We start from the raw sequence: 141066 nt of genomic DNA, 5'->3' as shown, positions 1-141066 counted from the left end.
CAAAACTCCAGAAAATTGTCCTGGAACGCCTTCCATAAGGATGCTAGAAGGGAATTGAAGAGGCAGGCGAGCGGCCACCACCGTCCAGTAGCAGTCCTTAGGGTCTGCGCAAAAGCCCGGTGCTCTTCGGCTTCGTTCTTCGCCCCCGTACAAGCTACCGCTCTGTCCGGCTCCGAGAGCAGGAGAAGCGGCTGCTTCGCGCACACAACAGCGGAGCGGCAGCCGTACGCTCCGAAGCGCTGCTTCAGACGAAAGACGCCGGCCACCGGCGCTTGGCTTCGGACAGCAGCCGAGAGCCGTAGTGTGCGTCTGCACTAGACTGCATCATAGCGAAAAGCTTTGACAGTGTGTCTCGCAGGGAGATACCTTAGGAGCGCAGCGCACTTATGCCTCCCTTGCCCAGAAACACGGATTTGCTGCACACTCTAAAAACACTGCTCTTTCCATGGTACTATGTAAGCTGCTGTCTGACGCCCGTTCACTTCTGCCCACTCTTGCCCAGCTCGTTGTTTCAGCGTGCACGTGCCGTCCTGGCATTCAGTGCACAGTGAAAGCAATCGCAAAAGTCCAGCAGCTGCTGACTCCCAAACACAAGGCGCTGTCTACGTTCTTGCTTCTCCACACTTCAACAGAGTCCTTCATTTCTGCAGCTGCCATCGAGTTTTCTGTATCTCGAGCCTTCTGGGACGAGCACCAATTTCCCAAGAGGGGCTGCATCAGGACTAAGCCAAAACCCAGGAAAGTTGTCTCGGAACACCTTCAATAAAGCATGCCAGCAGTGCATTGAAAAGGCAGGTAGCTTTAGCCACCGTCCTCTAGCAGTCGCAAGGCTGTGCACACAATGTCGTCTCCCTGCGGCAACGTTCTTCGCCCTCGTGCAAGCTACCGCTCTGTCCGGCTCCCGGAGCAGGAGAAGCGGCTGCTTCGCGCACACAACAGCGGAGCGGCAGCCGTACGCTCCGAAGCGCTGCTTCAGCCGAAAGACGCCGACCACCGGCTCTTCGCTTCGGACAGCTCCGGAGAGCCGTAGTGTGCGTCTGCACTAGACTGCATCATAGCGAAAAGCTTTGGCAGTGTGTCTCGCAGGGAGATAGCTTAGGAGCGCAGCGCACTTATGCCTCCCTTGCCCAGAAACACGATTTTATTGCAAACTCCAAAAACAGTACTCTTTCCAGGGCAATATATAAGCTGTTTTCTGACGGCCGTGATCTTTCGATTACTCTTGCCCAGCTCGTTGTTTCAGCGTGCACGTGCCGTCCTGGCATTCAGTGCACAGTGAAAGCAATCGCAAAAGTCCAGCAGCTGCTGACTCCCAAACACAAGGCGCTGTCTACGTTCTTGCTTCTCCACACTTCAACAGAGTCCTTCATTTCTGCAGCTGCCATCGAGTTTTCTGCATCTCGAGCCTTCTGGGACGAGCACGAGTTTCCCAGGAGGGGCTGCATCAGGACGAAGTCAAAACCCAGGAAAGTTGTCTCGGAACACCTTCAATAAAGCATGCCAGCAGTGCATTGAAAAGGCAGGTAGCTTTAGCCACCGTCCTCTAGCAGTCGCAAGGCTGTGCACACAATGTCGTCTCCCTGCGGCAACGTTCTTCGCCCTCGTACAAGCTACCGCTCTGTCCGGCTCCCGGAGCAGGAGAAGCGGCTGCTTCGCGCACACAACAGCGGAGCGGCAGCCCTACGATCCGAAGCGCTGCTTCAGCCGAAAGACGCCGGCCACCGGCGCTTGGCTTCGGACAGCTCCGGAGAGCCGTAGTGTGCGTCTGACTAGACTGCATCATAGCGAAAAGCTTTGGCATTGTGTCGCGCAGGGAGATAGCTTAGGAGCGCAGCGCACTTATGCCTCCCTTGCCCAGAAACACGATTTTACTGCACACTCCAAAAACAGTACTCTTTCCAGGGCAATATATAAGCTGCTTTCTGACGGCCGTGATCTTTCGATTACTCTTGCCCAGCTCGTTGCTTTAACGTGCACATGCCGTCCTGGCATTCAGTGCACAGTGAAAGCAATCGCAAAAGTCCAGCAGCTGCTGTCTCCCAAACACAAGGCGCTGGCTATGTTCTTGCTTCTCGACAACTCAACGCAGCCCTTCATTTCTGCAGTTGCCATCGAGGTCTCTGCATGTCGGAGACTCAGAGGACGAGCACGAGTTTCCCACGAGGGGCTGCATCAGGAGGAATTCAAAACTCCAGAAAATTGTCCTGGAACACCTTCCATAAGGATGCTAGAAGGGAATTGAAGAGGCAGGCGAGTGGCCACCACCGTCCAGTAGCAGTCCTTAGGGTCTGCGCAAAAGCCCGGTGCTCTTCGGCTTCGTTCTTCGCCCCCGTACAAGCTACCGCTCTGTCCGGCTCCGAGAGCAGGAGAAGCGGCTGCTTCGCGCACACAACAGCGGAGCGGCAGCCGTACGCTCCGAAGCGCTGCTTTAGACGAAAGACGCCGGCCACCGGCGCTTGGCTTCGGACAGCAGCCGAGAGCCGTAGTGTGCGTCTGCACTAGACTGCATCATAGCGAAAAGCTTTGACAGTGTGTCTCGCAGGGAGATACCTTAGGAGCGCGACGCACTTATGCCTCCCTTGCCCAGAAACACGGATTTGCTGCACACTCTAAAAACACTGCTCTTTCCATGGTACTATGTAAGCTGCTGTCTGACGCCCGTTCACTTCTGCCCACTCTTGCCCAGCTCGTTGTTTCAGCGTGCACGTGCCGTCCTGGCATTCAGTGCACAGTGAAAGCAATCGTAAAAGTCCAGCAGCTGCTGACTCCCAAACACAAGGCGCTGTCTACGTTCTTGCTTCTCCACACTTCAACAGAGTCCTTCATTTCTGCAGCTGCCATCGAGTTTTCTGCATCTCGAGCCTTCTGGGACGAGCACCAATTTCCCAAGAGGGGCTGCATCAGGACTAAGTCAAAACCCAGGAAAGTTGTCTCGGAACACCTTCAATAAAGCATGCCAGCAGTGCATTGAAAAGGCAGGTAGCTTTAGCCACCGTCCTCTAGCAGTCGCAAGGCTGTGCACACAACGTCGTCTCCCTGCGGCAACGTTCTTCGCCCTCGTACAAGCTACCGCTCTGTCCAGCTCCAGGAGCAGGAGAAGCGGCTGCTTCGCGCACACAACAGCGGAGCGGCAGCCCTACGCTCCGAAGCGCTGCTTCAGCCGAAAGACGCCGGCCACCGGCGCTTTGCTTCGGACAGCTCCGGAGAGCCGTAGTGTGCGTCTGCACTAGACTGCATCATAGCGAAAAGCTATGGCAGTGTGTCTCGCAGGGAGATAGCTTAGGAGCGCAGCGCACTTATGCCTCCCTTGCCCAGAAACACGATTTTACAGCACACACTAAAAACACTGCCCTTTCCAGGGCAAGATGCCAGATGCTCTCTGATGGCCGTGCTCTCTCCCTGCTCTTGCCCAGCTCGTTGTTTTAACGTGCACATGCCGTCCTGGCATTCAGTGCACAGTGAAAGCAATCGCAAAAGTCCAGCAGCTGCTGACTCCCAAACACAAGGCGCTGGCTATGTTCTTGCTTCTCGACAACTCAACGCAGCCCTTCATTTCTGCAGTTGCCATCGAGGTCTCTGCATGTCGGAGACTCAGAGGACGAGCACGAGTTTCCCACGAGGGGCTGCATCAGGAGGAATTCAAAACTCCAGAAAATTGTCCTGGAACACCTTCCATAAGGATGCTAGAAGGGAATTGAAGAGGCAGGTGAGCGGCCACCACCGTCCAGTAGCAGTCCTTAGGGTCTGCGCAAAAGCCCGGTGCTCTTCGGCTTCGTTCTTCGCCCCCGTACAAGCTACCGCTCTGTCCGGCTCCGAGAGCAGGAGAAGCGGCTGCTTCGCGCACACAACAGCGGAGCGGCAGCCGTACGCTCCGAAGCGCTGCTTCAGACGAAAGACGCCGGCCACCGGCGCTTGGCTTCGGACAGCAGCCGAGAGCCGTAGTGTGCGTCTGCACTAGACTGCATCATAGCGAAAAGCTTTGACAGTGTGTCTCGCAGGGAGATACCTTAGGAGCGCAGCGCACTTATGCCTCCCTTGCCCAGAAACACGGATTTGCTGCACACTCTTAAAACAGTACTCTTTCCATGGTACTATGTAAGCTGCTGTCTGACGCCCGTTCACTTCTGCCCACTCTTGCCCAGCTCGTTGTTTCAGCGTGCACGTGCCGTCCTGGCATTCAGTGCACAGTGAAAGCAATCGCAAAAGTCCAGCAGCTGCTGACTCCCAAACACAAGGCGCTTGTCTACGTTCTTGCTTCTCGACAACTCAACGAAGCCCTTCATTTCTGCAGCTGCCATCGAGTTTTCTGTATCTCGAGCCTTCTGGGACGAGCACCAATTTCCCAAGAGGGGCTGCATCAGAACGAAGTCAAAACCCAGGAAAGTTGTCTCGGAACACCTTCAATAAAGCATGCCAGCAGTGCATTGAAAAGGCAGGTAGCTTTAGCCACCGTCCTCTAGCAGTCGCAAGGCTGTGCACACAATGTCGTCTCCCTGCGGCAACGTTCTTCGCCCTCGTGCAAGCTACCGCTCTGTCCGGCTCCCGGAGCAGGAGAAGCGGCTGCTTCGCGCACACAACAGCGGAGCGGCAGCCGTACGCTCCGAAGCGCTGCTTCAGCCGAAAGACGCCGACCACCGGCTCTTCGCTTCGGACAGCTCCGGAGAGCCGTAGTGTGCGTCTGCACTAGACTGCATCATAGCGAAAAGCTTTGGCAGTGTGTCTCGCAGGGAGATAGCTTAGGAGCGCAGCGCACTTATGCCTCCCTTGCCCAGAAACACGATTTTATTGCAAACTCCAAAAACAGTACTCTTTCCAGGGCAATATATAAGCTGTTTTCTGACGGCCGTGATCTTTCGATTACTCTTGCCCAGCTCGTTGTTTCAGCGTGCACGTGCCGTCCTGGCATTCAGTGCACAGTGAAAGCAATCGCAAAAGTCCAGCAGCTGCTGACTCCCAAACACAAGGCGCTGTCTACGTTCTTGCTTCTCCACACTTCAACAGAGTCCTTCATTTCTGCAGCTGCCATCGAGTTTTCTGCATCTCGAGCCTTCTGGGACGAGCACCAATTTCCCAAGAGGGGCTGCATCAGATCTAAGCCAAAACCCAGGAAAGTTGTCTCGGAACACCTTCAATAAAGCATGCCAGCAGTGCATTGAAAAGGCATGGAGCTTTAGCCACCGTCCTCTAGCAGTCGCAAGGCTGTGCACACAATGTCGTCTCCCTGCGGCAACGTTCTTCGCCCTCGTGCAAGCTACCGCTCTGTCCGGCTCCCGGAGCAGGAGAAGCGGCTGCTTCGCGCACACAACAGCGGAGCGGCAGCCGTACGCTCCGAAGCGCTGCTTCAGCCGAAAGACGCCGACCACCGGCTCTTCGCTTCGGACAGCTCCGGAGAGCCGTAGTGTGCGTCTGCACTAGACTGCATCATAGCGAAAAGCTTTGGCAGTGTGTCTCGCAGGGAGATAGCTTAGGAGCGCAGCGCACTTATGCCTCCCTTGCCCAGAAACACGATTTTATTGCAAACTCCAAAAACAGTACTCTTTCCAGGGCAATATATAAGCTGTTTTCTGACGGCCGTGATCTTTCGATTACTCTTGCCCAGCTCGTTGTTTCAGCGTGCACGTGCCGTCCTGGCATTCAGTGCACAGTGAAAGCAATCGCAAAAGTCCAGCAGCTGCTGACTCCTAAACACAAGGCGCTGGCTATGTTCTTGCTTCTCGACAACTCAACGCAGCCCTTCATTTCTGCAGTTGCCATCGAGGTCTCTGCATGTCGGAGACTCAGAGGACGAGCACGAGTTTCCCACGAGGGGCTGCATCAGGAGGAATTCAAAACTCCAGAAAATTGTCCTGGAACACCTTCCATAAGGATGCTAGAAGGGAATTGAAGAGGCAGGTGAGCGGCCACCACCGTCCAGTAGCAGTCCTTAGGGTCTGCGCAAAAGCCCGGTGCTCTTCGGCTTCGTTCTTCGCCCCCGTACAAGCTACCGCTCTGTCCGGCTCCGAGAGCAGGAGAAGCGGCTGCTTCGCGCACACAACAGCGGAGCGGCAGCCGTACGCTCCGAAGCGCTGCTTCAGACGAAAGACGCCGGCCACCGGCGCTTGGCTTCGGACAGCAGCCGAGAGCCGTAGTGTGCGTCTGCACTAGACTGCATCATAGCGAAAAGCTTTGACAGTGTGTCTCGCAGGGAGATAGCTTAGGAGCGCAGCGCACTTATGCCTCCCTTGCCCAGAAACACGGATTTGCTGCACACTCTAAAAACAGTACTCTTTCCATGGTACTATGTAAGCTGCTGTCTGACGCCCGTTCACTTCTGCCCACTCTTGCCCAGCTCGTTGTTTCAGCGTGCACGTGCCGTCCTGGCATTCAGTGCACAGTGAAAGCAATCGCAAAAGTCCAGCAGCTGCTGACTCCCAAACACAAGGCGCTTGTCTACGTTCTTGCTTCTCGACAACTCAACGAAGCCCTTCATTTCTGCAGCTGCCATCGAGTTTTCTGTATCTCGAGCCTTCTGGGACGAGCACCAATTTCCCAAGAGGGGCTGCATCAGGACGAAGTCAAAACCCAGGAAAGTTGCCTCGGAACACCTTCAATAAAGCATGCCAGCAGTGCATTGAAAAGGCAGGTAGCTTTAGCCACCGTCCTCTAGCAGTCGCAAGGCTGTGCACACAATGTCGTCTCCCTGCGGCAACGTTCTTCGCCCTCGTGCAAGCTACCGCTCTGTCCGGCTCCCGGAGCAGGAGAAGCGGCTGCTTCGCGCACACAACAGCGGAGCGGCAGCCGTACGCTCCGAAGCGCTGCTTCAGCCGAAAGACGCCGACCACCGGCTCTTCGCTTCGGACAGCTCCGGAGAGCCGTAGTGTGCGTCTGCACTAGACTGCATCATAGCGAAAAGCTTTGGCAGTGTGTCTCGCAGGGAGATAGCTTAGGAGCGCAGCGCACTTATGCCTCCCTTGCCCAGAAACACGATTTTATTGCAAACTCCAAAAACAGTACTCTTTCCAGGGCAATATATAAGCTGTTTTCTGACGGCCGTGATCTTTCGATTACTCTTGCCCAGCTCGTTGTTTCAGCGTGCACGTGCCGTCCTGGCATTCAGTGCACAGTGAAAGCAATCGCAAAAGTCCAGCAGCTGCTGACTCCCAAACACAAGGCGCTGTCTACGTTCTTGCTTCTCCACACTTCAACAGAGTCCTTCATTTCTGCAGCTGCCATCGAGTTTTCTGCATCTCGAGCCTTCTGGGACGAGCACCAATTTCCCAAGAGGGGCTGCATCAGATCTAAGCCAAAACCCAGGAAAGTTGTCTCGGAACACCTTCAATAAAGCATGCCAGCAGTGCATTGAAAAGGCATGGAGCTTTAGCCACCGTCCTCTAGCAGTCGCAAGGCTGTGCACACAATGTCGTCTCCCTGCGGCAACGTTCTTCGCCCTCGTGCAAGCTACCGCTCTGTCCGGCTCCCGGAGCAGGAGAAGCGGCTGCTTCGCGCACACAACAGCGGAGCGGCAGCCGTACGCTCCGAAGCGCTGCTTCAGCCGAAAGACGCCGACCACCGGCTCTTCGCTTCGGACAGCTCCGGAGAGCCGTAGTGTGCGTCTGCACTAGACTGCATCATAGCGAAAAGCTTTGGCAGTGTGTCTCGCAGGGAGATAGCTTAGGAGCGCAGCGCACTTATGCCTCCCTTGCCCAGAAACACGATTTTATTGCAAACTCCAAAAACAGTACTCTTTCCAGGGCAATATATAAGCTGTTTTCTGACGGCCGTGATCTTTCGATTACTCTTGCCCAGCTCGTTGTTTCAGCGTGCACGTGCCGTCCTGGCATTCAGTGCACAGTGAAAGCAATCGCAAAAGTCCAGCAGCTGCTGACTCCCAAACACAAGGCGCTGTCTACGTTCTTGCTTCTCCACACTTCAACAGAGTCCTTCATTTCTGCAGCTGCCATCGAGTTTTCTGCATCTCGAGCCTTCTGGGACGAGCACCAATTTCCCAAGAGGGGCTGCATCAGGACTAAGCCAAAACCCAGGAAAGTTGTCTCGGAACACCTTCAATAAAGCATGCCAGCAGTGCATTGAAAAGGCATGGAGCTTTAGCCACCGTCCTCTAGCAGTCGCAAGGCTGTGCACACAATGTCGTCTCCCTGCGGCAACGTTCTTCGCCCTCGTGCAAGCTACCGCTCTGTCCGGCTCCCGGAGCAGGAGAAGCGGCTGCTTCGCGCACACAACAGCGGAGCGGCAGCCGTACGCTCCGAAGCGCTGCTTCAGCCGAAAGACGCCGACCACCGGCTCTTCGCTTCGGACAGCTCCGGAGAGCCGTAGTGTGCGTCTGCACTAGACTGCATCATAGCGAAAAGCTTTGGCAGTGTGTCTCGCAGGGAGATAGCTTAGGAGCGCAGCGCACTTATGCCTCCCTTGCCCAGAAACACGATTTTATTGCAAACTCCAAAAACAGTACTCTTTCCAGGGCAATATATAAGCTGTTTTCTGACGGCCGTGATCTTTCGATTACTCTTGCCCAGCTCGTTGTTTCAGCGTGCACGTGCCGTCCTGGCATTCAGTGCACAGTGAAAGCAATCGCAAAAGTCCAGCAGCTGCTGACTCCCAAACACAAGGCGCTGTCTACGTTCTTGCTTCTCCACACTTCAACAGAGTCCTTCATTTCTGCAGCTGCCATCGAGTTTTCTGCATCTCGAGCCTTCTGGGACGAGCACCAATTTCCCAGGAGGGGCTGCATCAGGACGAAGTCAAAACCCAGGAAAGTTGTCTCGGAACACCTTCAATAAAGCATGCCAGCAGTGCATTGAAAAGGCAGGTAGCTTTAGCCACCGTCCTCTAGCAGTCTCAAGGCTGTGCACACAATGTCGTCTCCCTGCGGCAACGTTCTTCGCCCTCGTACAAGCTACCGCTCTGTCCGGCTCCCGGAGCAGGAGAAGCGGCTGCTTCGCGCACACAACAGCGGAGCGGCAGCCCTACGATCCGAAGCGCTGCTTCAGCCGAAAGACGCCGGCCACCGGCGCTTGGCTTCGGACAGCTCCGGAGAGCCGTAGTGTGCGTCTGCACTAGACTGCATCATAGCGAAAAGCTTTGGCATTGTGTCGCGCAGGGAGATACCTTAGGAGCGCAGCGCACTTATGCCTCCCTTGCCCAGAAACACGATTTTACTGCACACTCCAAAAACAGTACTCTTACCAGGGCAATATATAAGCTGCTTTCTGACGGCCGTGATCTTTCGATTACTCTTGCCCAGCTCGTTGCTTTAACGTGCACATGCCGTCCTGGCATTCAGTGCACAGTGAAAGCAATCGCAAAAGTCCAGCAGCTGCTGACTCCCAAACACAAGGCGCTGGCTATGTTCTTGCTTCTCGACAACTCAACGCAGCCCTTCATTTCTGCAGTTGCCATCGAGGTCTCTGCATGTCGGAGACTCAGAGGACGAGCACGAGTTTCCCACGAGGGGCTGCATCAGGAGGAATTCAAAACTCCAGAAAATTGTCCTGGAACACCTTCCATAAGGATGCTAGAAGGGAATTGAAGAGGCAGGCGAGCGGCCACCACCGTCCAGTAGCAGTCCTTAGGGTCTGCGCAAAAGCCCGGTGCTCTTCGGCTTCGTTCTTCGCCCCCGTACAAGCTACCGCTCTGTCCGGCTCCGAGAGCAGGAGAAGCGGCTGCTTCGCGCACACAACAGCGGAGCGGCAGCCGTACGCTCCGAAGCGCTGCTTCAGACGAAAGACGCCGGCCACCGGCGCTTGGCTTAGGACAGCAGCCGAGAGCCGTAGTGTGCGTCTGCACTAGACTGCATCATAGCGAAAAGCTTTGACAGTGTGTCTCGCAGGGAGATACCTTAGGAGCGCAGCGCACTTATGCCTCCCTTGCCCAGAAACACGGATTTGCTGCACACTCTAAAAACACTGCTCTTTCCATGGAACTATGTAAGCTGCTGTCTGACGCCCGTTCACTTCTGCCCACTCTTGCCCAGCTCGTTGTTTCAGCGTGCACGTGCCGTCCTGGCATTCAGTGCACAGTGAAAGCAATCGCAAAAGTCCAGCAGCTGCTGACTCCCAAACACAAGGCGCTGTCTACGTTCTTGCTTCTCCACACTTCAACAGAGTCCTTCATTTCTGCAGCTGCCATCGAGTTTTCTGCATCTCGAGCCTTCTGGGACGAGCACCAATTTCCCAAGAGGGGCTGCATCAGGACTAAGTCAAAACCCAGGAAAGTTGTCTCGGAACACCTTCAATAAAGCATGCCAGCAGTGCATTGAAAAGGCAGGTAGCTTTAGCCACCGTCCTCTAGCAGTCGCAAGGCTGTGCACACAACGTCGTCTCCCTGCGGCAACGTTCTTCGCCCTCGTACAAGCTACCGCTCTGTCCGGCTCCAGGAGCAGGAGAAGCGGCTGCTTCGCGCACACAACAGCGGAGCGGCAGCCCTACGCTCCGAAGCGCTGCTTCAGCCGAAAGACGCCGGCCACCGGCGCTTGGCTTCGGACAGCTCCGGAGAGCCGTAGTGTGCGTCTGCACTAGACTGCATCATAGCGAAAAGCTATGGCAGTGTGTCTCGCAGGGAGATAGCTTAGGAGCGCAGCGCACTTATGCCTCCCTTGCCCAGAAACACGATTTTACAGCACACACTAAAAACACTGCCCTTTCCAGGGCAAGATGCCAGATGCTCTCTGATGGCCGTGCTCTCTCCCTGCTCTTGCCCAGCTCGTTGTTTTAACGTGCACATGCCGTCCTGGCATTCAGTGCACAGTGAAAGCAATCGCAAAAGTCCAGCAGCTGCTGACTCCCAAACACAAGGCGCTGGCTATGTTCTTGCTTCTCGACAACTCAACGCAGCCCTTCATTTCTGCAGTTGCCATCGAGGTCTCTGCATGTCGGAGACTCAGAGGACGAGCACGAGTTTCCCACGAGGGGCTGCATCAGGAGGAATTCAAAACTCCAGAAAATTGTCCTGGAACACCTTCCATAAGGATGCTAGAAGGGAATTGAAGAGGCAGGCGAGCGGCCACCACCGTCCAGTAGCAGTCCTTAGGGTCTGCGCAAAAGCCCGGTGCTCTTCGGCTTCGTTCTTCGCCCCCGTACAAGCTACCGCTCTGTCCGGCTCCGAGAGCAGGAGAAGCGGCTGCTTCGCGCACACAACAGCGGAGCGGCAGCCGTACGCTCCGAAGCGCTGCTTCAGACGAAAGACGCCGGCCACCGGCGCTTGGCTTCGGACAGCAGCCGAGAGCCGTAATGTGCGTCTGCACTAGACTGCATCATAGCGAAAAGCTTTGGCAGTGTGTCTCGCAGGGAGATAGCTTAGGAGCGCAGCGCACTTATGCCTCCCTTGCCCAGAAACACGGATTTGCTGCACACTCTAAAAACACTGCTCTTTCCATGGTACTATGTAAGCTGCTGTCTGCCGCCCGTTCACTTCTGCCCACTCTTGCCCAGCTCGTTGTTTCAGCGTGCACGTGCCGTCCTGGCATTCAGTGCACAGTGAAAGCAATCGCAAAAGTCCAGCAGCTGCTGACTCCCAAACACAAGGCGCTGTCTACGTTCTTGCTTCTCCACACTTCAACAGAGTCCTTCATTTCTGCAGCTGCCATCGAGTTTTCTGCATCTCGAGCCTTCTGGGACGAGCACCAATTTCCCAAGAGGGGCTGCATCAGGACTAAGTCAAAACCCAGGAAAGTTGTCTCGGAACACCTTCAATAAAGCATGCCAGCAGTGCATTGAAAAGGCAGGTAGCTTTAGCCACCGTCCTCTAGCAGTCGCAAGGCTGTGCACACAACGTCGTCTCCCTGCGGCAACGTTCTTCGCCCTCATACAAGCTACCGCTCTGTCCGGCTCCAGGAGCAGGAGAAGCGGCTGCTTCGCGCACACAACAGCGGAGCGGCAGCCCTACGCTCCGAAGCGCTGCTTCAGCCGAAAGACGCCGGCCACCGGCGCTTTGCTTCGGACAGCTCCGGAGAGCCGTAGTGTGCGTCTGCACTAGACTGCATCATAGCGAAAAGCTATGGCAGTGTGTCTCGCAGGGAGATAGCTTAGGAGCGCAGCGCACTTATGCCTCCCTTGCCCAGAAACACGATTTTACAGCACACACTAAAAACACTGCCCTTTCCAGGGCAAGATGCCAGATGCTCTCTGATGGCCGTGCTCTCTCCCTGCTCTTGCCCAGCTCGTTGTTTTAACGTGCACATGCCGTCCTGGCATTCAGTGCACAGTGAAAGCAATCGCAAAAGTCCAGCAGCTGCTGACTCCCAAACACAAGGCGCTGGCTATGTTCTTGCTTCTCGACAACTCAACGCAGCCCTTCATTTCTGCAGTTGCCATCGAGGTCTCTGCATGTCGGAGACTCAGAGGACGAGCACGAGTTTCCCACGAGGGGCTGCATCAGGAGGAATTCAAAACCCAGGAAAGTTGTCTCGGAACACCTTCAATAAAGCATGCCAGCAGTGCATTGAAAAGGCAGGTAGCTTTAGCCACCGTCCTCTAGCAGTCGCAAGGCTGTGCACACAATGTCGTCTCCCTGCGGCAACGTTCTTCGCCCTCGTGCAAGCTACCGCTCTGTCCGGCTCCCGGAGCAGGAGAAGCGGCTGCTTCGCGCACACAACAGCGGAGCGGCAGCCGTACGCTCCGAAGCGCTGCTTCAGCCGAAAGACGCCGACCACCGGCTCTTCGCTTCGGACAGCTCCGGAGAGCCGTAGTGTGCGTCTGCACTAGACTGCATCATAGCGAAAAGCTTTGGCAGTGTGTCTCGCAGGGAGATAGCTTAGGAGCGCAGCGCACTTATGCCTCCCTTGCCCAGAAACACGATTTTATTGCAAACTCCAAAAACAGTACTCTTTCCAGGGCAATATATAAGCTGCTTTCTGACGGCCGTGATCTTTCGATTACTCTTGCCCAGCTCGTTGTTTCAGCGTGCACGTGCCGTCCTGGCATTCAGTGCACAGTGAAAGCAATCGCAAAAGTCCAGCAGCTGCTGACTCCCAAACACAAGGCGCTGTCTACGTTCTTGCTTCTCCACACTTCAACAGAGTCCTTCATTTCTGCAGCTGCCATCGAGTTTTCTGCATCTCGAGCCTTCTGGGACGAGCACCAATTTCCCAAGAGGGGCTGCATCAGGACTAAGCCAAAACCCAGGAAAGTTGTCTCGGAACACCTTCAATAAAGCATGCCAGCAGTGCATTGAAAAGGCATGGAGCTTTAGCCACCGTCCTCTAGCAGTCGCAAGGCTGTGCACACAATGTCGTCTCCCTGCGGCAACGTTCTTCGCCCTCGTGCAAGCTACCGCTCTGTCCGGCTCCCGGAGCAGGAGAAGCGGCTGCTTCGCGCACACAACAGCGGAGCGGCAGCCGTACGCTCCGAAGCGCTGCTTCAGCCGAAAGACGCCGACCACCGGCTCTTCGCTTCGGACAGCTCCGGAGAGCCGTAGTGTGCGTCTGCACTAGACTGCATCATAGCGAAAAGCTTTGGCAGTGTGTCTCGCAGGGAGATAGCTTAGGAGCGCAGCGCACTTATGCCTCCCTTGCCCAGAAACACGATTTTATTGCAAACTCCAAAAACAGTACTCTTTCCAGGGCAATATATAAGCTGTTTTCTGACGGCCGTGATCTTTCGATTACTCTTGCCCAGCTCGTTGTTTCAGCGTGCACGTGCCGTCCTGGCATTCAGTGCACAGTGAAAGCAATCGCAAAAGTCCAGCAGCTGCTGACTCCCAAACACAAGGCGCTGTCTACGTTCTTGCTTCTCCACACTTCAACAGAGTCCTTCATTTCTGCAGCTGCCATCGAGTTTTCTGCATCTCGAGCCTTCTGGGACGAGCACCAATTTCCCAAGAGGGGCTGCATCAGGACTAAGTCAAAACCCAGGAAAATTGTCTCGGAACACCTTCAATAAAGCATGCCAGCAGTGCATTGAAAAGGCAGGTAGCTTTAGCCACCGTCCTCTAGCAGTCGCAAGGCTGTGCACACAACGTCGTCTCCCTGCGGCAACGTTCTTCGCCCTCATACAAGCTACCGCTCTGTCCGGCTCCAGGAGCAGGAGAAGCGGCTGCTTCGCGCACACAACAGCGGAGCGGCAGCCCTACGCTCCGAAGCGCTGCTTCAGCCGAAAGACGCCGGCCACCGGCGCTTTGCTTCGGACAGCTCCGGAGAGCCGTAGTGTGCGTCTGCACTAGACTGCATCATAGCGAAAAGCTATGGCAGTGTGTCTCGCAGGGAGATAGCTTAGGAGCGCAGCGCACTTATGCCTCCCTTGCCCAGAAACACGATTTTACAGCACACACTAAAAACACTGCCCTTTCCAGGGCAAGATGCCAGATGCTCTCTGATGGCCGTGCTCTCTCCCTGCTCTTGCCCAGCTCGTTGTTTTAACGTGCACATGCCGTCCTGGCATTCAGTGCACAGTGAAAGCAATCGCAAAAGTCCAGCAGCTGCTGACTCCCAAACACAAGGCGCTGGCTATGTTCTTGCTTCTCGACAACTCAACGCAGCCCTTCATTTCTGCAGTTGCCATCGAGGTCTCTGCATGTCGGAGACTCAGAGGACGAGCACGAGTTTCCCACGAGGGGCTGCATCAGGAGGAATTCAAAACTCCAGAAAATTGTCCTGGAACACCTTCCATAAGGATGCTAGAAGGGAATTGAAGAGGCAGGCGAGCGGCCACCACCGTCCAGTAGCAGTCCTTAGGGTCTGCGCAAAAGCCCGGTGCTCTTCGGCTTCGTTCTTCGCCCCCGTACAAGCTACCGCTCTGTCCGGCTCCGAGAGCAGGAGAAGCGGCTGCTTCGCGCACACAACAGCGGAGCGGCAGCCGTACGCTCCGAAGCGCTGCTTCAGACGAAAGACGCCGGCCACCGGCGCTTGGCTTCGGACAGCAGCCGAGAGCCGTAGTGTGTGTCTGCACTAGACTGCATCATAGTGAAAAGCTTTGACAGTGTGTCTCGCAGGGAGATACCTTAGGAGCGCAGCGCACTTATGCCTCCCTTGCCCAGAAACACGGATTTGCTGCACACTCTAAAAACACTGCTCTTTCCATGGTACTATGTAAGCTGCTGTCTGACGCCCGTTCACTTCTGCCCACTCTTGCCCAGCTCGTTGTTTCAGCGTGCACGTGCCGTCCTGGCATTCAGTGCACAGTGAAAGCAATCGCAAAAGTCCAGCAGCTGCTGACTCCCAAACACAAGGCGCTGTCTACGTTCTTGCTTCTCCACACTTCAACAGAGTCCTTCATTTCTGCAGCTGCCATCGAGTTTTCTGCATCTCGAGCCTTCTGGGACGAGCACCAATTTCCCAGGAGGGGCTGCATCAGGACGAAGTCAAAACCCAGGAAAGTTGTCTCGGAACACCTTCAATAAAGCATGCCAGCAGTGCATTGAAAAGGCAGGTAGCTTTAGCCACCGTCCTCTAGCAGTCTCAAGGCTGTGCACACAATGTCGTCTCCCTGCGGCAACGTTCTTCGCCCTCGTACAAGCTACCGCTCTGTCCGGCTCCCGGAGCAGGAGAAGCGGCTGCTTCGCGCACACAACAGCGGAGCGGCAGCCCTACGATCCGAAGCGCTGCTTCAGCCGAAAGACGCCGGCCACCGGCGCTTGGCTTCGGACAGCTCCGGAGAGCCGTAGTGTGCGTCTGCACTAGACTGCATCATAGCGAAAAGCTTTGGCATTGTGTCGCGCAGGGAGATACCTTAGGAGCGCAGCGCACTTATGCCTCCCTTGCCCAGAAACACGATTTTACTGCACACTCCAAAAACAGTACTCTTTCCAGGGCAATATATAAGCTGCTTTCTGACGGCCGTGATCTTTCGATTACTCTTGCCCAGCTCGTTGCTTTAACGTGCACATGCCGTCCTGGCATTCAGTGCACAGTGAAAGCAATCGCAAAAGTCCAGCAGCTGCTGACTCCCAAACACAAGGCGCTGGCTATGTTCTTGCTTCTCGACAACTCAACGCAGCCCTTCATTTCTGCAGTTGCCATCGAGGTCTCTGCATGTCGGAGACTCAGAGGACGAGCACGAGTTTCCCAGGAGGGGCTGCATCAGGAGGAATTCAAAACTCCAGAAAATTGTCCTGGAACACCTTCCATAAGGATGCTAGAAGGGAATTGAAGAGGCAGGCGAGGGGCCACCACCGTCCAGTAGCAGTCCTTAGGGTCTGCGCAAAAGCCCGGTGCTCTTCAGCTTCGTTCTTCGCCCCCGTACAAGCTACCGCTCTGTCCGGCTCCGAGAGCAGGAGAAGCGGCTGCTTCGCGCACACAACAGCGGAGCGGCAGCCGTACGCTCCGAAGCGCTGCTTCAGACGAAAGACGCCGGCCACCGGCGCTTGGCTTCGGTCAGCAGCCGAGAGCCGTAGTGTGCGTCTGCACTAGACTGCATCATAGCGAAAAGCTTTGACAGTGTGTCTCGCAGGGAGATACCTTAGGAGCGCGACGCACTTATGCCTCCCTTGCCCAGAAACACGGATTTGCTGCACACTCTAAAAACACTGCTCTTTCCATGGTACTATGTAAGCTGCTGTCTGACGCCCGTTCACTTCTGCCCACTCTTGCCCAGCTCGTTGTTTCAGCGTGCACGTGCCGTCCTGGCATTCAGTGCACAGTGAAAGCAATCGCAAAAGTCCAGCAGCTGCTGACTCCCAAACACAAGGCGCTGTCTACGTTCTTGCTTCTCCACACTTCAACAGAGTCCTTCATTTCTGCAGCTGCCATGGAGTTTTCTGCATCTCGAGCCTTCTGGGACGAGCACCAATTTCCCAAGAGGGGCTGCATCAGGACTAAGTCAAAACCCAGGAAAGTTGTCTCGGAACACCTTCAATAAAGCATGCCAGCAGTGCATTGAAAAGGCAGGTAGGTTTAGCCACCGTCCTCTAGCAGTCGCAAGGCTGTGCACACAACGTCGTCTCCCTGCGGCAACGTTCTTCGCCCTCGTACAAGCTACCGCTCTGTCCGGCTCCAGGAGCAGGAGAAGCGGCTGCTTCGCGCACACAAGAGCGGAGCGGCAGCCCTACGCTCCGAAGCGCTGCTTCAGCCGAAAGACGCCGGCCACCGGCGCTTTGCTTCGGACAGCTCCGGAGAGCCGTAGTGTGCGTCTGCACTAGACTGCATCATAGCGAAAAGCTATGGCAGTGTGTCTCGCAGGGAGATAGCTTAGGAGCGCAGCGCACTTATGCCTCCCTTGCCCAGAAACACGATTTTACAGCACACACTAAAAACACTGCCCTTTCCAGGGCAAGATGCCAGATGCTCTCTGATGGCCGTGCTCTCTCCCTGCTCTTGCCCAGCTCGTTGTTTTAACGTGCACATGCCGTCCTGGCATTCAGTGCACAGTGAAAGCAATCGCAAAAGTCCAGCAGCTGCTGACTCCCAAACACAAGGCGCTGGCTATGTTCTTGCTTCTCGACAACTCAACGCAGCCCTTCATTTCTGCAGTTGCCATCGAGGTCTCTGCATGTCGGAGACTCAGAGGACGAGCACGAGTTTCCCACGAGGGGCTGCATCAGGAGGAATTCAAAACTCCAGAAAATTGTCCTGGAACACCTTCCATAAGGATGCTAGAAGGGAATTGAAGAGGCAGGCGAGCGGCCACCACCGTCCAGTAGCAGTCCTTGGGGTCTGCGCAAAAGCCCGGTGCTCTTCGGCTTCGTTCTTCGCCCCCGTACAAGCTACCGCTCTGTCCGGCTCCGAGAGCAGGAGAAGCGGCTGCTTCGCGCACACAACAGCGGAGCGGCAGCCGTACGCTCCGAAGCGCTGCTTCAGACGAAAGACGCCGGCCACCGGCGCTTGGCTTCGGACAGCAGCCGAGAGCCGTAGTGTGCGTCTGCACTAGACTGCATCATAGCGAAAAGCTTTGACAGTGTGTCTCGCAGGGAGATACCTTAGGAGCGCAGCGCACTTATGCCTCCCTTGCCCAGAAACACGGATTTGCTGCACACTCTAAAAACACTGCTCTTTCCATGGTACTATGTAAGCTGCTGTCTGACGCCCGTTCACTTCTGCCCACTCTTGCCCAGCTCGTTGTTTCAGCGTGCACGTGCCGTCCTGGCATTCAGTGCACAGTGAAAGCAATCGCAAAAGTCCAGCAGCTGCTGACTCCCAAACACAAGGCGCTTGTCTACGTTCTTGCTTCTCGACAACTCAACGAAGCCCTTCATTTCTGCAGCTGCCATCGAGTTTTCTGTATCTCGAGCCTTCTGGGACGAGCACCAATTTCCCAAGAGGGGCTGCATCAGGACTAAGCCAAAACCCAGGAAAGTTGTTTCGGAACACCTTCAATAAAGCATGCCAGCAGTGCATTGAAAAGGCAGGTAGCTTTAGCCACCGTCCTCTAGCAGTCGCAAGGCTGTGCACACAATGTCGTCTCCCTGCGGCAACGTTCTTCGCCCTCGTGCAAGCTACCGCTCTGTCCGGCTCCCGGAGCAGGAGAAGCGGCTGCTTCGCGCACACAACAGCGGAGCGGCAGCCGTACGCTCCGAAGCGCTGCTTCAGCCGAAAGACGCCGACCACCGGCTCTTCGCTTCGGACAGCTCCGGAGAGCCGTAGTGTGCGTCTGCACTAGACTGCATCATAGCGAAAAGCTTTGGCAGTGTGTCTCGCAGGGAGATAGCTTAGGAGCGCAGCGCACTTATGCCTCCCTTGCCCAGAAACACGATTTTATTGCAAACTCCAAAAACAGTACTCTTTCCAGGGCAATATATAAGCTGTTTTCTGACGGCCGTGATCTTTCGATTACTCTTGCCCAGCTCGTTGTTTCAGCGTGCACGTGCCGTCCTGGCATTCAGTGCACAGTGAAAGCAATCGCAAAAGTCCAGCAGCTGCTGACTCCCAAACACAAGGCGCTGTCTACGTTCTTGCTTCTCCACACTTCAACAGAGTCCTTCATTTCTGCAGCTGCCATCGAGTTTTCTGCATCTCGAGCCTTCTGGGACGAGCACCAATTTCCCAGGAGGGGCTGCATCAGGACGAAGTCAAAACCCAGGAAAGTTGTCTCGGAACACCTTCAATAAAGCATGCCAGCAGTGCATTGAAAAGGCAGGTAGCTTTAGCCACCGTCCTCTAGCAGTCTCAAGGCTGTGCACACAATGTCGTCTCCCTGCGGCAACGTTCTTCGCCCTCGTACAAGCTACCGCTCTGTCCGGCTCCCGGAGCAGGAGAAGCGGCTGCTTCGCGCACACAACAGCGGAGCGGCAGCCCTACGATCCGAAGCGCTGCTTCAGCCGAAAGACGCCGGCCACCGGCGCTTGGCTTCGGACAGCTCCGGAGAGCCGTAGTGTGCGTCTGCACTAGACTGCATCATAGCGAAAAGCTTTGGCATTGTGTCGCGCAGGGAGATACCTTAGGAGCGCAGCGCACTTAAGCCTCCCTTGCCCAGAAACACGATTTTACTGCACACTCCAAAAACAGTACTCTTTCCAGGGCAATATATAAGCTGCTTTCTGACGGCCGTGATCTTTCGATTACTCTTGCCCAGCTCGTTGCTTTAACGTGCACATGCCGTCCTGGCATTCAGTGCACAGTGAAAGCAATCGCAAAAGTCCAGCAGCTGCTGACTCCCAAACACAAGGCGCTGGCTATGTTCTGGCTTCTCGACAACTCAACGCAGCCCTTCATTTCTGCAGTTGCCATCGAGGTCTCTGCATGTCGGAGACTCAGAGGACGAGCACGAGTTTCCCACGAGGGGCTGCATCAGGAGGAATTCAAAACTCCAGAAAATTGTCCTGGAACACCTTCCATAAGGATGCTAGAAGGGAATTGAAGAGGCAGGCGAGCGGCCACCACCGTCCAGTAGCAGTCCTTAGGGTCTGCGCAAAAGCCCGGTGCTCTTCGGCTTCGTTCTTCGCCCCCGTACAAGCTACCGCTCTGTCCGGCTCCGAGAGCAGGAGAAGCGGCTGCTTCGCGCACACAACAGCGGAGCGGCAGCCGTACGCTCCGAAGCGCTGCTTCAGACGAAAGACGCCGGCCACCGGCGCTTGGCTTCGGACAGCAGCCGAGAGCCGTAGTGTGCGTCTGCACTAGACTGCATCATAGCGAAAAGCTTTGACAGTGTGTCTCGCAGGGAGATACCTTAGGAGCGCAGCGCACTTATGCCTCCCTTGCCCAGAAACACGGATTTGCTGCACACTCTAAAAACACTGCTCTTTCCATGGTACTATGTAAGCTGCTGTCTGACGCCCGTTCACTTCTGCCCACTCTTGCCCAGCTCGTTGTTTCAGCGTGCACGTGCCGTCCTGGCATTCAGTGCACAGTGAAAGCAATCGCAAAAGTCCAGCAGCTGCTGACTCCCAAACACAAGGCGCTTGTCTACGTTCTTGCTTCTCGACAACTCAACGAAGCCCTTCATTTCTGCAGCTGCCATCGAGTTTTCTGTATCTCGAGCCTTCTGGGACGAGCACCAATTTCCCAAGAGGGGCTGCATCAGGACTAAGCCAAAACCCAGGAAAGTTGTTTCGGAACACCTTCAATAAAGCATGCCAGCAGTGCATTGAAAAGGCAGGTAGCTTTAGCCACCGTCCTCTAGCAGTCGCAAGGCTGTGCACACAATGTCGTCTCCCTGCGGCAACGTTCTTCGCCCTCGTGCAAGCTACCGCTCTGTCCGGCTCCCGGAGCAGGAGAAGCGGCTGCTTCGCGCACACAACAGCGGAGCGGCAGCCGTACGCTCCGAAGCGCTGCTTCAGCCGAAAGACGCCGACCACCGGCTCTTCGCTTCGGACAGCTCCGGAGAGCCGTAGTGTGCGTCTGCACTAGACTGCATCATAGCGAAAAGCTTTGGCAGTGTGTCTCGCAGGGAGATAGCTTAGGAGCGCAGCGCACTTATGCCTCCCTTGCCCAGAAACACGATTTTATTGCAAACTCCAAAAACAGTACTCTTTCCAGGGCAATATATAAGCTGTTTTCTGACGGCCGTGATCTTTCGATTACTCTTGCCCAGCTCGTTGTTTCAGCGTGCACGTGCCGTCCTGGCATTCAGTGCACAGTGAAAGCAATCGCAAAAGTCCAGCAGCTGCTGACTCCCATACACAAGGCGCTGTCTACGTTCTTGCTTCTCCACACTTCAACAGAGTCCTTCATTTCTGCAGCTGCCATCGAGTTTTCTGCATCTCGAGCCTTCTGGGACGAGCACCAATTTCCCAAGAGGGGCTGCATCAGGACTAAGCCAAAACCCAGGAAAGTTGTCTCGGAACACCTTCAATAAAGCATGCCAGCAGTGCATTGAAAAGGCATGGAGCTTTAGCCACCGTCCTCTAGCAGTCGCAAGGCTGTGCACACAATGTCGTCTCCCTGCGGCAACGTTCTTCGCCCTCGTGCAAGCTACCGCTCTGTCCGGCTCCCGGAGCAGGAGAAGCGGCTGCTTCGCGCACACAACAGCGGAGCGGCAGCCGTACGCTCCGAAGCGCTGCTTCAGCCGAAAGACGCCGACCACCGGCTCTTCGCTTCGGACAGCTCCGGAGAGCCGTAGTGTGCGTCTGCACTAGACTGCATCATAGCGAAAAGCTTTGGCAGTGTGTCTCGCAGGGAGATAGCTTAGGAGCGCAGCGCACTTATGCCTCCCTTGCCCAGAAACACGATTTTATTGCAAACTCCAAAAACAGTACTCTTTCCAGGGCAATATATAAGCTGTTTTCTGACGGCCGTGATCTTTCGATTACTCTTGCCCAGCTCGTTGTTTCAGCGTGCACGTGCCGTCCTGGCATTCAGTGCACAGTGAAAGCAATCGCAAAAGTCCAGCAGCTGCTGACTCCCATACACAAGGCGCTGTCTACGTTCTTGCTTCTCCACACTTCAACAGAGTCCTTCATTTCTGCAGCTGCCATCGAGTTTTCTGCATCTCGAGCCTTCTGGGACGAGCACCAATTTCCCAAGAGGGGCTGCATCAGGACTAAGCCAAAACCCAGGAAAGTTGTCTCGGAACACCTTCAATAAAGCATGCCAGCAGTGCATTGAAAAGGCATGGAGCTTTAGCCACCGTCCTCTAGCAGTCGCAAGGCTGTGCACACAATGTCGTCTCCCTGCGGCAACGTTCTTCGCCCTCGTGCAAGCTACCGCTCTGTCCGGCTCCCGGAGCAGGAGAAGCGGCTGCTTCGCGCACACAACAGCGGAGCGGCAGCCGTACGCTCCGAAGCGCTGCTTCAGCCGAAAGACGCCGACCACCGGCTCTTCGCTTCGGACAGCTCCGGAGAGCCGTAGTGTGCGTCTGCACTAGACTGCATCATAGCGAAAAGCTTTGGCAGTGTGTCTCGCAGGGAGATAGCTTAGGAGCGCAGCGCACTTATGCCTCCCTTGCCCAGAAACACGATTTTATTGCAAACTCCAAAAACAGTACTCTTTCCAGGGCAATATATAAGCTGTTTTCTGACGGCCGTGATCTTTCGATTACTCTTGCCCAGCTCGTTGTTTCAGCGTGCACGTGCCGTCCTGGCATTCAGTGCACAGTGAAAGCAATCGCAAAAGTCCAGCAGCTGCTGACTCCCAAACACAAGGCGCTGTCTACGTTCTTGCTTCTCCACACTTCAACAGAGTCCTTCATTTCTGCAGCTGCCATCGAGTTTTCTGCATCTCGAGCCTTCTGGGACGAGCACCAATTTCCCAGGAGGGGCTGCATCAGGACGAAGTCAAAACCCAGGAAAGTTGTCTCGGAACACCTTCAATAAAGCATGCCAGCAGTGCATTGAAAAGGCAGGTAGCTTTAGCCACCGTCCTCTAGCAGTCTCAAGGCTGTGCACACAATGTCGTCTCCCTGCGGCAACGTTCTTCGCCCTCGTACAAGCTACCGCTCTGTCCGGCTCCCGGAGCAGGAGAAGCGGCTGCTTCGCGCACACAACAGCGGAGCGGCAGCCCTACGATCCGAAGCGCTGCTTCAGCCGAAAGACGCCGGCCACCGGCGCTTGGCTTCGGACAGCTCCGGAGAGCCGTAGTGTGCGTCTGCACTAGACTGCATCATAGCGAAAAGCTTTGGCATTGTGTCGCGCAGGGAGATACCTTAGGAGCGCAGCGCACTTATGCCTCCCTTGCCCAGAAACACGATTTTATTGCAAACTCCAAAAACAGTACTCTTTCCAGGGCAATATATAAGCTGTTTTCTGACGGCCGTGATCTTTCGATTACTCTTGCCCAGCTCGTTGTTTTAACGTGCACATGCCGTCCTGGCATTCAGTGCACAGTGAAAGCAATCGCAAAAGTCCAGCAGCTGCTGACTCCCAAACACAAGGCGCTGGCTATGTTCTGGCTTCTCGACAACTCAACGCAGCCCTTCATTTCTGCAGTTGCCATCGAGGTCTCTGCATGTCGGAGACTCAGAGGACGAGCACGAGTTTCCCACGAGGGGCTGCATCAGGAGGAATTCAAAACTCCAGAAAATTGTCCTGGAACACCTTCCATAAGGATGCTAGAAGGGAATTGAAGAGGCAGGCGAGCGGCCACCACCGTCCAGTAGCAGTCCTTAGGGTCTGCGCAAAAGCCCGGTGCTCTTCGGCTTCGTTCTTCGCCCCCGTACAAGCTACCGCTCTGTCCGGCTCCGAGAGCAGGAGAAGCGGCTGCTTCGCGCACACAACAGCGGAGCGGCAGCCGTACGCTCCGAAGCGCTGCTTCAGACGAAAGACGCCGGCCACCGGCGCTTGGCTTCGGACAGCAGCCGAGAGCCGTAGTGTGCGTCTGCACTAGACTGCATCATAGCGAAAAGCTTTGACAGTGTGTCTCGCAGGGAGATACCTTAGGAGCGCAGCGCACTTATGCCTCCCTTGCCCAGAAACACGGATTTGCTGCACACTCTAAAAACACTGCTCTTTCCATGGTACTATGTAAGCTGCTGTCTGACGCCCGTTCACTTCTGCCCACTCTTGCCCAGCTCGTTGTTTCAGCGTGCACGTGCCGTCCTGGCATTCAGTGCACAGTGAAAGCAATCGCAAAAGTCCAGCAGCTGCTGACTCCCAAACACAAGGCGCTGTCTACGTTCTTGCTTCTCCACACTTCAACAGAGTCCTTCATTTCTGCAGCTGCCATCGAGTTTTCTGCATCTCGAGCCTTCTGGGACGAGCACCAATTTCCCAAGAGGGGCTGCATCAGGACTAAGTCAAAACCCAGGAAAATTGTCTCGGAACACCTTCAAGAAAGCATGCCAGCAGTGCATTGAAAAGGCAGGTAGCTTTAGCCACCGTCCTCTAGCAGTCGCAAGGCTGTGCACACAACGTCGTCTCCCTGCGGCAACGTTCTTCGCCCTCGTACAAGCTACCGCTCTGTCCGGCTCCAGGAGCAGGAGAAGCGGCTGCTTCGCGCACACAACAGCGGAGCGGCAGCCCTACGCTCCGAAGCGCTGCTTCAGCCGAAAGACGCCGGCCACCGGCGCTTTGCTTCGGACAGCTCCGGAGAGCCGTAGTGTGCGTCTGCACTAGACTGCATCATAGCGAAAAGCTATGGCAGTGTGTCTCGCAGGGAGATAGCTTAGGAGCGCAGCGCACTTATGCCTCCCTTGCCCAGAAACACGATTTTACAGCACACACTAAAAACACTGCCCTTTCCAGGGCAAGATGCCAGATGCTCTCTGATGGCCGTGCTCTCTCCCTGCTCTTGCCCAGCTCGTTGTTTTAACGTGCACATGCCGTCCTGGCATTCAGTGCACAGTGAAAGCAATCGCAAAAGTCCAGCAGCTGCTGACTCCCAAACACAAGGCGCTGGCTATGTTCTTGCTTCTCGACAACTCAACGCAGCCCTTCATTTCTGCAGTTGCCATCGAGGTCTCTGCATGTCGGAGACTCAGAGGACGAGCACGAGTTTCCCACGAGGGGCTGCATCAGGAGGAATTCAAAACTCCAGAAAATTGTCCTGGAACACCTTCCATAAGGATGCTAGAAGGGAATTGAAGAGGCAGGCGAGCGGCCACCACCGTCCAGTAGCAGTCCTTAGGGTCTGCGCAAAAGCCCGGTGCTCTTCAGCTTCGTTCTTCGCCCCCGTACAAGCTACCGCTCTGTCCGGCTCCGAGAGCAGGAGAAGCGGCTGCTTCGCGCACACAACAGCGGAGCGGCAGCCGTACGCTCCGAAGCGCTGCTTCAGACGAAAGACGCCGGCCACCGGCGCTTGGCTTCAGACAGCAGCCGAGAGCCGTAGTGTGCGTCTGCACTAGACTGCATCATAGCGAAAAGCTTTGACAGTGTGTCTCGCAGGGAGATACCTTAGGAGCGCAGCGCACTTATGCCTCCCTTGCCCAGAAACACGGATTTGCTGCACACTCTAAAAACACTGCTCTTTCCATGGTACTATGTAAGCTGCTGTCTGACGCCCGTTCACTTCTGCCCACTCTTGCCCAGCTCGTTGTTTCAGCGTGCACGTGCCGTCCTGGCATTCAGTGCACAGTGAAAGCAATCGCAAAAGTCCAGCAGCTGCTGACTCCCAAACACAAGGCGCTGTCTACGTTCTTGCTTCTCCACACTTCAACAGAGTCCTTCATTTCTGCAGCTGCCATCGAGTTTTCTGCATCTCGAGCCTTCTGGGACGAGCACCAATTTCCCAGGAGGGGCTGCATCAGGACGAAGTCAAAACCCAGGAAAGTTGTCTCGGAACACCTTCAATAAAGCATGCCAGCAGTGCATTGAAAAGGCAGGTAGCTTTAGCCACCGTCCTCTAGCAGTCTCAAGGCTGTGCACACAATGTCGTCTCCCTGCGGCAACGTTCTTCGCCCTCGTACAAGCTACCGCTCTGTCCGGCTCCCGGAGCAGGAGAAGCGGCTGCTTCGCGCACACAACAGCGGAGCGGCAGCCCTACGATCCGAAGCGCTGCTTCAGCCGAAAGACGCCGGCCACCGGCGCTTGGCTTCGGACAGCTCCGGAGAGCCGTAGTGTGCGTCTGCACTAGACTGCATCATAGCGAAAAGCTTTGGCATTGTGTCGCGCAGGGAGATACCTTAGGAGCGCAGCGCACTTATGCCTCCCTTGCCCAGAAACACGATTTTACTGCACACTCCAAAAACAGTACTCTTTCCAGGGCAATATATAAGCTGCTTTCTGACGGCCGTGATCTTTCGATTACTCTTGCCCAGCTCGTTGCTTTAACGTGCACATGCCGTCCTGGCATTCAGTGCACAGTGAAAGCAATCGCAAAAGTCCAGCAGCTGCTGACTCCCAAACACAAGGCGCTGGCTATGTTCTTGCTTCTCGACAACTCAACGCAGCCCTTCATTTCTGCAGTTGCCATCGAGGTCTCTGCATGTCGGAGACTCAGAGGACGAGCACGAGTTTCCCACGAGGGGCTGCATCAGGAGGAATTCAAAACTCCAGAAAATTGTCCTGGAACACCTTCCATAAGGATGCTAGAAGGGAATTGAAGAGGCAGGCGAGCGGCCACCACCGTCCAGTAGCAGTCCTTAGGGTCTGCGCAAAAGCCCGGTGCTCTTCGGCTTCGTTCTTCGCCCCCGTACAAGCTACCGCTCTGTCCGGCTCCGAGAGCAGGAGAAGCGGCTGCTTCGCACACACAACAGCGGAGCGGCAGCCGTACGCTCCGAAGCGCTGCTTCAGACGAAAGACGCCGGCCACCGGCGCTTGGCTTCGGACAGCAGCCGAGAGCCGTAGTGTGCGTCTGCACTAGACTGCATCATAGCGAAAAGCTTTGACAGTGTGTCTCGCAGGGAGATACCTTAGGAGCGCAGCGCACTTATGCCTCCCTTGCCCAGAAACACGGATTTGCTGCACACTCTAAAAACACTGCTCTTTCCATGGTACTATGTAAGCTGCTGTCTGACGCCCGTTCACTTCTGCCCACTCTTGCCCAGCTCGTTGTTTCAGCGTGCACGTGCCGTCCTGGCATTCAGTGCACAGTGAAAGCAATCGCAAAAGTCCAGCAGCTGCTGACTCCCAAACACAAGGCGCTGTCTACGTTCTTGCTTCTCCACACTTCAACAGAGTCCTTCATTTCTGCAGCTGCCATCGAGTTTTCTGCATCTCGAGCCTTCTGGGACGAGCACCAATTTCCCAAGAGGGGCTGCATCAGGACTAAGTCAAAACCCAGGAAAATTGTCTCGGAACACCTTCAAGAAAGCATGCCAGCAGTGCATTGAAAAGGCAGGTAGCTTTAGCCACCGTCCTCTAGCAGTCGCAAGGCTGTGCACACAACGTCGTCTCCCTGCGGCAACGTTCTTCGCCCTCGTACAAGCTACCGCTCTGTCCGGCTCCCGGAGCAGGAGAAGCGGCTGCTTCGCGCACACAACAGCGGAGCGGCAGCCCTACGCTCCGAAGCGCTGCTTCAGCCGAAAGACGCCGGCCACCGGCGCTTTGCTTCGGACAGCTCCGGAGAGCCGTAGTGTGCGTCTGCACTAGACTGCATCATAGCGAAAAGCTATGGCAGTGTGTCTCGCAGGGAGATAGCTTAGGAGCGCAGCGCACTTATGCCTCCCTTGCCCAGAAACACGATTTTACAGCACACACTAAAAACACTGCCCTTTCCAGGGCAAGATGCCAGATGCTCTCTGATGGCCGTGCTCTCTCCCTGCTCTTGCCCAGCTCGTTGTTTTAACGTGCACATGCCGTCCTGGCATTCAGTGCACAGTGAAAGCAATCGCAAAAGTCCAGCAGCTGCTGACTCCCAAACACAAGGCGCTGGCTATGTTCTTGCTTCTCGACAACTCAACGCAGCCCTTCATTTCTGCAGTTGCCATCGAGGTCTCTGCATGTCGGAGACTCAGAGGACGAGCACGAGTTTCCCACGAGGGGCTGCATCAGGAGGAATTCAAAACTCCAGAAAATTGTCCTGGAACACCTTCCATAAGGATGCTAGAAGGGAATTGAAGAGGCAGGCGAGCGGCCACCACCGTCCAGTAGCAGTCCTTAGGGTCTGCGCAAAAGCCCGGTGCTCTTCAGCTTCGTTCTTCGCCCCCGTACAAGCTACCGCTCTGTCCGGCTCCGAGAGCAGGAGAAGCGGCTGCTTCGCGCACACAACAGCGGAGCGGCAGCCGTACGCTCCGAAGCGCTGCTTCAGACGAAAGACGCCGGCCACCGGCGCTTGGCTTCGGACAGCAGCCGAGAGCCGTAGTGTGCGTCTGCACTAGACTGCATCATAGCGAAAAGCTTTGACAGTGTGTCTCGCAGGGAGATACCTTAGGAGCGCGACGCACTTATGCCTCCCTTGCCCAGAAACACGGATTTGCTGCACACTCTAAAAACACTGCTCTTTCCATGGTACTATGTAAGCTGCTGTCTGACGCCCGTTCACTTCTGCCCACTCTTGCCCAGCTCGTTGTTTCAGCGTGCACGTGCTGTCCTGGCATTCAGTGCACAGTGAAAGCAATCGCAAAAGTCCAGCAGCTGCTGACTCCCAAACACAAGGCGCTGTCTACGTTCTTGCTTCTCCACACTTCAACAGAGTCCTTCATTTCTGCAGCTGCCATCGAGTTTTCTGCATCTCGAGCCTTCTGGGACGAGCACCAATTTCCCAAGAGGGGCTGCATCAGGACTAAGTCAAAACCCAGGAAAGTTGTCTCGGAACACCTTCAATAAAGCATGCCAGCAGTGCATTGAAAAGGCAGGTAGGTTTAGCCACCGTCCTCTAGCAGTCGCAAGGCTGTGCACACAACGTCGTCTCCCTGCGGCAACGTTCTTCGCCCTCGTACAAGCTACCGCTCTGTCCGGCTCCAGGAGCAGGAGAAGCGGCTGCTTCGCGCACACAACAGCGGAGCGGCAGCCGTACGCTCCGAAGCGCTGCTTCAGCCGAAAGACGCCGACCACCGGCTCTTCCCTTCGGACAGCTCCGGAGAGCCGTAGTGTGCGTCTGCACTAGACTGCATCATAGCGAAAAGCTTTGGCAGTGTGTCTCGCAGGGAGATAGCTTAGGAGCGCAGCGCACTTATGCCTCCCTTGCCCAGAAACACGATTTTATTGCAAACTCCAAAAACAGTACTCTTTCCAGGGCAATATATAAGCTGTTTTCTGACGGCCGTGATCTTTCGATTACTCTTGCCCAGCTCGTTGTTTCAGCGTGCACGTGCCGTCCTGGCATTCAGTGCACAGTGAAAGCAATCGCAAAAGTCCAGCAGCTGCTGACTCCCAAACACAAGGCGCTGTCTACGTTCTTGCTTCTCCACACTTCAACAGAGTCCTTCATTTCTGCAGCTGCCATCGAGTTTTCTGCATCTCGAGCCTTCTGGGACGAGCACCAATTTCCCAAGAGGGGCTGCATCAGATCTAAGCCAAAACCCAGGAAAGTTGTCTCGGAACACCTTCAATAAAGCATGCCAGCAGTGCATTGAAAAGGCATGGAGCTTTAGCCACCGTCCTCTAGCAGTCGCAAGGCTGTGCACACAATGTCGTCTCCCTGCGGCAACGTTCTTCGCCCTCGTGCAAGCTACCGCTCTGTCCGGCTCCCGGAGCAGGAGAAGCGGCTGCTTCGCGCACACAACAGCGGAGCGGCAGCCGTACGCTCCGAAGCGCTGCTTCAGCCGAAAGACGCCGACCACCGGCTCTTCGCTTCGGACAGCTCCGGAGAGCCGTAGTGTGCGTCTGCACTAGACTGCATCATAGCGAAAAGCTTTGGCAGTGTGTCTCGCAGGGAGATAGCTTAGGAGCGCAGCGCACTTATGCCTCCCTTGCCCAGAAACACGATTTTATTGCAAACTCCAAAAACAGTACTCTTTCCAGGGCAATATATAAGCTGTTTTCTGACGGCCGTGATCTTTCGATTACTCTTGCCCAGCTCGTTGTTTCAGCGTGCACGTGCCGTCCTGGCATTCAGTGCACAGTGAAAGCAATCGCAAAAGTCCAGCAGCTGCTGACTCCCAAACACAAGGCGCTGTCTACGTTCTTGCTTCTCCACACTTCAACAGAGTCCTTCATTTCTGCAGCTGCCATCGAGTTTTCTGCATCTCGAGCCTTCTGGGACGAGCACCAATTTCCCAAGAGGGGCTGCATCAGGACTAAGTCAAAACCCAGGAAAGTTGTCTCGGAACACCTTCAATAAAGCATGCCAGCAGTGCATTGAAAAGGCAGGTAGCTTTAGCCACCGTCCTCTAGCAGTCGCAAGGCTGTGCACACAATGTCGTCTCCCTGCGGCAACGTTCTTCGCCCTCGTGCAAGCTACCGCTCTGTCCGGCTCCCGGAGCAGGAGAAGCGGCTGCTTCGCGCACACAACAGCGGAGCGGCAGCCCTACGCTCCGAAGCGCCGCTTCAGCCGAAAGACGCCGGCCACCGGCGCTTTGCTTCGGACAGCTCCGGAGAGCCGTAGTGTGCGTCTGCACTAGACTGCATCATAGCGAAAAGCTATGGCAGTGTGTCTCGCAGGGAGATAGCTTAGGAGCGCAGCGCACTTATGCCTCCCTTGCCCAGAAACACGATTTTACAGCACACACTAAAAACACTGCCCTTTCCAGGGCAAGATGCCAGATGCTCTCTGATGGCCGTGCTCTCTCCCTGCTCTTGCCCAGCTCGTTGTTTTAACGTGCACATGCCGTCCTGGCATTCAGTGCACAGTGAAAGCAATCGCAAAAGTCCAGCAGCTGCTGACTCCCAAACACAAGGCGCTGGCTATGTTCTTGCTTCTCGACAACTCAACGCAGCCCTTCATTTCTGCAGTTGCCATCGAGGTCTCTGCATGTCGGAGACTCAGAGGACGAGCACGAGTTTCCCAGGAGGGGCTGCATCAGGAGGAATTCAAAACTCCAGAAAATTGTCCTGGAACACCTTCCATAAGGATGCTAGAAGGGAATTGAAGAGGCAGGCGAGCGGCCACCACCGTCCAGTAGCAGTCCTTAGGGTCTGCGCAAAAGCCCGGTGCTCTTCGGCTTTGTTCTTCGCCCCCGTACAAGCTACCGCTCTGTCCGGCTCCGAGAGCAGGAGAAGCGGCTGCTTCGCGCACACAACAGCGGAGCGGCAGCCGTACGCTCCGAAGCGCTGCTTCAGACGAAAGACGCCGGCCACCGGCGCTTGGCTTCGGACAGCAGCCGAGAGCCGTAGTGTGCGTCTGCACTAGACTGCATCATAGCGAAAAGCTTTGACAGTGTGTCTCGCAGGGAGATACCTTAGGAGCGCAGCGCACTTATGCCTCCCTTGCCCAGAAACACGGATTTGCTGCACACTCTAAAAACACTGCTCTTTCCATGGTACTATGTAAGCTGCTGTCTGACGCCCGTTCACTTCTGCCCACTCTTGCCCAGCTCGTTGTTTCAGCGTGCACGTGCCGTCCTGGCATTCAGTGCACAGTGAAAGCAATCGCAAAAGTCCAGCAGCTGCTGACTCCCAAACACAAGGCGCTTGTCTACGTTCTTGCTTCTCGACAACTCAACGAAGCCCTTCATTTCTGCAGCTGCCATCGAGTTTTCTGTATCTCGAGCCTTCTGGGACGAGCACCAATTTCCCAAGAGGGGCTGCATCAGGACTAAGCCAAAACCCAGGAAAGTTGTCTCAGAACACCTTCAATAAAGCATGCCAGCAGTGCATTGAAAAGGCAGGTAGCTTTAGCCACCGTCCTCTAGCAGTCGCAAGGCTGTGCACACAATGTCGTCTCCCTGCGGCAACGTTCTTCGCCCTCGTGCAAGCTACCGCTCTGTCCGGCTCCTGGAGCAGGAGAAGCGGCTGCTTCGCGCACACAACAGCGGAGCGGCAGCCGTACGCTCCGAAGCGCTGCTTCAGCCGAAAGACGCCGACCACCGGCTCTTCGCTTCGGACAGCTCCGGAGAGCCGTAGTGTGCGTCTGCACTAGACTGCATCATAGCGAAAAGCTTTGGCAGTGTGTCTCGCAGGGAGATAGCTTAGGAGCGCAGCGCACTTATGCCTCCCTTGCCCAGAAACACGATTTTATTGCAAACTCCAAAAACAGTACTCTTTCCAGGGCAATATATAAGCTGTTTTCTGACGGCCGTGATCTTTCGATTACTCTTGCCCAGCTCGTTGTTTCAGCGTGCACATGCCGTCCTGGCATTCAGTGCACAGTGAAAGCAATCGCAAAAGTCCAGCAGCTGCTGACTCCCAAACACAAGGCGCTGTCTACGTTCTTGCTTCTCCACACTTCAACAGAGTCCTTCATTTCTGCAGCTGCCATCGAGTTTTCTGCATCTCGAGCCTTCTGGGACGAGCACCAATTTCCCAAGAGGGGCTGCATCAGGACTAAGTCAAAACCCAGGAAAGTTGTCTCGGAACACCTTCAATAAAGCATGCCAGCAGTGCATTGAAAAGGCAGGTAGCTTTAGCCACCGTCCTCTAGCAGTCGCAAGGCTGTGCACACAATGTCGTCTCCCTGCGGCAACGTTCTTCGCCCTCGTGCAAGCTACCGCTCTGTCCGGCTCCCGGAGCAGGAGAAGCGGCTGCTTCGCGCACACAACAGCGGAGCGGCAGCCCTACGCTCCGAAGCGCCGCTTCAGCCGAAAGACGCCGGCCACCGGCGCTTTGCTTCGGACAGCTCCGGAGAGCCGTAGTGTGCGTCTGCACTAGACTGCATCATAGCGAAAAGCTATGGCAGTGTGTCTCGCAGGGAGATAGCTTAGGAGCGCAGCGCACTTATGCCTCCCTTGCCCAGAAACACGATTTTACAGCACACACTAAAAACACTGCCCTTTCCAGGGCAAGATGCCAGATGCTCTCTGATGGCCGTGCTCTCTCCCTGCTCTTGCCCAGCTCGTTGTTTTAACGTGCACATGCCGTCCTGGCATTCAGTGCACAGTGAAAGCAATCGCAAAAGTCCAGCAGCTGCTGACTCCCAAACACAAGGCGCTGGCTATGTTCTTGCTTCTCGACAACTCAACGCAGCCCTTCATTTCTGCAGTTGCCATCGAGGTCTCTGCATGTCGGAGACTCAGAGGACGAGCACGAGTTTCCCACGAGGGGCTGCATCAGGAGGAATTCAAAACTCCAGAAAATTGTCCTGGAACACCTTCCATAAGGATGCTAGAAGGGAATTGAAGAGGCAGGCGAGCGGCCACCACCGTCCAGTAGCAGTCCTTAGGGTCTGCGCAAAAGCCCGGTGCTCTTCGGCTTTGTTCTTCGCCCCCGTACAAGCTACCGCTCTGTCCGGCTCCGAGAGCAGGAGAAGCGGCTGCTTCGCGCACACAACAGCGGAGTGGCAGCCGTACGCTCCGAAGCGCTGCTTCAGACGAAAGACGCCGGCCACCGGCGCTTGGCTTCGGACAGCAGCCGAGAGCCGTAGTGTGCGTCTGCACTAGACTGCATCATAGCGAAAAGCTTTGACAGTGTGTCTCGCAGGGAGATACCTTAGGAGCGCAGCGCACTTATGCCTCCCTTGCCCAGAAACACGGATTTGCTGCACACTCTAAAAACACTGCTCTTTCCATGGTACTATGTAAGCTGCTGTCTGACGCCCGTTCACTTCTGCCCACTCTTGCCCAGCTCGTTGTTTCAGCGTGCACGTGCCGTCCTGGCATTCAGTGCACAGTGAAAGCAATCGCAAAAGTCCAGCAGCTGCTGACTCCCAAACACAAGGCGCGTGTCTACGTTCTTGCTTCTCGACAACTCAACGAAGCCCTTCATTTCTGCAGCTGCCATCGAGTTTTCTGTATCTCGAGCCTTCTGGGACGAGCACCAATTTCCCAAGAGGGGCTGCATCAGGACTAAGCCAAAACCCAGGAAAGTTGTCTCGGAACACCTTCAATAAAGCATGCCAGCAGTGCATTGAAAAGGCAGGTAGCTTTAGCCACCGTCCTCTAGCAGTCGCAAGGCTGTGCACACAATGTCGTCTCCCTGCGGCAACGTTCTTCGCCCTCGTGCAAGCTACCGCTCTGTACGGCTCCCGGAGCAGGAGAAGCGGCTGCTTCGCGCACACAACAGCGGAGCGGCAGCCGTACGCTCCGAAGCGCTGCTTCAGCCGAAAGACGCCGACCACCGGCTCTTCGCTTCGGACAGCTCCGGAGAGCCGTAGTGTGCGTCTGCACTAGACTGCATCATAGCGAAAAGCTTTGGCAGTGTGTCTCGCAGGGAGATAGCTTAGGAGCGCAGCGCACTTATGCCTCCCTTGCCCAGAAACACGATTTTATTGCAAACTCCAAAAACAGTACTCTTTCCAGGGCAATATATAAGCTGTTTTCTGACGGCCGTGATCTTTCGATTACTCTTGCCCAGCTCGTTGTTTCAGCGTGCACGTGCCGTCCTGGCATTCAGTGCACAGTGAAAGCAATCGCAAAAGTCCAGCAGCTGCTGACTCCCAAACACAAGGCGCTGTCTACGTTCTTGCTTCTCCACACTTCAACAGAGTCCTTCATTTCTGCAGCTGCCATCGAGTTTTCTGCATCTCGAGCCTTCTGGGACGAGCACCAATTTCCCAAGAGGGGCTGCATCAGGACTAAGTCAAAACCCAGGAAAGTTGTCTCGGAACACCTTCAATAAAGCATGCCAGCAGTGCATTGAAAAGGCAGGTAGCTTTAGCCACCGTCCTCTAGCAGTCGCAAGGCTGTGCACACAATGTCGTCTCCCTGCGGCAACGTTCTTCGCCCTCGTGCAAGCTACCGCTCTGTCCGGCTCCCGGAGCAGGAGAAGCGGCTGCTTCGCGCACACAACAGCGGAGCGGCAGCCCTACGCTCCGAAGCGCCGCTTCAGCCGAAAGACGCCGGCCACCGGCGCTTTGCTTCGGACAGCTCCGGAGAGCCGTAGTGTGCGTCTGCACTAGACTGCATCATAGCGAAAAGCTATGGCAGTGTGTCTCGCAGGGAGATAGCTTAGGAGCGCAGCGCACTTATGCCTCCCTTGCCCAGAAACACGATTTTACAGCACACACTAAAAACACTGCCCTTTCCAGGGCAAGATGCCAGATGCTCTCTGATGGCCGTGCTCTCTCCCTGCTCTTGCCCAGCTCGTTGTTTTAACGTGCACATGCCGTCCTGGCATTCAGTGCACAGTGAAAGCAATCGCAAAAGTCCAGCAGCTGCTGACTCCCAAACACAAGGCGCTGGCTATGTTCTTGCTTCTCGACAACTCAACGCAGCCCTTCATTTCTGCAGTTGCCATCGAGGTCTCTGCATGTCGGAGACTCAGAGGACGAGCACGAGTTTCCCAGGAGGGGCTGCATCAGGAGGAATTCAAAACTCCAGAAAATTGTCCTGGAACACCTTCCATAAGGATGCTAGAAGGGAATTGAAGAGGCAGGCGAGCGGCCACCACCGTCCAGTAGCAGTCCTTAGGGTCTGCGCAAAAGCCCGGTGCTCTTCGGCTTCGTTCTTCGCCCCCGTACAAGCTACCGCTCTGTCCGGCTCCGAGAGCAGGAGAAGCGGCTGCTTCGCGCACACAACAGCGGAGCGGCAGCCGTACGCTCCGAAGCGCTGCTTCAGACGAAAGACGCCGGCCACCGGCGCTTGGCTTAGGACAGCAGCCGAGAGCCGTAGTGTGCGTCTGCACTAGACTGCATCATAGCGAAAAGCTTTGACAGTGTGTCTCGCAGGGAGATACCTTAGGAGCGCAGCGCACTTATGCCTCCCTTGCCCAGAAACACGGATTTGCTGCACACTCTAAAAACACTGCTCTTTCCATGGTACTATGTAAGCTGCTGTCTGACGCCCGTTCACTTCTGCCCACTCTTGCCCAGCTCGTTGTTTCAGCGTGCACGTGCCGTCCTGGCATTCAGTGCACAGTGAAAGCAATCGCAAAAGTCCAGCAGCTGCTGACTCCCAAACACAAGGCGCTGTCTACGTTCTTGCTTCTCCACACTTCAACAGAGTCCTTCATTTCTGCAGCTGCCATCGAGTTTTCTGCATCTCGAGCCTTCTGGGACGAGCACCAATTTCCCAAGAGGGGCTGCATCAGGACTAAGCCAAAACCCAGGAAAGTTGTCTCGGAACACCTTCAATAAAGCATGCCAGCAGTGCATTGAAAAGGCATGGAGCTTTAGCCACCGTCCTCTAGCAGTCGCAAGGCTGTGCACACAATGTCGTCTCCCTGCGGCAACGTTCTTCGCCCTCGTGCAAGCTACCGCTCTGTCCGGCTCCCGGAGCAGGAGAAGCGGCTGCTTCGCGCACACAACAGCGGAGCGGCAGCCGTACGCTCCGAAGCGCTGCTTCAGCCGAAAGACGCCGACCACCGGCTCTTCGCTTCGGACAGCTCCGGAGAGCCGTAGTGTGCGTCTGCACTAGACTGCATCATAGCGAAAAGCTTTGGCAGTGTGTCTCGCAGGGAGATAGCTTAGGAGCGCAGCGCACTTATGCCTCCCTTGCCCAGAAACACGATTTTATTGCAAACTCCAAAAACAGTACTCTTTCCAGGGCAATATATAAGCTGTTTTCTGACGGCCGTGATCTTTCGATTACTCTTGCCCAGCTCGTTGTTTCAGCGTGCACGTGCCGTCCTGGCATTCAGTGCACAGTGAAAGCAATCGCAAAAGTCCAGCAGCTGCTGACTCCCAAACACAAGGCGCTTGTCTACGTTCTTGCTTCTCGACAACTCAACGAAGCCCTTCATTTCTGCAGCTGCCATCGAGTTTTCTGTATCTCGAGCCTTCTGGGACGAGCACCAATTTCCCAAGAGGGGCTGCATCAGGACTAAGCCAAAACCCAGGAAAGTTGTCTCAGAACACCTTCAATAAAGCATGCCAGCAGTGCATTGAAAAGGCAGGTAGCTTTAGCCACCGTCCTCTAGCAGTCGCAAGGCTGTGCACACAATGTCGTCTCCCTGCGGCAACGTTCTTCGCCCTCGTGCAAGCTACCGCTCTGTCCGGCTCCCGGAGCAGGAGAAGCGGCTGCTTCGCGCACACAACAGCGGAGCGGCAGCCCTACGCTCCGAAGCGCTGCTTCAGCCGAAAGACGCCGACCACCGGCTCTTCGCTTCGGACAGCTCCGGAGAGCCGTAGTGTGCGTCTGCACTAGACTGCATCATAGCGAAAAGCTTTGGCAGTGTGTCTCGCAGGGAGATAGCTTAGGAGCGCAGCGCACTTATGCCTCCCTTGCCCAGAAACACGATTTTATTGCAAACTCCAAAAACAGTACTCTTTCCAGGGCAATATATAAGCTGTTTTCTGACGGCCGTGATCTTTCGATTACTCTTGCCCAGCTCGTTGTTTCAGCGTGCACATGCCGTCCTGGCATTCAGTGCACAGTGAAAGCAATCGCAAAAGTCCAGCAGCTGCTGACTCCCAAACACAAGGCGCTGTCTACGTTCTTGCTTCTCCACACTTCAACAGAGTCCTTCATTTCTGCAGCTGCCATCGAGTTTTCTGCATCTCGAGCCTTCTGGGACGAGCACCAATTTCCCAAGAGGGGCTGCATCAGGACTAAGTCAAAACCCAGGAAAGTTGTCTCGGAACACCTTCAATAAAGCATGCCAGCAGTGCATTGAAAAGGCAGGTAGCTTTAGCCACCGTCCTCTAGCAGTCGCAAGGCTGTGCACACAATGTCGTCTCCCTGCGGCAACGTTCTTCGCCCTCGTGCAAGCTACCGCTCTGTCCGGCTCCCGGAGCAGGAGAAGCGGCTGCTTCGCGCACACAACAGCGGAGTGGCAGCCCTACGCTCCGAAGCGCCGCTTCAGCCGAAAGACGCCGGCCACCGGCGCTTTGCTTCGGACAGCTCCGGAGAGCCGTAGTGTGCGTCTGCACTAGACTGCATCATAGCGAAAAGCTATGGCAGTGTGTCTCGCAGGGAGATAGCTTAGGAGCGCAGCGCACTTATGCCTCCCTTGCCCAGAAACACGATTTTACAGCACACACTAAAAACACTGCCCTTTCCAGGGCAAGATGCCAGATGCTCTCTGATGGCCGTGCTCTCTCCCTGCTCTTGCCCAGCTCGTTGTTTTAACGTGCACATGCCGTCCTGGCATTCAGTGCACAGTGAAAGCAATCGCAAAAGTCCAGCAGCTGCTGACTCCCAAACACAAGGCGCTGGCTATGTTCTTGCTTCTCGACAACTCAACGCAGCCCTTCATTTCTGCAGTTGCCATCGAGGTCTCTGCATGTCGGAGACTCAGAGGACGAGCACGAGTTTCCCACGAGGGGCTGCATCAGGAGGAATTCAAAACTCCAGAAAATTGTCCTGGAACACCTTCCATAAGGATGCTAGAAGGGAATTGAAGAGGCAGGCGAGCGGCCACCACCGTCCAGTAGCAGTCCTTAGGGTCTGCGCAAAAGCCCGGTGCTCTTCGGCTTTGTTCTTCGCCCCCGTACAAGCTACCGCTCTGTCCGGCTCCGAGAGCAGGAGAAGCGGCTGCTTCGCGCACACAACAGCGGAGTGGCAGCCGTACGCTCCGAAGCGCTGCTTCAGACGAAAGACGCCGGCCACCGGCGCTTGGCTTCGGACAGCAGCCGAGAGCCGTAGTGTGCGTCTGCACTAGACTGCATCATAGCGAAAAGCTTTGACAGTGTGTCTCGCAGGGAGATACCTTAGGAGCGCAGCGCACTTATGCCTCCCTTGCCCAGAAACACGGATTTGCTGCACACTCTAAAAACACTGCTCTTTCCATGGTACTATGTAAGCTGCTGTCTGACGCCCGTTCACTTCTGCCCACTCTTGCCCAGCTCGTTGTTTCAGCGTGCACGTGCCGTCCTGGCATTCAGTGCACAGTGAAAGCAATCGCAAAAGTCCAGCAGCTGCTGACTCCCAAACACAAGGCGCGTGTCTACGTTCTTGCTTCTCGACAACTCAACGAAGCCCTTCATTTCTGCAGCTGCCATCGAGTTTTCTGTATCTCGAGCCTTCTGGGACGAGCACCAATTTCCCAAGAGGGGCTGCATCAGGACTAAGCCAAAACCCAGGAAAGTTGTCTCGGAACACCTTCAATAAAGCATGCCAGCAGTGCATTGAAAAGGCAGGTAGCTTTAGCCACCGTCCTCTAGCAGTCGCAAGGCTGTGCACACAACGTCGTCTCCCTGCGGCAACGTTCTTCGCCCTCGTACAAGCTACCGCTCTGTCCGGCTCCAGGAGCAGGAGAAGCGGCTGCTTCGCGCACACAACAGCGGAGCGGCAGCCCTACGCTCCGAAGCGCTGCTTCAGCCGAAAGACGCCGGCCACCGGCGCTTTGCTTCGGACAGCTCCGGAGAGCCGTAGTGTGCGTCTGCACTAGACTGCATCATAGCGAAAAGCTATGGCAGTGTGTCTCGCAGGGAGATAGCTTAGGAGCGCAGCGCACTTATGCCTCCCTTGCCCAGAAACACGATTTTATTGCAAACTCCAAAAACAGTACTCTTTCCAGGGCAATATATAAGCTGTTTTCTGACGGCCGTGATCTTTCGATTACTCTTGCCCAGCTCGTTGTTTCAGCGTGCACGTGCCGTCCTGGCATTCAGTGCACAGTGAAAGCAATCGCAAAAGTCCAGCAGCTGCTGACTCCCAAACACAAGGCGCTGTCTACGTTCTTGCTTCTCCACACTTCAACAGAGTCCTTCATTTCTGCAGCTGCCATCGAGTTTTCTGCATCTCGAGCCTTCTGGGACGAGCACCAATTTCCCAAGAGGGGCTGCATCAGGACTAAGTCAAAACCCAGGAAAGTTGTCTCGGAACACCTTCAATAAAGCATGCCAGCAGTGCATTGAAAAGGCAGGTAGCTTTAGCCACCGTCCTCTAGCAGTCGCAAGGCTGTGCACACAATGTCGTCTCCCTGCGGCAACGTTCTTCGCCCTCGTGCAAGCTACCGCTCTGTCCGGCTCCCGGAGCAGGAGAAGCGGCTGCTTCGCGCACACAACAGCGGAGCGGCAGCCCTACGCTCCGAAGCGCCGCTTCAGCCGAAAGACGCCGGCCACCGGCGCTTTGCTTCGGACAGCTCCGGAGAGCCGTAGTGTGCGTCTGCACTAGACTGCATCATAGCGAAAAGCTATGGCAGTGTGTCTCGCAGGGAGATAGCTTAGGAGCGCAGCGCACTTATGCCTCCCTTGCCCAGAAACACGATTTTACAGCACACACTAAAAACACTGCCCTTTCCAGGGCAAGATGCCAGATGCTCTCTGATGGCCGTGCTCTCTCCCTGCTCTTGCCCAGCTCGTTGTTTTAACGTGCACATGCCGTCCTGGCATTCAGTGCACAGTGAAAGCAATCGCAAAAGTCCAGCAGCTGCTGACTCCCAAACACAAGGCGCTGGCTATGTTCTTGCTTCTCGACAACTCAACGCAGCCCTTCATTTCTGCAGTTGCCATCGAGGTCTCTGCATGTCGGAGACTCAGAGGACGAGCACGAGTTTCCCAGGAGGGGCTGCATCAGGAGGAATTCAAAACTCCAGAAAATTGTCCTGGAACACCTTCCATAAGGATGCTAGAAGGGAATTGAAGAGGCAGGCGAGCGGCCACCACCGTCCAGTAGCAGTCCTTAGGGTCTGCGCAAAAGCCCGGTGCTCTTCGGCTTTGTTCTTCGCCCCCGTACAAGCTACCGCTCTGTCCGGCTCCGAGAGCAGGAGAAGCGGCTGCTTCGCGCACACAACAGCGGAGCGGCAGCCGTACGCTCCGAAGCGCTGCTTCAGACGAAAGACGCCGGCCACCGGCGCTTGGCTTCGGACAGCAGCCGAGAGCCGTAGTGTGCGTCTGCACTAGACTGCATCATAGCGAAAAGCTTTGACAGTGTGTCTCGCAGGGAGATACCTTAGGAGCGCAGCGCACTTATGCCTCCCTTGCCCAGAAACACGGATTTGCTGCACACTCTAAAAACACTGCTCTTTCCATGGTACTATGTAAGCTGCTGTCTGACGCCCGTTCACTTCTGCCCACTCTTGCCCAGCTCGTTGTTTCAGCGTGCACGTGCCGTCCTGGCATTCAGTGCACAGTGAAAGCAATCGCAAAAGTCCAGCAGCTGCTGACTCCCAAACACAAGGCGCTGTCTACGTTCTTGCTTCTCCACACTTCAACAGAGTCCTTCATTTCTGCAGCTGCCATCGAGTTTTCTGCATCTCGAGCCTTCTGGGACGAGCACCAATTTCCCAAGAGGGGCTGCATCAGGACTAAGCCAAAACCCAGGAAAGTTGTCTCGGAACACCTTCAATAAAGCATGCCAGCAGTGCATTGAAAAGGCATGGAGCTTTAGCCACCGTCCTCTAGCAGTCGCAAGGCTGTGCACACAATGTCGTCTCCCTGCGGCAACGTTCTTCGCCCTCGTGCAAGCTACCGCTCTGTCCGGCTCCCGGAGCAGGAGAAGCGGCTGCTTCGCGCACACAACAGCGGAGCGGCAGCCGTACGCTCCGAAGCGCTGCTTCAGCCGAAAGACGCCGACCACCGGCTCTTCGCTTCGGACAGCTCCGGAGAGCCGTAGTGTGCGTCTGCACTAGACTGCATCATAGCGAAAAGCTTTGGCAGTGTGTCTCGCAGGGAGATAGCTTAGGAGCGCAGCGCACTTATGCCTCCCTTGCCCAGAAACACGATTTTATTGCAAACTCCAAAAACAGTACTCTTTCCAGGGCAATATATAAGCTGTTTTCTGACGGCCGTGATCTTTCGATTACTCTTGCCCAGCTCGTTGTTTCAGCGTGCACGTGCCGTCCTGGCATTCAGTGCACAGTGAAAGCAATCGCAAAAGTCCAGCAGCTGCTGACTCCCAAACACAAGGCGCTGTCTACGTTCTTGCTTCTCCACACTTCAACAGAGTCCTTCATTTCTGCAGCTGCCATCGAGTTTTCTGCATCTCGAGCCTTCTGGGACGAGCACCAATTTCCCAAGAGGGGCTGCATCAGGACTAAGTCAAAACCCAGGAAAGTTGTCTCGGAACACCTTCAATAAAGCATGCCAGCAGTGCATTGAAAAGGCAGGTAGCTTTAGCCACCGTCCTCTAGCAGTCGCAAGGCTGTGCACACAATGTCGTCTCCCTGCGGCAACGTTCTTCGCCCTCGTGCAAGCTACCGCTCTGTCCGGCTCCCGGAGCAGGAGAAGCGGCTGCTTCGCGCACACAACAGCGGAGCGGCAGCCCTACGCTCCGAAGCGCTGCTTCAGCCGAAAGACGCCGGCCACCGGCGCTTTGCTTCGGACAGCTCCGGAGACCCGTAGTGTGCGTCTGCACTAGACTGCATCATAGCGAAAAGCTATGGCAGTGTGTCTCGCAGGGAGATAGCTTAGGAGCGCAGCGCACTTATGCCTCCCTTGCCCAGAAACACGATTTTACAGCACACACTAAAAACACTGCCCTTTCCAGGGCAAGATGCCAGATGCTCTCTGATGGCCGTGCTCTCTCCCTGCTCTTGCCCAGCTCGTTGTTTTAACGTGCACATGCCGTCCTGGCATTCAGTGCACAGTGAAAGCAATCGCAAAAGTCCAGCAGCTGCTGACTCCCAAACACAAGGCGCTGGCTATGTTCTTGCTTCTCGACAACTCAACGCAGCCCTTCATTTCTGCAGTTGCCATCGAGGTCTCTGCATGTCGGAGACTCAGAGGACGAGCACGAGTTTCCCACGAGGGGCTGCATCAGGAGGAATTCAAAACTCCAGAAAATTGTCCTGGAACACCTTCCATAAGGATGCTAGAAGGGAATTGAAGAGGCAGGCGAGCGGCCACCACCGTCCAGTAGCAGTCCTTAGGGTCTGCGCAAAAGCCCGGTGCTCTTTGGCTTCGTTCTTCGCCCCCGTACAAGCTACCGCTCTGTCCGGCTCCGAGAGCAGGAGAAGCGGCTGCTTCGCGCACACAACAGCGGAGCGGCAGCCGTACGCTCCGAAGCGCTGCTTCAGACGAAAGACGCCGGCCACCGGCGCTTGGCTTCGGACAGCAGCCGAGAGCCGTAGTGTGCGTCTGCACTAGACTGCATCATAGCGAAAAGCTTTGACAGTGTGTCTCGCAGGGAGATACCTTAGGAGCGCAGCGCACTTATGCCTCCCTTGCCCAGAAACACGGATTTGCTGCACACTCTAAAAACACTGCTCTTTCCATGGTACTATGTAAGCTGCTGTCTGACGCCCGTTCACTTCTGCCCACTCTTGCCCAGCTCGTTGTTTCAGCGTGCACGTGCCGTCCTGGCATTCAGTGCACAGTGAAAGCAATCGCAAAAGTCCAGCAGCTGCTGACTCCCAAACACAAGGCGCTGTCTACGTTCTTGCTTCTCCACACTTCAACAGAGTCCTTCATTTCTGCAGCTGCCATCGAGTTTTCTGCATCTCGAGCCTTCTGGGACGAGCACCAATTTCCCAAGAGGGGCTGCATCAGGACTAAGCCAAAACCCAGGAAAGTTGTCTCGGAACACCTTCAATAAAGCATGCCAGCAGTGCATTGAAAAGGCATGGAGCTTTAGCCACCGTCCTCTAGCAGTCGCAAGGCTGCGCACACAATGTCGTCTCCCTGCGGCAACGTTCTTCGCCCTCGTGCAAGCTACCGCTCTGTCCGGCTCCCGGAGCAGGAGAAGCGGCTGCTTCGCGCACACAACAGCGGAGCGGCAGCCGTACGCTCCGAAGCGCTGCTTCAGCCGAAAGACGCCGACCACCGGCTCTTCGCTTCGGACAGCTCCGGAGAGCCGTAGTGTGCGTCTGCACTAGACTGCATCATAGCGAAAAGCTTTGGCAGTGTGTCTTGCAGGGAGATAGCTTAGGAGCGCAGCGCACTTATGCCTCCCTTGCCCAGAAACACGATTTTATTGCAAACTCCAAAAACAGTACTCTTTCCAGGGCAATATATAAGCTGTTTTCTGACGGCCGTGATCTTTCGATTACTCTCGCCCAGCTCGTTGTTTCAGCGTGCACGTGCCGTCCTGGCATTCAGTGCACAGTGAAAGCAATCGCAAAAGTCCAGCAGCTGCTGACTCCCAAACACAAGGCGCTGTCTACGTTCTTGCTTCTCCACACTTCAACAGAGTCCTTCATTTCTGCAGCTGCCATCGAGTTTTCTGTATCTCGAGCCTTCTGGGACGAGCACCAATTTCCCAAGAGGGGCTGCATCAGGACTAAGCCAAAACCCAGGAAAGTTGTCTCGGAACACCTTCAATAAAGCATGCCAGCAGTGCATTGAAAAGGCATGGAGCTTTAGCCACCGTCCTCTAGCAGTCGCAAGGCTGTGCACACAATGTCGTCTCCCTGCGGCAACGTTCTTCGCCCTCGTGCAAGCTACCGCTCTGTCCGGCTCCCGGAGCAGGAGAAGCGGCTGCTTCGCGCACACAACAGCGGAGCGGCAGCCGTACGCTCCGAAGCGCTGCTTCAGCCGAAAGACGCCGGCCACCGGCGCTTTGCTTCGGACAGCTCCGGAGAGCCGTAGTGTGCGTCTGCACTAGACTGCATCATAGCGAAAAGCTATGGCAGTGTGTCTCGCAGGGAGATAGCTTAGGAGCGCAGCGCACTTATGCCTCCCTTGCCCAGAAACACGATTTTACAGCACACACTAAAAACACTGCCCTTTCCAGGGCAAGATGCCAGATGCTCTCTGATGGCCGTGCTCTCTCCCTGCTCTTGCCCAGCTCGTTGTTTTAACGTGCACATGCCGTCCTGGCATTCAGTGCACAGTGAAAGCAATCGCAAAAGTCCAGCAGCTGCTGACTCCCAAACACAAGGCGCTGGCTATGTTCTTGCTTCTCGACAACTCAACGCAGCCCTTCATTTCTGCAGTTGCCATCGAGGTCTCTGCATGTCGGAGACTCAGAGGACGAGCACGAGTTTCCCACGAGGGGCTGCATCAGGAGGAATTCAAAACTCCAGAAAATTGTCCTGGAACACCTTCCATAAGGATGCTAGAAGGGAATTGAAGAGGCAGGCGAGCGGCCACCACCGTCCAGTAGCAGTCCTTAGGGTCTGCGCAAAAGCCCGGTGCTCTTCGGCTTCGTTCTTCGCCCCCGTACAAGCTACCGCTCTGTCCGGCTCCGAGAGCAGGAGAAGCGGCTGCTTCGCGCACACAACAGCGGAGCGGCAGCCGTACGCTCCGAAGCGCTGCTTCAGACGAAAGACGCCGGCCACCGGCGCTTGGCTTCGGACAGCAGCCGAGAGCCGTAGTGTGCGTCTGCACTAGACTGCATCATAGCGAAAAGCTTTGACAGTGTGTCTCGCAGGGAGATACCTTAGGAGCGCAGCGCACTTATGCCTCCCTTGCCCAGAAACACGGATTTGCTGCACACTCTAAAAACACTGCTCTTTCCATGGTACTATGTAAGCTGCTGTCTGACGCCCGTTCACTCCTGCCCACTCTTGCCCAGCTCGTTGTTTCAGCGTGCACGTGCCGTCCTGGCATTCAGTGCACAGTGAAAGCAATCGCAAAAGTCCAGCAGCTGCTGACTCCCAAACACAAGGCGCTGTCTACGTTCTTGCTTCTCCACACTTCAACAGAGTCCTTCATTTCTGCAGCTGCCATCGAGTTTTCTGCATCTCGAGCCTTCTGGGACGAGCACCAATTTCCCAAGAGGGGCTGCATCAGGACTAAGCCAAAACCCAGGAAAGTTGTCTCGGAACACCTTAAATAAAGCATGCCAGCAGTGCATTGAAAAGGCATGGAGCTTTAGCCACCGTCCTCTAGCAGTCGCAAGGCTGTGCACACAATGTCGTCTCCCTGCGGCAACGTTCTTCGCCCTCGTGCAAGCTACCGCTCTGTCCGGCTCCCGGAGCAGGAGAAGCGGCTGCTTCGCGCACACAACAGCGGAGCGGCAGCCGTACGCTCCGAAGCGCTGCTTCAGCCGAAAGACGCCGACCACCGGCTCTTCGCTTCGGACAGCTCCGGAGAGCCGTAGTGTGCGTCTGCACTAGACTGCATCATAGCGAAAAGCTTTGGCAGTGTGTCTCGCAGGGAGATACCTTAGGAGCGCAGCGCACTTATGCCTCCCTTGCCCAGAAACACGATTTTATTGCAAACTCCAAAAACAGTACTCTTTCCAGGGCAATATATAAGCTGTTTTCTGACGGCCGTGATCTTTCGATTACTCTTGCCCAGCTCGTTGTTTCAGCGTGCACGTGCCGTCCTGGCATTCAGTGCACAGTGGAAGCAATCGCAAAAGTCCAGCAGCTGCTGACTCCCAAACACAAGGCGCTGTCTACGTTCTTGCTTCTCCACACTTCAACAGAGTCCTTCATTTCTGCAGCTGCCATCGAGTTTTCTGTATCTCGAGCCTTCTGGGACGAGCACCAATTTCCCAAGAGGGGCTGCATCAGGACTAAGCCAAAACCCAGGAAAGTTGTCTCGGAACACCTTCAATAAAGCATGCCAGCAGTGCATTGAAAAGGCAGGTAGCTTTAGCCACCGTCCTCTAGCAGTCGCAAGGCTGTGCACACAATGTCGTCTCCCTGCGGCAACGTTCTTCGCCCTCGTGCAAGCTACCGCTCTGTCCGGCTCCCGGAGCAGGAGAAGCGGCTGCTTCGCGCACACAACAGCGGAGCGGCAGCCCTACGCTCCGAAGCGCTGCTTCAGCCGAAAGACGCCGGCCACCGGCGCTTTGCTTCGGACAGCTCCGGAGAGCCGTAGTGTGCGTCTGCACTAGACTGCATCATAGCGAAAAGCTTTGACAGTGTGTCTCGCAGGGAGATACCTTAGGAGCGCAGCGCACTTATGCCTCCCTTGCCCAGAAACACGGATTTGCTGCACACTCTAAAAACACTGCTCTTTCCATGGTACTATGTAAGCTGCTGTCTGACGCCCGTTCACTTCTGCCCACTCTTGCCCAGCTCGTTGTTTCAGCGTGCACGTGCCGTCCTGGCATTCAGTGCACAGTGAAAGCAATCGCAAAAGTCCAGCAGCTGCTGACTCCCAAACACAAGGCGCTGTCTACGTTCTTGCTTCTCCACACTTCAACAGAGTCCTTCATTTCTGCAGCTGCCATCGAGTTTTCTGCATCTCGAGCCTTCTGGGACGAGCACCAATTTCCCAAGAGGGGCTGCATCAGGACTAAGCCAAAACCCAGGAAAGTTGTCTCGGAACACCTTCAATAAAGCATGCCAGCAGTGCATTGAAAAGGCAAGGAGCTTTAGCCACCGTCCTCTAGCAGTCGCAAGGCTGTGCACACAATGTCGTCTCCCTGCGGCAACGTTCTTCGCCCTCGTGCAAGCTACCGCTCTGTCCGGCTCCCGGAGCAGGAGAAGCGGCTGCTTCGCGCACACAACAGCGGAGCGGCAGCCGTACGCTCCGAAGCGCTGCTTCAGCCGAAAGACGCCGACCACCGGCTCTTCGCTTCGGACAGCTCCGGAGAGCCGTAGTGTGCGTCTGCACTAGACTGCATCATAGCGAAAAGCTTTGGCAGTGTGTCTCGCAGGGAGATAGCTTAGGAGCGCAGCGCACTTATGCCTCCCTTGCCCAGAAACACGATTTTATTGCAAACTCCAAAAACAGTACTCTTTCCAGGGCAATATATAAGCTGTTTTCTGACGGCCGTGATCTTTCGATTACTCTTGCCCAGCTCGTTGTTTCAGCGTGCACGTGCCGTCCTGGCATTCAGTGCACAGTGAAAGCAATCGCAAAAGTCCAGCAGCTGCTGACTCCCAAACACAAGGCGCTGTCTACGTTCTTGCTTCTCCACACTTCAACAGAGTCCTTCATTTCTGCAGCTGCCATCGAGTTTTCTGTATCTCGAGCCTTCTGGGACGAGCACCAATTTCCCAAGAGGGGCTGCATCAGGACGAAGTCAAAACCCAGGAAAGTTGTCTCGGAACACCTTCAATAAAGCATGCCAGCAGTGCATTGAAAAGGCAGGTAGCTTTAGCCACCGTCCTCTAGCAGTCGCAAGGCTGTGCACACAATGTCGTCTCCCTGCGGCAACGTTCTTCGCCCTCGTACAAGCTACCGCTCTGTCCGGCTCCCGGAGCAGGAGAAGCGGCTGCTTCGCGCACACAACAGCGGAGCGGCAGCCCTACGATCCGAAGCGCTGCTTCAGCCGAAAGACGCCGGCCACCGGCGCTTGGCTTCGGACAGCTCCGGAGAGCCGTAGTGTGCGTCTGCACTAGACTGCATCATAGCGAAAAGCTTTGGCATTGTGTCGCGCAGGGAGATACCTTAGGAGCGCAGCGCACTTATGCCTCCCTTGCCCAGAAACACGATTTTACTGCACACTCCAAAAACAGTACTCTTTCCAGGGCAATATATAAGCTGCTTTCTGACGGCCGTGCTCTCTCCCTGCTCTTGCCCAGCTCGTTGTTTTAACGTGCACATGCCGTCCTGGCATTCAGTGCACAGTGAAAGCAATCGCAAAAGTCCAGCAGCTGCTGACTCCCAAACACAAGGCGCTGGCTATGTTCTTGCTTCTCGACAACTCAACGCAGCCCTTCATTTCTGCAGTTGCCATCGAGGTCTCTGCATGTCGGTGACTCAGAGGACGAGCACGAGTTTCCCACGAGGGGCTGCATCAGGAGGAATTCAAAACTCCAGAAAATTGTCCTGGAACACCTTCCATAAGGATGCTAGAAGGGAATTGAAGAGGCAGGCGAGCGGCCACCACCGTCCAGTAGCAGTCCTTAGGGTCTGCGCAAAAGCCCGGTGCTCTTCGGCTTCGTTCTTCGCCCCCGTACAAGCTACCGCTCTGTCCGGCTCCGAGAGCAGGAGAAGCGGCTGCTTCGCGCACACAACAGCGGAGCGGCAGCCGTACGCTCCGAAGCGCTGCTTCAGACGAAAGACGCCGGCCACCGGCGCTTGGCTTCGGACAGCAGCCGAGAGCCGTAGTGTGCGTCTGCACTAGACTGCATCATAGCGAAAAGCTTTGACAGTGTGTCTCGCAGGGAGATACCTTAGGAGCGCAGCGCACTTATGCCTCCCTTGCCCAGAAACACGGATTTGCTGCACACTCTAAAAACACTGCTCTTTCCATGGTACTATGTAAGCTGCTGTCTGACGCCCGTTCACTTCTGCCCACTCTTGCCCAGCTCGTTGTTTCAGCGTGCACGTGCCGTCCTGGCATTCAGTGCACAGTGAAAGCAATCGCAAAAGTCCAGCAGCTGCTGACTCCCAAACACAAGGCGCTTGTCTACGTTCTTACTTCTCGACAACTCAACGAAGCCCTTCATTTCTGCAGCTGCCATCGAGTTTTCTGTATCTCGAGCCTTCTGGGACGAGCACCAATTTCCCAAGAGGGGCTGCATCAGGACGAAGTCAAAACCCAGGAAAGTTGTCTCGGAACACCTTCAATAAAGCATGCCAGCAGTGCATTGAAAAGGCAGGTAGCTTTAGCCACTGTCCTCTAGCAGTCGCAAGGCTGTGCACACAATGTCGTCTCCCTGCGGCAACGTTCTTCGCCCTCGTGCAAGCTACCGCTCTGTCCGGCTCCCGGAGCAGGAGAAGCGGCTGCTTCGCGCACACAACAGCGGAGCGGCAGCCGTACACTCCGAAGCGCTGCTTCAGCCGAAAGACGCCGACCACCGGCTCTTCGCTTCGGAAAGCTCCTGAGAGCCGTAGTGTGCGTCTGCACTAGACTGCATCATAGCGAAAAGCTTTGGCAGTGTGTCTCGCAGGGAGATAGCTTAGGAGCGCAGCGCACTTATGCCTCCCTTGCCCAGAAACACGATTTTATTGCAAACTCCAAAAACAGTACTCTTTCCAGGGCAATATATAAGCTGTTTTCTGACGGCCGTGATCTTTCGATTACTCTTGCCCAGCTCGTTGTTTCAGCGTGCACGTGCCGTCCTGGCATTCAGTGCACAGTGAAAGCAATCGCAAAAGTCCAGCAGCTGCTGACTCCCAAACACAAGGCGCTGTCTACGTTCTTGCTTCTCCACACTTCAACAGAGTCCTTCATTTCTGCAGCTGCCATCGAGTTTTCTGCATCTCGAGCCTTCTGGGACGAGCACGAGTTTCCCAGGAGGGGCTGCATCAGGACGAAGTCAAAACCCAGGAAAGTTGTCTCGGAACACCTTCAATAAAGCATGCCAGCAGTGCATTGAAAAGGCAGGTAGCTTTAGCCACTGTCCTCTAGCAGTCGCAAGGCTGTGCACACAATGTCGTCTCCCTGCGGCAACGTTCTTCGCCCTCGTACAAGCTACCGCTCTGTCCGGCTCCCGGAGCAGGAGAAGCGGCTGCTTCGCGCACACAACAGCGGAGCGGCAGCCCTACGATCCGAAGCGCTGCTTCAGCCGAAAGACGCCGGCCACCGGCGCTTGGCTTCGGACAGCTCCGGAAAGCCGTAGTGTGCGTCTGCACTAGACTGCATCATAGCGAAAAGCTTTGGCATTGTGTCGCGCAGGGAGATAGCTTAGGAGCGCAGCGCACTTATGCCTCCCTTGTCCAGAAACACGATTTTACTGCACACTCCAAAAACAGTACTCTTTCCAGGGCAATATATAAGCTGCTTTCTGACGGCCGTGATCTTTCGATTACTCTTGCCCAGCTCGTTGCTTTAACGTGCACATGCCGTCCTGGCATTCAGTGCACAGTGAAAGCAATCGCAAAAGTCCAGCAGCTGCTGACTCCCAAACACAAGGCGCTGGCTATGTTCTTGCTTCTCGACAACTCAACGCAGCCCTTCATTTCTGCAGTTGCCATCGAGGTCTCTGCATGTCGGAGACTCAGAGGACGAGCACGAGTTTCCCACGAGGGGCTGCATCAGGAGGAATTCAAAACTCCAGAAAATTGTCCTGGAACACCTTCCATAAGGATGCTAGAAGGGAATTGAAGAGGCAGGCGAGCGCCCACCACCGTCCAGTAGCAGTCCTTAGGGTCTGCGCAAAAGCCCGGTGCTCTTCGGCTTCGTTCTTCGCCCCCGTACAAGCTACCGCTCTGTCCGGCTCCGAGAGCAGGAGAAGCGGCTGCTTCGCGCATACAACAGCGGAGCGGCAGCCGTACGCTCCGAAGCGCTGCTTCAGACGAAAGACGCCGGCCACCGGCGCTTGGCTTCGGACAGCAGCCGAGAGCCGTAGTGTGCGTCTGCACTAGACTGCATCATAGCGAAAAGCTTTGACAGTGTGTCTCGCAGGGAGATACCTTAGGAGCGCAGCGCACTTATGCCTCCCTTGCCCAGAAACACGGATTTGCTGCACACTCTAAAAACACTGCTCTTTCCATGGTACTATGTAAGCTGCTGTCTGACGCCCGTTCACTTCTGCCCACTCTTGCCCAGCTCGTTGTTTCAGCGTGCACGTGCCGTCCTGGCATTCAGTGCACAGTGAAAGCAATCGCAAAAGTCCAGCAGCTGCTGACTCCCAAACACAAGGCGCTGTCTACGTTCTTGCTTCTCCACACTTCAACAGAGTCCTTCATTTCTGCAGCTGCCATCGAGTTTTCTGCATCTCGAGCCTTCTGGGACGAGCACCAATTTCCCAAGAGGGGCTGCATCAGGACTAAGCCAAAACCCAGGAAAGTTGTCTCGGAACACCTTCAATAAAGCATGCCAGCAGTGCATTGAAAAGGCAAGGAGCTTTAGCCACCGTCCTCTAGCAGTCGCAAGGCTGTGCACACAATGTCGTCTCCCTGCGGCAACGTTCTTCGCCCTCGTGCAAGCTACCGCTCTGTCCGGCTCCCGGAGCAGGAGAAGCGGCTGCTTCGCGCACACAACAGCGGAGCGGCAGCCGTACGCTCCGAAGCGCTGCTTCAGCCGAAAGACGCCGACCACCGGCTCTTCGCTTCGGACAGCTCCGGAGAGCCGTAGTGTGCGTCTGCACTAGACTGCATCATAGCGAAAAGCTTTGGCAGTGTGTCTCGCAGGGAGATAGCTTAGGAGCGCAGCGCACTTATGCCTCCCTTGCCCAGAAACACGATTTTATTGCAAACTCCAAAAACAGTACTCTTTCCAGGGCAATATATAAGCTGTTTTCTGACGGCCGTGATCTTTCGATTACTCTAGCCCAGCTCGTTGTTTCAGCGTGCACGTGCCGTCCTGGCATTCAGTGCACAGTGAAAGCAATCGCAAAAGTCCAGCAGCTGCTGACTCCCAAACACAAGGCGCTGTCTACGTTCTTGCTTCTCCACACTTCAACAGAGTCCTTCATTTCTGCAGCTGCCATCGAGTTTTCTGTATCTCGAGCCTTCTGGGACGAGCACCAATTTCCCAAGAGGGGCTGCATCAGGACGAAGTCAAAACCCAGGAAAGTTGTCTCGGAACACCTTCAATAAAGCATGCCAGCAGTGCATTGAAAAGGCAGGTAGCTTTAGCCACCGTCCTCTAGCAGTCGCAAGGCTGTGCACACAATGTCGTCTCCCTGCGGCAACGTTCTTCGCCGTCGTACAAGCTACCGCTCTGTCCGGCTCACGGAGCAGGAGAAGCGGCTGCTTCGCGCACACAACAGCGGAGCGGCAGCCCTACGATCCGAAGCGCTGCTTCAGCCGAAAGACGCCGGCCACCGGCGCTTGGCTTCGGACAGCTCCGGAGAGCCGTAGTGTGCGTCTGCACTAGACTGCATCATAGCGAAAAGCTTTGGCATTGTGTCGCGCAGGGAGATACCTTAGGAGCGCAGCGCACTTATGCCTCCCTTGCCCAGAAACACGATTTTACTGCACACTCCAAAAACAGTACTCTTTCCAGGGCAATATATAAGCTGCTTTCTGACGGCCGTGCTCTCTCCCTGCTCTTGCCCAGCTCGTTGTTTTAACGTGCACATGCCGTCCTGGCATTCAGTGCACAGTGAAAGCAATCGCAAAAGTCCAGCAGCTGCTGACTCCCAAACACAAGGCGCTGGCTATGTTCTTGCTTCTCGACAACTCAACGCAGCCCTTCATTTCTGCAGTTGCCATCGAGGTCTCTGCATGTCGGTGACTCAGAGGACGAGCACGAGTTTCCCACGAGGGGCTGCATCAGGAGGAATTCAAAACTCCAGAAAATTGTCCTGGAACACCTTCCATAAGGATGCTAGAAGGGAATTGAAGAGGCAGGCGAGCGGCCACCACCGTCCAGTAGCAGTCCTTAGGGTCTGCGCAAAAGCCCGGTGCTCTTCGGCTTCGTTCTTCGCCCCCGTACAAGCTACCGCTCTGTCCGGCTCCGAGAGCAGGAGAAGCGGCTGCTTCGCGCACACAACAGCGGAGCGGCAGCCGTACGCTCCGAAGCGCTGCTTCAGACGAAAGACGCCGGCCACCGGCGCTTGGCTTCGGACAGCAGCCGAGAGCCGTAGTGTGCGTCTGCACTAGACTGCATCATAGCGAAAAGCTTTGACAGTGTGTCTCGCAGGGAGATACCTTAGGAGCGCAGCGCACTTATGCCTCCCTTGCCCAGAAACACGGATTTGCTGCACACTCTAAAAACACTGCTCTTTCCATGGTACTATGTAAGCTGCTGTCTGACGCCCGTTCACTTCTGCCCACTCTTGCCCAGCTCGTTGTTTCAGCGTGCACGTGCCGTCCTGGCATTCAGTGCACAGTGAAAGCAATCGCAAAAGTCCAGCAGCTGCTGACTCCCAAACACAAGGCGCTTGTCTACGTTCTTACTTCTCGACAACTCAACGAAGCCCTTCATTTCTGCAGCTGCCATCGAGTTTTCTGTATCTCGAGCCTTCTGGGACGAGCACCAATTTCCCAAGAGGGGCTGCATCAGGACGAAGTCAAAACCCAGGAAAGTTGTCTCGGAACACCTTCAATAAAGCATGCCAGCAGTGCATTGAAAAGGCAGGTAGCTTTAGCCACTGTCCTCTAGCAGTCGCAAGGCTGTGCACACAATGTCGTCTCCCTGCGGCAACGTTCTTCGCCCTCGTGCAAGCTACCGCTCTGTCCGGCTCCCGGAGCAGGAGAAGCGGCTGCTTCGCGCACACAACAGCGGAGCGGCAGCCGTACACTCCGAAGCGCTGCTTCAGCCGAAAGACGCCGACCACCGGCTCTTCGCTTCGGAAAGCTCCTGAGAGCCGTAGTGTGCGTCTGCACTAGACTGCATCATAGCGAAAAGCTTTGGCAGTGTGTCTCGCAGGGAGATAGCTTAGGAGCGCAGCGCACTTATGCCTCCCTTGCCCAGAAACACGATTTTATTGCAAACTCCAAAAACAGTACTCTTTCCAGGGCAATATATAAGCTGTTTTCTGACGGCCGTGATCTTTCGATTACTCTTGCCCAGCTCGTTGTTTCAGCGTGCACGTGCCGTCCTGGCATTCAGTGCACAGTGAAAGCAATCGCAAAAGTCCAGCAGCTGCTGACTCCCAAACAGAAGGCGCTGTCTACGTTCTTGCTTCTCCACACTTCAACAGAGTCCTTCATTTCTGCAGCTGCCATCGAGTTTTCTGCATCTCGAGCCTTCTGGGACGAGCACGAGTTTCCCAGGAGGGGCTGCATCAGGACGAAGTCAAAACCCAGGAAAGTTGTCTCGGAACACCTTCAATAAAGCATGCCAGCAGTGCATTGAAAAGGCAGGTAGCTTTAGCCACTGTCCTCTAGCAGTCGCAAGGCTGTGCACACAATGTCGTCTCCCTGCGGCAACGTTCTTCGCCCTCGTACAAGCTACCGCTCTGTCCGGCTCCCGGAGCAGGAGAAGCGGCTGCTTCGCGCACACAACAGCGGAGCGGCAGCCCTACGATCCGAAGCGCTGCTTCAGCCGAAAGACGCCGGCCACCGGCGCTTGGCTTCGGACAGCTCCGGAAAGCCGTAGTGTGCGTCTGCACTAGACTGCATCATAGCGAAAAGCTTTGGCATTGTGTCGCGCAGGGAGATAGCTTAGGAGCGCAGCGCACTTATGCCTCCCTTGTCCAGAAACACGATTTTACTGCACACTCCAAAAACAGTACTCTTTCCAGGGCAATATATAAGCTGCTTTCTGACGGCCGTGATCTTTCGATTACTCTTGCCCAGCTCGTTGCTTTAACGTGCACATGCCGTCCTGGCATTCAGTGCACAGTGAAAGCAATCGCAAAAGTCCAGCAGCTGCTGACTCCCAAACACAAGGCGCTGGCTATGTTCTTGCTTCTCGACAACTCAACGCAGCCCTTCATTTCTGCAGTTGCCATCGAGGTCTCTGCATGTCGGAGACTCAGAGGACGAGCACGAGTTTCCCACGAGGGGCTGCATCAGGAGGAATTCAAAACTCCAGAAAATTGTCCTGGAACACCTTCCATAAGGATGCTAGAAGGGAATTGAAGAGGCAGGCGAGCGGCCACCACCGTCCAGTAGCAGTCCTTAGGGTCTGCGCAAAAGCCCGGTGCTCTTCGGCTTCGTTCTTCGCCCCCGTACAAGCTACCGCTCTGTCCGGCTCCGAGAGCAGGAGAAGCGGCTGCTTCGCGCACACAACAGCGGAGCGGCAGCCGTACGCTCCGAAGCGCTGCTTCAGACGAAAGACGCCGGCCACCGGCGCTTGGCTTCGGACAGCAGCCGAGAGCCGTAGTGTGCGTCTGCACTAGACTGCATCATAGCGAAAAGCTTTGACAGTGTGTCTCGCAGGGAGATACCTTAGGAGCGCAGCGCACTTATGCCTCCCTTGCCCAGAAACACGGATTTGCTGCACACTCTAAAAACAGTACTCTTTCCATGGTACTATGTAAGCTGCTGTCTGACGCCCGTTCACTTCTGCCCACTCTTGCCCAGCTGGTTGTTGCAGCGTGCACGTGCCTTCCTGGCATTAAGAGCACAGTGAAAGCAATCGCAAAAGTCCAGCAGCTGCTGACTCCCAAACACAAGGCGCTTGTCTACGTTCTTGCTTCTCGACAACTCAAACCAGCCCTTCATTTCTGCAGCTGCCATCGAGTTTTCTGTATCTCGAGCCTTCTGGGACGAGCACCAATTTCCCAAGAGGGGCTGCATCAGGACGAAGTCAAAACCCAGGAAAGTTGTCTCGGAACACCTTCAATAAAGCATGCCAGCAGTGCATTGAAAAGGCAGGTAGCTTTAGCCACCGTCCTCTAGCAGTCGCAAGGCTGTGCACACAATGTCGTCTCCCTGCGGCAACGTTCTTCGCCCTCGTGCAAGCTACCGCTCTGTCCGGCTCCCGGAGCAGGAGAAGCGGCTGCTTCGCGCACACAACAGCGGAGCGGCAGCCGTACGCTCCGAAGCGCTGCTTCAGCCGAAAGACGCCGACCACCGGCTCTTCGCTTCGGAAAGCTCCGGAGAGCCGTAGTGTGCGTCTGCACTAGACTGCATCATAGCGAAAAGCTTTGGCAGTGTGTCTCGCAGGGAGATAGCTTAGGAGCGCAGCGCACTTATGCCTCCCTTGCCCAGAAACACGATTTTATTGCAAACTCCAAAAACAGTACTCTTTCCAGGGCAATATATAAGCTGTTTTCTGACGGCCGTGATCTTTCGATTACTCTTGCCCAGCTCGTTGTTTCAGCGTGCACGTGCCGTCCTGGCATTCAGTGCACAGTGAAAGCAATCGCAAAAGTCCAGCAGCTGCTGACTCCCAAACACAAGGCGCTGTCTACGTTCTTGCTTCTCCACACTTCAACAGAGTCCTTCATTTCTGCAGCTGCCATCGAGTTTTCTGCATCTCGAGCCTTCTGGGACGAGCACCAATTTCTCAAGAGGGGCTGCTTCAGGACTAAGCCAAAACCCAGGAAAGTTGTCTCGGAACACCTTCAATAAAGCATGCCAGCAGTGCATTGAAAAGGCAGGTAGCTTTAGCCACCGTCCTCTAGCAGTCGCTAGGCTGTGCACACAATGTCGTCTCCCTGCGGCAACGTTCTTCGCCCTCGTGCAAGCTACCGCTCTGTCCGGCTCCCGGAACAGGAGAAGCGGCTGCTTCGCGCACACAACAGCGGAGCGGCAGCCCTACGCTCCGAAGCGCTACTTCAGCCGAAAGACGCCGGCCACCGGCGCTTTGCTTCGGACAGCAGCCGAGAGCCGTAGCGTGCGTCTGCACTAGACTGCATCATAGCGAAAAGCTTTGACAGTGTGTCTCGCAGGGAGATACCTTAGGAGCGCAGCGGACTTATGCCTCCCTTGCCCAGAAACACGATTTTACAGCACACACTAAAAACACTGCCCTTTCCAGGGCAAGATGCCAGATGATCTCTGATGGCCGTGCTCTCTCCCTGCTCTTGCCCAGCTCGTTGCTTTAACGTGCACATGCCGTCCTGGCATTCAGTGCACAGTGAAAGCAATCGCAAAAGTCCAGCAGCTGCTGACTCCCAAACACAAGGCGCTGGCTATGTTCTTGCTTCACGACAACTCAACGCAGCCCTTCATTTCTGCAGTTGCCATCGAGGTCTTTGCATGTCGGAGACTCAGAGGACGAGCACGAGTTTCCCACGAGGGGCTGCATCAGGAGGAATTCAAAACTCCAGAAAATTGTCCTGGAACACCTTCCATAAGGATGCTAGAAGGGAATTGAAGAGGCAGGCGAGCGGCCACCACCGTCCAGTAGCAGTCCTTAGGGTCTGCGCAAAAGCCCGGTGCTCTTCGGCTTCGTTCTTCGCCCCCGTACAAGCTACCGCTCTGTCCGGCTCCGAGAGCAGGAGAAGCGGCTGCTTCGCGCACACAACAGCGGAGCGGCAGCCGTACGCTCCGAAGCGCTGCTTCAGACGAAAGACGCCGGCCACCGGCGCTTGGCTTCGGACAGCAGCCGAGAGCCGTAGTGTGCGTCTGCACTAGACTGCATCATAGCGAAAAGCTTTGGCAGTGTGTCTCGCAGGGAGATAGCTTAGGAGCGCAGCGCACTTATGCCTCCCTTGCCCAGAAACACGGATTTGCTGCACACTCTAAAAACACTGCTCTTTCCATGGTACTATGTAAGCTGCTGTCTGACGCCCGTTCACTTCTGCCCACTCTTGCCCAGCTCGTTGTTTCAGCGTGCACGTGCCGTCCTGGCATTCAGTGCACAGTGAAAGCAATCGCAAAAGTCCAGCAGCTGCTGACTCCCAAACACAAGGCGCTGTCTACGTTCTTGCTTCTCCACACTTCAACAGAGTCCTTCATTTCTGCAGCTGCCATCGAGTTTTCTGTATCTCGAGCCTTCTGGGACGAGCACCAATTTCCCAAGAGGGGCTGCATCAGGACTAAGCCAAAACCCAGGAAAGTTGTCTCGGAACACCTCCAATAAAGCATGCCAGCAGTGCATTGAAAAGGCATGGAGCTTTAGCCACCGTCCTCTAGCAGTCGCAAGGCTGTGCACACAATGTCGTCTCCCTGCGGCAACGTTCTTCGCCCTCGTGCAAGCTACCGCTCTGTCCGGCTCCCGGAGCAGGAGAAGCGGCTGCTTCGCGCACACAACAGCGGAGCGGCAGCCGTACGCTCCGAAGCGCTGCTTCAGCCGAAAGACGCCGACCACCGGCTCTTCGCTTCGGACAGCTCCGGAGAGCCGTAGTGTGCGTCTGCACTAGACTGCATCATAGCGAAAAGCTTTGGCAGTGTGTCTCGCAGGGAGATAGCTTAGGAGCGCAGCGCACTTATGCCTCCCTTGCCCAGAAACACGATTTTATTGCAAACTCCAAAAACAGTACTCTTTCCAGGGCAATATATAAGCTGTTTTCTGACGGCCGTGATCTTTCGATTACTCTTGCCCAGCTCGTTGTTTCAGCGTGCACGTGCCGTCCTGGCATTCAGTGCACAGTGAAAGCAATCGCAAAAGTCCAGCAGCTGCTGACTCCCAAACACAAGGCGCTGTCTACGTTCTTGCTTCTCCACACTTCAACAGAGTCCTTCATTTCTGCAGCTGCCATCGAGTTTTCTGCATCTCGAGCCTTCTGGGACGAGCACGAGTTTCCCAGGAGGGGCTGCATCAGGACGAAGTCAAAACCCAGGAAAGTTGTCTCGGAACACCTTCAATAAAGCATGCCAGCAGTGCATTGAAAAGGCAGGGAGCTTTAGCCACCGTCCTCTAGCAGTCGCAAGGCTGTGCACACAATGTCGTCTCCCTGCGGCAACGTTCTTCGCCCTCGTACAAGCTACCGCTCTGTCCGGCTCCCGGAGCAGGAGAAGCGGCTGCTTCGCGCACACAACAGCGGAGCGGCAGCCCTACGATCCGAAGCGCTGCTTCAGCCGAAAGACGCCGGCCACCGGCGCTTGGCTTCGGACAGCTCCGGAGAGCCGTAGTGTGCGTCTGCACTAGACTGCATCATAGCGAAAAGCTTTGGCATTGTGTCGCGCAGGGAGATACCTTAGGAGCGCAGCGCACTTATGCCTCCCTTGCCCAGAAACACGATTTTACTGCACACTCCAAAAACAGTACTCTTTCCAGGGCAATATATAAGCTGCTTTCTGACGGCCATGATCTTTCGATTACTCTTGCCCAGCTCGTTGCTTTAACGTGCACATGCCGTCCTGGCATTCAGTGCACAGTGAAAGCAATCGCAAAAGTCCAGCAGCTGCTGACTCCCAAACACAAGGCGCTGGCTATGTTCTTGCTTCTCGACAACTCAACGCAGCCCTTCATTTCTGCAGTTGCCACCGAGGTCTCTGCATGTCGGAGACTCAGAGGACGAGCACGAGTTTCCCACGAGGGGCTGCATCAGGAGGAATTCAAAACTCCAGAAAATTGTCCTGGAACACCTTCCATAAGGATGCTAGAAGGGAATTGAAGAGGCAGGCGAGCGGCCACCACCGTCCAGTAGCAGTCCTTAGGGTCTGCGCAAAAGCCCGGTGCTCTTCGGCTTCGTTCTTCGCCCCCGTACAAGCTACCGCTCTGTCCGGCTCCGAGAGCAGGAGAAGCGGCTGCTTCGCGCACACAACAGCGGAGCGGCAGCCGTACGCTCCGAAGCGCTGCTTCAGACGAAAGACGCCGGCCACCGGCGCTTGGCTTCGGACAGCAGCCGAGAGCCGTAGTGTGCGTCTGCACTAGACTGCATCATAGCGAAAAGCTTTGACAGTGTGTCTCGCAGGGAGATACCTTAGGAGCGCGACGCACTTATGCCTCCCTTGCCCAGAAACACGGATTTGCTGCACACTCTAAAAACACTGCTCTTTCCATGGTACTATGTAAGCTGCTGTCTGACGCCCGTTCACTTCTGCCCACTCTTGCCCAGCTCGTTGTTTCAGCGTGCACGTGCCGTCCTGGCATTCAGTGCACAGTGAAAGCAATCGCAAAAGTCCAGCAGCTGCTGACTCCCAAACACAAGGCGCTGTCTACGTTCTTGCTTCTCCACACTTCAACAGAGTCCTTCATTTCTGCAGCTGCCATCGAGTTTTCTGCATCTCGAGCCTTCTGGGACGAGCACCAATTTCCCAAGAGGGGCTGCATCAGGACTAAGTCGAAACCCAAGAAAGTTGTCTCGGAACACCTTCAATAAAGCATGCCAGCAGTGCATTGAAAAGGCAGGTAGCTTTAGCCACCGTCCTCTAGCAGTCGCAAGGCTGTGCACACAACGTCGTCTCCCTGCGGCAACGTTCTTCGCCCTCGTACAAGCTACCGCTCTGTCCGGCTCCAGGAGCAGGAGAAGCGGCTGCTTCGCGCACACAACAGCGGAGCGGCAGCCCTACGCTCCGAAGCGCTGCTTCAGCCGAAAGACGCCGGCCACCGGCGCTTTGCTTCGGACAGCTCCGGAGAGCCGCAGTGTGCGTCTGCACTAGACTGCATCATAGCGAAAAGCTATGGCAGTGTGTCTCGCAGGGAGATAGCTTAGGAGCGCAGCGCACTTATGCCTCCCTTGCCCAGAAACACGATTTTACAGCACACACTAAAAACACTGCCCTTTCCAGGGCAAGATGCCAGATGCTCTCTGATGGCCGTGCTCTCTCCCTGCTCTTGCCCAGCTCGTTGTTTTAACGTGCACATGCCGTCCTGGCATTCAGTGCACAGTGAAAGCAATCGCAAAAGTCCAGCAGCTGCTGACTCCCAAACACAAGCCGCTGGCTATGTTCTTGCTTCTCGACAACTCAACGCAGCCCTTCATTTCTGCAGTTGCCATCGAGGTCTCTGCATGTCAGAGACTCAGAGGACGAGCACGAGTTTCCCACGAGGGGCTGCATCAGGAGGAATTCAAAACTCCAGAAAATTGTCCTGGAACACCTTCCATAAGGATGCTAGAAGGGAATTGAAGAGGCAGGCGAGCGGCCACCACCGTCCAGTAGCAGTCCTTAGGGTCTGCGCAAAAGCCCGGTGCTCTTCGGCTTCGTTCTTCGCCCCCGTACAAGCTACCGCTCTGTCCGGCTCCGAGAGCAGGAGAAGCGGCTGCTTCGCGCACACAACAGCGGAGCGGCAGCCGTACGCTCCGAAGCGCTGCTTCAGACGAAAGACGCCGGCCACCGGCGCTTGGCTTCGGACAGCAGCCGAGAGCCGTAGTGTGCGTCTGCACTAGACTGCATCATAGCGAAAAGCTTTGACAGTGTGTCTCGCAGGGAGATACCTTAGGAGCGCAGCGCACTTATGCCTCCCTTGCCCAGAAACACGGATTTGCTGCACACTCTAAAAACAGTACTCTTTCCATGGTACTATGTAAGCTGCTGTCTGACGCCCGTTCACTTCTGCCCACTCTTGCCCAGCTGGTTGTTGCAGCGTGCACGTGCCTTTCTGGCATTAAGAGCACAGTGAAAGCAATCGCAAAAGTCCAGCAGCTGCTGACTCCCAAACACAAGGCGCTTGTCTACGTTCTTGCTTCTCGACAACTCAACGCAGCCCTTCATTTCTGCAGCTGCCATCGAGTTTTCTGTATCTCGAGCCTTCTGGGACGAGCACCAATTTCCCAAGAGGGGCTGCATCAGGACTAAGCCAAAACCCAGGAAAGTTGTCTCGGAACACCTTCAATAAAGCATGCCAGCAGTGCATTGAAAAGGCATGGAGCTTTAGCCACCGTCCTCTAGCAGTCGCAAGGCTGTGCACACAATGTCGTCTCCCTGCGGCAACGTTCTTCGCCCTCGTGCAAGCTACCGCTCTGTCCGGCTCCCGGAGCAGGAGAAGCGGCTGCTTCGCGCACACAACAGCGGAGCGGCAGCCGTACGCTCCGAAGCGCTGCTTCAGCCGAAAGACGCCGACCACCGGCTCTTCGCTTCGGACAGCTCCGGAGAGCCGTAGTGTGCGTCTGCACTAGACTGCATCATAGCGAAAAGCTTTGGCAGTGTGTCTCGCAGGGAGATAGCTTAGGAGCGCAGCGCACTTATGCCTCCCTTGCCCAGAAACACGATTTTATTGCAAACTCCAAAAACAGTACTCTTTCCAGGGCAATATATAAGCTGATTTCTGACGGCCGTGATCTTTCGATTACTCTTGCCCAGCTCGTTGTTTCAGCGTGCACGTGCCGTCCTGGCATTCAGTGCACAGTGAAAGCAATCGCAAAAGTCCAGCAGCTGCTGACTCCCAAACACAAGGCGCTGTCTACGTTCTTGCTTCTCCACACTTCAACAGAGTCCTTCATTTCTGCAGCTGCCATCGAGTTTTCTGCATCTCGAGCCTTCTGGGACGAGCACGAGTTTCCCAGGAGGGGCTGCATCAGGACGAAGTCAAAACCCAGGAAAGTTGTCTCGGAACACCTTCAATAAAGCATGCCAGCAGTGCATTGAAAAGGCATGGAGCTTTAGCCACCGTCCTCTAGCAGTCGCAAGGCTGTGCACACAATGTCGTCTCCCTGCGGCAACGTTCTTCGCCCTCGTACAAGCTACCGCTCTGTCTGGCTCCCGGAGCAGGAGAAGCGGCTGCTTCGCGCACACAACAGCGGAGCGGCAGCCCTACGATCCGAAGCGCTGCTTCAGCCGAAAGACGCCGGCCACCGGCGCTTGGCTTCGGACAGCTCCGGAGAGCCGTAGTGTGCGTCTGCACTAGACTGCATCATAGCGAAAAGCTTTGGCATTGTGTCGCGCAGGGAGATACCTTAGGAGCGCAGCGCACTTATGCCTCCCTTGCCCAGAAACACGATTTTACTGCACACTCCAAAAACAGTACTCTTTCCAGGGCAATATATAAGCTGCTTTCTGACGGCCGTGATCTTTCGATTGCTCTTGCCCAGCTCGTTGCTTTAACGTGCACATGCCGTCCTGGCATTCAGTGCACAGTGAAAGCAATCGCAAAAGTCCAGCAGCTGCTGACTCCCAAACACAAGGCGCTGGCTATGTTCTTGCTTCTCGACAACTCAACGCAGCCCTTCATTTCTGCAGTTGCCATCGAGGTCTCTGCATGTCGGAGACTCAGAGGACGAGCACGAGTTTCCCAGGAGGGGCTGCATCAGGAGGAATTCAAAACTCCAGAAAATTGTCCTGGAACACCTTCCATAAGGATGCTAGAAGGGAATTGAAGAGGCAGGCGAGCGCCCACCACCGTCCAGTAGCAGTCCTTAGGGTCTGCGCAAAAGCCCGGTGCTCTTCGGCTTCGTTCTTCGCCCCCGTACAAGCTACCGCTCTGTCCGGCTCCGAGAGCAGGAGAAGCGGCTGCTTCGCGCATACAACAGCGGAGCGGCAGCCGTACGCTCCGAAGCGCTGCTTCAGACGAAAGACGCCGGCCACCGGCGCTTGGCTTCGGACAGCAGCCGAGAGCCGTAGTGTGCGTCTGCACTAGACTGCATCATAGCGAAAAGCTTTGACAGTGTGTCTCGCAGGGAGATACCTTAGGAGCGCAGCGCACTTATGCCTCCCTTGCCCAGAAACACGGATTTGCTGCACACTCTAAAAACACTGCTCTTTCCATGGTACTATGTAAGCTGCTGTCTGACGCCCGTTCACTTCTGCCCACTCTTGCCCAGCTCGTTGTTTCAGCGTGCACGTGCCGTCCTGGCATTCAGTGCACAGTGAAAGCAATCGCAAAAGTCCAGCAGCTGCTGACTCCCAAACACAAGGCGCTGTCTACGTTCTTGCTTCTCCACACTTCAACAGAGTCCTTCATTTCTGCAGCTGCCATCGAGTTTTCTGCATCTCGAGCCTTCTGGGACGAGCACCAATTTCCCAAGAGGGGCTGCATCAGGACTAAGCCAAAACCCAGGAAAGTTGTCTCGGAACACCTTCAATAAAGCATGCCAGCAGTGCATTGAAAAGGCAAGGAGCTTTAGCCACCGTCCTCTAGCAGTCGCAAGGCTGTGCACACAATGTCGTCTCCCTGCGGCAACGTTCTTCGCCCTCGTGCAAGCTACCGCTCTGTCCGGCTCCCGGAGCAGGAGAAGCGGCTGCTTCGCGCACACAACAGCGGAGCGGCAGCCGTACGCTCCGAAGCGCTGCTTCAGCCGAAAGACGCCGACCACCGGCTCTTCGCTTCGGACAGCTCCGGAGAGCCGTAGTGTGCGTCTGCACTAGACTGCATCATAGCGAAAAGCTTTGGCAGTGTGTCTCGCAGGGAGATAGCTTAGGAGCGCAGCGCACTTATGCCTCCCTTGCCCAGAAACACGATTTTATTGCAAACTCCAAAAACAGTACTCTTTCCAGGGCAATATATAAGCTGTTTTCTGACGGCCGTGATCTTTCGATTACTCTTGCCCAGCTCGTTGTTTCAGCGTGCACGTGCCGTCCTGGCATTCAGTGCACAGTGAAAGCAATCGCAAAAGTCCAGCAGCTGCTGACTCCCAAACACAAGGCGCTGTCTACGTTCTTGCTTCTCCACACTTCAACAGAGTCCTTCATTTCTGCAGCTGCCATCGAGTTTTCTGTATCTCGAGCCTTCTGGGACGAGCACCAATTTCCCAAGAGGGGCTGCATCAGGACGAAGTCAAAACCCAGGAAAGTTGTCTCGGAACACCTTCAATAAAGCATGCCAGCAGTGCATTGAAAAGGCAGGTAGCTTTAGCCACCGTCCTCTAGCAGTCGCAAGGCTGTGCACACAATGTCGTCTCCCTGCGGCAACGTTCTTCGCCCTCGTACAAGCTACCGCTCTGTCCGGCTCCCGGAGCAGGAGAAGCGGCTGCTTCGCGCACACAACAGCGGAGCGGCAGCCCTACGATCCGAAGCGCTGCTTCAGCCGAAAGACGCCGGCCACCGGCGCTTGGCTTCGGACAGCTCCGGAGAGCCGTAGTGTGCGTCTGCACTAGACTGCATCATAGCGAAAAGCTTTGGCATTGTGTCGCGCAGGGAGATACCTTAGGAGCGCAGCGCACTTATGCCTCCCTTGCCCAGAAACACGATTTTACTGCACACTCCAAAAACAGTACTCTTTCCAGGGCAATATATAAGCTGCTTTCTGACGGCCGTGCTCTCTCCCTGCTCTTGCCCAGCTCGTTGTTTTAACGTGCACATGCCGTCCTGGCATTCAGTGCACAGTGAAAGCAATCGCAAAAGTCCAGCAGCTGCTGACTCCCAAACACAAGGCGCTGGCTATGTTCTTGCTTCTCGACAACTCAACGCAGCCCTTCATTTCTGCAGTTGCCATCGAGGTCTCTGCATGTCGGTGACTCAGAGGACGAGCACGAGTTTCCCACGAGGGGCTGCATCAGGAGGAATTCAAAACTCCAGAAAATTGTCCTGGAACACCTTCCATAAGGATGCTAGAAGGGAATTGAAGAGGCAGGCGAGCGGCCACCACCGTCCAGTAGCAGTCCTTAGGGTCTGCGCAAAAGCCCGGTGCTCTTCGGCTTCGTTCTTCGCCCCCGTACAAGCTACCGCTCTGTCCGGCTCCGAGAGCAGGAGAAGCGGCTGCTTCGCGCACACAACAGCGGAGCGGCAGCCGTACGCTCCGAAGCGCTGCTTCAGACGAAAGACGCCGGCCACCGGCGCTTGGCTTCGGACAGCAGCCGAGAGCCGTAGTGTGCGTCTGCACTAGACTGCATCATAGCGAAAAGCTTTGACAGTGTGTCTCGCAGGGAGATACCTTAGGAGCGCAGCGCACTTATGCCTCCCTTGCCCAGAAACACGGATTTGCTGCACACTCTAAAAACAGTACTCTTTCCATGGTACTATGTAAGCTGCTGTCTGACGCCCGTTCACTTCTGCCCACTCTTGCCCAGCTCGTTGTTTCAGCGTGCACGTGCCGTCCTGGCATTCAGTGCACAGTGAAAGCAATCGCAAAAGTCCAGCAGCTGCTGACTCCCAAACACAAGGCGCTGTCTACGTTCTTGCTTCTCCACACTTCAACAGAGTCCTTCATTTCTGCAGCTGCCATCGAGTTTTCTGCATCCCGAGCCTTCTGGGACGAGCACCAATTTCCCAAGAGGGGCTGCATCAGGACTAAGCCAAAACCCAGGAAAGTTGTCTCGGAACACCTTCAATAAAGCATGCCAGCAGTGCATTGAAAAGGCATGGAGCTTTAGCCACCGTCCTCTAGCAGTCGCAAGGCTGTGCACACAATGTCGTCTCCCTGCGGCAACGTTCTTCGCCCTCGTGCAAGCTACCGCTCTGTCCGGCTCCCGGAGCAGGAGAAGCGGCTGCTTCGCGCACACAACAGCGGAGCGGCAGCCGTACGCTCCGAAGCGCTGCTTCAGCCGAAAGACGCCGACCACCGGCTCTTCGCTTCGGACAGCTCCGGAGAGCCGTAGTGTGCGTCTGCACTAGACTGCATCATAGCGAAAAGCTTTGGCAGTGTGTCTCGCAGGGAGATAGCTTAGGAGCGCAGCGCACTTATGCCTCCCTTGCCCAGAAACACGATTTTATTGCAAACTCCAAAAACAGTACTCTTTCCAGGGCAATATATAAGCTGTTTTCTGACGGCCGTGATCTTTCGATTACTCTTGCCCAGCTCGTTGTTTCAGCGTGCACGTGCCGTCCTGGCATTCAGTGCACAGTGAAAGCAATCGCAAAAGTCCAGCAGCTGCTGACTCCCAAACACAAGGTGCTGTCTACGTTCTTGCTTCTCCACACTTCAACAGAGTCCTTCATTTCTGCAGCTGCCATCGAGTTTTCTGCATCTCGAGCCTTCTGGGACGAGCACCAATTTCCCAAGAGGGGCTGCATCAGGACTAAGCCAAAACCCAGGAAAGTTGTCTCGGAACACCTTCAATAAAGCATGCCAGCAGTGCATTGAAAAGGCATGGAGCTTTAGCCACCGTCCTCTAGCAGTCGCAAGGCTGTGCACACAACGTCGTCTCCCTGCGGCAACGTTCTTCGCCCTCGTACAAGCTACCGCTCTGTCCGGCTCCAGGAGCAGGAGAAGCGGCTGCTTCGCGCACACAACAGCGGAGCGGCAGCCCTACGCTCTGAAGCGCTGCTTCAGCCGAAAGACGCCGGCCACCGGCGCTTTGCTTCGGACAGCTCCGGAGAGCCGTAGTGTGCGTCTGCACTAGACTGCATCATAGCGAAAAGCTATGGCAGTGTGTCTCGCAGGGAGATAGCTTAGGAGCGCAGCGCACTTATGCCTCCCTTGCCCAGAAACACGATTTTACAGCACACACTAAAAACACTGCCCTTTCCAGGGCAAGATGCCAGATGCTCTCTGATGGCCGTGCTCTCTCCCTGCTCTTGCCCAGCTCGTTGTTTTAACGTGCACATGCCGTCCTGGCATTCAGTGCACAGTGAAAGCAATCGCAAAAGTCCAGCAGCTGCTGACTCCCAAACACAAGGCGCTGGCTATGTTCTTGCTTCTCGACAACTCAACGCAGCCCTTCATTTCTGCAGTTGCCATCGAGGTCTCTGCATGTCGGAGACTCAGAGGACGAGCACGAGTTTCCCAGGAGGGGCTGCATCAGGAGGAATTCAAAACTCCAGAAAATTGTCCTGGAACACCTTCCATAAGGATGCTAGAAGGGAATTGAAGAGGCAGGCGAGCGGCCACCACCGTCCAGTAGCAGTCCTTAGGGTCTGCGCAAAAGCCCGGTGCTCTTCGGCTTCGTTCTTCGCCCCCGTACAAGCTACCGCTCTGTCCGGCTCCGAGAGCAGGAGAAGCGGCTGCTTCGCGCACACAACAGCGGAGCGGCAGCCGTACGCTCCGAAGCGCTGCTTCAGACGAAAGACGCCGGCCACCGGCGCTTGGCTTCGGACAGCAGCCGAGAGCCGTAGTGTGCGTCTGCACTAGACTGCATCATAGCGAAAAGCTTTGACAGTGTGTCTCGCAGGGAGATACCTTAGGAGCGCAGCGCACTTATGCCTCCCTTGCCCAGAAACACGGATTTGCTGCACACTCTAAAAACACTGCTCTTTCCATGGTACTATGTAAGCTGCTGTCTGACGCCCGTTCACTTCTGCCCACTCTTGCCCAGCTCGTTGTTGCAGCGTGCACGTGCCTTCCTGGCATTAAGAGCACAGTGAAAGCAATCGCAAAAGTCCAGCAGCTGCTGACTCCCAAACACAAGGCGCTTGTCTACGTTCTTGCTTCTCGACAACTCAACGAAGCCCTTCATTTCTGCAGCTGCCATCGAGTTTTCTGTATCTCGAGCCTTCTGGGACGAGCACCAATTTCCCAAGAGGGGCTGCATCAGGACGAAGTCAAAACCCAGGAAAGTTGTCTCGGAACACCTTCAATAAAGCATGCCAGCAGTGCATTGAAAAGGCAGGTAGCTTTAGCCACCGTCCTCTAGCAGTCGCAAGGCTGTGCACACAATGTCGTCTCCCTGCGGCAACGTTCTTCGCCCTCGTGCAAGCTACCGCTCTGTCCGGCTCCCGGAGCAGGAGAAGCGGCTGCTTCGCGCACACAACAGCGGAGCGGCAGCCGTACGCTCCGAAGCGCTGCTTCAGCCGAAAGACGCCGACCACCGGCTCTTCGCTTCGGACAGCTCCGGAGAGCCGTAGTGTGCGTCTGCACTAGACTGCATCATAGCGAAAAGCTTTGGCAGTGTGTCTCGCAGGGAGATAGCTTAGGAGCGCAGCGCACTTATGCCTCCCTTGCCCAGAAACACGATTTTATTGCAAACTCCAAAAACAGTACTCTTTCCAGGGCAATATATAAGCTGTTTTCTAACGGCCGTGATCTTTCGATTACTCTTGCCCAGCTCGTTGTTTCAGCGTGCACGTGCCGTCCTGGCATTCAGTGCACAGTGAAAGCAATCGCAAAAGTCCAGCAGCTGCTGACTCCCAAACACAAGGCGCTGTCTACGTTCTTGCTTCTCCACACTTCAACAGAGTCCTTCATTTCTGCAGCTGCCATCGAGTTTTCTGCATCTCGAGCCTTCTGGGATGAGCACCAATTTCCCAAGAGGGGCTGCATCAGGACTAAGCCAAAACCCAGGAAAGTTGTCTCGGAACACCTTCAATAAAGCATGCCAGCAGTGCATTGAAAAGGCATGGAGCTTTAGCCACCGTCCTCTAGCAGTCGCAAGGCTGTGCACACAACGTCGTCTCCCTGCGGCAACGTTCTTCGCCCTCGTACAAGCTACCGCTCTGTCCGGCTCCAGGAGCAGGAGAAGCGGCTGCTTCGCGCACACAACAGCGGAGCGGCAGCCCTACGCTCCGAAGCGCTGCTTCAGCCGAAAGACGCCGGCCACCGGCGCTTTGCTTCGGACAGCTCCGGAGAGCCGTAGTGTGCGTCTGCACTAGACTGCATCATAGCGAAAAGCTATGGCAGTGTGTCTCGCAGGGAGATACCTTAGGAGCGCAGCGCACTTATGCCTCCCTTGCCCAGAAACACGATTTTACAGCACACACTAAAAACACTGCCCTTTCCAGGGCAAGATGCCAGATGCTCTCTGATGGCCGTGCTCTCTCCCTGCTCTTGCCCAGCTCGTTGTTTTAACGTGCACATGCCGTCCTGGCATTCAGTGCACAGTGAAAGCAATCGCAAAAGTCCAGCAGCTGCTGACTCCCAAACACAAGGCGCTGGCTATGTTCTTGCTTCTCGACAACTCAACGCAGCCCTTCATTTCTGCAGTTGCCATCGAGGTCTCTGCATGTCGGAGACTCAGAGGACGAGCACGAGTTTCCCAGGAGGGGCTGCATCAGGAGGAATTCAAAACTCCAGAAAATTGTCCTGGAACACCTTCCATAAGGATGCTAGAAGGGAATTGAAGAGGCAGGCGAGCGGCCACCACCGTCCAGTAGCAGTCCTTAGGGTCTGCGCAAAAGCCCGGTGCTCTTCGGCTTCGTTCTTCGCCCCCGTACAAGCTACCGCTCTGTCCGGCTCCGAGAGCAGGAGAAGCGGCTGCTTCGCGCACACAACAGCGGAGCGGCAGCCGTACGCTCCGAAGCGCTGCTTCAGACGAAAGACGCCGGCCACCGGCGCTTGGCTTCGGACAGCAGCCGAGAGCCGTAGTGTGCGTCTGCACTAGACTGCATCATAGCGAAAAGCTTTGACAGTGTGTCTCGCAGGGAGATACCTTAGGAGCGCAGCGCACTTATGCCTCCCTTGCCCAGAAACACGGATTTGCTGCACACTCTAAAAACACTGCTCTTTCCATGGTACTATGTAAGCTGCTGTCTGACGCCCGTTCACTTCTGCCCACTCTTGCCCAGCTCGTTGTTGCAGCGTGCACGTGCCTTCCTGGCATTAAGAGCACAGTGAAAGCAATCGCAAAAGTCCAGCAGCTGCTGACTCCCAAACACAAGGCGCTTGTCTACGTTCTTGCTTCTCGACAACTCAACGAAGCCCTTCATTTCTGCAGCTGCCATCGAGTTTTCTGTATCTCGAGCCTTCTGGGACGAGCACCAATTTCCCAAGAGGGGCTGCATCAGGACGAAGTCAAAACCCAGGAAAGTTGTCTCGGAACACCTTCAATAAAGCATGCCAGCAGTGCATTGAAAAGGCAGGTAGCTTTAGCCACCGTCCTCTAGCAGTCGCAAGGCTGTGCACACAATGTCGTCTCCCTGCAGCAACGTTCTTCGCCCTCGTGCAAGCTACCGCTCTGTCCGGCTCCCGGAGCAGGAGAAGCGGCTGCTTCGCGCACACAACAGCGGAGCGGCAGCCGTACACTCCGAAGCGCTGCTTCAGCCGAAAGACGCCGACCACCGGCTCTTCGCTTCGGACAGCTCCGGAGAGCCGTAGTGTGCGTCTGCACTAGACTGCATCATAGCGAAAAGCTTTGGCAGTGTGTCTCGCAGGGAGATAGCTTAGGAGCGCAGCGCACTTATGCCTCCCTTGCCCAGAAACACGATTTTATTGCAAACTCCAAAAACAGTACTCTTTCCAGGGCAATATATAAGCTGTTTTCTAACGGCCGTGATCTTTCGATTACTCTTGCCCAGCTCGTTGTTTCAGCGTGCACGTGCCGTCCTGGCATTCAGTGCACAGTGAAAGCAATCGCAAAAGTCCAGCAGCTGCTGACTCCCAAACACAAGGCGCTGTCTACGTTCTTGCTTCTCCACACTTCAACAGAGTCCTTCATTTCTGCAGCTGCCATCGAGTTTTCTGCATCTCGAGCCTTCTGGGACGAGCACGAGTTTCCCAGGAGGGGCTGCATCAGGACGAAGTCAAAACCCAGGAAAGTTGTCTCGGAACACCTTCAATAAAGCATGCCAGCAGTGCATTGAAAAGGCAGGTAGCTTTAGCCACCGTCCTCTAGCAGTCGCAAGGCTGTGCACACAATGTCGTCTCCCTGCGGCAACGTTCTTCGCCCTCGTACAAGCTACCGCTCTGTCCGGCTCCAGGAGCAGGAGAAGCGGCTGCTTCGCGCACACAACAGCGAAGCGGCAGCCCTACGATCCGAAGCGCTGCTTCAGCCGAAAGACGCCGACCACCGGCTCTTCGCTTCGGACAGCTCCGGAGAGCCGTAGTGTGCGTCTGCACTAGACTGCATCATAGCGAAAAGCTTTGGCATTGTGTCGCGCAGGGAGATACCTTAGGAGCGCAGCGCACTTATGCCTCCCTTGCCCAGAAACACGATTTTACTGCACACTCCAAAAACAGTACTCTTTCCAGGGCAATATATAAGCTGCTTTCTGACGGCCGTGATCTTTCGATTACTCTTGCCCAGCTCGTTGCTTTAACGTGCACGTGCCGTCCTGGCATTCAGTGCACAGTGAAAGCAATCGCAAAAGTCCAGCAGCTGCTGACTCCCAAACACAAGGCGCTGTCTACGTTCTTGCTTCTCCACACTTCAACAGAGTCCTTCATTTCTGCAGCTGCCATCGAGTTTTCTGCATCTCGAGCCTTCTGGGACGAGCACCAATTTCCCAGGAGGGGCTGCATCAGGACGAAGTCAAAACCCAGGAAAGTTGTCTCGGAACACCTTCAATAAAGCATGCCAGCAGTGCATTGAAAAGGCAGGTAGCTTTAGCCACCGTCCTCTAGCAGTCTCAAGGCTGTGCACACAATGTCGTCTCCCTGCGGCAACGTTCTTCGCCCTCGTACAAGCTACCGCTCTGTCCGGCTCCCGGAGCAGGAGAAGCGGCTGCTTCGCGCACACAACAGCGGAGCGGCAGCCCTACGATCCGAAGCGCTGCTTCAGCCGAAAGACGCCGGCCACCGGCGCTTGGCTTCGGACAGCTCCGGAGAGCCGTAGTGTGCGTCTGCACTAGACTGCATCATAGCGAAAAGCTTTGGCATTGTGTCGCGCAGGGAGATACCTTAGGAGCGCAGCGCACTTATGCCTCCCTTGCCCAGAAACACGATTTTACTGCACACTCCAAAAACAGTACTCTTTCCAGGGCAATATATAAGCTGCTTTCTGACGGCCGTGATCTTTCGATTACTCTTGCCCAGCTCGTTGCTTTAACGTGCACATGCCGTCCTGGCATTCAGTGCACAGTGAAAGCAATCGCAAAAGTCCAGCAGCTGCTGACTCCCAAACACAAGGCGCTGGCTATGTTCTTGCTTCTCGACAACTCAACGCAGCCCTTCATTTCTGCAGTTGCCACCGAGGTCTCTGCATGTCGGAGACTCAGAGGACGAGCACGAGTTTCCCACGAGGGGTTGCATCAGGAGGAATTCAAAACTCCAGAAAATTGTCCTGGAACACCTTCCATAAGGATGCTAGAAGGGAATTGAAGAGGCAGGCGAGCGGCCACCACCGTCCAGTAGCAGTCCTTAGGGTCTGCGCAAAAGCCCGGTGCTCTTCGGCTTCGTTCTTCGCCCCCGTACAAGCTACCGCTCTGTCCGGCTCCGAGAGCAGGAGAAGCGGCTGCTTCGCGCACACAACAGCGGAGCGGCAGCCGTACGCTCCGAAGCGCTGCTTCAGACGAAAGACGCCGGCCACCGGCGCTTGGCTTCGGACAGCAGCCGAGAGCCGTAGTGTGCGTCTGCACTAGACTGCATCATAGCGAAAAGCTTTGACAGTGTGTCTCGCAGGGAGATACCTTAGGAGCGCGACGCACTTATGCCTCCCTTGCCCAGAAACACGGATTTGCTGCACACTCTAAAAACACTGCTCTTTCCATGGTACTATGTAAGCTGCTGTCTGACGCCCGTTCACTTCTGCCCACTCTTGCCCAGCTCGTTGTTTCAGCGTGCACGTGCCGTCCTGGCATTCAGTGCACAGTGAAAGCAATCGCAAAAGTCCAGCAGCTGCTGACTCCCAAACACAAGGCGCTGTCTACGTTCTTGCTTCTCCACACTTCAACAGAGTCCTTCATTTCTGCAGCTGCCATCGAGTTTTCTGCATCTCGAGCCTTCTGGGACGAGCACCAATTTCCCAAGAGGGGCTGCATCAGGACTAAGTCAAAACCCAGGAAAGTTGTCTCGGAACACCTTCAATAAAGCATGCCAGCAGTGCATTGAAAAGGCAGGTAGCTTTAGCCACCGTCCTCTAGCAGTCGCAAGGCTGTGCACACAACGTCGTCTCCCTGCGGCAACGTTCTTCGCCCTCGTACAAGCTACCGCTCTGTCCGGCTCCAGGAGCAGGAGAAGCGGCTGCTTCGCGCACACAACAGCGGAGCGGCAGCCCTACGCTCCGAAGCGCTGCTTCAGCCGAAAGACGCCGGCCACCGGCGCTTTGCTTCGGACAGCTCCGGAGAGCCGCAGTGTGCGTCTGCACTAGACTGCATCATAGCGAAAAGCAATGGCAGTGTGTCTCGCAGGGAGATAGCTTAGGAGCGCAGCGCACTTATGCCTCCCTTGCCCAGAAACACGATTTTACAGCACACACTAAAAACACTGCCCTTTCCAGGGCAAGATGCCAGATGCTCTCTGATGGCCGTGCTCTCTCCCTGCTCTTGCCCAGCTCGTTGTTTTAACGTGCACATGCCGTCCTGGCATTCAGTGCACAGTGAAAGCAATCGCAAAAGTCCAGCAGCTGCTGACTCCCAAACACAAGGCGCTGGCTATGTTCTTGCTTCTCGACAACTCAACGCAGCCCTTCATTTCTGCAGTTGCCATCGAGGTCTCTGCATGTCGGAGACTCAGAGGACGAGCACGAGTTTCCCACGAGGGGCTGCATCAGGAGGAATTCAAAACTCCAGAAAATTGTCCTGGAACACCTTCCATAAGGATGCTAGAAGGGAATTGAAGAGGCAGGCGAGCGGCCACCACCGTCCAGTAGCAGTCCTTAGGGTCTGCGCAAAAGCCCGGTGCTCTTCGGCTTCGTTCTTCGCCCCCGTACAAGCTACCGCTCTGTCCGGCTCCGAGAGCAGGAGAAGCGGCTGCTTCGTGCACACAACAGCGGAGCGGCAGCCGTACGCTCCGAAGCGCTGCTTCAGACGAAAGACGCCGGCCACCGGCGCTTGGCTTCGGACAGCAGCCGAGAGCCGTAGTGTGCGTCTGCACTAGACTGCATCATAGCGAAAAGCTTTGACAGTGTGTCTCGCAGGGAGATACCTTAGGAGCGCAGCGCACTTATGCCTCCCTTGCCCAGAAACACGGATTTGCTGCACACTCTAAAAACAGTACTCTTTCCATGGTACTATGTAAGCTGCTGTCTGACGCCCGTTCACTTCTGCCCACTCTTGCCCAGCTCGTTGTTTCAGCGTGCACGTGCCGTCCTGGCATTCAGTGCACAGTGAAAGCAATCGCAAAAGTCCAGCAGCTGCTGACTCCCAAACACAAGGCGCTTGTCTACGTTCTTGCTTCTCGACAACTCAACGCAGCCCTTCATTTCTGCAGCTGCCATCGAGTTTTCTGTATCTCGAGCCTTCTGGGACGAGCACCAATTTCCCAAGAGGGGCTGCATCAGGACTAAGTCAAAACCCAGGAAAGTTGTCTCGGAACACCTTCAATAAAGCATGCCAGCAGTGCATTGAAAAGGCATGGAGCTTTAGCCACCGTCCTCTAGCAGTCGCAAGGCTGTGCACACAATGTCGTCTCCCTGCGGCAACGTTCTTCGCCCTCGTGCAAGCTACCGCTCTGTCCGGCTCCCGGAGCAGGAGAAGCGGCTGCTTCGCGCACACAACAGCGGAGCGGCAGCCGTACGCTCCGAAGCGCTGCTTCAGCCGAAAGACGCCGACCACCGGCTCTTCGCTTCGGACAGCTCCGGAGAGCCGTAGTGTGCGTCTGCACTAGACTGCATCATAGCGAAAAGCTTTGGCAGTGTGTCTCGCAGGGAGATAGCTTAGGAGCGCAGCGCACTTATGCCTCCCTTGCCCAGAAACACGATTTTATTGCAAACTCCAAAAACAGTACTCTTTCCAGGGCAATATATAAGCTGTTTTCTGACGGCCGTGATCTTTCGATTACTCTTGCCCAGCTCGTTGTTTCAGCGTGCACGTGCCGTCCTGGCATTCAGTGCACAGTGAAAGCAATCGCAAAAGTCCAGCAGCTGCTGACTCCCAAACACAAGGCGCTGGCTATGTTCTTGCTTCTCGACAACTCAACGCAGCCCTTCATTTCTGCAGTTGCCATCGAGGTCTCTGCATGTCGGAGACTCAGAGGACGAGCACGAGTTTCCCAGGAGGGGCTGCATCAGGAGGAATTCAAAACTCCAGAAAATTGTCCTGGAACACCTTCCATAAGGATGCTAGAAGGGAATTGAAGAGGCAGGCGAGCGGCCACCACCGTCCAGTAGCAGTCCTTAGGGTCTACGCAAAAGCCCGGTGCTCTTCGGCTTCGTTCTTCGCCCCCGTACAAGCTACCGCTCTGTCCGGCTCCGAGAGCAGGAGAAGCGGCTGCTTCGCGCACACAACAGCGGAGCGGCAGCCGTACGCTCCGAAGCGCTGCTTCAGACGAAAGACGCCGGCCACCGGCGCTTGGCTTCGGACAGCAGCCGAGAGCCGTAGTGTGCGTCTGCACTAGACTGCATCATAGCGAAAAGCTTTGACAGTGTGTCTCGCAGGGAGATACCTTAGGAGCGCAGCGCACTTATGCCTCCCTTGCCCAGAAACACGGATTTGCTGCACACTCTAAAAACAGTACTCTTTCCATGGTACTATGTAAGCTGCTGTCTGACGCCCGTTCACTTCTGCCCACTCTTGCCCAGCTGGTTGTTGCAGCGTGCACGTGCCTTTCTGGCATTAAGAGCACAGTGAAAGCAATTGCAAAAGTCCAGCAGCTGCTGACTCCCAAACACAAGGCGCTTGTCTACGTTCTTGCTTCTCGACAACTCAACGCAGCCCTTCATTTCTGCAGCTGCCATCGAGTTTTCTGTATCTCGAGCCTTCTGGGACGAGCACCAATTTCCCAAGAGGGGCTGCATCAGGACTAAGCCAAAACCCAGGAAAGTTGTCTCGGAACACCTTCAATAAAGCATGCCAGCAGTGCATTGAAAAGGCATGGAGCTTTAGCCACCGTCCTCTAGCAGTCGCAAGGCTGTGCACACAATGTCGTCTCCCTGCGGCAACGTTCTTCGCCCTCGTGCAAGCTACCGCTCTGTCCGGCTCCCGGAGCAGGAGAAGCGGCTGCTTCGCGCACACAACAGCGGAGCGGCAGCCGTACGCTCCGAAGCGCTGCTTCAGCCGAAAGACGCCGACCACCGGCTCTTCGCTTCGGACAGCTCCGGAGAGCCGTAGTGTGCGTCTGCACTAGACTGCATCATAGCGAAAAGCTTTGGCAGTGTGTCTCGCAGGGAGATAGCTTAGGAGCGCAGCGCACTTATGCCTCCCTTGCCCAGAAACACGATTTTATTGCAAACTCCAAAAACAGTACTCTTTCCAGGGCAATATATAAGCTGTTTTCTGACGGCCGTGATCTTTCGATTACTCTTGCCCAGCTCGTTGTTTCAGCGTGCACGTGCCGTCCTGGCATTCAGTGCACAGTGAAAGCAATCGCAAAAGTCCAGCAGCTGCTGACTCCCAAACACAAGGCGCTGGCTATGTTCTTGCTTCTCGACAACTCAACGCAGCCCTTCATTTCTGCAGTTGCCATCGAGGTCTCTGCATGTCGGAGACTCAGAGGACGAGCACGAGTTTCCCAGGAGGGGCTGCATCAGGAGGAATTCAAAACTCCAGAAAATTGTCCTGGAACACCTTCCATAAGGATGCTAGAAGGGAATTGAAGAGGCAGGCGAGCGGCCACCACCGTCCAGTAGCAGTCCTTAGGGTCTGCGCAAAAGCCCGGTGCTCTTCGGCTTCGTTCTTCGCCCCCGTACAAGCTACCGCTCTGTCCGGCTCCGAGAGCAGGAGAAGCGGCTGCTTCGCGCACACAACAGCGGAGCGGCAGCCGTACGCTCCGAAGCGCTGCTTCAGACGAAAGACGCCGGCCACCGGCGCTTGGCTTCGGACAGCAGCCGAGAGCCGTAGTGTGCGTCTGCACTAGACTGCATCATAGCGAAAAGCTTTGACAGTGTGTCTCGCAGGGAGATACCTTAGGAGCGCAGCGCACTTATGCCTCCCTTGCCCAGAAACACGGATTTGCTGCACACTCTAAAAACACTGCTCTTTCCATGGTACTATGTAAGCTGCTGTCTGACGCCCGTTCACTTCTGCCCACTCTTGCCCAGCTCGTTGTTTCAGCGTGCACGTGCCGTCCTGGCATTCAGTGCACAGTGAAAGCAATCGCAAAAGTCCAGCAGCTGCTGACTCCCAAACACAAGGCGCTGTCTACGTTCTTGCTTCTCCACACTTCAACAGAGTCCTTCATTTCTGCAGCTGCCATCGAGTTTTCTGCATCTCGAGCCTTCTGGGACGAGCACCAATTTCCCAGGAGGGGCTGCATCAGGACTAAGCCAAAACCCAGGAAAGTTGTTTCGGAACACCTTCAATAAAGCATGCCAGCAGTGCATTGAAAAGGCAGGTAGCTTTAGCCACCGTCCTCTAGCAGTCGCAAGGCTGTGCACACAATGTCGTCTCCCTGCGGCAACGTTCTTCGCCCTCGTGCAAGCTACCGCTCTGTCCGGCTCCCGGAGCAGGAGAAGCGGCTGCTTCGCGCACACAACAGCGGAGCGGCAGCCGTACGCTCCGAAGCGCTGCTTCAGCCGAAAGACGCCGACCACCGGCTCTTCGCTTCGGACAGCTCCGGAGAGCCGTAGTGTGCGTCTGCACTAGACTGCATCATAGCGAAAAGCTTTGGCAGTGTGTCTCGCAGGGAGATAGCTTAGGAGCGCAGCGCACTTATGCCTCCCTTGCCCAGAAACACGATTTTATTGCAAACTCCAAAAACAGTACTCTTTCCAGGGCAATATATAAGCTGTTTTCTGACGGCCGTGATCTTTCGATTACTCTTGCCCAGCTCGTTGTTTCAGCGTGCACGTGCCGTCCTGGCATTCAGTGCACAGTGAAAGCAATCGCAAAAGTCCAGCAGCTGCTGACTCCCAAACACAAGGCGCTGTCTACGTTCTTGCTTCTCCACACTTCAACAGAGTCCTTCATTTCTGCAGCTGCCATCGAGTTTTCTGCATCTCGAGCCTTCTGGGACGAGCACCAATTTCTCAAGAGGGGCTGCATCAGATCTAAGCCAAAACCCAGGAAAGTTGTCTCGGAACACCTTCAATAAAGCATGCCAGCAGTGCATTGAAAAGGCATGGAGCTTTAGCCACCGTCCTCTAGCAGTCGCAAGGCTGTGCACACAATGTCGTCTCCCTGCGGCAACGTTCTTCGCCCTCGTGCAAGCTACCGCTCTGTCCGGCTCCCGGAGCAGGAGAAGCGGCTGCTTCGCGCACACAACAGCGGAGCGGCAGCCCTACGCTCCGAAGCGCTGCTTCAGCCGAAAGACGCCGGCCACCGGCGCTTTGCTTCGGACAGCTCCGGAGAGCCGTAGTGTGCGTCTGCACTAGACTGCATCATAGCGAAAAGCTATGGCAGTGTGTCTCGCAGGGAGATAGCTTAGGAGCGCAGCGCACTTATGCCTCCCTTGCCCAGAAACACGATTTTACAGCACACACTAAAAACACTGCCCTTTCCAGGGCAAGATGCCAGATGCTCTCTGATGGCCGTGCTCTCTCCCTGCTCTTGCCCAGCTCGTTGTTTTAACGTCCACATGCCGTCCTGGCATTCAGTGCACAGTGAAAGCAATCGCAAAAGTCCAGCAGCTGCTGACTCCCAAACACAAGGCGCTGGCTATGTTCTTGCTTCTCGACAACTCAACGCAGCCCTTCATTTCTGCAGTTGCCATCGAGGTCTCTGCATGTCGGAGACTCAGAGGACGAGCACGAGTTTCCCACGAGGGGCTGCATCAGGAGGAATTCAAAACTCCAGAAAATTGTCCTGGAACACCTTCCATAAGGATGCTAGAAGGGAATTGAAGAGGCAGGCGAGCGGCCACCACCGTCCAGTAGCAGTCCTTAGGGTCTGCGCAAAAGCCCGGTGCTCTTCGGCTTCGTTCTTCGCCCCCGTACAAGCTACCGCTCTGTCCGGCTCCGAGAGCAGGAGAAGCGGCTGCTTCGCGCACACAACAGCGGAGCGGCAGCCGTACGCTCCGAAGCGCTGCTTCAGACGAAAGACGCCGGCCACCGGCGCTTGGCTTCGGACAGCAGCCGAGAGCCGTAGTGTGCGTCTGCACTAGACTGCATCATAGCGAAAAGCTTTGACAGTGTGTCTCGCAGGGAGATACCTTAGGAGCGCAGCGCACTTATGCCTCCCTTGCCCAGAAACACGGATTTGCTGCACACTCTAAAAACACTGCTCTTTCCATGGTACTATGTAAGCTGCTGTCTGACGCCCGTTCACTTCTGCCCACTCTTGCCCAGCTCGTTGTTTCAGCGTGCACGTGCCGTCCTGGCATTCAGTGCACAGTGAAAGCAATCGCAAAAGTCCAGCAGCTGCTGACTCCCAAACACAAGGCGCTGTCTACGTTCTTGCTTCTCCACACTTCAACAGAGTCCTTCATTTCTGCAGCTGCCATCGAGTTTTCTGCATCTCGAGCCTTCTGGGACGAGCACCAATTTCCCAGGAGGGGCTGCATCAGGACTAAGCCAAAACCCAGGAAAGTTGTTTCGGAACACCTTCAATAAAGCATGCCAGCAGTGCATTGAAAAGGCAGGTAGCTTTAGCCACCGTCCTCTAGCAGTCGCAAGGCTGTGCACACAATGTCGTCTCCCTGCGGCAACGTTCTTCGCCCTCGTGCAAGCTACCGCTCTGTCCGGCTCCCGGAGCAGGAGAAGCGGCTGCTTCGCGCACACAACAGCGGAGCGGCAGCCGTACGCTCCGAAGCGCTGCTTCAGCCGAAAGACGCCGACCACCGGCTCTTCGCTTCGGACAGCTCCGGAGAGCCGTAGTGTGCGTCTGCACTAGACTGCATCATAGCGAAAAGCTTTGGCATTGTGTCGCGCAGGGAGATACCTTAGGAGCGCAGCGCACTTATGCCTCCCTTGCCCAGAAACACGATTTTACTGCACACTCCAAAAACAGTACTCTTTCCAGGGCAATATATAAGCTGCTTTCTGACGGCCGTGATCTTTCGATTACTCTTGCCCAGCTCGTTGTTTTAACGTGCAAATGCCGTCCTGGCATTCAGTGCACAGTGAAAGCAATCGCAAAAGTCCAGCAGCTGCTGACTCCCAAACACAAGGCGCTGGCTATGTTCTTGCTTCTCGACAACTCAACGCAGCCCTTCATTTCTGCAGTTGCCATCGAGGTCTCTGCATGTCGGAGACTCAGAGGACGAGCACGAGTTTCCCACGAGGGGCTGCATCAGGAGGAATTCAAAACTCCAGAAAATTGTCCTGGAACACCTTCCATAAGGATGCTAGAAGGGAATTGAAGAGGCAGGCGAGCGGCCACCACCGTCCAGTAGCAGTCCTTAGGGTCTGCGCAAAAGCCCGGTGCTCTTCGGCTTCGTTCTTCGCCCCCGTACAAGCTACCGCTCTGTCCGGCTCCGAGAGCAGGAGAAGCGGCTGCTTCGCGCACACAACAGCGGAGCGGCAGCCGTACGCTCCGAAGCGCTGCTTCAGACGAAAGACGCCGGCCACCGGCGCTTGGCTTCGGACAGCAGCCGAGAGCCGTAGTGTGCGTCTGCACTAGACTGCATCATAGCGAAAAGCTTTGACAGTGTGTCTCGCAGGGAGATACCTTAGGAGCGCAGCGCACTTATGCCTCCCTTGCCCAGAAACACGGATTTGCTGCACACTCTAAAAACACTGCTCTTTCCATGGTACTATGTAAGCTGCTGTCTGACGCCCGTTCACTTCTGCCCACTCTTGCCCAGCTCGTTGTTTCAGCGTGCACGTGCCGTCCTGGCATTCAGTGCACAGTGAAAGCAATCGCAAAAGTCCAGCAGCTGCTGACTCCCAAACACAAGGCGCTGTCTACGTTCTTGCTTCTCCACACTTCAACAGAGTCCTTCATTTCTGCAGCTGCCATCGAGTTTTCTGCATCTCGAGCCTTCTGGGACGAGCACCAATTTCCCAGGAGGGGCTGCATCAGGACTAAGCCAAAACCCAGGAAAGTTGTTTCGGAACACCTTCAATAAAGCATGCCAGCAGTGCATTGAAAAGGCAGGTAGCTTTAGCCACCGTCCTCTAGCAGTCGCAAGGCTGTGCACACAATGTCGTCTCCCTGCGGCAACGTTCTTCGCCCTCGTGCAAGCTACCGCTCTGTCCGGCTCCCGGAGCAGGAGAAGCGGCTGCTTCGCGCACACAACAGCGGAGCGGCAGCCGTACGCTCCGAAGCGCTGCTTCAGCCGAAAGACGCCGACCACCGGCTCTTCGCTTCGGACAGCTCCGGAGAGCCGTAGTGTGCGTCTGCACTAGACTGCATCATAGCGAAAAGCTTTGGCAGTGTGTCTCGCAGGGAGATAGCTTAGGAGCGCAGCGCACTTATGCCTCCCTTGCCCAGAAACACGATTTTATTGCAAACTCCAAAAACAGTACTCTTTCCAGGGCAATATATAAGCTGTTTTCTGACGGCCGTGATCTTTCGATTACTCTTGCCCAGCTCGTTGTTTCAGCGTGCACGTGCCGTCCTGGCATTCAGTGCACAGTGAAAGCAATCGCAAAAGTCCAGCAGCTGCTGACTCCCAAACACAAGGCGCTGTCTACGTTCTTGCTTCTCCACACTTCAACAGAGTCCTTCATTTCTGCAGCTGCCATCGAGTTTTCTGCATCTCGAGCCTTCTGGGACGAGCACCAATTTCCCAAGAGGGGCTGCATCAGATCTAAGCCAAAACCCAGGAAAGTTGTCTCGGAACACCTTCAATAAAGCATGCCAGCAGTGCATTGAAAAGGCATGGAGCTTTAGCCACCGTCCTCTAGCAGTCGCAAGGCTGTGCACACAATGTCGTCTCCCTGCGGCAACGTTCTTCGCCCTCGTGCAAGCTACCGCTCTGTCCGGCTCCCGGAGCAGGAGAAGCGGCTGCTTCGCGCACACAACAGCGGAGCGGCAGCCGTACGCTCCGAAGCGCTGCTTCAGCCGAAAGACGCCGACCACCGGCGCTTTGCTTCGGACAGCTCCGGAGAGCCGTAGTGTGCGTCTGCACTAGACTGCATCATAGCGAAAAGCTTTGGCAGTGTGTCTCGCAGGGAGATAGCTTAGGAGCGCAGCGCACTTATGCCTCCCTTGCCCAGAAACACGATTTTACAGCACACACTAAAAACACTGCCCTTTCCAGGGCAAGATGCCAGATGCTCTCTGATGGCCGTGCTCTCTCCCTGCTCTTGCCCAGCTCGTTGCTTTAACGTGCACATGCCGTCCTGGCATTCAGTGCACAGTGAAAGCAATCGCAAAAGTCCAGCAGCTGCTGACTCCCAAACACAAGGCGCTGGCTATGTTCTTGCTTCTCGACAACTCAACGCAGCCCTTCATTTCTGCAGTTGCCATCGAGGTCTCTGCATGTCGGAGACTCAGAGGACGAGCACGAGTTTCCCACGAGGGGCTGCATCAGGAGGAATTCAAAACTCCAGAAAATTGTCCTGGAACACCTTCCATAAGGATGCTAGAAGGGAATTGAAGAGGCAGGCGAGCGGCCACCACCGTCCAGTAGCAGTCCTTAGGGTCTGCGCAAAAGCCCGGTGCTCTTCGGCTTCGTTCTTCGCCCCCGTACAAGCTACCGCTCTGTCCGGCTCCGAGAGCAGGAGAAGCGGCTGCTTCGCGCACACAACAGCGGAGCGGCAGCCGTACGCTCCGAAGCGCTGCTTCAGACGAAAGACGCCGGCCACCGGCGCTTGGCTTCGGACAGCAGCCGAGAGCCGTAGTGTGCGTCTGCACTAGACTGCATCATAGCGAAAAGCTTTGACAGTGTGTCTCGCAGGGAGATACCTTAGGAGCGCAGCGCACTTATGCCTCCCTTGCCCAGAAACACGGATTTGCTGCACACTCTAAAAACACTGCTCTTTCCATGGTACTATGTAAGCTGCTGTCTGACGCCCGTTCACTTCTGCCCACTCTTGCCCAGCTCGTTGTTTCAGCGTGCACGTGCCGTCCTGGCATTCAGTGCACAGTGAAAGCAATCGCAAAAGTCCAGCAGCTGCTGACTCCCAAACACAAGGCGCTTGTCTACGTTCTTGCTTCTCGACAACTCAACGAAGCCCTTCATTTCTGCAGCTGCCATCGAGTTTTCTGTATCTCGAGCCTTCTGGGACGAGCACCAATTTCCCAAGAGGGGCTGCATCAGGACTAAGCCAAAACCCAGGAAAGTTGTCTCGGAACACCTTCAATAAAGCATGCCAGCAGTGCATTGAAAAGGCAGGTAGCTTTAGCCACCGTCCTCTAGCAGTCGCAAGGCTGTGCACACAATGTCGTCTCCCTGCGGCAACGTTCTTCGCCCTCGTGCAAGCTACCGCTCTGTCCGGCTCCCGGAGCAGGAGAAGCGGCTGCTTCGCGCACACAACAGCGGAGCGGCAGCCGTACGCTCCGAAGCGCTGCTTCAGCCGAAAGACGCCGACCACCGGCTCTTCGCTTCGGACAGCTCCGGAGAGCCGTAGTGTGCGTCTGCACTAGACTGCATCATAGCGAAAAGCTTTGGCAGTGTGTCTCGCAGGGAGATAGCTTAGGAGCGCAGCGCACTTATGCCTCCCTTGCCCAGAAACACGATTTTATTGCAAACTCCAAAAACAGTACTCTTTCCAGGGCAATATATAAGCTGTTTTCTGACGGCCGTGATCTTTCGATTACTCTTGCCCAGCTCGTTGTTTCAGCGTGCACGTGCCGTCCTGGCATTCAGTGCACAGTGAAAGCAATCGCAAAAGTCCAGCAGCTGCTGACTCCCAAACACAAGGCGCTGTCTACGTTCTTGCTTCTCCACACTTCAACAGAGTCCTTCATTTCTGCAGCTGCCATCGAGTTTTCTGCATCTCGAGCCTTCTGGGACGAGCACCAATTTCCCAAGAGGGGCTGCATCAGATCTAAGCCAAAACCCAGGAAAGTTGTCTCGGAACACCTTCAATAAAGCATGCCAGCAGTGCATTGAAAAGGCATGGAGCTTTAGCCACCGTCCTCTAGCAGTCGCAAGGCTGTGCACACAATGTCGTCTCCCTGCGGCAACGTTCTTCGCCCTCGTGCAAGCTACCGCTCTGTCCGGCTCCCGGAGCAGGAGAAGCGGCTGCTTCGCGCACACAACAGCGGAGCGGCAGCCGTACGCTCCGAAGCGCTGCTTCAGCCGAAAGACGCCGACCACCGGCTCTTCGCTTCGGACAGCTCCGGAGAGCCGTAGTGTGCGTCTGCACTAGACTGCATCATAGCGAAAAGCTTTGGCAGTGTGTCTCGCAGGGAGATAGCTTAGGAGCGCAGCGCACTTATGCCTCCCTTGCCCAGAAACACGATTTTATTGCAAACTCCAAAAACAGTACTCTTTCCAGGGCAATATATAAGCTGTTTTCTGACGGCCGTGATCTTTCGATTACTCTTGCCCAGCTCGTTGTTTCAGCGTGCACGTGCCGTCCTGGCATTCAGTGCACAGTGAAAGCAATCGCAAAAGTCCAGCAGCTGCTGACTCCCAAACACAAGGCGCTGTCTACGTTCTTGCTTCTCCACACTTCAACAGAGTCCTTCATTTCTGCAGCTGCCATCGAGTTTTCTGCATCTCGAGCCTTCTGGGACGAGCACCAATTTCCCAAGAGGGGCTGCATCAGGACTAAGTCAAAACCCAGGAAAGTTGTCTCGGAACACCTTCAATAAAGCATGCCAGCAGTGCATTGAAAAGGCAGGTAGCTTTAGCCACCGTCCTCTAGCAGTCGCAAGGCTGTGCACACAATGTCGTCTCCCTGCGGCAACGTTCTTCGCCCTCGTGCAAGCTACCGCTCTGTCCGGCTCCCGGAGCAGGAGAAGCGGCTGCTTCGCGCACACAACAGCGGAGCGGCAGCCCTACGCTCCGAAGCGCTGCTTCAGCCGAAAGACGCCGGCCACCGGCGCTTTGCTTCGGACAGCTCCGGAGAGCCGTAGTGTGCGTCTGCACTAGACTGCATCATAGCGAAAAGCTATGGCAGTGTGTCTCGCAGGGAGATAGCTTAGGAGCGCAGCGCACTTATGCCTCCCTTGCCCAGAAACACGATTTTACAGCACACACTAAAAACACTGCCCTTTCCAGGGCAAGATGCCAGATGCTCTCTGATGGCCGTGCTCTCTCCCTGCTCTTGCCCAGCTCGTTGTTTTAACGTGCACATGCCGTCCTGGCATTCAGTGCACAGTGAAAGCAATCGCAAAAGTCCAGCAGCTGCTGACTCCCAAACACAAGGCGCTGGCTATGTTCTTGCTTCTCGACAACTCAACGCAGCCCTTCATTTCTGCAGTTGCCATCGAGGTCTCTGCATGTCGGAGACTCAGAGGACGAGCACGAGTTTCCCACGAGGGGCTGCATCAGGAGGAATTCAAAACTCCAGAAAATTGTCCTGGAACACCTTCCATAAGGATGCTAGAAGGGAATTGAAGAGGCAGGCGAGCGGCCACCACCGTCCAGTAGCAGTCCTTAGGGTCTGCGCAAAAGCCCGGTGCTCTTCGGCTTCGTTCTTCGCCCCCGTACAAGCTACCGCTCTGTCCGGCTCCGAGAGCAGGAGAAGCGGCTGCTTCGCGCACACAACAGCGGAGCGGCAGCCGTACGCTCCGAAGCGCTGCTTCAGACGAAAGACGCCGGCCACCGGCGCTTGGCTTCGGACAGCAGCCGAGAGCCGTAGTGTGCGTCTGCACTAGACTGCATCATAGCGAAAAGCTTTGGCAGTGTGTCTCGCAGGGAGATACCTTAGGAGCGCAGCGCACTTATGCCTCCCTTGCCCAGAAACACGGATTTGCTGCACACTCTAAAAACACTGCTCTTTCCATGGTACTATGTAAGCTGCTGTCTGACGCCCGTTCACTTCTGCCCACTCTTGCCCAGCTCGTTGTTTCAGCGTGCACGTGCCGTCCTGGCATTCAGTGCACAGTGAAAGCAATCGCAAAAGTCCAGCAGCTGCTGACTCCCAAACACAAGGCGCTTGTCTACGTTCTTGCTTCTCGACAACTCAACGAAGCCCTTCATTTCTGCAGCTGCCATCGAGTTTTCTGTATCTCGAGCCTTCTGGGACGAGCACCAATTTCCCAAGAGGGGCTGCATCAGGACTAAGCCAAAACCCAGGAAAGTTGTTTCGGAACACCTTCAATAAAGCATGCCAGCAGTGCATTGAAAAGGCAGGTAGCTTTAGCCACCGTCCTCTAGCAGTCGCAAGGCTGTGCACACAATGTCGTCTCCCTGCGGCAACGTTCTTCGCCCTCGTGCAAGCTACCGCTCTGTCCGGCTCCCGGAGCAGGAGAAGCGGCTGCTTCGCGCACACAACAGCGGAGCGGCAGCCGTACGATCCGAAGCGCTGCTTCAGCCGAAAGACGCCGGCCACCGGCGCTTGGCTTCGGACAGCTCCGGAGAGCCGTAGTGTGCGTCTGCACTAGACTGCATCATAGCGAAAAGCTTTGGCATTGTGTCGCGCAGGGAGATACCTTAGGAGCGCAGCGCACTTATGCCTCCCTTGCCCAGAAACACGATTTTACTGCACACTCCAAAAACAGTACTCTTTCCAGGGCAATATATAAGCTGCTTTCTGACGGCCGTGATCTTTCGATTACTCTTGCCCAGCTCGTTGCTTTAACGTGCACATGCCGTCCTGGCATTCAGTGCACAGTGAAAGCAATCGCAAAAGTCCAGCAGCTGCTGACTCCCAAACACAAGGCGCTGGCTATGTTCTTGCTTCTCGACAACTCAACGCAGCCCTTCATTTCTGCAGTTGCCATCGAGGTCTCTGCATGTCGGAGACTCAGAGGACGAGCACGAGTTTCCCACGAGGGGCTGCATCAGGAGGAATTCAAAACTCCAGAAAATTGTCCTGGAACACCTTCCATAAGGATGCTAGAAGGGAATTGAAGAGGCAGGCGAGCGGCCACCACCGTCCAGTAGCAGTCCTTAGGGTCTGCGCAAAAGCCCGGTGCTCTTCGGCTTCGTTCTTCGCCCCCGTACAAGCTACCGCTCTGTCCGGCTCCGAGAGCAGGAGAAGCGGCTGCTTCGCGCACACAACAGCGGAGCGGCAGCCGTACGCTCCGAAGCGCTGCTTCAGACGAAAGACGCCGGCCACCGGCGCTTGGCTTCGGACAGCAGCCGAGAGCCGTAGTGTGCGTCTGCACTAGACTGCATCATAGCGAAAAGCTTTGACAGTGTGTCTCGCAGGGAGATACCTTAGGAGCGCAGCGCACTTATGCCTCCCTTGCCCAGAAACACGGATTTGCTGCACACTCTAAAAACACTGCTCTTTCCATGGTACTATGTAAGCTGCTGTCTGACGCCCGTTCACTTCTGCCCACTCTTGCCCAGCTCGTTGTTTCAGCGTGCACGTGCCGTCCTGGCATTCAGTGCACAGTGAAAGCAATCGCAAAAGTCCAGCAGCTGCTGACTCCCAAACACAAGGCGCTGTCTACGTTCTTGCTTCTCCACACTTCAACAGAGTCCTTCATTTCTGCAGCTGCCATCGAGTTTTCTGCATCTCGAGCCTTCTGGGACGAGCACCAATTTCCCAGGAGGGGCTGCATCAGGACTAAGCCAAAACCCAGGAAAGTTGTTTCGGAACACCTTCAATAAAGCATGCCAGCAGTGCATTGAAAAGGCAGGTAGCTTTAGCCACCGTCCTCTAGCAGTCGCAAGGCTGTGCACACAATGTCGTCTCCCTGCGGCAACGTTCTTCGCCCTCGTGCAAGCTACCGCTCTGTCCGGCTCCCGGAGCAGGAGAAGCGGCTGCTTCGCGCACACAACAGCGGAGCGGCAGCCGTACGCTCCGAAGCGCTGCTTCAGCCGAAAGACGCCGACCACCGGCTCTTCGCTTCGGACAGCTCCGGAGAGCCGTAGTGTGCGTCTGCACTAGACTGCATCATAGCGAAAAGCTTTGGCAGTGTGTCTCGCAGGGAGATAGCTTAGGAGCGCAGCGCACTTATGCCTCCCTTGCCCAGAAACACGATTTTATTGCAAACTCCAAAAACAGTACTCTTTCCAGGGCAATATATAAGCTGTTTTCTGACGGCCGTGATCTTTCGATTACTCTTGCCCAGCTCGTTGTTTCAGCGTGCACGTGCCGTCCTGGCATTCAGTGCACAGTGAAAGCAATCGCAAAAGTCCAGCAGCTGCTGACTCCCAAACACAAGGCGCTGTCTACGTTCTTGCTTCTCCACACTTCAACAGAGTCCTTCATTTCTGCAGCTGCCATCGAGTTTTCTGCATCTCGAGCCTTCTGGGACGAGCACCAATTTCCCAAGAGGGGCTGCATCAGGACTAAGCCAAAACCCAGGAAAGTTGTCTCGGAACACCTTCAATAAAGCATGCCAGCAGTGCATTGAAAAGGCATGGAGCTTTAGCCACCGTCCTCTAGCAGTCGCAAGGCTGTGCACACAATGTCGTCTCCCTGCGGCAACGTTCTTCGCCCTCGTGCAAGCTACCGCTCTGTCCGGCTCCCGGAGCAGGAGAAGCGGCTGCTTCGCGCACACAACAGCGGAGCGGCAGCCGTACGCTCCGAAGCGCTGCTTCAGCCGAAAGACGCCGACCACCGGCGCTTTGCTTCGGACAGCTCCGGAGAGCCGTAGTGTGCGTCTGCACTAGACTGCATCATAGCGAAAAGCTTTGGCAGTGTGTCTCGCAGGGAGATAGCTTAGGAGCGCAGCGCACTTATGCCTCCCTTGCCCAGAAACACGATTTTATTGCAAACTCCAAAAACAGTACTCTTTCCAGGGCAATATATAAGCTGTTTTCTGACGGCCGTGATCTTTCGATTACTCTTGCCCAGCTCGTTGTTTCAGCGTGCACGTGCCGTCCTGGCATTCAGTGCACAGTGAAAGCAATCGCAAAAGTCCAGCAGCTGCTGACTCCCAAACACAAGGCGCTGTCTACGTTCTTGCTTCTCCACACTTCAACAGAGTCCTTCATTTCTGCAGCTGCCATCGAGTTTTCTGCATCTCGAGCCTTCTGGGACGAGCACCAATTTCCCAAGAGGGGCTGCATCAGGACTAAGTCAAAACCCAGGAAAGTTGTCTCGGAACACCTTCAATAAAGCATGCCAGCAGTGCATTGAAAAGGCAGGTAGCTTTAGCCACCGTCCTCTAGCAGTCGCAAGGCTGTGCACACAATGTCGTCTCCCTGCGGCAACGTTCTTCGCCCTCGTGCAAGCTACCGCTCTGTCCGGCTCCCGGAGCAGGAGAAGCGGCTGCTTCGCGCACACAACAGCGGAGCGGCAGCCCTACGCTCCGAAGCGCTGCTTCAGCCGAAAGACGCCGGCCACCGGCGCTTTGCTTCGGACAGCTCCGGAGAGCCGTAGTGTGCGTCTGCACTAGACTGCATCATAGCGAAAAGCTATGGCAGTGTGTCTCGCAGGGAGATAGCTTAGGAGCGCAGCGCACTTATGCCTCCCTTGCCCAGAAACACGATTTTACAGCACACACTAAAAACACTGCCCTTTCCAGGGCAAGATGCCAGATGCTCTCTGATGGCCGTGCTCTCTCCCTGCTCTTGCCCAGCTCGTTGCTTTAACGTGCACATGCCGTCCTGGCATTCAGTGCACAGTGAAAGCAATCGCAAAAGTCCAGCAGCTGCTGACTCCCAAACACAAGGCGCTGGCTATGTTCTTGCTTCTCGACAACTCAACGCAGCCCTTCATTTCTGCAGTTGCCATCGAGGTCTCTGCATGTCGGAGACTCAGAGGACGAGCACGAGTTTCCCACGAGGGGCTGCATCAGGAGGAATTCAAAACTCCAGAAAATTGTCCTGGAACACCTTCCATAAGGATGCTAGAAGGGAATTGAAGAGGCAGGCGAGCGGCCACCACCGTCCAGTAGCAGTCCTTAGGGTCTGCGCAAAAGCCCGGTGCTCTTCGGCTTCGTTCTTCGCCCCCGTACAAGCTACCGCTCTGTCCGGCTCCGAGAGCAGGAGAAGCGGCTGCTTCGCGCACACAACAGCGGAGCGGCAGCCGTACGCTCCGAAGCGCTGCTTCAGACGAAAGACGCCGGCCACCGGCGCTTGGCTTCGGACAGCAGCCGAGAGCCGTAGTGTGCGTCTGCACTAGACTGCATCATAGCGAAAAGCTTTGACAGTGTGTCTCGCAGGGAGATACCTTAGGAGCGCAGCGCACTTATGCCTCCCTTGCCCAGAAACACGGATTTGCTGCACACTCTAAAAACACTGCTCTTTCCATGGTACTATGTAAGCTGCTGTCTGACGCCCGTTCACTTCTGCCCACTCTTGCCCAGCTCGTTGTTTCAGCGTGCACGTGCCGTCCTGGCATTCAGTGCACAGTGAAAGCAATCGCAAAAGTCCAGCAGCTGCTGACTCCCAAACACAAGGCGCTGTCTACGTTCTTGCTTCTCCACACTTCAACAGAGTCCTTCATTTCTGCAGCTGCCATCGAGTTTTCTGCATCTCGAGCCTTCTGGGACGAGCACCAATTTCCCAGGAGGGGCTGCATCAGGACTAAGCCAAAACCCAGGAAAGTTGTTTCGGAACACCTTCAATAAAGCATGCCAGCAGTGCATTGAAAAGGCAGGTAGCTTTAGCCACCGTCCTCTAGCAGTCGCAAGGCTGTGCACACAATGTCGTCTCCCTGCGGCAACGTTCTTCGCCCTCGTGCAAGCTACCGCTCTGTCCGGCTCCCGGAGCAGGAGAAGCGGCTGCTTCGCGCACACAACAGCGGAGCGGCAGCCGTACGCTCCGAAGCGCTGCTTCAGCCGAAAGACGCCGACCACCGGCTCTTCGCTTCGGACAGCTCCGGAGAGCCGTAGTGTGCGTCTGCACTAGACTGCATCATAGCGAAAAGCTTTGGCAGTGTGTCTCGCAGGGAGATAGCTTAGGAGCGCAGCGCACTTATGCCTCCCTTGCCCAGAAACACGATTTTATTGCAAACTCCAAAAACAGTACTCTTTCCAGGGCAATATATAAGCTGTTTTCTGACGGCCGTGATCTTTCGATTACTCTTGCCCAGCTCGTTGTTTCAGCGTGCACGTGCCGTCCTGGCATTCAGTGCACAGTGAAAGCAATCGCAAAAGTCCAGCAGCTGCTGACTCCCAAACACAAGGCGCTGTCTACGTTCTTGCTTCTCCACACTTCAACACAGTCCTTCATTTCTGCAGCTGCCATCGAGTTTTCTGCATCTCGAGCCTTCTGGGACGAGCACCAATTTCCCAAGAGGGGCTGCATCAGATCTAAGCCAAAACCCAGGAAAGTTGTCTCGGAACACCTTCAATAAAGCATGCCAGCAGTGCATTGAAAAGGCATGGAGCTTTAGCCACCGTCCTCTAGCAGTCGCAAGGCTGTGCACACAATGTCGTCTCCCTGCGGCAACGTTCTTCGCCCTCGTGCAAGCTACCGCTCTGTCCGGCTCCCGGAGCAGGAGAAGCGGCTGCTTCGCGCACACAACAGCGGAGCGGCAGCCGTACGCTCCGAAGCGCTGCTTCAGCCGAAAGACGCCGACCACCGGCGCTTTGCTTCGGACAGCTCCGGAGAGCCGTAGTGTGCGTCTGCACTAGACTGCATCATAGCGAAAAGCTTTGGCAGTGTGTCTCGCAGGGAGATAGCTTAGGAGCGCAGCGCACTTATGCCTCCCTTGCCCAGAAACACGATTTTATTGCAAACTCCAAAAACAGTACTCTTTCCAGGGCAATATATAAGCTGTTTTCTGACGGCCGTGATCTTTCGATTACTCTTGCCCAGCTCGTTGTTTCAGCGTGCACGTGCCGTCCTGGCATTCAGTGCACAGTGAAAGCAATCGCAAAAGTCCAGCAGCTGCTGACTCCCAAACACAAGGCGCTGTCTACGTTCTTGCTTCTCCACACTTCAACAGAGTCCTTCATTTCTGCAGCTGCCATCGAGTTTTCTGCATCTCGAGCCTTCTGGGACGAGCACCAATTTCCCAAGAGGGGCTGCATCAGATCTAAGCCAAAACCCAGGAAAGTTGTCTCGGAACACCTTCAATAAAGCATGCCAGCAGTGCATTGAAAAGGCATGGAGCTTTAGCCACCGTCCTCTAGCAGTCGCAAGGCTGTGCACACAATGTCGTCTCCCTGCGGCAACGTTCTTCGCCCTCGTGCAAGCTACCGCTCTGTCCGGCTCCCGGAGCAGGAGAAGCGGCTGCTTCGCGCACACAACAGCGGAGCGGCAGCCCTACGCTCCGAAGCGCTGCTTCAGCCGAAAGACGCCGGCCACCGGCGCTTTGCTTCGGACAGCTCCGGAGAGCCGTAGTGTGCGTCTGCACTAGACTGCATCATAGCGAAAAGCTATGGCAGTGTGTCTCGCAGGGAGATAGCTTAGGAGCGCAGCGCACTTATGCCTCCCTTGCCCAGAAACACGATTTTACAGCACACACTAAAAACACTGCCCTTTCCAGGGCAAGATGCCAGATGCTCTCTGATGGCCGTGCTCTCTCCCTGCTCTTGCCCAGCTCGTTGTTTTAACGTGCACATGCCGTCCTGGCATTCAGTGCACAGTGAAAGCAATCGCAAAAGTCCAGCAGCTGCTGACTCCCAAACACAAGGCGCTGGCTATGTTCTTGCTTCTCGACAACTCAACGCAGCCCTTCATTTCTGCAGTTGCCATCGAGGTCTCTGCATGTCGGAGACTCAGAGGACGAGCACGAGTTTCCCACGAGGGGCTGCATCAGGAGGAATTCAAAACTCCAGAAAATTGTCCTGGAACACCTTCCATAAGGATGCTAGAAGGGAATTGAAGAGGCAGGCGAGCGGCCACCACCGTCCAGTAGCAGTCCTTAGGGTCTGCGCAAAAGCCCGGTGCTCTTCGGCTTCGTTCTTCGCCCCCGTACAAGCTACCGCTCTGTCCGGCTCCGAGAGCAGGAGAAGCGGCTGCTTCGCGCACACAACAGCGGAGCGGCAGCCGTACGCTCCGAAGCGCTGCTTCAGACGAAAGACGCCGGCCACCGGCGCTTGGCTTCGGACAGCAGCCGAGAGCCGTAGTGTGCGTCTGCACTAGACTGCATCATAGCGAAAAGCTTTGACAGTGTGTCTTGCAGGGAGATACCTTAGGAGCGCAGCGCACTTATGCCTCCCTTGCCCAGAAACACGGATTTGCTGCACACTCTAAAAACACTGCTCTTTCCATGGTACTATGTAAGCTGCTGTCTGACGCCCGTTCACTTCTGCCCACTCTTGCCCAGCTCGTTGTTTCAGCGTGCACGTGCCGTCCTGGCATTCAGTGCACAGTGAAAGCAATCGCAAAAGTCCAGCAGCTGCTGACTCCCAAACACAAGGCGCTGTCTACGTTCTTGCTTCTCCACACTTCAACAGAGTCCTTCATTTCTGCAGCTGCCATCGAGTTTTCTGCATCTCGAGCCTTCTGGGACGAGCACCAATTTCCCAGGAGGGGCTGCATCAGGACTAAGCCAAAACCCAGGAAAGTTGTTTCGGAACACCTTCAATAAAGCATGCCAGCAGTGCATTGAAAAGGCAGGTAGCTTTAGCCACCGTCCTCTAGCAGTCGCAAGGCTGTGCACACAATGTCGTCTCCCTGCGGCAACGTTCTTCGCCCTCGTGCAAGCTACCGCTCTGTCCGGCTCCCGGAGCAGGAGAAGCGGCTGCTTCGCGCACACAACAGCGGAGCGGCAGCCGTACGCTCCGAAGCGCTGCTTCAGCCGAAAGACGCCGACCACCGGCTCTTCGCTTCGGACAGCTCCGGAGAGCCGTAGTGTGCGTCTGCACTAGACTGCATCATAGCGAAAAGCTTTGGCAGTGTGTCTCGCAGGGAGATAGCTTAGGAGCGCAGCGCACTTATGCCTCCCTTGCCCAGAAACACGATTTTATTGCAAACTCCAAAAACAGTACTCTTTCCAGGGCAATATATAAGCTGTTTTCTGACGGCCGTGATCTTTCGATTACTCTTGCCCAGCTCGTTGTTTTAACGTGCACATGCCGTCCTGGCATTCAGTGCACAGTGAAAGCAATCGCAAAAGTCCAGCAGCTGCTGACTCCCAAACACAAGGCGCTGGCTATGTTCTTGCTTCTCGACAACTCAACGCAGCCCTTCATTTCTGCAGTTGCCATCGAGGTCTCTGCATGTCGGAGACTCAGAGGACGAGCACGAGTTTCCCACGAGGGGCTGCATCAGGAGGAATTCAAAACTCCAGAAAATTGTCCTGGAACACCTTCCATAAGGATGCTAGAAGGGAATTGAAGAGGCAGGCGAGCGGCCACCACCGTCCAGTAGCAGTCCTTAGGGTCTGCGCAAAAGCCCGGTGCTCTTCGGCTTCGTTCTTCGCCCCCGTACAAGCTACCGCTCTGTCCGGCTCCGAGAGCAGGAGAAGCGGCTGCTTCGCGCACACAACAGCGGAGCGGCAGCCGTACGCTCCGAAGCGCTGCTTCAGACGAAAGACGCCGGCCACCGGCGCTTGGCTTCGGACAGCAGCCGAGAGCCGTAGTGTGCGTCTGCACTAGACTGCATCATAGCGAAAAGCTTTGACAGTGTGTCTCGCAGGGAGATACCTTAGGAGCGCAGCGCACTTATGCCTCCCTTGCCCAGAAACACGGATTTGCTGCACACTCTAAAAACACTGCTCTTTCCATGGTACTATGTAAGCTGCTGTCTGACGCCCGTTCACTTCTGCCCACTCTTGCCCAGCTCGTTGTTTCAGCGTGCACGTGCCGTCCTGGCATTCAGTGCACAGTGAAAGCAATCGCAAAAGTCCAGCAGCTGCTGACTCCCAAACACAAGGCGCTGTCTACGTTCTTGCTTCTCCACACTTCAACAGAGTCCTTCATTTCTGCAGCTGCCATCGAGTTTTCTGCATCTCGAGCCTTCTGGGACGAGCACCAATTTCCCAAGAGGGGCTGCATCAGATCTAAGCCAAAACCCAGGAAAGTTGTCTCGGAACACCTTCAATAAAGCATGCCAGCAGTGCATTGAAAAGGCATGGAGCTTTAGCCACCGTCCTCTAGCAGTCGCAAGGCTGTGCACACAATGTCGTCTCCCTGCGGCAACGTTCTTCGCCCTCGTGCAAGCTACCGCTCTGTCCGGCTCCCGGAGCAGGAGAAGCGGCTGCTTCGCGCACACAACAGCGGAGCGGCAGCCGTACGCTCCGAAGCGCTGCTTCAGCCGAAAGACGCCGACCACCGGCGCTTTGCTTCGGACAGCTCCGGAGAGCCGTAGTGTGCGTCTGCACTAGACTGCATCATAGCGAAAAGCTTTGGCAGTGTGTCTCGCAGGGAGATAGCTTAGGAGCGCAGCGCACTTATGCCTCCCTTGCCCAGAAACACGATTTTATTGCAAACTCCAAAAACAGTACTCTTTCCAGGGCAATATATAAGCTGTTTTCTGACGGCCGTGATCTTTCGATTACTCTTGCCCAGCTCGTTGTTTCAGCGTGCACGTGCCGTCCTGGCATTCAGTGCACAGTGAAAGCAATCGCAAAAGTCCAGCAGCTGCTGACTCCCAAACACAAGGCGCTGTCTACGTTCTTGCTTCTCCACACTTCAACAGAGTCCTTCATTTCTGCAGCTGCCATCGAGTTTTCTGCATCTCGAGCCATCTGGGACGAGCACTAATTTCCCAAGAGGGGCTGCATCAGGACTAATTCAAAACCCAGGAAAGTTGTCTCGGAACACCTTCAATAAAGCATGCCAGCAGTGCATTGAAAAGGCAGGTAGCTTTAGCCACCGTCCTCTAGCAGTCGCAAGGCTGTGCACACAATGTCGTCTCCCTGCGGCAACGTTCTTCGCCCTCGTGCAAGCTACCGCTCTGTCCGGCTCCCGGAGCAGGAGAAGCGGCTGCTTCGCGCACACAACAGCGGAGCGGCAGCCGTACGCTCCGAAGCGCTGCTTCAGCCGAAAGACGCCGACCACCGGCTCTTCGCTTCGGACAGCTCCGGAGAGCCGTAGTGTGCGTCTGCACTAGACTGCATCATAGCGAAAAGCTTTGGCAGTGTGTCTCGCAGGGAGATAGCTTAGGAGCGCAGCGCACTTATGCCTCCCTTGCCCAGAAACACGATTTTATTGCAAACTCCAAAAACAGTACTCTTTCCAGGGCAATATATAAGCTGTTTTCTGACGGCCGTGATCTTTCGATTACTCTTGCCCAGCTCGTTGTTTCAGCGTGCACGTGCCGTCCTGGCATTCAGTGCACAGTGAAAGCAATCGCAAAAGTCCAGCAGCTGCTGACTCCCAAACACAAGGCGCTGTCTACGTTCTTGCTTCTCCACACTTCAACAGAGTCCTTCATTTCTGCAGCTGCCATCGAGTTTTCTGCATCTCGAGCCTTCTGGGACGAGCACCAATTTCCCAAGAGGGGCTGCATCAGATCTAAGCCAAAACCCAGGAAAGTTGTCTCGGAACACCTTCAATAAAGCATGCCAGCAGTGCATTGAAAAGGCATGGAGCTTTAGCCACCGTCCTCTAGCAGTCGCAAGGCTGTGCACACAATGTCGTCTCCCTGCGGCAACGTTCTTCGCCCTCGTGCAAGCTACCGCTCTGTCCGGCTCCCGGAGCAGGAGAAGCGGCTGCTTCGCGCACACAACAGCGGAGCGGCAGCCGTACGCTCCGAAGCGCTGCTTCAGCCGAAAGACGCCGACCACCGGCGCTTTGCTTCGGACAGCTCCGGAGAGCCGTAGTGTGCGTCTGCACTAGACTGCATCATAGCGAAAAGCTTTGGCAGTGTGTCTCGCAGGGAGATAGCTTAGGAGCGCAGCGCACTTATGCCTCCCTTGCCCAGAAACACGATTTTATTGCAAACTCCAAAAACAGTACTCTTTCCAGGGCAATATATAAGCTGTTTTCTGACGGCCGTGATCTTTCGATTACTCTTGCCCAGCTCGTTGTTTTAACGTGCACATGCCGTCCTGGCATTCAGTGCACAGTGAAAGCAATCGCAAAAGTCCAGCAGCTGCTGACTCCCAAACACAAGGCGCTGGCTATGTTCTTGCTTCTCGACAACTCAACGCAGCCCTTCATTTCTGCAGTTGCCATCGAGGTCTCTGCATGTCGGAGACTCAGAGGACGAGCACGAGTTTCCCACGAGGGGCTGCATCAGGAGGAATTCAAAACTCCAGAAAATTGTCCTGGAACACCTTCCATAAGGATGCTAGAAGGGAATTGAAGAGGCAGGCGAGCGGCCACCACCGTCCAGTAGCAGTCCTTAGGGTCTGCGCAAAAGCCCGGTGCTCTTCGGCTTCGTTCTTCGCCCCCGTACAAGCTACCGCTCTGTCCGGCTCCGAGAGCAGGAGAAGCGGCTGCTTCGCGCACACAACAGCGGAGCGGCAGCCGTACGCTCCGAAGCGCTGCTTCAGACGAAAGACGCCGGCCACCGGCGCTTGGCTTCGGACAGCAGCCGAGAGCCGTAGTGTGCGTCTGCACTAGACTGCATCATAGCGAAAAGCTTTGACAGTGTGTCTCGCAGGGAGATACCTTAGGAGCGCAGCGCACTTATGCCTCCCTTGCCCAGAAACACGGATTTGCTGCACACTCTAAAAACACTGCTCTTTCCATGGTACTATGTAAGCTGCTGTCTGACGCCCGTTCACTTCTGCCCACTCTTGCCCAGCTCGTTGTTTCAGCGTGCACGTGCCGTCCTGGCATTCAGTGCACAGTGAAAGCAATCGCAAAAGTCCAGCAGCTGCTGACTCCCAAACACAAGGCGCTGTCTACGTTCTTGCTTCTCCACACTTCAACAGAGTCCTTCATTTCTGCAGCTGCCATCGAGTTTTCTGCATCTCGAGCCTTCTGGGACGAGCACCAATTTCCCAGGAGGGGCTGCATCAGGACTAAGCCAAAACCCAGGAAAGTTGTTTCGGAACACCTTCAATAAAGCATGCCAGCAGTGCATTGAAAAGGCAGGTAGCTTTAGCCACCGTCCTCTAGCAGTCGCAAGGCTGTGCACACAATGTCGTCTCCCTGCGGCAACGTTCTTCGCCCTCGTGCAAGCTACCGCTCTGTCCGGCTCCCGGAGCAGGAGAAGCGGCTGCTTCGCGCACACAACAGCGGAGCGGCAGCCGTACGCTCCGAAGCGCTGCTTCAGCCGAAAGACGCCGACCACCGGCTCTTCGCTTCGGACAGCTCCGGAGAGCCGTAGTGTGCGTCTGCACTAGACTGCATCATAGCGAAAAGCTTTGGCAGTGTGTCTCGCAGGGAGATAGCTTAGGAGCGCAGCGCACTTATGCCTCCCTTGCCCAGAAACACGATTTTATTGCAAACTCCAAAAACAGTACTCTTTCCAGGGCAATATATAAGCTGTTTTCTGACGGCCGTGATCTTTCGATTACTCTTGCCCAGCTCGTTGTTTCAGCGTGCACGTGCCGTCCTGGCATTCAGTGCACAGTGAAAGCAATCGCAAAAGTCCAGCAGCTGCTGACTCCCAAACACAAGGCGCTGGCTATGTTCTTGCTTCTCGACAACTCAACGCAGCCCTTCATTTCTGCAGTTGCCATCGAGGTCTCTGCATGTCGGAGACTCAGAGGACGAGCACGAGTTTCCCACGAGGGGCTGCATCAGGAGGAATTCAAAACTCCAGAAAATTGTCCTGGAACACCTTCCATAAGGATGCTAGAAGGGAATTGAAGAGGCAGGCGAGCGCCCACCACCGTCCAGTAGCAGTCCTTAGGGTCTGCGCAAAAGCCCGGTGCTCTTCGGCTTCGTTCTTCGCCCCCGTACAAGCTACCGCTCTGTCCGGCTCCGAGAGCAGGAGAAGCGGCTGCTTCGCGCATACAACAGCGGAGCGGCAGCCGTACGCTCCGAAGCGCTGCTTCAGACGAAAGACGCCGGCCACCGGCGCTTGGCTTCGGACAGCAGCCGAGAGCCGTAGTGTGCGTCTGCACTAGACTGCATCATAGCGAAAAGCTTTGACAGTGTGTCTCGCAGGGAGATACCTTAGGAGCGCAGCGCACTTATGCCTCCCTTGCCCAGAAACACGGATTTGCTGCACACTCTAAAAACACTGCTCTTTCCATGGTACTATGTAAGCTGCTGTCTGACGCCCGTTCACTTCTGCCCACTCTTGCCCAGCTCGTTGTTTCAGCGTGCACGTGCCGTCCTGGCATTCAGTGCACAGTGAAAGCAATCGCAAAAGTCCAGCAGCTGCTGACTCCCAAACACAAGGCGCTGTCTACGTTCTTGCTTCTCCACACTTCAACAGAGTCCTTCATTTCTGCAGCTGCCATCGAGTTTTCTGCATCTCGAGCCTTCTGGGACGAGCACCAATTTCCCAAGAGGGGCTGCATCAGGACTAAGCCAAAACCCAGGAAAGTTGTCTCGGAACACCTTCAATAAAGCATGCCAGCAGTGCATTGAAAAGGCAAGGAGCTTTAGCCACCGTCCTCTAGCAGTCGCAAGGCTGTGCACACAATGTCGTCTCCCTGCGGCAACGTTCTTCGCCCTCGTGCAAGCTACCGCTCTGTCCGGCTCCCGGAGCAGGAGAAGCGGCTGCTTCGCGCACACAACAGCGGAGCGGCAGCCGTACGCTCCGAAGCGCTGCTTCAGCCGAAAGACGCCGACCACCGGCTCTTCGCTTCGGACAGCTCCGGAGAGCCGTAGTGTGCGTCTGCACTAGACTGCATCATAGCGAAAAGCTTTGGCAGTGTGTCTCGCAGGGAGATAGCTTAGGAGCGCAGCGCACTTATGCCTCCCTTGCCCAGAAACACGATTTTATTGCAAACTCCAAAAACAGTACTCTTTCCAGGGCAATATATAAGCTGTTTTCTGACGGCCGTGATCTTTCGATTACTCTAGCCCAGCTCGTTGTTTCAGCGTGCACGTGCCGTCCTGGCATTCAGTGCACAGTGAAAGCAATCGCAAAAGTCCAGCAGCTGCTGACTCCCAAACACAAGGCGCTGTCTACGTTCTTGCTTCTCCACACTTCAACAGAGTCCTTCATTTCTGCAGCTGCCATCGAGTTTTCTGTATCTCGAGCCTTCTGGGACGAGCACCAATTTCCCAAGAGGGGCTGCATCAGGACGAAGTCAAAACCCAGGAAAGTTGTCTCGGAACACCTTCAATAAAGCATGCCAGCAGTGCATTGAAAAGGCAGGTAGCTTTAGCCACCGTCCTCTAGCAGTCGCAAGGCTGTGCACACAATGTCGTCTCCCTGCGGCAACGTTCTTCGCCGTCGTACAAGCTACCGCTCTGTCCGGCTCACGGAGCAGGAGAAGCGGCTGCTTCGCGCACACAACAGCGGAGCGGCAGCCCTACGATCCGAAGCGCTGCTTCAGCCGAAAGACGCCGGCCACCGGCGCTTGGCTTCGGACAGCTCCGGAGAGCCGTAGTGTGCGTCTGCACTAGACTGCATCATAGCGAAAAGCTTTGGCATTGTGTCGCGCAGGGAGATACCTTAGGAGCGCAGCGCACTTATGCCTCCCTTGCCCAGAAACACGATTTTACTGCACACTCCAAAAACAGTACTCTTTCCAGGGCAATATATAAGCTGCTTTCTGACGGCCGTGCTCTCTCCCTGCTCTTGCCCAGCTCGTTGTTTTAACGTGCACATGCCGTCCTGGCATTCAGTGCACAGTGAAAGCAATCGCAAAAGTCCAGCAGCTGCTGACTCCCAAACACAAGGCGCTGGCTATGTTCTTGCTTCTCGACAACTCAACGCAGCCCTTCATTTCTGCAGTTGCCATCGAGGTCTCTGCATGTCGGTGACTCAGAGGACGAGCACGAGTTTCCCACGAGGGGCTGCATCAGGAGGAATTCAAAACTCCAGAAAATTGTCCTGGAACACCTTCCATAAGGATGCTAGAAGGGAATTGAAGAGGCAGGCGAGCGCCCACCACCGTCCAGTAGCAGTCCTTAGGGTCTGCGCAAAAGCCCGGTGCTCTTCGGCTTCGTTCTTCGCCCCCGTACAAGCTACCGCTCTGTCCGGCTCCGAGAGCAGGAGAAGCGGCTGCTTCGCGCACACAACAGCGGAGCGGCAGCCGTACGCTCCGAAGCGCTGCTTCAGACGAAAGACGCCGGCCACCGGCGCTTGGCTTCGGACAGCAGCCGAGAGCCGTAGTGTGCGTCTGCACTAGACTGCATCATAGCGAAAAGCTTTGACAGTGTGTCTCGCAGGGAGATACCTTAGGAGCGCAGCGCACTTATGCCTCCCTTGCCCAGAAACACGGATTTGCTGCACACTCTAAAAACACTGCTCTTTCCATGGTACTATGTAAGCTGCTGTCTGACGCCCGTTCACTTCTGCCCACTCTTGCCCAGCTCGTTGTTTCAGCGTGCACGTGCCGTCCTGGCATTCAGTGCACAGTGAAAGCAATCGCAAAAGTCCAGCAGCTGCTGACTCCCAAACACAAGGCGCTTGTCTACGTTCTTACTTCTCGACAACTCAACGAAGCCCTTCATTTCTGCAGCTGCCATCGAGTTTTCTGCATCTCGAGCCTTCTGGGACGAGCACCAATTTCCCAAGAGGGGCTGCATCAGGACTAAGCCAAAACCCAGGAAAGTTGTCTCGGAACACCTTCAATAAAGCATGCCAGCAGTGCATTGAAAAGGCAGGTAGCTTTAGCCACTGTCCTCTAGCAGTCGCAAGGCTGTGCACACAATGTCGTCTCCCTGCGGCAACGTTCTTCGCCCTCGTGCAAGCTACCGCTCTGTCCGGCTCCCGGAGCAGGAGAAGCGGCTGCTTCGCGCACACAACAGCGGAGCGGCAGCCGTACACTCCGAAGCGCTGCTTCAGCCGAAAGACGCCGACCACCGGCTCTTCGCTTCGGAAAGCTCCTGAGAGCCGTAGTGTGCGTCTGCACTAGACTGCATCATAGCGAAAAGCTTTGGCAGTGTGTCTCGCAGGGAGATAGCTTAGGAGCGCAGCGCACTTATGCCTCCCTTGCCCAGAAACACGATTTTATTGCAAACTCCAAAAACAGTACTCTTTCCAGGGCAATATATAAGCTGTTTTCTGACGGCCGTGATCTTTCGATTACTCTTGCCCAGCTCGTTGTTTCAGCGTGCACGTGCCGTCCTGGCATTCAGTGCACAGTGAAAGCAATCGCAAAAGTCCAGCAGCTGCTGACTCCCAAACAGAAGGCGCTGTCTACGTTCTTGCTTCTCCACACTTCAACAGAGTCCTTCATTTCTGCAGCTGCCATCGAGTTTTCTGCATCTCGAGCCTTCTGGGACGAGCACGAGTTTCCCAGGAGGGGCTGCATCAGGACGAAGTCAAAACCCAGGAAAGTTGTCTCGGAACACCTTCAATAAAGCATGCCAGCAGTGCATTGAAAAGGCAGGTAGCTTTAGCCACTGTCCTCTAGCAGTCGCAAGGCTGTGCACACAATGTCGTCTCCCTGCGGCAACGTTCTTCGCCCTCGTACAAGCTACCGCTCTGTCCGGCTCCCGGAGCAGGAGAAGCGGCTGCTTCGCGCACACAACAGCGGAGCGGCAGCCCTACGATCCGAAGCGCTGCTTCAGCCGAAAGACGCCGGCCACCGGCGCTTGGCTTCGGACAGCTCCGGAAAGCCGTAGTGTGCGTCTGCACTAGACTGCATCATAGCGAAAAGCTTTGGCATTGTGTCGCGCAGGGAGATAGCTTAGGAGCGCAGCGCACTTATGCCTCCCTTGTCCAGAAACACGATTTTACTGCACACTCCAAAAACAGTACTCTTTCCAGGGCAATATATAAGCTGCTTTCTGACGGCCGTGATCTTTCGATTACTCTTGCCCAGCTCGTTGCTTTAACGTGCACATGCCGTCCTGGCATTCAGTGCACAGTGAAAGCAATCGCAAAAGTCCAGCAGCTGCTGACTCCCAAACACAAGGCGCTGGCTATGTTCTTGCTTCTCGACAACTCAACGCAGCCCTTCATTTCTGCAGTTGCCATCGAGGTCTCTGCATGTCGGAGACTCAGAGGACGAGCACGAGTTTCCCACGAGGGGCTGCATCAGGAGGAATTCAAAACTCCAGAAAATTGTCCTGGAACACCTTCCATAAGGATGCTAGAAGGGAATTGAAGAGGCAGGCGAGCGGCCACCACCGTCCAGTAGCAGTCCTTAGGGTCTGCGCAAAAGCCCGGTGCTCTTCGGCTTCGTTCTTCGCCCCCGTACAAGCTACCGCTCTGTCCGGCTCCGAGAGCAGGAGAAGCGGCTGCTTCGCGCACACAACAGCGGAGCGGCAGCCGTACGCTCCGAAGCGCTGCTTCAGACGAAAGACGCCGGCCACCGGCGCTTGGCTTCGGACAGCAGCCGAGAGCCGTAGTGTGCGTCTGCACTAGACTGCATCATAGCGAAAAGCTTTGACAGTGTGTCTCGCAGGGAGATACCTTAGGAGCGCAGCGCACTTATGCCTCCCTTGCCCAGAAACACGGATTTGCTGCACACTCTAAAAACAGTACTCTTTCCATGGTACTATGTAAGCTGCTGTCTGACGCCCGTTCACTTCTGCCCACTCTTGCCCAGCTGGTTGTTGCAGCGTGCACGTGCCTTCCTGGCATTAAGAGCACAGTGAAAGCAATCGCAAAAGTCCAGCAGCTGCTGACTCCCAAACACAAGGCGCTTGTCTACGTTCTTGCTTCTCGACAACTCAAACCAGCCCTTCATTTCTGCAGCTGCCATCGAGTTTTCTGTATCTCGAGCCTTCTGGGACGAGCACCAATTTCCCAAGAGGGGCTGCATCAGGACGAAGTCAAAACCCAGGAAAGTTGTCTCGGAACACCTTCAATAAAGCATGCCAGCAGTGCATTGAAAAGGCAGGTAGCTTTAGCCACCGTCCTCTAGCAGTCGCAAGGCTGTGCACACAATGTCGTCTCCCTGCGGCAACGTTCTTCGCCCTCGTGCAAGCTACCGCTCTGTCCGGCTCCCGGAGCAGGAGAAGCGGCTGCTTCGCGCACACAACAGCGGAGCGGCAGCCGTACGCTCCGAAGCGCTGCTTCAGCCGAAAGACGCCGACCACCGGCTCTTCGCTTCGGAAAGCTCCGGAGAGCCGTAGTGTGCGTCTGCACTAGACTGCATCATAGCGAAAAGCTTTGGCAGTGTGTCTCGCAGGGAGATAGCTTAGGAGCGCAGCGCACTTATGCCTCCCTTGCCCAGAAACACGATTTTATTGCAAACTCCAAAAACAGTACTCTTTCCAGGGCAATATATAAGCTGTTTTCTGACGGCCGTGATCTTTCGATTACTCTTGCCCAGCTCGTTGTTTCAGCGTGCACGTGCCGTCCTGGCATTCAGTGCACAGTGAAAGCAATCGCAAAAGTCCAGCAGCTGCTGACTCCCAAACACAAGGCGCTGTCTACGTTCTTGCTTCTCCACACTTCAACAGAGTCCTTCATTTCTGCAGCTGCCATCGAGTTTTCTGCATCTCGAGCCTTCTGGGACGAGCACCAATTTCTCAAGAGGGGCTGCTTCAGGACTAAGCCAAAACCCAGGAAAGTTGTCTCGGAACACCTTCAATAAAGCATGCCAGCAGTGCATTGAAAAGGCAGGTAGCTTTAGCCACCGTCCTCTAGCAGTCGCTAGGCTGTGCACACAATGTCGTCTCCCTGCGGCAACGTTCTTCGCCCTCGTGCAAGCTACCGCTCTGTCCGGCTCCCGGAACAGGAGAAGCGGCTGCTTCGCGCACACAACAGCGGAGCGGCAGCCCTACGCTCCGAAGCGCTACTTCAGCCGAAAGACGCCGGCCACCGGCGCTTTGCTTCGGACAGCAGCCGAGAGCCGTAGCGTGCGTCTGCACTAGACTGCATCATAGCGAAAAGCTTTGACAGTGTGTCTCGCAGGGAGATACCTTAGGAGCGCAGCGGACTTATGCCTCCCTTGCCCAGAAACACGATTTTACAGCACACACTAAAAACACTGCCCTTTCCAGGGCAAGATGCCAGATGATCTCTGATGGCCGTGCTCTCTCCCTGCTCTTGCCCAGCTCGTTGCTTTAACGTGCACATGCCGTCCTGGCATTCAGTGCACAGTGAAAGCAATCGCAAAAGTCCAGCAGCTGCTGACTCCCAAACACAAGGCGCTGGCTATGTTCTTGCTTCACGACAACTCAACGCAGCCCTTCATTTCTGCAGTTGCCATCGAGGTCTTTGCATGTCGGAGACTCAGAGGACGAGCACGAGTTTCCCACGAGGGGCTGCATCAGGAGGAATTCAAAACTCCAGAAAATTGTCCTGGAACACCTTCCATAAGGATGCTAGAAGGGAATTGAAGAGGCAGGCGAGCGGCCACCACCGTCCAGTAGCAGTCCTTAGGGTCTGCGCAAAAGCCCGGTGCTCTTCGGCTTCGTTCTTCGCCCCCGTACAAGCTACCGCTCTGTCCGGCTCCGAGAGCAGGAGAAGCGGCTGCTTCGCGCACACAACAGCGGAGCGGCAGCCGTACGCTCCGAAGCGCTGCTTCAGACGAAAGACGCCGGCCACCGGCGCTTGGCTTCGGACAGCAGCCGAGAGCCGTAGTGTGCGTCTGCACTAGACTGCATCATAGCGAAAAGCTTTGGCAGTGTGTCTCGCAGGGAGATACCTTAGGAGCGCAGCGCACTTATGCCTCCCTTGCCCAGAAACACGGATTTGCTGCACACTCTAAAAACACTGCTCTTTCCATGGTACTATGTAAGCTGCTGTCTGACGCCCGTTCACTTCTGCCCACTCTTGCCCAGCTCGTTGTTTCAGCGTGCACGTGCCGTCCTGGCATTCAGTGCACAGTGAAAGCAATCGCAAAAGTCCAGCAGCTGCTGACTCCCAAACACAAGGCGCTGTCTACGTTCTTGCTTCTCCACACTTCAACAGAGTCCTTCATTTCTGCAGCTGCCATCGAGTTTTCTGTATCTCGAGCCTTCTGGGACGAGCACCAATTTCCCAAGAGGGGCTGCATCAGGACTAAGCCAAAACCCAGGAAAGTTGTCTCGGAACACCTCCAATAAAGCATGCCAGCAGTGCATTGAAAAGGCATGGAGCTTTAGCCACCGTCCTCTAGCAGTCGCAAGGCTGTGCACACAATGTCGTCTCCCTGCGGCAACGTTCTTCGCCCTCGTGCAAGCTACCGCTCTGTCCGGCTCCCGGAGCAGGAGAAGCGGCTGCTTCGCGCACACAACAGCGGAGCGGCAGCCGTACGCTCCGAAGCGCTGCTTCAGCCGAAAGACGCCGACCACCGGCTCTTCGCTTCGGACAGCTCCGGAGAGCCGTAGTGTGCGTCTGCACTAGACTGCATCATAGCGAAAAGCTTTGGCAGTGTGTCTCGCAGGGAGATAGCTTAGGAGCGCAGCGCACTTATGCCTCCCTTGCCCAGAAACACGATTTTATTGCAAACTCCAAAAACAGTACTCTTTCCAGGGCAATATATAAGCTGTTTTCTGACGGCCGTGATCTTTCGATTACTCTTGCCCAGCTCGTTGTTTCAGCGTGCACGTGCCGTCCTGGCATTCAGTGCACAGTGAAAGCAATCGCAAAAGTCCAGCAGCTGCTGACTCCCAAACACAAGGCGCTGTCTACGTTCTTGCTTCTCCACACTTCAACAGAGTCCTTCATTTCTGCAGCTGCCATCGAGTTTTCTGCATCTCGAGCCTTCTGGGACGAGCACGAGTTTCCCAGGAGGGGCTGCATCAGGACGAAGTCAAAACCCAGGAAAGTTGTCTCGGAACACCTTCAATAAAGCATGCCAGCAGTGCATTGAAAAGGCATGGAGCTTTAGCCACCGTCCTCTAGCAGTCGCAAGGCTGTGCACACAATGTCGTCTCCCTGCGGCAACGTTCTTCGCCCTCGTACAAGCTACCGCTCTGTCTGGCTCCCGGAGCAGGAGAAGCGGCTGCTTCGCGCACACAACAGCGGAGCGGCAGCCCTACGATCCGAAGCGCTGCTTCAGCCGAAAGACGCCGGCCACCGGCGCTTGGCTTCGGACAGCTCCGGAGAGCCGTAGTGTGCGTCTGCACTAGACTGCATCATAGCGAAAAGCTTTGGCATTGTGTCGCGCAGGGAGATACCTTAGGAGCGCAGCGCACTTATGCCTCCCTTGCCCAGAAACACGATTTTACTGCACACTCCAAAAACAGTACTCTTTCCAGGGCAATATATAAGCTGCTTTCTGACGGCCGTGATCTTTCGATTGCTCTTGCCCAGCTCGTTGCTTTAACGTGCACATGCCGTCCTGGCATTCAGTGCACAGTGAAAGCAATCGCAAAAGTCCAGCAGCTGCTGACTCCCAAACACAAGGCGCTGGCTATGTTCTTGCTTCTCGACAACTCAACGCAGCCCTTCATTTCTGCAGTTGCCATCGAGGTCTCTGCATGTCGGAGACTCAGAGTACGAGCACGAGTTTCCCAGGAGGGGCTGCATCAGGAGGAATTCAAAACTCCAGAAAATTGTCCTGGAACACCTTCCATAAGGATGCTAGAAGGGAATTGAAGAGGCAGGCGAGCGGCCACCACCGTCCAGTAGTAGTCCTTAGGGTCTGCGCAAAAGCCCGGTGCTCTTCGGCTTCGTTCTTCGCCCCCGTACAAGCTACCGCTCTGTCCGGCTCCGAGAGCAGGAGAAGCGGCTGCTTCGCGCACACAACAGCGGAGCGGCAGCCGTACGCTCCGAAGCGCTGCTTCAGACGAAAGACGCCGGCCACCGGCGCTTGGCTTCGGACAGCAGCCGAGAGCCGTAGTGTGCGTCTGCACTAGACTGCATCATAGCGAAAAGCTTTGACAGTGTGTCTCGCAGGGAGATACCTTAGGAGCGCAGCGCACTTATGCCTCCCTTGCCCAGAAACACGGATTTGCTGCACACTCTAAAAACAGTACTCTTTCCATGGTACTATGTAAGCTGCTGTCTGACGCCCGTTCACTTCTGCCCACTCTTGCCCAGCTCGTTGTTTCAGCGTGCACGTGCCGTCCTGGCATTCAGTGCACAGTGAAAGCAATCGCAAAAGTCCAGCAGCTGCTGACTCCCAAACACAAGGCGCTGTCTACGTTCTTGCTTCTCCACACTTCAACAGAGTCCTTCATTTCTGCAGCTGCCATCGAGTTTTCTGCATCCCGAGCCTTCTGGGACGAGCACCAATTTCCCAAGAGGGGCTGCATCAGGACTAAGCCAAAACCCAGGAAAGTTGTCTCGGAACACCTTCAATAAAGCATGCCAGCAGTGCATTGAAAAGGCATGGAGCTTTAGCCACCGTCCTCTAGCAGTCGCAAGGCTGTGCACACAATGTCGTCTCCCTGCGGCAACGTTCTTCGCCCTCGTGCAAGCTACCGCTCTGTCCGGCTCCCGGAGCAGGAGAAGCGGCTGCTTCGCGCACACAACAGCGGAGCGGCAGCCGTACGCTCCGAAGCGCTGCTTCAGCCGAAAGACGCCGACCACCGGCTCTTCGCTTCGGACAGCTCCGGAGAGCCGTAGTGTGCGTCTGCACTAGACTGCATCATAGCGAAAAGCTTTGGCAGTGTGTCTCGCAGGGAGATAGCTTAGGAGCGCAGCGCACTTATGCCTCCCTTGCCCAGAAACACGATTTTATTGCAAACTCCAAAAACAGTACTCTTTCCAGGGCAATATATAACCTGTTTTCTGACGGCCGTGATCTTTCGATTACTCTTGCCCAGCTCGTTGTTTCAGCGTGCACGTGCCGTCCTGGCATTCAGTGCACAGTGAAAGCAATCGCAAAAGTCCAGCAGCTGCTGACTCCCAAACACAAGGTGCTGTCTACGTTCTTGCTTCTCCACACTTCAACAGAGTCCTTCATTTCTGCAGCTGCCATCGAGTTTTCTGCATCTCGAGCCTTCTGGGACGAGCACCAATTTCCCAAGAGGGGCTGCATCAGGACTAAGCCAAAACCCAGGAAAGTTGTCTCGGAACACCTTCAATAAAGCATGCCAGCAGTGCATTGAAAAGGCATGGAGCTTTAGCCACCGTCCTCTAGCAGTCGCAAGGCTGTGCACACAACGTCGTCTCCCTGCGGCAACGTTCTTCGCCCTCGTACAAGCTACCGCTCTGTCCGGCTCCCGGAGCAGGAGAAGCGGCTGCTTCGCGCACACAAGAGCGGAGCGGCAGCCCTACGCTCCGAAGCGCTGCTTCAGCCGAAAGACGCCGGCCACCGGCGCTTTGCTTCGGACAGCTCCGGAGAGCCGTAGTGTGCGTCTGCACTAGACTGCATCATAGCGAAAAGCTATGGCAGTGTGTCTCGCAGGGAGATAGCTTAGGAGCGCAGCGCACTTATGCCTCCCTTGCCCAGAAACACGATTTTACAGCACACACTAAAAACACTGCCCTTTCCAGGGCAAGATGCCAGATGCTCTCTGATGGCCGTGCTCTCTCCCTGCTCTTGCCCAGCTCGTTGTTTTAACGTGCACATGCCGTCCTGGCATTCAGTGCACAGTGAAAGCAATCGCAAAAGTCCAGCAGCTGCTGACTCCCAAACACAAGGCGCTGGCTATGTTCTTGCTTCTCGACAACTCAACGCAGCCCTTCATTTCTGCAGTTGCCATCGAGGTCTCTGCATGTCGGAGACTCAGAGGACGAGCACGAGTTTCCCAGGAGGGGCTGCATCAGGAGGAATTCAAAACTCCAGAAAATTGTCCTGGAACACCTTCCATAAGGATGCTAGAAGGGAATTGAAGAGGCAGGCGAGCGCCCACCACCGTCCAGTAGCAGTCCTTAGGGTCTGCGCAAAAGCCCGGTGCTCTTCGGCTTCGTTCTTCGCCCCCGTACAAGCTACCGCTCTGTCCGGCTCCGAGAGCAGGAGAAGCGGCTGCTTCGCGCATACAACAGCGGAGCGGCAGCCGTACGCTCCGAAGCGCTGCTTCAGACGAAAGACGCCGGCCACCGGCGCTTGGCTTCGGACAGCAGCCGAGAGCCGTAGTGTGCGTCTGCACTAGACTGCATCATAGCGAAAAGCTTTGACAGTGTGTCTCGCAGGGAGATACCTTAGGAGCGCAGCGCACTTATGCCTCCCTTGCCCAGAAACACGGATTTGCTGCACACTCCAAAAACACTGCTCTTTCCATGGTACTATGTAAGCTGCTGTCTGACGCCCGTTCACTTCTGCCCACTCTTGCCCAGCTCGTTGTTTCAGCGTGCACGTGCCGTCCTGGCATTCAGTGCACAGTGAAAGCAATCGCAAAAGTCCAGCAGCTGCTGACTCCCAAACACAAGGCGCTGTCTACGTTCTTGCTTCTCCACACTTCAACAGAGTCCTTCATTTCTGCAGCTGCCATCGAGTTTTCTGCATCTCGAGCCTTCTGGGACGAGCACCAATTTCCCAAGAGGGGCTGCATCAGGACTAAGCCAAAACCCAGGAAAGTTGTCTCGGAACACCTTCAATAAAGCATGCCAGCAGTGCATTGAAAAGGCAAGGAGCTTTAGCCACCGTCCTCTAGCAGTCGCAAGGCTGTGCACACAATGTCGTCTCCCTGCGGCAACGTTCTTCGCCCTCGTGCAAGCTACCGCTCTGTCCGGCTCCCGGAGCAGGAGAAGCGGCTGCTTCGCGCACACAACAGCGGAGCGGCAGCCGTACGCTCCGAAGCGCTGCTTCAGCCGAAAGACGCCGACCACCGGCTCTTCGCTTCGGACAGCTCCGGAGAGCCGTAGTGTGCGTCTGCACTAGACTGCATCATAGCGAAAAGCTTTGGCAGTGTGTCTCGCAGGGAGATAGCTTAGGAGCGCAGCGCACTTATGCCTCCCTTGCCCAGAAACACGATTTTATTGCAAACTCCAAAAACAGTACTCTTTCCAGGGCAATATATAAGCTGTTTTCTGACGGCCGTGATCTTTCGATTACTCTTGCCCAGCTCGTTGTTTCAGCGTGCACGTGCCGTCCTGGCATTCAGTGCACAGTGAAAGCAATCGCAAAAGTCCAGCAGCTGCTGACTCCCAAACACAAGGCGCTGTCTACGTTCTTGCTTCTCCACACTTCAACAGAGTCCTTCATTTCTGCAGCTGCCATCGAGTTTTCTGTATCTCGAGCCTTCTGGGACGAGCACCAATTTCCCAAGAGGGGCTGCATCAGGACGAAGTCAAAACCCAGGAAAGTTGTCTCGGAACACCTTCAATAAAGCATGCCAGCAGTGCATTGAAAAGGCAGGTAGCTTTAGCCACCGTCCTCTAGCAGTCGCAAGGCTGTGCACACAATGTCGTCTCCCTGCGGCAACGTTCTTCGCCCTCGTACAAGCTACCGCTCTGTCCGGCTCCCGGAGCAGGAGAAGCGGCTGCTTCGCGCACACAACAGCGGAGCGGCAGCCCTACGATCCGAAGCGCTGCTTCAGCCGAAAGACGCCGGCCACCGGCGCTTGGCTTCGGACAGCTCCGGAGAGCCGTAGTGTGCGTCTGCACTAGACTGCATCATAGCGAAAAGCTTTGGCATTGTGTCGCGCAGGGAGATACCTTAGGAGCGCAGCGCACTTATGCCTCCCTTGCCCAGAAACACGATTTTACTGCACACTCCAAAAACAGTACTCTTTCCAGGGCAATATATAAGCTGCTTTCTGACGGCCGTGCTCTCTCCCTGCTCTTGCCCAGCTCGTTGTTTTAACGTGCACATGCCGTCCTGGCATTCAGTGCACAGTGAAAGCAATCGCAAAAGTCCAGCAGCTGCTGACTCCCAAACACAAGGCGCTGGCTATGTTCTTGCTTCTCGACAACTCAACGCAGCCCTTCATTTCTGCAGTTGCCATCGAGGTCTCTGCATGTCGGTGACTCAGAGGACGAGCACGAGTTTCCCACGAGGGGCTGCATCAGGAGGAATTCAAAACTCCAGAAAATTGTCCTGGAACACCTTCCATAAGGATGCTAGAAGGGAATTGAAGAGGCAGGCGAGCGGCCACCACCGTCCAGTAGCAGTCCTTAGGGTCTGCGCAAAAGCCCGGTGCTCTTCGGCTTCGTTCTTCGCCCCCGTACAAGCTACCGCTCTGTCCGGCTCCGAGAGCAGGAGAAGCGGCTGCTTCGCGCACACAACAGCGGAGCGGCAGCCGTACGCTCCGAAGCGCTGCTTCAGACGAAAGACGCCGGCCACCGGCGCTTGGCTTCGGACAGCAGCCGAGAGCCGTAGTGTGCGTCTGCACTAGACTGCATCATAGCGAAAAGCTTTGACAGTGTGTCTCGCAGGGAGATACCTTAGGAGCGCAGCGCACTTATGCCTCCCTTGCCCAGAAACACGGATTTGCTGCACACTCTAAAAACAGTACTCTTTCCATGGTACTATGTAAGCTGCTGTCTGACGCCCGTTCACTTCTGCCCACTCTTGCCCAGCTCGTTGTTTCAGCGTGCACGTGCCGTCCTGGCATTCAGTGCACAGTGAAAGCAATCGCAAAAGTCCAGCAGCTGCTGACTCCCAAACACAAGGCGCTGTCTACGTTCTTGCTTCTCCACACTTCAACAGAGTCCTTCATTTCTGCAGCTGCCATCGAGTTTTCTGCATCCCGAGCCTTCTGGGACGAGCACCAATTTCCCAAGAGGGGCTGCATCAGGACTAAGCCAAAACCCAGGAAAGTTGTCTCGGAACACCTTCAATAAAGCATGCCAGCAGTGCATTGAAAAGGCATGGAGCTTTAGCCACCGTCCTCTAGCAGTCGCAAGGCTGTGCACACAATGTCGTCTCCCTGCGGCAACGTTCTTCGCCCTCGTGCAAGCTACCGCTCTGTCCGGCTCCCGGAGCAGGAGAAGCGGCTGCTTCGCGCACACAACAGCGGAGCGGCAGCCGTACGCTCCGAAGCGCTGCTTCAGCCGAAAGACGCCGACCACCGGCTCTTCGCTTCGGACAGCTCCGGAGAGCCGTAGTGTGCGTCTGCACTAGACTGCATCATAGCGAAAAGCTTTGGCAGTGTGTCTCGCAGGGAGATAGCTTAGGAGCGCAGCGCACTTATGCCTCCCTTGCCCAGAAACACGATTTTATTGCAAACTCCAAAAACAGTACTCTTTCCAGGGCAATATATAAGCTGTTTTCTGACGGCCGTGATCTTTCGATTACTCTTGCCCAGCTCGTTGTTTCAGCGTGCACGTGCCGTCCTGGCATTCAGTGCACAGTGAAAGCAATCGCAAAAGTCCAGCAGCTGCTGACTCCCAAACACAAGGTGCTGTCTACGTTCTTGCTTCTCCACACTTCAACAGAGTCCTTCATTTCTGCAGCTGCCATCGAGTTTTCTGCATCTCGAGCCTTCTGGGACGAGCACCAATTTCCCAAGAGGGGCTGCATCAGGACTAAGCCAAAACCCAGGAAAGTTGTCTCGGAACACCTTCAATAAAGCATGCCAGCAGTGCATTGAAAAGGCATGGAGCTTTAGCCACCGTCCTCTAGCAGTCGCAAGGCTGTGCACACAACGTCGTCTCCCTGCGGCAACGTTCTTCGCCCTCGTACAAGCTACCGCTCTGTCCGGCTCCAGGAGCAGGAGAAGCGGCTGCTTCGCGCACACAACAGCGGAGCGGCAGCCCTACGCTCCGAAGCGCTGCTTCAGCCGAAAGACGCCGGCCACCGGCGCTTTGCTTCGGACAGCTCCGGAGAGCCGTAGTGTGCGTCTGCACTAGACTGCATCATAGCGAAAAGCTATGGCAGTGTGTCTCGCAGGGAGATACCTTAGGAGCGCAGCGCACTTATGCCTCCCTTGCCCAGAAACACGATTTTACAGCACACACTAAAAACACTGCCCTTTCCAGGGCAAGATGCCAGATGCTCTCTGATGGCCGTGCTCTCTCCCTGCTCTTGCCCAGCTCGTTGTTTTAACGTGCACATGCCGTCCTGGCATTCAGTGCACAGTGAAAGCAATCGCAAAAGTCCAGCAGCTGCTGACTCCCAAACACAAGGCGCTGGCTATGTTCTTGCTTCTCGACAACTCAACGCAGCCCTTCATTTCTGCAGTTGCCATCGAGGTCTCTGCATGTCGGAGACTCAGAGGACGAGCACGAGTTTCCCAGGAGGGGCTGCATCAGGAGGAATTCAAAACTCCAGAAAATTGTCCTGGAACACCTTCCATAAGGATGCTAGAAGGGAATTGAAGAGGCAGGCGAGCGGCCACCACCGTCCAGTAGCAGTCCTTAGGGTCTGCGCAAAAGCCCGGTGCTCTTCGGCTTCGTTCTTCGCCCCCGTACAAGCTACCGCTCTGTCCGGCTCCGAGAGCAGGAGAAGCGGCTGCTTCGCGCACACAACAGCGGAGCGGCAGCCGTACGCTCCGAAGCGCTGCTTCAGACGAAAGACGCCGGCCACCGGCGCTTGGCTTCGGACAGCAGCCGAGAGCCGTAGTGTGCGTCTGCACTAGACTGCATCATAGCGAAAAGCTTTGACAGTGTGTCTCGCAGGGAGATACCTTAGGAGCGCAGCGCACTTATGCCTCCCTTGCCCAGAAACACGGATTTGCTGCACACTCTAAAAACACTGCTCTTTCCATGGTACTATGTAAGCTGCTGTCTGACGCCCGTTCACTTCTGCCCACTCTTGCCCAGCTCGTTGTTGCAGCGTGCACGTGCCTTCCTGGCATTAAGAGCACAGTGAAAGCAATCGCAAAAGTCCAGCAGCTGCTGACTCCCAAACACAAGGCGCTTGTCTACGTTCTTGCTTCTCGACAACTCAACGAAGCCCTTCATTTCTGCAGCTGCCATCGAGTTTTCTGTATCTCGAGCCTTCTGGGACGAGCACCAATTTCCCAAGAGGGGCTGCATCAGGACGAAGTCAAAACCCAGGAAAGTTGTCTCGGAACACCTTCAATAAAGCATGCCAGCAGTGCATTGAAAAGGCAGGTAGCTTTAGCCACCGTCCTCTAGCAGTCGCAAGGCTGTGCACACAATGTCGTCTCCCTGCGGCAACGTTCTTCGCCCTCGTGCAAGCTACCGCTCTGTCCGGCTCCCGGAGCAGGAGAAGCGGCTGCTTCGCGCACACAACAGCGGAGCGGCAGCCGTACGCTCCGAAGCGCTGCTTCAGCCGAAAGACGCCGACCACCGGCTCTTCGCTTCGGACAGCTCCGGAGAGCCGTAGTGTGCGTCTGCACTAGACTGCATCATAGCGAAAAGCTTTGGCAGTGTGTCTCGCAGGGAGATAGCTTAGGAGCGCAGCGCACTTATGCCTCCCTTGCCCAGAAACACGATTTTATTGCAAACTCCAAAAACAGTACTCTTTCCAGGGCAATATATAAGCTGTTTTCTAACGGCCGTGATCTTTCGATTACTCTTGCCCAGCTCGTTGTTTCAGCGTGCACGTGCCGTCCTGGCATTCAGTGCACAGTGAAAGCAATCGCAAAAGTCCAGCAGCTGCTGACTCCCAAACACAAGGCGCTGTCTACGTTCTTGCTTCTCCACACTTCAACAGAGTCCTTCATTTCTGCAGCTGCCATCGAGTTTTCTGCATCTCGAGCCTTCTGGGACGAGCACCAATTTCCCAAGAGGGGCTGCATCAGGACTAAGCCAAAACCCAGGAAAGTTGTCTCGGAACACCTTCAATAAAGCATGCCAGCAGTGCATTGAAAAGGCATGGAGCTTTAGCCACCGTCCTCTAGCAGTCGCAAGGCTGTGCACACAACGTCGTCTCCCTGCGGCAACGTTCTTCGCCCTCGTACAAGCTACCGCTCTGTCCGGCTCCAGGAGCAGGAGAAGCGGCTGCTTCGCGCACACAACAGCGGAGCGGCAGCCCTACGCTCCGAAGCGCTGCTTCAGCCGAAAGACGCCGGCCACCGGCGCTTTGCTTCGGACAGCTCCGGAGAGCCGTAGTGTGCGTCTGCACTAGACTGCATCATAGCGAAAAGCTATGGCAGTGTGTCTCGCAGGGAGATACCTTAGGAGCGCAGCGCACTTATGCCTCCCTTGCCCAGAAACACGATTTTACAGCACACACTAAAAACACTGCCCTTTCCAGGGCAAGATGCCAGATGCTCTCTGATGGCCGTGCTCTCTCCCTGCTCTTGCCCAGCTCGTTGTTTTAACGTGCACATGCCGTCCTGGCATTCAGTGCACAGTGAAAGCAATCGCAAAAGTCCAGCAGCTGCTGACTCCCAAACACAAGGCGCTGGCTATGTTCTTGCTTCTCGACAACTCAACGCAGCCCTTCATTTCTGCAGTTGCCATCGAGGTCTCTGCATGTCGGAGACTCAGAGGACGAGCACGAGTTTCCCAGGAGGGGCTGCATCAGGAGGAATTCAAAACTCCAGAAAATTGTCCTGGAACACCTTCCATAAGGATGCTAGAAGGGAATTGAAGAGGCAGGCGAGCGGCCACCACCGTCCAGTAGCAGTCCTTAGGGTCTGCGCAAAAGCCCGGTGCTCTTCGGCTTCGTTCTTCGCCCCCGTACAAGCTACCGCTCTGTCCGGCTCCGAGAGCAGGAGAAGCGGCTGCTTCGCGCACACAACAGCGGAGCGGCAGCCGTACGCTCCGAAGCGCTGCTTCAGACGAAAGACGCCGGCCACCGGCGCTTGGCTTCGGACAGCAGCCGAGAGCCGTAGTGTGCGTCTGCACTAGACTGCATCATAGCGAAAAGCTTTGACAGTGTGTCTCGCAGGGAGATACCTTAGGAGCGCAGCGCACTTATGCCTCCCTTGCCCAGAAACACGGATTTGCTGCACACTCTAAAAACACTGCTCTTTCCATGGTACTATGTAAGCTGCTGTCTGACGCCCGTTCACTTCTGCCCACTCTTGCCCAGCTCGTTGTTGCAGCGTGCACGTGCCTTCCTGGCATTAAGAGCACAGTGAAAGCAATCGCAAAAGTCCAGCAGCTGCTGACTCCCAAACACAAGGCGCTTGTCTACGTTCTTGCTTCTCGACAACTCAACGAAGCCCTTCATTTCTGCAGCTGCCATCGAGTTTTCTGTATCTCGAGCCTTCTGGGACGAGCACCAATTTCCCAAGAGGGGCTGCATCAGGACGAAGTCAAAACCCAGGAAAGTTGTCTCGGAACACCTTCAATAAAGCATGCCAGCAGTGCATTGAAAAGGCAGGTAGCTTTAGCCACCGTCCTCTAGCAGTCGCAAGGCTGTGCACACAATGTCGTCTCCCTGCAGCAACGTTCTTCGCCCTCGTGCAAGCTACCGCTCTGTCCGGCTCCCGGAGCAGGAGAAGCGGCTGCTTCGCGCACACAACAGCGGAGCGGCAGCCGTACACTCCGAAGCGCTGCTTCAGCCGAAAGACGCCGACCACCGGCTCTTCGCTTCGGACAGCTCCGGAGAGCCGTAGTGTGCGTCTGCACTAGACTGCATCATAGCGAAAAGCTTTGGCAGTGTGTCTCGCAGGGAGATAGCTTAGGAGCGCAGCGCACTTATGCCTCCCTTGCCCAGAAACACGATTTTATTGCAAACTCCAAAAACAGTACTCTTTCCAGGGCAATATATAAGCTGTTTTCTAACGGCCGTGATCTTTCGATTACTCTTGCCCAGCTCGTTGTTTCAGCGTGCACGTGCCGTCCTGGCATTCAGTGCACAGTGAAAGCAATCGCAAAAGTCCAGCAGCTGCTGACTCCCAAACACAAGGCGCTGTCTACGTTCTTGCTTCTCCACACTTCAACAGAGTCCTTCATTTCTGCAGCTGCCATCGAGTTTTCTGCATCTCGAGCCTTCTGGGACGAGCACGAGTTTCCCAGGAGGGGCTGCATCAGGACGAAGTCAAAACCCAGGAAAGTTGTCTCGGAACACCTTCAATAAAGCATGCCAGCAGTGCATTGAAAAGGCAGGTAGCTTTAGCCACCGTCCTCTAGCAGTCGCAAGGCTGTGCACACAATGTCGTCTCCCTGCGGCAACGTTCTTCGCCCTCGTACAAGCTACCGCTCTGTCCGGCTCCAGGAGCAGGAGAAGCGGCTGCTTCGCGCACACAACAGCGAAGCGGCAGCCCTACGATCCGAAGCGCTGCTTCAGCCGAAAGACGCCGACCACCGGCTCTTCGCTTCGGACAGCTCCGGAGAGCCGTAGTGTGCGTCTGCACTAGACTGCATCATAGCGAAAAGCTTTGGCATTGTGTCGCGCAGGGAGATACCTTAGGAGCGCAGCGCACTTATGCCTCCCTTGCCCAGAAACACGATTTTACTGCACACTCCAAAAACAGTACTCTTTCCAGGGCAATATATAAGCTGCTTTCTGACGGCCGTGATCTTTCGATTACTCTTGCCCAGCTCGTTGCTTTAACGTGCACGTGCCGTCCTGGCATTCAGTGCACAGTGAAAGCAATCGCAAAAGTCCAGCAGCTGCTGACTCCCAAACACAAGGCGCTGTCTACGTTCTTGCTTCTCCACACTTCAACAGAGTCCTTCATTTCTGCAGCTGCCATCGAGTTTTCTGCATCTCGAGCCTTCTGGGACGAGCACCAATTTCCCAGGAGGGGCTGCATCAGGACGAAGTCAAAACCCAGGAAAGTTGTCTCGGAACACCTTCAATAAAGCATGCCAGCAGTGCATTGAAAAGGCAGGTAGCTTTAGCCACCGTCCTCTAGCAGTCTCAAGGCTGTGCACACAATGTCGTCTCCCTGCGGCAACGTTCTTCGCCCTCGTACAAGCTACCGCTCTGTCCGGCTCCCGGAGCAGGAGAAGCGGCTGCTTCGCGCACACAACAGCGGAGCGGCAGCCCTACGATCCGAAGCGCTGCTTCAGCCGAAAGACGCCGGCCACCGGCGCTTGGCTTCGGACAGCTCCGGAGAGCCGTAGTGTGCGTCTGCACTAGACTGCATCATAGCGAAAAGCTTTGGCATTGTGTCGCGCAGGGAGATACCTTAGGAGCGCAGCGCACTTATGCCTCCCTTGCCCAGAAACACGATTTTACTGCACACTCCAAAAACAGTACTCTTTCCAGGGCAATATATAAGCTGCTTTCTGACGGCCGTGATCTTTCGATTACTCTTGCCCAGCTCGTTGCTTTAACGTGCACATGCCGTCCTGGCATTCAGTGCACAGTGAAAGCAATCGCAAAAGTCCAGCAGCTGCTGACTCCCAAACACAAGGCGCTGGCTATGTTCTTGCTTCTCGACAACTCAACGCAGCCCTTCATTTCTGCAGTTGCCACCGAGGTCTCTGCATGTCGGAGACTCAGAGGACGAGCACGAGTTTCCCACGAGGGGTTGCATCAGGAGGAATTCAAAACTCCAGAAAATTGTCCTGGAACACCTTCCATAAGGATGCTAGAAGGGAATTGAAGAGGCAGGCGAGCGGCCACCACCGTCCAGTAGCAGTCCTTAGGGTCTGCGCAAAAGCCCGGTGCTCTTCGGCTTCGTTCTTCGCCCCCGTACAAGCTACCGCTCTGTCCGGCTCCGAGAGCAGGAGAAGCGGCTGCTTCGCGCACACAACAGCGGAGCGGCAGCCGTACGCTCTGAAGCGCTGCTTCAGACGAAAGACGCCGGCCACCGGCGCTTGGCTTCGGACAGCAGCCGAGAGCCGTAGTGTGCGTCTGCACTAGACTGCATCATAGCGAAAAGCTTTGACAGTGTGTCTCGCAGGGAGATACCTTAGGAGCGCGACGCACTTATGCCTCCCTTGCCCAGAAACACGGATTTGCTGCACACTCTAAAAACACTGCTCTTTCCATGGTACTATGTAAGCTGCTGTCTGACGCCCGTTCACTTCTGCCCACTCTTGCCCAGCTCGTTGTTTCAGCGTGCACGTGCCGTCCTGGCATTCAGTGCACAGTGAAAGCAATCGCAAAAGTCCAGCAGCTGCTGACTCCCAAACACAAGGCGCTGTCTACGTTCTTGCTTCTCCACACTTCAACAGAGTCCTTCATTTCTGCAGCTGCCATCGAGTTTTCTGCATCTCGAGCCTTCTGGGACGAGCACCAATTTCCCAAGAGGGGCTGCATCAGGACTAAGTCAAAACCCAGGAAAGTTGTCTCGGAACACCTTCAATAAAGCATGCCAGCAGTGCATTGAAAAGGCAGGTAGCTTTAGCCACCGTCCTCTAGCAGTCGCAAGGCTGTGCACACAACGTCGTCTCCCTGCGGCAACGTTCTTCGCCCTCGTACAAGCTACCGCTCTGTCCGGCTCCAGGAGCAGGAGAAGCGGCTGCTTCGCGCACACAACAGCGGAGCGGCAGCCCTACGCTCCGAAGCGCTGCTTCAGCCGAAAGACGCCGGCCACCGGCGCTTTGCTTCGGACAGCTCCGGAGAGCCGCAGTGTGCGTCTGCACTAGACTGCATCATAGCGAAAAGCAATGGCAGTGTGTCTCGCAGGGAGATAGCTTAGGAGCGCAGCGCACTTATGCCTCCCTTGCCCAGAAACACGATTTTACAGCACACACTAAAAACACTGCCCTTTCCAGGGCAAGATGCCAGATGCTCTCTGATGGCCGTGCTCTCTCCCTGCTCTTGCCCAGCTCGTTGTTTTAACGTGCACATGCCGTCCTGGCATTCAGTGCACAGTGAAAGCAATCGCAAAAGTCCAGCAGCTGCTGACTCCCAAACACAAGGCGCTGGCTATGTTCTTGCTTCTCGACAACTCAACGCAGCCCTTCATTTCTGCAGTTGCCATCGAGGTCTCTGCATGTCGGAGACTCAGAGGACGAGCACGAGTTTCCCACGAGGGGCTGCATCAGGAGGAATTCAAAACTCCAGAAAATTGTCCTGGAACACCTTCCATAAGGATGCTAGAAGGGAATTGAAGAGGCAGGCGAGCGGCCACCACCGTCCAGTAGCAGTCCTTAGGGTCTGCGCAAAAGCCCGGTGCTCTTCGGCTTCGTTCTTCGCCCCCGTACAAGCTACCGCTCTGTCCGGCTCCGAGAGCAGGAGAAGCGGCTGCTTCGTGCACACAACAGCGGAGCGGCAGCCGTACGCTCCGAAGCGCTGCTTCAGACGAAAGACGCCGGCCACCGGCGCTTGGCTTCGGACAGCAGCCGAGAGCCGTAGTGTGCGTCTGCACTAGACTGCATCATAGCGAAAAGCTTTGACAGTGTGTCTCGCAGGGAGATACCTTAGGAGCGCAGCGCACTTATGCCTCCCTTGCCCAGAAACACGGATTTGCTGCACACTCTAAAAACAGTACTCTTTCCATGGTACTATGTAAGCTGCTGTCTGACGCCCGTTCACTTCTGCCCACTCTTGCCCAGCTCGTTGTTTCAGCGTGCACGTGCCGTCCTGGCATTCAGTGCACAGTGAAAGCAATCGCAAAAGTCCAGCAGCTGCTGACTCCCAAACACAAGGCGCTTGTCTACGTTCTTGCTTCTCGACAACTCAACGCAGCCCTTCATTTCTGCAGCTGCCATCGAGTTTTCTGTATCTCGAGCCTTCTGGGACGAGCACCAATTTCCCAAGAGGGGCTGCATCAGGACTAAGCCAAAACCCAGGAAAGTTGTCTCGGAACACCTTCAATAAAGCATGCCAGCAGTGCATTGAAAAGGCATGGAGCTTTAGCCACCGTCCTCTAGCAGTCGCAAGGCTGTGCACACAATGTCGTCTCCCTGCGGCAACGTTCTTCGCCCTCGTGCAAGCTACCGCTCTGTCCGGCTCCCGGAGCAGGAGAAGCGGCTGCTTCGCGCACACAACAGCGGAGCGGCAGCCGTACGCTCCGAAGCGCTGCTTCAGCCGAAAGACGCCGACCACCGGCTCTTCGCTTCGGACAGCTCCGGAGAGCCGTAGTGTGCGTCTGCACTAGACTGCATCATAGCGAAAAGCTTTGGCAGTGTGTCTCGCAGGGAGATAGCTTAGGAGCGCAGCGCACTTATGCCTCCCTTGCCCAGAAACACGATTTTATTGCAAACTCCAAAAACAGTACTCTTTCCAGGGCAATATATAAGCTGTTTTCTGACGGCCGTGATCTTTCGATTACTCTTGCCCAGCTCGTTGTTTCAGCGTGCACGTGCCGTCCTGGCATTCAGTGCACAGTGAAAGCAATCGCAAAAGTCCAGCAGCTGCTGACTCCCAAACACAAGGCGCTGGCTATGTTCTTGCTTCTCGACAACTCAACGCAGCCCTTCATTTCTGCAGTTGCCATCGAGGTCTCTGCATGTCGGAGACTCAGAGGACGAGCACGAGTTTCCCAGGAGGGGCTGCATCAGGAGGAATTCAAAACTCCAGAAAATTGTCCTGGAACACCTTCCATAAGGATGCTAGAAGGGAATTGAAGAGGCAGGCGAGCGGCCACCACCGTCCAGTAGCAGTCCTTAGGGTCTACGCAAAAGCCCGGTGCTCTTCGGCTTCGTTCTTCGCCCCCGTACAAGCTACCGCTCTGTCCGGCTCCGAGAGCAGGAGAAGCGGCTGCTTCGCGCACACAACAGCGGAGCGGCAGCCGTACGCTCCGAAGCGCTGCTTCAGACGAAAGACGCCGGCCACCGGCGCTTGGCTTCGGACAGCAGCCGAGAGCCGTAGTGTGCGTCTGCACTAGACTGCATCATAGCGAAAAGCTTTGACAGTGTGTCTCGCAGGGAGATACCTTAGGAGCGCAGCGCACTTATGCCTCCCTTGCCCAGAAACACGGATTTGCTGCACACTCTAAAAACAGTACTCTTTCCATGGTACTATGTAAGCTGCTGTCTGACGCCCGTTCACTTCTGCCCACTCTTGCCCAGCTGGTTGTTGCAGCGTGCACGTGCCTTTCTGGCATTAAGAGCACAGTGAAAGCAATTGCAAAAGTCCAGCAGCTGCTGACTCCCAAACACAAGGCGCTTGTCTACGTTCTTGCTTCTCGACAACTCAACGCAGCCCTTCATTTCTGCAGCTGCCATCGAGTTTTCTGTATCTCGAGCCTTCTGGGACGAGCACCAATTTCCCAAGAGGGGCTGCATCAGGACTAAGCCAAAACCCAGGAAAGTTGTCTCGGAACACCTTCAATAAAGCATGCCAGCAGTGCATTGAAAAGGCATGGAGCTTTAGCCACCGTCCTCTAGCAGTCGCAAGGCTGTGCACACAATGTCGTCTCCCTGCGGCAACGTTCTTCGCCCTCGTGCAAGCTACCGCTCTGTCCGGCTCCCGGAGCAGGAGAAGCGGCTGCTTCGCGCACACAACAGCGGAGCGGCAGCCGTACGCTCCGAAGCGCTGCTTCAGCCGAAAGACGCCGACCACCGGCTCTTCGCTTCGGACAGCTCCGGAGAGCCGTAGTGTGCGTCTGCACTAGACTGCATCATAGCGAAAAGCTTTGGCAGTGTGTCTCGCAGGGAGATAGCTTAGGAGCGCAGCGCACTTATGCCTCCCTTGCCCAGAAACACGATTTTATTGCAAACTCCAAAAACAGTACTCTTTCCAGGGCAATATATAAGCTGTTTTCTGACGGCCGTGATCTTTCGATTACTCTTGCCCAGCTCGTTGTTTCAGCGTGCACGTGCCGTCCTGGCATTCAGTGCACAGTGAAAGCAATCGCAAAAGTCCAGCAGCTGCTGACTCCCAAACACAAGGCGCTGGCTATGTTCTTGCTTCTCGACAACTCAACGCAGCCCTTCATTTCTGCAGTTGCCATCGAGGTCTCTGCATGTCGGAGACTCAGAGGACGAGCACGAGTTTCCCAGGAGGGGCTGCATCAGGAGGAATTCAAAACTCCAGAAAATTGTCCTGGAACACCTTCCATAAGGATGCTAGAAGGGAATTGAAGAGGCAGGCGAGCGGCCACCACCGTCCAGTAGCAGTCCTTAGGGTCTGCGCAAAAGCCCGGTGCTCTTCGGCTTCGTTCTTCGCCCCCGTACAAGCTACCGCTCTGTCCGGCTCCGAGAGCAGGAGAAGCGGCTGCTTCGCGCACACAACAGCGGAGCGGCAGCCGTACGCTCCGAAGCGCTGCTTCAGACGAAAGACGCCGGCCACCGGCGCTTGGCTTCGGACAGCAGCCGAGAGCCGTAGTGTGCGTCTGCACTAGACTGCATCATAGCGAAAAGCTTTGACAGTGTGTCTCGCAGGGAGATACCTTAGGAGCGCAGCGCACTTATGCCTCCCTTGCCCAGAAACACGGATTTGCTGCACACTCTAAAAACACTGCTCTTTCCATGGTACTATGTAAGCTGCTGTCTGACGCCCGTTCACTTCTGCCCACTCTTGCCCAGCTCGTTGTTTCAGCGTGCACGTGCCGTCCTGGCATTCAGTGCACAGTGAAAGCAATCGCAAAAGTCCAGCAGCTGCTGACTCCCAAACACAAGGCGCTGTCTACGTTCTTGCTTCTCCACACTTCAACAGAGTCCTTCATTTCTGCAGCTGCCATCGAGTTTTCTGCATCTCGAGCCTTCTGGGACGAGCACCAATTTCCCAGGAGGGGCTGCATCAGGACTAAGCCAAAACCCAGGAAAGTTGTTTCGGAACACCTTCAATAAAGCATGCCAGCAGTGCATTGAAAAGGCAGGTAGCTTTAGCCACCGTCCTCTAGCAGTCGCAAGGCTGTGCACACAATGTCGTCTCCCTGCGGCAACGTTCTTCGCCCTCGTGCAAGCTACCGCTCTGTCCGGCTCCCGGAGCAGGAGAAGCGGCTGCTTCGCGCACACAACAGCGGAGCGGCAGCCGTACGCTCCGAAGCGCTGCTTCAGCCGAAAGACGCCGACCACCGGCTCTTCGCTTCGGACAGCTCCGGAGAGCCGTAGTGTGCGTCTGCACTAGACTGCATCATAGCGAAAAGCTTTGGCAGTGTGTCTCGCAGGGAGATAGCTTAGGAGCGCAGCGCACTTATGCCTCCCTTGCCCAGAAACACGATTTTATTGCAAACTCCAAAAACAGTACTCTTTCCAGGGCAATATATAAGCTGTTTTCTGACGGCCGTGATCTTTCGATTACTCTTGCCCAGCTCGTTGTTTCAGCGTGCACGTGCCGTCCTGGCATTCAGTGCACAGTGAAAGCAATCGCAAAAGTCCAGCAGCTGCTGACTCCCAAACACAAGGCGCTGTCTACGTTCTTGCTTCTCCACACTTCAACAGAGTCCTTCATTTCTGCAGCTGCCATCGAGTTTTCTGCATCTCGAGCCTTCTGGGACGAGCACCAATTTCTCAAGAGGGGCTGCATCAGATCTAAGCCAAAACCCAGGAAAGTTGTCTCGGAACACCTTCAATAAAGCATGCCAGCAGTGCATTGAAAAGGCATGGAGCTTTAGCCACCGTCCTCTAGCAGTCGCAAGGCTGTGCACACAATGTCGTCTCCCTGCGGCAACGTTCTTCGCCCTCGTGCAAGCTACCGCTCTGTCCGGCTCCCGGAGCAGGAGAAGCGGCTGCTTCGCGCACACAACAGCGGAGCGGCAGCCCTACGATCCGAAGCGCTGCTTCAGCCGAAAGACGCCGGCCACCGGCGCTTTGCTTCGGACAGCTCCGGAGAGCCGTAGTGTGCGTCTGCACTAGACTGCATCATAGCGAAAAGCTATGGCAGTGTGTCTCGCAGGGAGATAGCTTAGGAGCGCAGCGCACTTATGCCTCCCTTGCCCAGAAACACGATTTTACAGCACACACTAAAAACACTGCCCTTTCCAGGGCAAGATGCCAGATGCTCTCTGATGGCCGTGCTCTCTCCCTGCTCTTGCCCAGCTCGTTGTTTTAACGTCCACATGCCGTCCTGGCATTCAGTGCACAGTGAAAGCAATCGCAAAAGTCCAGCAGCTGCTGACTCCCAAACACAAGGCGCTGGCTATGTTCTTGCTTCTCGACAACTCAACGCAGCCCTTCATTTCTGCAGTTGCCATCGAGGTCTCTGCATGTCGGAGACTCAGAGGACGAGCACGAGTTTCCCACGAGGGGCTGCATCAGGAGGAATTCAAAACTCCAGAAAATTGTCCTGGAACACCTTCCATAAGGATGCTAGAAGGGAATTGAAGAGGCAGGCGAGCGGCCACCACCGTCCAGTAGCAGTCCTTAGGGTCTGCGCAAAAGCCCGGTGCTCTTCGGCTTCGTTCTTCGCCCCCGTACAAGCTACCGCTCTGTCCGGCTCCGAGAGCAGGAGAAGCGGCTGCTTCGCGCACACAACAGCGGAGCGGCAGCCGTACGCTCCGAAGCGCTGCTTCAGACGAAAGACGCCGGCCACCGGCGCTTGGCTTCGGACAGCAGCCGAGAGCCGTAGTGTGCGTCTGCACTAGACTGCATCATAGCGAAAAGCTTTGACAGTGTGTCTCGCAGGGAGATACCTTAGGAGCGCAGCGCACTTATGCCTCCCTTGCCCAGAAACACGGATTTGCTGCACACTCTAAAAACACTGCTCTTTCCATGGTACTATGTAAGCTGCTGTCTGACGCCCGTTCACTTCTGCCCACTCTTGCCCAGCTCGTTGTTTCAGCGTGCACGTGCCGTCCTGGCATTCAGTGCACAGTGAAAGCAATCGCAAAAGTCCAGCAGCTGCTGACTCCCAAACACAAGGCGCTGTCTACGTTCTTGCTTCTCCACACTTCAACAGAGTCCTTCATTTCTGCAGCTGCCATCGAGTTTTCTGCATCTCGAGCCTTCTGGGACGAGCACCAATTTCCCAGGAGGGGCTGCATCAGGACTAAGCCAAAACCCAGGAAAGTTGTTTCGGAACACCTTCAATAAAGCATGCCAGCAGTGCATTGAAAAGGCAGGTAGCTTTAGCCACCGTCCTCTAGCAGTCGCAAGGCTGTGCACACAATGTCGTCTCCCTGCGGCAACGTTCTTCGCCCTCGTGCAAGCTACCGCTCTGTCCGGCTCCCGGAGCAGGAGAAGCGGCTGCTTCGCGCACACAACAGCGGAGCGGCAGCCGTACGCTCCGAAGCGCTGCTTCAGCCGAAAGACGCCGACCACCGGCTCTTCGCTTCGGACAGCTCCGGAGAGCCGTAGTGTGCGTCTGCACTAGACTGCATCATAGCGAAAAGCTTTGGCATTGTGTCGCGCAGGGAGATACCTTAGGAGCGCAGCGCACTTATGCCTCCCTTGCCCAGAAACACGATTTTACTGCACACTCCAAAAACAGTACTCTTTCCAGGGCAATATATAAGCTGCTTTCTGACGGCCGTGATCTTTCGATTACTCTTGCCCAGCTCGTTGTTTTAACGTGCAAATGCCGTCCTGGCATTCAGTGCACAGTGAAAGCAATCGCAAAAGTCCAGCAGCTGCTGACTCCCAAACACAAGGCGCTGGCTATGTTCTTGCTTCTCGACAACTCAACGCAGCCCTTCATTTCTGCAGTTGCCATCGAGGTCTCTGCATGTCGGAGACTCAGAGGACGAGCACGAGTTTCCCACGAGGGGCTGCATCAGGAGGAATTCAAAACTCCAGAAAATTGTCCTGGAACACCTTCCATAAGGATGCTAGAAGGGAATTGAAGAGGCAGGCGAGCGGCCACCACCGTCCAGTAGCAGTCCTTAGGGTCTGCGCAAAAGCCCGGTGCTCTTCGGCTTCGTTCTTCGCCCCCGTACAAGCTACCGCTCTGTCCGGCTCCGAGAGCAGGAGAAGCGGCTGCTTCGCGCACACAACAGCGGAGCGGCAGCCGTACGCTCCGAAGCGCTGCTTCAGACGAAAGACGCCGGCCACCGGCGCTTGGCTTCGGACAGCAGCCGAGAGCCGTAGTGTGCGTCTGCACTAGACTGCATCATAGCGAAAAGCTTTGACAGTGTGTCTCGCAGGGAGATACCTTAGGAGCGCAGCGCACTTATGCCTCCCTTGCCCAGAAACACGGATTTGCTGCACACTCTAAAAACACTGCTCTTTCCATGGTACTATGTAAGCTGCTGTCTGACGCCCGTTCACTTCTGCCCACTCTTGCCCAGCTCGTTGTTTCAGCGTGCACGTGCCGTCCTGGCATTCAGTGCACAGTGAAAGCAATCGCAAAAGTCCAGCAGCTGCTGACTCCCAAACACAAGGCGCTGTCTACGTTCTTGCTTCTCCACACTTCAACAGAGTCCTTCATTTCTGCAGCTGCCATCGAGTTTTCTGCATCTCGAGCCTTCTGGGACGAGCACCAATTTCCCAGGAGGGGCTGCATCAGGACTAAGCCAAAACCCAGGAAAGTTGTTTCGGAACACCTTCAATAAAGCATGCCAGCAGTGCATTGAAAAGGCAGGTAGCTTTAGCCACCGTCCTCTAGCAGTCGCAAGGCTGTGCACACAATGTCGTCTCCCTGCGGCAACGTTCTTCGCCCTCGTGCAAGCTACCGCTCTGTCCGGCTCCCGGAGCAGGAGAAGCGGCTGCTTCGCGCACACAACAGCGGAGCGGCAGCCGTACGCTCCGAAGCGCTGCTTCAGCCGAAAGACGCCGACCACCGGCTCTTCGCTTCGGACAGCTCCGGAGAGCCGTAGTGTGCGTCTGCACTAGACTGCATCATAGCGAAAAGCTTTGGCAGTGTGTCTCGCAGGGAGATAGCTTAGGAGCGCAGCGCACTTATGCCTCCCTTGCCCAGAAACACGATTTTATTGCAAACTCCAAAAACAGTACTCTTTCCAGGGCAATATATAAGCTGTTTTCTGACGGCCGTGATCTTTCGATTACTCTTGCCCAGCTCGTTGTTTCAGCGTGCACGTGCCGTCCTGGCATTCAGTGCACAGTGAAAGCAATCGCAAAAGTCCAGCAGCTGCTGACTCCCAAACACAAGGCGCTGTCTACGTTCTTGCTTCTCCACACTTCAACAGAGTCCTTCATTTCTGCAGCTGCCATCGAGTTTTCTGCATCTCGAGCCTTCTGGGACGAGCACCAATTTCCCAAGAGGGGCTGCATCAGATCTAAGCCAAAACCCAGGAAAGTTGTCTCGGAACACCTTCAATAAAGCATGCCAGCAGTGCATTGAAAAGGCATGGAGCTTTAGCCACCGTCCTCTAGCAGTCGCAAGGCTGTGCACACAATGTCGTCTCCCTGCGGCAACGTTCTTCGCCCTCGTGCAAGCTACCGCTCTGTCCGGCTCCCGGAGCAGGAGAAGCGGCTGCTTCGCGCACACAACAGCGGAGCGGCAGCCGTACGCTCCGAAGCGCTGCTTCAGCCGAAAGACGCCGACCACCGGCGCTTTGCTTCGGACAGCTCCGGAGAGCCGTAGTGTGCGTCTGCACTAGACTGCATCATAGCGAAAAGCTTTGGCAGTGTGTCTCGCAGGGAGATAGCTTAGGAGCGCAGCGCACTTATGCCTCCCTTGCCCAGAAACACGATTTTACAGCACACACTAAAAACACTGCCCTTTCCAGGGCAAGATGCCAGATGCTCTCTGATGGCCGTGCTCTCTCCCTGCTCTTGCCCAGCTCGTTGCTTTAACGTGCACATGCCGTCCTGGCATTCAGTGCACAGTGAAAGCAATCGCAAAAGTCCAGCAGCTGCTGACTCCCAAACACAAGGCGCTGGCTATGTTCTTGCTTCTCGACAACTCAACGCAGCCCTTCATTTCTGCAGTTGCCATCGAGGTCTCTGCATGTCGGAGACTCAGAGGACGAGCACGAGTTTCCCACGAGGGGCTGCATCAGGAGGAATTCAAAACTCCAGAAAATTGTCCTGGAACACCTTCCATAAGGATGCTAGAAGGGAATTGAAGAGGCAGGCGAGCGGCCACCACCGTCCAGTAGCAGTCCTTAGGGTCTGCGCAAAAGCCCGGTGCTCTTCGGCTTCGTTCTTCGCCCCCGTACAAGCTACCGCTCTGTCCGGCTCCGAGAGCAGGAGAAGCGGCTGCTTCGCGCACACAACAGCGGAGCGGCAGCCGTACGCTCCGAAGCGCTGCTTCAGACGAAAGACGCCGGCCACCGGCGCTTGGCTTCGGACAGCAGCCGAGAGCCGTAGTGTGCGTCTGCACTAGACTGCATCATAGCGAAAAGCTTTGACAGTGTGTCTCGCAGGGAGATACCTTAGGAGCGCAGCGCACTTATGCCTCCCTTGCCCAGAAACACGGATTTGCTGCACACTCTAAAAACACTGCTCTTTCCATGGTACTATGTAAGCTGCTGTCTGACGCCCGTTCACTTCTGCCCACTCTTGCCCAGCTCGTTGTTTCAGCGTGCACGTGCCGTCCTGGCATTCAGTGCACAGTGAAAGCAATCGCAAAAGTCCAGCAGCTGCTGACTCCCAAACACAAGGCGCTTGTCTACGTTCTTGCTTCTCGACAACTCAACGAAGCCCTTCATTTCTGCAGCTGCCATCGAGTTTTCTGTATCTCGAGCCTTCTGGGACGAGCACCAATTTCCCAAGAGGGGCTGCATCAGGACTAAGCCAAAACCCAGGAAAGTTGTCTCGGAACACCTTCAATAAAGCATGCCAGCAGTGCATTGAAAAGGCAGGTAGCTTTAGCCACCGTCCTCTAGCAGTCGCAAGGCTGTGCACACAATGTCGTCTCCCTGCGGCAACGTTCTTCGCCCTCGTGCAAGCTACCGCTCTGTCCGGCTCCCGGAGCAGGAGAAGCGGCTGCTTCGCGCACACAACAGCGGAGCGGCAGCCGTACGCTCCGAAGCGCTGCTTCAGCCGAAAGACGCCGACCACCGGCTCTTCGCTTCGGACAGCTCCGGAGAGCCGTAGTGTGCGTCTGCACTAGACTGCATCATAGCGAAAAGCTTTGGCAGTGTGTCTCGCAGGGAGATACCTTAGGAGCGCAGCGCACTTATGCCTCCCTTGCCCAGAAACACGATTTTATTGCAAACTCCAAAAACAGTACTCTTTCCAGGGCAATATATAAGCTGTTTTCTGACGGCCGTGATCTTTCGATTACTCTTGCCCAGCTCGTTGTTTCAGCGTGCACGTGCCGTCCTGGCATTCAGTGCACAGTGAAAGCAATCGCAAAAGTCCAGCAGCTGCTGACTCCCAAACACAAGGCGCTGTCTACGTTCTTGCTTCTCCACACTTCAACAGAGTCCTTCATTTCTGCAGCTGCCATCGAGTTTTCTGCATCTCGAGCCTTCTGGGACGAGCACCAATTTCCCAAGAGGGGCTGCATCAGATCTAAGCCAAAACCCAGGAAAGTTGTCTCGGAACACCTTCAATAAAGCATGCCAGCAGTGCATTGAAAAGGCATGGAGCTTTAGCCACCGTCCTCTAGCAGTCGCAAGGCTGTGCACACAATGTCGTCTCCCTGCGGCAACGTTCTTCGCCCTCGTGCAAGCTACCGCTCTGTCCGGCTCCCGGAGCAGGAGAAGCGGCTGCTTCGCGCACACAACAGCGGAGCGGCAGCCGTACGCTCCGAAGCGCTGCTTCAGCCGAAAGACGCCGACCACCGGCTCTTCGCTTCGGACAGCTCCGGAGAGCCGTAGTGTGCGTCTGCACTAGACTGCATCATAGCGAAAAGCTTTGGCAGTGTGTCTCGCAGGGAGATAGCTTAGGAGCGCAGCGCACTTATGCCTCCCTTGCCCAGAAACACGATTTTATTGCAAACTCCAAAAACAGTACTCTTTCCAGGGCAATATATAAGCTGTTTTCTGACGGCCGTGATCTTTCGATTACTCTTGCCCAGCTCGTTGTTTCAGCGTGCACGTGCCGTCCTGGCATTCAGTGCACAGTGAAAGCAATCGCAAAAGTCCAGCAGCTGCTGACTCCCAAACACAAGGCGCTGTCTACGTTCTTGCTTCTCCACACTTCAACAGAGTCCTTCATTTCTGCAGCTGCCATCGAGTTTTCTGCATCTCGAGCCTTCTGGGACGAGCACCAATTTCTCAAGAGGGGCTGCATCAGATCTAAGCCAAAACCCAGGAAAGTTGTCTCGGAACACCTTCAATAAAGCATGCCAGCAGTGCATTGAAAAGGCATGGAGCTTTAGCCACCGTCCTCTAGCAGTCGCAAGGCTGTGCACACAATGTCGTCTCCCTGCGGCAACGTTCTTCGCCCTCGTGCAAGCTACCGCTCTGTCCGGCTCCCGGAGCAGGAGAAGCGGCTGCTTCGCGCACACAACAGCGGAGCGGCAGCCCTACGATCCGAAGCGCTGCTTCAGCCGAAAGACGCCGGCCACCGGCGCTTTGCTTCGGACAGCTCCGGAGAGCCGTAGTGTGCGTCTGCACTAGACTGCATCATAGCGAAAAGCTATGGCAGTGTGTCTCGCAGGGAGATAGCTTAGGAGCGCAGCGCACTTATGCCTCCCTTGCCCAGAAACACGATTTTACAGCACACACTAAAAACACTGCCCTTTCCAGGGCAAGATGCCAGATGCTCTCTGATGGCCGTGCTCTCTCCCTGCTCTTGCCCAGCTCGTTGTTTTAACGTCCACATGCCGTCCTGGCATTCAGTGCACAGTGAAAGCAATCGCAAAAGTCCAGCAGCTGCTGACTCCCAAACACAAGGCGCTGGCTATGTTCTTGCTTCTCGACAACTCAACGCAGCCCTTCATTTCTGCAGTTGCCATCGAGGTCTCTGCATGTCGGAGACTCAGAGGACGAGCACGAGTTTCCCACGAGGGGCTGCATCAGGAGGAATTCAAAACTCCAGAAAATTGTCCTGGAACACCTTCCATAAGGATGCTAGAAGGGAATTGAAGAGGCAGGCGAGCGGCCACCACCGTCCAGTAGCAGTCCTTAGGGTCTGCGCAAAAGCCCGGTGCTCTTCGGCTTCGTTCTTCGCCCCCGTACAAGCTACCGCTCTGTCCGGCTCCGAGAGCAGGAGAAGCGGCTGCTTCGCGCACACAACAGCGGAGCGGCAGCCGTACGCTCCGAAGCGCTGCTTCAGACGAAAGACGCCGGCCACCGGCGCTTGGCTTCGGACAGCAGCCGAGAGCCGTAGTGTGCGTCTGCACTAGACTGCATCATAGCGAAAAGCTTTGACAGTGTGTCTCGCAGGGAGATACCTTAGGAGCGCAGCGCACTTATGCCTCCCTTGCCCAGAAACACGGATTTGCTGCACACTCTAAAAACACTGCTCTTTCCATGGTACTATGTAAGCTGCTGTCTGACGCCCGTTCACTTCTGCCCACTCTTGCCCAGCTCGTTGTTTCAGCGTGCACGTGCCGTCCTGGCATTCAGTGCACAGTGAAAGCAATCGCAAAAGTCCAGCAGCTGCTGACTCCCAAACACAAGGCGCTGTCTACGTTCTTGCTTCTCCACACTTCAACAGAGTCCTTCATTTCTGCAGCTGCCATCGAGTTTTCTGCATCTCGAGCCTTCTGGGACGAGCACCAATTTCCCAGGAGGGGCTGCATCAGGACTAAGCCAAAACCCAGGAAAGTTGTTTCGGAACACCTTCAATAAAGCATGCCAGCAGTGCATTGAAAAGGCAGGTAGCTTTAGCCACCGTCCTCTAGCAGTCGCAAGGCTGTGCACACAATGTCGTCTCCCTGCGGCAACGTTCTTCGCCCTCGTGCAAGCTACCGCTCTGTCCGGCTCCCGGAGCAGGAGAAGCGGCTGCTTCGCGCACACAACAGCGGAGCGGCAGCCGTACGCTCCGAAGCGCTGCTTCAGCCGAAAGACGCCGACCACCGGCTCTTCGCTTCGGACAGCTCCGGAGAGCCGTAGTGTGCGTCTGCACTAGACTGCATCATAGCGAAAAGCTTTGGCATTGTGTCGCGCAGGGAGATACCTTAGGAGCGCAGCGCACTTATGCCTCCCTTGCCCAGAAACACGATTTTACTGCACACTCCAAAAACAGTACTCTTTCCAGGGCAATATATAAGCTGCTTTCTGACGGCCGTGATCTTTCGATTACTCTTGCCCAGCTCGTTGTTTTAACGTGCAAATGCCGTCCTGGCATTCAGTGCACAGTGAAAGCAATCGCAAAAGTCCAGCAGCTGCTGACTCCCAAACACAAGGCGCTGGCTATGTTCTTGCTTCTCGACAACTCAACGCAGCCCTTCATTTCTGCAGTTGCCATCGAGGTCTCTGCATGTCGGAGACTCAGAGGACGAGCACGAGTTTCCCACGAGGGGCTGCATCAGGAGGAATTCAAAACTCCAGAAAATTGTCCTGGAACACCTTCCATAAGGATGCTAGAAGGGAATTGAAGAGGCAGGCGAGCGGCCACCACCGTCCAGTAGCAGTCCTTAGGGTCTGCGCAAAAGCCCGGTGCTCTTCGGCTTCGTTCTTCGCCCCCGTACAAGCTACCGCTCTGTCCGGCTCCGAGAGCAGGAGAAGCGGCTGCTTCGCGCACACAACAGCGGAGCGGCAGCCGTACGCTCCGAAGCGCTGCTTCAGACGAAAGACGCCGGCCACCGGCGCTTGGCTTCGGACAGCAGCCGAGAGCCGTAGTGTGCGTCTGCACTAGACTGCATCATAGCGAAAAGCTTTGACAGTGTGTCTCGCAGGGAGATACCTTAGGAGCGCAGCGCACTTATGCCTCCCTTGCCCAGAAACACGGATTTGCTGCACACTCTAAAAACACTGCTCTTTCCATGGTACTATGTAAGCTGCTGTCTGACGCCCGTTCACTTCTGCCCACTCTTGCCCAGCTCGTTGTTTCAGCGTGCACGTGCCGTCCTGGCATTCAGTGCACAGTGAAAGCAATCGCAAAAGTCCAGCAGCTGCTGACTCCCAAACACAAGGCGCTGTCTACGTTCTTGCTTCTCCACACTTCAACAGAGTCCTTCATTTCTGCAGCTGCCATCGAGTTTTCTGCATCTCGAGCCTTCTGGGACGAGCACCAATTTCCCAGGAGGGGCTGCATCAGGACTAAGCCAAAACCCAGGAAAGTTGTTTCGGAACACCTTCAATAAAGCATGCCAGCAGTGCATTGAAAAGGCAGGTAGCTTTAGCCACCGTCCTCTAGCAGTCGCAAGGCTGTGCACACAATGTCGTCTCCCTGCGGCAACGTTCTTCGCCCTCGTGCAAGCTACCGCTCTGTCCGGCTCCCGGAGCAGGAGAAGCGGCTGCTTCGCGCACACAACAGCGGAGCGGCAGCCGTACGCTCCGAAGCGCTGCTTCAGCCGAAAGACGCCGACCACCGGCTCTTCGCTTCGGACAGCTCCGGAGAGCCGTAGTGTGCGTCTGCACTAGACTGCATCATAGCGAAAAGCTTTGGCAGTGTGTCTCGCAGGGAGATAGCTTAGGAGCGCAGCGCACTTATGCCTCCCTTGCCCAGAAACACGATTTTATTGCAAACTCCAAAAACAGTACTCTTTCCAGGGCAATATATAAGCTGTTTTCTGACGGCCGTGATCTTTCGATTACTCTTGCCCAGCTCGTTGTTTCAGCGTGCACGTGCCGTCCTGGCATTCAGTGCACAGTGAAAGCAATCGCAAAAGTCCAGCAGCTGCTGACTCCCAAACACAAGGCGCTGTCTACGTTCTTGCTTCTCCACACTTCAACAGAGTCCTTCATTTCTGCAGCTGCCATCGAGTTTTCTGCATCTCGAGCCTTCTGGGACGAGCACCAATTTCCCAAGAGGGGCTGCATCAGATCTAAGCCAAAACCCAGGAAAGTTGTCTCGGAACACCTTCAATAAAGCATGCCAGCAGTGCATTGAAAAGGCATGGAGCTTTAGCCACCGTCCTCTAGCAGTCGCAAGGCTGTGCACACAATGTCGTCTCCCTGCGGCAACGTTCTTCGCCCTCGTGCAAGCTACCGCTCTGTCCGGCTCCCGGAGCAGGAGAAGCGGCTGCTTCGCGCACACAACAGCGGAGCGGCAGCCGTACGCTCCGAAGCGCTGCTTCAGCCGAAAGACGCCGACCACCGGCGCTTTGCTTCGGACAGCTCCGGAGAGCCGTAGTGTGCGTCTGCACTAGACTGCATCATAGCGAAAAGCTTTGGCAGTGTGTCTCGCAGGGAGATAGCTTAGGAGCGCAGCGCACTTATGCCTCCCTTGCCCAGAAACACGATTTTACAGCACACACTAAAAACACTGCCCTTTCCAGGGCAAGATGCCAGATGCTCTCTGATGGCCGTGCTCTCTCCCTGCTCTTGCCCAGCTCGTTGCTTTAACGTGCACATGCCGTCCTGGCATTCAGTGCACAGTGAAAGCAATCGCAAAAGTCCAGCAGCTGCTGACTCCCAAACACAAGGCGCTGGCTATGTTCTTGCTTCTCGACAACTCAACGCAGCCCTTCATTTCTGCAGTTGCCATCGAGGTCTCTGCATGTCGGAGACTCAGAGGACGAGCACGAGTTTCCCACGAGGGGCTGCATCAGGAGGAATTCAAAACTCCAGAAAATTGTCCTGGAACACCTTCCATAAGGATGCTAGAAGGGAATTGAAGAGGCAGGCGAGCGGCCACCACCGTCCAGTAGCAGTCCTTAGGGTCTGCGCAAAAGCCCGGTGCTCTTCGGCTTCGTTCTTCGCCCCCGTACAAGCTACCGCTCTGTCCGGCTCCGAGAGCAGGAGAAGCGGCTGCTTCGCGCACACAACAGCGGAGCGGCAGCCGTACGCTCCGAAGCGCTGCTTCAGACGAAAGACGCCGGCCACCGGCGCTTGGCTTCGGACAGCAGCCGAGAGCCGTAGTGTGCGTCTGCACTAGACTGCATCATAGCGAAAAGCTTTGACAGTGTGTCTCGCAGGGAGATACCTTAGGAGCGCAGCGCACTTATGCCTCCCTTGCCCAGAAACACGGATTTGCTGCACACTCTAAAAACACTGCTCTTTCCATGGTACTATGTAAGCTGCTGTCTGACGCCCGTTCACTTCTGCCCACTCTTGCCCAGCTCGTTGTTTCAGCGTGCACGTGCCGTCCTGGCATTCAGTGCACAGTGAAAGCAATCGCAAAAGTCCAGCAGCTGCTGACTCCCAAACACAAGGCGCTTGTCTACGTTCTTGCTTCTCGACAACTCAACGAAGCCCTTCATTTCTGCAGCTGCCATCGAGTTTTCTGTATCTCGAGCCTTCTGGGACGAGCACCAATTTCCCAAGAGGGGCTGCATCAGGACTAAGCCAAAACCCAGGAAAGTTGTCTCGGAACACCTTCAATAAAGCATGCCAGCAGTGCATTGAAAAGGCAGGTAGCTTTAGCCACCGTCCTCTAGCAGTCGCAAGGCTGTGCACACAATGTCGTCTCCCTGCGGCAACGTTCTTCGCCCTCGTGCAAGCTACCGCTCTGTCCGGCTCCCGGAGCAGGAGAAGCGGCTGCTTCGCGCACACAACAGCGGAGCGGCAGCCGTACGCTCCGAAGCGCTGCTTCAGCCGAAAGACGCCGACCACCGGCTCTTCGCTTCGGACAGCTCCGGAGAGCCGTAGTGTGCGTCTGCACTAGACTGCATCATAGCGAAAAGCTTTGGCAGTGTGTCTCGCAGGGAGATACCTTAGGAGCGCAGCGCACTTATGCCTCCCTTGCCCAGAAACACGATTTTATTGCAAACTCCAAAAACAGTACTCTTTCCAGGGCAATATATAAGCTGTTTTCTGACGGCCGTGATCTTTCGATTACTCTTGCCCAGCTCGTTGTTTCAGCGTGCACGTGCCGTCCTGGCATTCAGTGCACAGTGAAAGCAATCGCAAAAGTCCAGCAGCTGCTGACTCCCAAACACAAGGCGCTGTCTACGTTCTTGCTTCTCCACACTTCAACAGAGTCCTTCATTTCTGCAGCTGCCATCGAGTTTTCTGCATCTCGAGCCTTCTGGGACGAGCACCAATTTCCCAAGAGGGGCTGCATCAGATCTAAGCCAAAACCCAGGAAAGTTGTCTCGGAACACCTTCAATAAAGCATGCCAGCAGTGCATTGAAAAGGCATGGAGCTTTAGCCACCGTCCTCTAGCAGTCGCAAGGCTGTGCACACAATGTCGTCTCCCTGCGGCAACGTTCTTCGCCCTCGTGCAAGCTACCGCTCTGTCCGGCTCCCGGAGCAGGAGAAGCGGCTGCTTCGCGCACACAACAGCGGAGCGGCAGCCGTACGCTCCGAAGCGCTGCTTCAGCCGAAAGACGCCGACCACCGGCTCTTCGCTTCGGACAGCTCCGGAGAGCCGTAGTGTGCGTCTGCACTAGACTGCATCATAGCGAAAAGCTTTGGCAGTGTGTCTCGCAGGGAGATAGCTTAGGAGCGCAGCGCACTTATGCCTCCCTTGCCCAGAAACACGATTTTATTGCAAACTCCAAAAACAGTACTCTTTCCAGGGCAATATATAAGCTGTTTTCTGACGGCCGTGATCTTTCGATTACTCTTGCCCAGCTCGTTGTTTCAGCGTGCACGTGCCGTCCTGGCATTCAGTGCACAGTGAAAGCAATCGCAAAAGTCCAGCAGCTGCTGACTCCCAAACACAAGGCGCTGTCTACGTTCTTGCTTCTCCACACTTCAACAGAGTCCTTCATTTCTGCAGCTGCCATCGAGTTTTCTGCATCTCGAGCCTTCTGGGACGAGCACCAATTTCCCAAGAGGGGCTGCATCAGGACTAAGTCAAAACCCAGGAAAGTTGTCTCGGAACACCTTCAATAAAGCATGCCAGCAGTGCATTGAAAAGGCAGGTAGCTTTAGCCACCGTCCTCTAGCAGTCGCAAGGCTGTGCACACAATGTCGTCTCCCTGCGGCAACGTTCTTCGCCCTCGTGCAAGCTACCGCTCTGTCCGGCTCCCGGAGCAGGAGAAGCGGCTGCTTCGCGCACACAACAGCGGAGCGGCAGCCCTACGCTCCGAAGCGCTGCTTCAGCCGAAAGACGCCGGCCACCGGCGCTTTGCTTCGGACAGCTCCGGAGAGCCGTAGTGTGCGTCTGCACTAGACTGCATCATAGCGAAAAGCTATGGCAGTGTGTCTCGCAGGGAGATAGCTTAGGAGCGCAGCGCACTTATGCCTCCCTTGCCCAGAAACACGATTTTACAGCACACACTAAAAACACTGCCCTTTCCAGGGCAAGATGCCAGATGCTCTCTGATGGCCGTGCTCTCTCCCTGCTCTTGCCCAGCTCGTTGTTTTAACGTGCACATGCCGTCCTGGCATTCAGTGCACAGTGAAAGCAATCGCAAAAGTCCAGCAGCTGCTGACTCCCAAACACAAGGCGCTGGCTATGTTCTTGCTTCTCGACAACTCAACGCAGCCCTTCATTTCTGCAGTTGCCATCGAGGTCTCTGCATGTCGGAGACTCAGAGGACGAGCACGAGTTTCCCACGAGGGGCTGCATCAGGAGGAATTCAAAACTCCAGAAAATTGTCCTGGAACACCTTCCATAAGGATGCTAGAAGGGAATTGAAGAGGCAGGCGAGCGGCCACCACCGTCCAGTAGCAGTCCTTAGGGTCTGCGCAAAAGCCCGGTGCTCTTCGGCTTCGTTCTTCGCCCCCGTACAAGCTACCGCTCTGTCCGGCTCCGAGAGCAGGAGAAGCGGCTGCTTCGCGCACACAACAGCGGAGCGGCAGCCGTACGCTCCGAAGCGCTGCTTCAGACGAAAGACGCCGGCCACCGGCGCTTGGCTTCGGACAGCAGCCGAGAGCCGTAGTGTGCGTCTGCACTAGACTGCATCATAGCGAAAAGCTTTGACAGTGTGTCTCGCAGGGAGATACCTTAGGAGCGCAGCGCACTTATGCCTCCCTTGCCCAGAAACACGGATTTGCTGCACACTCTAAAAACACTGCTCTTTCCATGGTACTATGTAAGCTGCTGTCTGACGCCCGTTCACTTCTGCCCACTCTTGCCCAGCTCGTTGTTTCAGCGTGCACGTGCCGTCCTGGCATTCAGTGCACAGTGAAAGCAATCGCAAAAGTCCAGCAGCTGCTGACTCCCAAACACAAGGCGCTGTCTACGTTCTTGCTTCTCCACACTTCAACAGAGTCCTTCATTTCTGCAGCTGCCATCGAGTTTTCTGCATCTCGAGCCTTCTGGGACGAGCACCAATTTCCCAGGAGGGGCTGCATCAGGACTAAGCCAAAACCCAGGAAAGTTGTTTCGGAACACCTTCAATAAAGCATGCCAGCAGTGCATTGAAAAGGCAGGTAGCTTTAGCCACCGTCCTCTAGCAGTCGCAAGGCTGTGCACACAATGTCGTCTCCCTGCGGCAACGTTCTTCGCCCTCGTGCAAGCTACCGCTCTGTCCGGCTCCCGGAGCAGGAGAAGCGGCTGCTTCGCGCACACAACAGCGGAGCGGCAGCCGTACGCTCCGAAGCGCTGCTTCAGCCGAAAGACGCCGACCACCGGCTCTTCGCTTCGGACAGCTCCGGAGAGCCGTAGTGTGCGTCTGCACTAGACTGCATCATAGCGAAAAGCTTTGGCAGTGTGTCTCGCAGGGAGATAGCTTAGGAGCGCAGCGCACTTATGCCTCCCTTGCCCAGAAACACGATTTTATTGCAAACTCCAAAAACAGTACTCTTTCCAGGGCAATATATAAGCTGTTTTCTGACGGCCGTGATCTTTCGATTACTCTTGCCCAGCTCGTTGTTTCAGCGTGCACGTGCCGTCCTGGCATTCAGTGCACAGTGAAAGCAATCGCAAAAGTCCAGCAGCTGCTGACTCCCAAACACAAGGCGCTGTCTACGTTCTTGCTTCTCCACACTTCAACAGAGTCCTTCATTTCTGCAGCTGCCATCGAGTTTTCTGCATCTCGAGCCTTCTGGGACGAGCACCAATTTCCCAAGAGGGGCTGCATCAGATCTAAGCCAAAACCCAGGAAAGTTGTCTCGGAACACCTTCAATAAAGCATGCCAGCAGTGCATTGAAAAGGCATGGAGCTTTAGCCACCGTCCTCTAGCAGTCGCAAGGCTGTGCACACAATGTCGTCTCCCTGCGGCAACGTTCTTCGCCCTCGTGCAAGCTACCGCTCTGTCCGGCTCCCGGAGCAGGAGAAGCGGCTGCTTCGCGCACACAACAGCGGAGCGGCAGCCGTACGCTCCGAAGCGCTGCTTCAGCCGAAAGACGCCGACCACCGGCGCTTTGCTTCGGACAGCTCCGGAGAGCCGTAGTGTGCGTCTGCACTAGACTGCATCATAGCGAAAAGCTTTGGCAGTGTGTCTCGCAGGGAGATAGCTTAGGAGCGCAGCGCACTTATGCCTCCCTTGCCCAGAAACACGATTTTACAGCACACACTAAAAACACTGCCCTTTCCAGGGCAAGATGCCAGATGCTCTCTGATGGCCGTGCTCTCTCCCTGCTCTTGCCCAGCTCGTTGCTTTAACGTGCACATGCCGTCCTGGCATTCAGTGCACAGTGAAAGCAATCGCAAAAGTCCAGCAGCTGCTGACTCCCAAACACAAGGCGCTGGCTATGTTCTTGCTTCTCGACAACTCAACGCAGCCCTTCATTTCTGCAGTTGCCATCGAGGTCTCTGCATGTCGGAGACTCAGAGGACGAGCACGAGTTTCCCACGAGGGGCTGCATCAGGAGGAATTCAAAACTCCAGAAAATTGTCCTGGAACACCTTCCATAAGGATGCTAGAAGGGAATTGAAGAGGCAGGCGAGCGGCCACCACCGTCCAGTAGCAGTCCTTAGGGTCTGCGCAAAAGCCCGGTGCTCTTCGGCTTCGTTCTTCGCCCCCGTACAAGCTACCGCTCTGTCCGGCTCCGAGAGCAGGAGAAGCGGCTGCTTCGCGCACACAACAGCGGAGCGGCAGCCGTACGCTCCGAAGCGCTGCTTCAGACGAAAGACGCCGGCCACCGGCGCTTGGCTTCGGACAGCAGCCGAGAGCCGTAGTGTGCGTCTGCACTAGACTGCATCATAGCGAAAAGCTTTGACAGTGTGTCTCGCAGGGAGATACCTTAGGAGCGCAGCGCACTTATGCCTCCCTTGCCCAGAAACACGGATTTGCTGCACACTCTAAAAACACTGCTCTTTCCATGGTACTATGTAAGCTGCTGTCTGACGCCCGTTCACTTCTGCCCACTCTTGCCCAGCTCGTTGTT

The sequence above is a fragment of the Lonchura striata genome, chromosome W (assembly GCF_050655825.1).
Source record: "Lonchura striata isolate lonStrDom1 chromosome W, ASM5065582v1, whole genome shotgun sequence".
In the NCBI taxonomy this organism is placed as follows: Eukaryota; Metazoa; Chordata; class Aves; order Passeriformes; family Estrildidae; genus Lonchura; species Lonchura striata.
Note: the sequence above shows the minus strand (reverse complement) of the source record.